This window comes from Peromyscus eremicus, chromosome 9, assembly GCF_949786415.1.
Source record: "Peromyscus eremicus chromosome 9, PerEre_H2_v1, whole genome shotgun sequence".
Taxonomy (NCBI): Eukaryota; Metazoa; Chordata; class Mammalia; order Rodentia; family Cricetidae; genus Peromyscus; species Peromyscus eremicus.
In genome coordinates, this window is record NC_081425.1 from 3,845,700 (window position 1) to 3,989,878 (window position 144,179).

The following is a 144,179-nucleotide window of genomic DNA, read 5'->3' on the forward strand; positions in this document are numbered from 1 at the left end:
TTTTAGACAGTGGGAACCAGAGAGATGGCTCAGAGGGCAGAGCCTCCTGATACGATGCACTAAGGAACATATAACATCACTGCTGGAGGACTGATGCCTGAAACACATGACCCAAGCTGAGGAGCAGTATATTAAACCACAATCTCATCATACACAGAAGACTAGAGTACTGTGACAGGACTTCAGGGATGGCTCAGAGCTTAGGAGAGAATGCTGCTCTTCCAACGACCCAGGTTTGATTCCCAGCACCCACATCAGGCAAACACTGCACTCTTCTGTACATTCTCATACAGAGATACACATTGGTTAAAAGTAAAATATTAAAGAAAACACCCACTGACTGCCAGGAGCCATTCCCGGCGGTGAATGGGTCCTGCAGAGGGTGTAAGGAGTCAGTGGGAGAAGGAAGTGAGCCAGGCCATGGTGGTTGGAAGAATCTTGCAGCCTGAATGACTAGCAGTCAGAGTGTTTTTTATTTATACAGAATTTAGTTAGCAGGGATACATCCATAATGTTCTAAAACATAGATCATATCATTTTTGGTTTTGGACATGTGTTTGTTTCACTTCCTTTTGCTCATCTTTTAGTCATCATTAATAAACTATAAAAGAACAGAGTTATCATTTCCAATCATTTCCTTCAAGTTTTGACATCATTAATAAACAGAGTTATCAGTCTTACTCATAAACCCCATAACCCAATTTTTGAGAATCTAGAGGCATATGACAGCCTGTGCTCAGGCTGGTTGCTTTGGTTGCTTCAAGGTCATTAGACCAAAACAAAATCTTCAGTCACCCTGGGCATTTTGCCATGTATGTCTCAAGCAATGTATTATTAACTCTTAGTGGTCAGAGTGCCCAGGAAAAACCCTCAGGCTAAAGCTGATGCAGTTATTATTCAAATTCTGGCATAATGCAATCAATATTCACATTTATATCTTTATAGAATTTGTCTATATGTTTAATCCTGGCATTCTGTTGTTCCTTGGTCATATGACATTGTAGTGACTCTACATGAGCTAACTTCTAAGAGAGGGAGGTCCTAACATCTCATACTTTTATCATCTTTCCACTCCACACTTTGCTCATCAATATGTCTCTGTATAGGGCAGAATTGTATGCCATGTAATTGTCTGAGTGTACAGTGGGAAGAGGCTTGTAATCTGAACTGTGGCCAACTTCTCTAGCCCACCGGATCTTGTTGACCTTTTTGAATTTACTTTGTTTTGAATATCTTATTCCAGTGTAAGTAGAGGGACAGATGTTTCAAGAATGTCTCATAACCTCATGAAGAGACCTCTGGCTTCTTCTTTATGTGTCACAACCTCTAAGGCATAAGGAAGACCTTCAAGTAGATAAGGACATCTCTCTAAAAGTGTGTGTGTGGGGGGGATAGTATGTTCAGGGCTTTCCTAGGGAAGCTTAGAAGCAGCATTCCTGGGAGAAGGCATAAATGATTCATAAGAAATTTTCCATCAATCCAATGTCCCCAAATTGTACAAATATTAAAAGTGCCCCAAGTATGTAACAGGTGGAGATGAGAACCAAAGGTGACGTGGCAGCCATCATGTGGCTCAGCTCTGCTGGATCTTTGTCAAGCAGCTGTGCTGGCTTTATGGCTTCTGCCATTCCATTCAGATGTGGCTGTGCCAACTGACAAATACACAAGAGTTTCAAAGCAATGGACAAAGTACTGACAGATGTCTGCAAGTGCACGTCAAAGGAACAGAGAAAAAGGTTCTCAGCATCTCCAGACATCAGAGAAGTGCAAATTAAAACCACTGGGAAAAGCCAGTGTTGATTGGCACCTGCCAATCAGAATGGGAGCTCTTTTAATCTATATCTAATATGATTTATTAATCTTCTTCAAAGGTTGTCAGAGATATAAAACTCTGTTTAGAAATCTCTCCATCTGAGTGTGGTGGCTCATAACTGTAATCTTAGCACTCAGTAGGCAGAGGCAGGAGGATTCTAAGTTTGAAGCCAGAATAAGCTACATAGTATAAGCTCCAGGCCATCAGTTTGGGCCACACAGTAAGACCCTGTCTCAAAAAATAAAAACAAAAAAAGTAAAGAAAAGAGAAAAAACCCTTTATTTTCACACAATTGAATTATCTCCTCAGGCAAAATATGGTAGTAAGGCTGGGGCACTTACAGCTGATTCCCATCTCTTTGTCTTGTGCTTTTTCCTGTTGTATTTGTTCAGCTCTGTAGACCGAACTGGCCTCCAACTCAGAGATCTGCCTTTCTCTGCCTCCTGAGTGCTGGGAGTAAGTGTGTGCCACCGTGTATGCCTGGCTGGACAGATGTAGAATTTTTTAAAACTTAGTTTTTGAGACTGAGTCTCACTCTGCAGGCCAAACTAGCCTGTAACTCACTATGTGGTCCAAGCTGGCCTCAGACTGTCAGCAATCCTCCTGCCTCAGTCTTTCAATTGCTGGGATTATAGGTGAGAGACACCATGCTTGGCTACAAATGGAATCTTGGCCCTGAAGTGTTACACATGGACGAATTGGCTGTTCCTGGATGCTGCCTGACTGTGATCCCTGTGACCTCCCAGGGAGAATCTTGCAGCCATGTAGTGACTAACTGGCACCCAGAACCTGCCTAGTGTAGTGGGTAGCCATTCCAGCTTTGATATGGAAGCTCCAACCCCCATTGAGTCTTCGGTAACTGTCATGCTTACAAGGTGGGGCTGAGAGAGGACCCTGAAGACCCGAGATCCGGATGGGCCGGCTCTCTTGGTTCTTGGACCCTGGACACTGGAGGTAGACCTAGCAGAGTTCTCCAGAGAACACCACCGGACTGTGCTACACCTTTCCCAGACCCTGTAGCCTATCCCTTCACTTGTAAGTTACCCCATAAAATAAACCTCCCTTTTAACTACATAGAGTGGCCTTAATAATTTTACCAATATCTGGTGCCCAATATGGGGCACCATTTGTAGCTATGGTTTTTCTCTCCAGATTCCGCCAAGCCCCAGCAGTCCCATAGCCCACTTATAAAATAAACATACAGATGCTTATATTATTTAAACTGCTCGGCCATTAGCTCAGGCCTACCATTGTCTAGTTCTTACTCTTATACTCAGCTCATTTTTATTAATCTATATGTGGCCATGTGTTCCGTGGCTTTACCTGCTGCCTTTATATGATGCTCCCTGGACGGCAGGCTGAATCTCCTCTCCGCCTTCCTGTTCTCTCAATTCTCCTCTCTGCTAGTCCCGCCTATACTTCTTGTCTGGCCAATCAGTGTTTTATTTATCAATCAATCATCTACATGCTACAGCCTAGGAAGAGTTGAAATCCCCAGCCTGACCCCACCATGCTCTTCTAGCTCTTTAAATATGGTACAGAGAGCATGCAAGGGGTGTGGTGATGCTCTCCACGGCCCACACCTGAGCCCAGAATTTACCCTCTCAGCTGACACCTAATATCGTACCAACAGATCAAGTTGATAGCAGCTGTCAACTTAGGGAACTGAGAGTGTCCAACAACCCCTGGGACTACAAGAGTCTACCTGTCATTTATGGTGCCTGAGAAAGAGGGTATCAGGATGTGCTGGGCCAGGAGAGGACAGAGTGACTGACAGAGGGGACCTTGGAGGCCAGAGGGACTCTGAGCAGCCCTTGACAAGGCAGGTGGTAGGCTGAAGACGTCTACACTGACTGTCCTAGGGGCAGTACTTCACAGTGGGGGACAAAGGTGGGGTGCAGGGCAGGTAAGGAGGGGACACATGCCATAGCAATGCTGGGGACAGTGGCTTGGGGTGTAGTAAGGACCATCCAATGGCCTGGAGATGCAGTTGTCTCTGGCACAAAGACCTGCTCTGAGGAGCCGTTCCCAGCAGTTTCCTGTAAGCTAGTGTTTAAATAAGAAGGAGGGGATTGGCTGATAAGAAGCAAGGCTAAGTGTGGCTTTGCCTACCCCGATTTAATAGATGTACAGTTTAGGCACGTAAGCTGAGCGGACTCCACGTTTGTATTCCACGGGTGCGTCTCACTTGTGCGCTCGTTTCCTCTGCGGCATCTGCAGCGTCCTGCTGACATTTCTGCTCAGATCCTTTGAAGACGTTCATGGTTTACTGTTCTGACGGATCTTCTGAAGACTGAATCCTTGATGTAAATTCTCTTTTGCGTGTGTGCATGCGTGGACATGCGGGTGGAGGTCAGATGACAACCTGTGAGAATTGGTTCCCTCCATCCACAGACGTCTTTACCAACTGAGCCATCATCTCACTGGCCCATAACTCTCCTTTCATCTTCTTATTTATGATGTATTCACAGATTCATTTTTTCTCTCCAAATAAAATCTTGCATTCATGAATTCTGACGGGAGAAGGTTTTTCATTTTTATTTCACTAATGTTTGTTTGTCTGAGGCAGGATCTCATTTAGCCCTCGATGTGCTCAGATTTCCTCAGCTGACCTCAGTCTTGCTTTGTCATCAATGGTAGCTGTTGTTGTTGGTTTTGCTCTCTTGGGGGTCCCGCCACCCAGCTCCCAAATAAATCACTCATGGAGGCTTGTTCTTAATTATGAATGCCCAGCCTTAGCTTGGCTTATTTCTAGCCAGCTTTCCTTAACTTTAAATTATACCATCTACCTTTTGCCTCTGGGCTTTTCTTGTTCTCTTACTTCTGTAAATCTTACTCCGTGGCTTGCTGTGTAGTTGGGTGGCTGGCCCCTGATGTCCTCCTCCTTCTCTGGCTCCTAGATCTCTCCTCCCAGATTTCTCTATATTCTCTCTGCCTGCCAGCCCCGCCTATCCTTTCTCCCGCCTCGCTATTGGCCTTTCAGTTCTTTATTAGACCCTCAGGTGTTTTAGACAGGCAAAGTAACACAGCTTCACAGAGTTAAACAAATGTAACATAAACAAAAGCAGCACACCTTAGAATAATATGCTGCAACAGATGACCTTGAATGAGAGCCTTTTCCTCCTCGTCCCAAATGCTGGGATCACGGGTTAACAATTCCATGGACACTCAGTTCATAGGTGCCGGGGATCAAACCCAGGGCTTCAGGAATGAAAGCCAACACTTCACCGGCTGAGCCTCACCCCTAGCTTCTTTGGGTTCTTTGAAATCGCATCTCTTGTAGCCCAGATTGGCCTCAGCTTTGCTACTGAAGACAAATGAATCAGGTTTGACCTTAAAGGGAATTAAGAGTTCACTCTGGAGCCAAAAATGAATGATCGTGGTGTGGGAACACGGATTCAGGTTACCCCAAATTCCATGTTCCAACGTGGTAACAGTTTTTATAAGCTGTGTAGTAACAAAGCAGAGAAGACCATAATCTAGACACTTTTCAAATACACTGATGGAAGATCAGGTGGGCGGCTCGCCGAAGCTGGGAAAGTGCATCCCAGGCCTCAGGTGCTGTCCATGGTTCCCTTAGCCTTCAGACAGCTGCCTGCACATTCCTTGATCATGGTGTCTCCCCTGCCAGGTAAGTACAATAAATCTTTTTTTTTTTTTTTTTTTTTTCCGAGACAGGGTTTCTCTGTGTAGCTTTGTGCCAAGGAACTCACTTGGTAGCCCAGGCTGGCCTCGAACTCACAGAGATCCGCCTGGCTCTGCCTCCCAAGGCTGGGATTAAAGGCGTGCGCCACCACCGCCCGGCTGCCTGCACATTCCTAATGGTCTCAAGGACGATAGCTCACGTGCAGAGGACGGCACTGAACGGCCTCAAGAGAGCTGAAGAAGGCTCTGGACCGTAACATTTCAAACTGTCCACAACCCCTGCAGCTGATTAGTTAATCAGCCTCCTGCTCACTACCTAGCTGAGGATGACTGGGAACTCCTGATCCCCTGTCACTACGTCCCAAGTGCTGGGACTACAGGTATATGAGACCACACCCAGCTGTAGAGCTCTTTGTTAATTCTACTTTACATTTTTTTAAATTTTATTTTGAATTACGTGTGTGTATATATGTGCCTCTGTGTATGTGAATATTTGTGAGTGTGGGTGCCTTCAGAGGCTAGAAAAGGGTGTTGGATCCTCTGGAGCTGGAGTTACAGACAATTGTGAAGCCACCTAGTGTGGGTGCTGGGAGCCAGGCTGGGGTCCTCTGCAATACACACTTCTAACCTCCAAGCCGCCTCTCCAGCGCTTCAGTCTCTCTTTTAAATGGCATTGTTTGAGTGCTGGGGGCTGTGGCTCATGGGTAGTCCTTGCCTAGCATGTGTGAGGGTCTATCCCCAGCACTGTCAAAAAATAAACAGTATTGCTTGCCTCTAAGTTTTTACTGTTCTTTTGTTTATTTGATGCACCACACTTTGAAAGCAATGTCCAACGTCCGAGGGAGTAACCTCTCACCTCTTTCTTCTTGGGTACTTGGTGCCAGCTCATTTCTGGTCTGTCACTAGCTGGGCCTCCCACAGTTTGTTAGGGGCGAGTCTCCTGGCTTTCCTTACCTCTGCATTGCCAGACCTCATGATTAACAACCCTGCCTTTCTTACTCTTGCACACACATTCTTTGAATTTGCCTCTATCTTTTCTTTCTGTGCATCTTTGTATTTGGACGGCAGTTCCTTCTGTGATTTCTTTCTCCAAGGAGAATGTGGTCCATAGTGTAACAGTCATGTGATGCTGTGGCTCACCATCTTTTACCTGATTGAGATGTTCTTTGTGTAACTAAGATGTCACGTGACCTTTTGTCCCTTTCTCGCTGTTTTGGACTGTTTGTCTGTGCACGGCCCTGCTGCAGATCTCACCTGCCCCCCGCCCCCCGACACATACACACACACACACATGCATGCACATGCATGCACGCGCGCGCACACACACTATTCACAGTTCCCTTCCTCCTTGACACCCCACAAGACTGCTAATAATCCATCTGTCCCCCCAGAGGATTGAGACGGACACAGGATGGAGCCAGTGCCACCCACCCACATCCCAACATACCACCATCTTGTTTATTTTCCAAACCAAGACAGCTCCATCCTCTTAGAAGCCTGTGTCCATCATTTCTGATCTCATCTCCCACCCTAAGCACCTTCTCCAGAAGCAATTCTTGAGTTTATTCCCCTCCATCTCAATATACTTGTATGATTAAATTTCAGGTTTTCTAAAAGGGGCATTTTTTTTTTTTTCAAATGAGATCAAGAAAAAAAGAATTGTTCTGGGAGACTAAAGTCTTGCTTCTCAAAATACGGTTTGTGGAGCAGCAGAGCCTGGGTGCTACCTGGAGGCTGGCTTCAGACTGTGTGCTTGAACAATTGCCTATGCAGAGAGTTTAAGACCAGGTGGTTCAAGGACCTCTTCTCGGGGATAACGGATGTGTGCCACGGTGCCTGGTTTATGAGGCTCTGGGTGGAACCCAGGGATTTATGCACACTAGGTGTGCACCGCACCCGCTGAGTTTTTAAAATCAGTTTGATGCTCCTCTGGAGGGACGATCGATTGCTTCACTGTGTTCCACCACATTTTGTTAACTCTTTCATAGGGTTCCTTTTCAATCTTTTCCCCTTTCCTCTTGGATTTCATTGTATATCGCAGTTTCCAATAAGACAAAGGGTAATAATTCGTACTATCAAACTTTCCCCATTAGTTATCCTGACAAATTTATCTTTCCTTAGAGTCTATGTTTGAAATGCCAATTAAATTGTCCATTTTTAATGATTCCTGAAAGGAACAGTCTTTAATGGTAACCCTTCCTGTTCTTATGGATTTCTAAACGTTGTTTCTTGTTTTTTTGTTTTGTTTTGTTTTTGTTTTTTTGTTTTCTTTTAACTTTTGAAGCCAAGTGGCCTCAGAGGGTGGCCGGCCCAAGCTGGTGACATGTGGCCTCACGGGGTGGCCGGCCCAAGCTGGTGACATGTGGCCTCAGAGGGTGGCCGGCCCAAGCTGGTGACATGTGGCCTCACGAACTACTCTGCAAGTGTCTCCCTGTGTTCGGATGTGGGAGGGAGACTTGCTGTTCTCCACATCCTGACCAGCAGCTCCTGTACTCTGCACCCTTCTGTAACATACCCGGAGAGACGATCGCTTATAAGAGGAGCCCTGCGGAGTAACGTCAGCGAGTGAGATGCTGCCGTATGTACTCAGGTGCTGTTCGTCACCTTCATCTATTTATTTATTTATTTATTTAAACATGGTCTCATATGTCATAGGCTGGACTCAAACTTGCTATGTAGCCAGGGATCCTCCTCAGGTGCTGGAATTCTAGGCGAGCGCCATACACCCAGTTTCATGCATTGCTAAGGATGGAACCTAGGGCTTCCCGCATGACTCTACCATTGGAGCCACACCCCCAGACCTCACTTTGATCTCTTTGAACCTCCACGCTGTGCTCAGCTGCAAGACTCCCTGAGCCCCATGGGAATGCTCCCCCCAACTCTTTATTGATGTTAGTCATTTGTCCCCCCCCCCCCTTTCTTCCCATCTTTGTTCAGACAAACCAATCACACTTTAGTGCAGGGGCCAGGGCAGTCGGAATTGTCCTTCCTGCCTACCCAGTCTCCTGCCACTCTTGGGTCACTCTGCTGACCATGTGCAGCCCCGCTGGAGCTGGGGTGGCCTGCTGTGAATCCATGTGATGTACGTCCACCTCTGCGGTCCACTGTCAGCAGTGGTGTTCAGCTGTCGTATGCTATCTAGGGTGGGGACCATCTCTTTTAGAACAAGACAAACAGCAGGTGGGAAGGCAGACAGGAGAGGTTTTAGGCATGGTGGTAAATAATCTCTAGCTAGCTCTTACATTTAAATTAACCCATATTTCTTATCTATGCTTTGCCACATGGTTCATGGCTTGTTTCCTCATTTTTTACATGTCTTTCTTCCTTGGAGGCTGGCTGACATCTGCCCTGACTCCGACCTTCTTCATCTCTGTCCTCAGTTTGATTGTAACACCTAACCTTATCTTGCCTTGCCATTGGCCAAATAGCTTTATTATCAACCAATGAGAGCAACACACATTCACAGCATACAGAAGGACCTCCCACAGCACACAACACTCCCACAAAACCAGAAATCAAAATAAACAAGCAAAGCACCAATAAGACAAACAATGCCCAAAGCAAAATGAGACAAAAAGTCTACAAAAATATCATTGTGTGTGTTTGTGTGTGTGTTGGCCAACTGCTCCTAGACATGGGGCCAGCCCTGAAATGTGGTTAATATGCCCAGTGAGACTTCATTGGAGAAAACTGATTTCTCCTTTGCCAGTAGGTCCTTTGCAGATAGCTTAGACGTGAGTGGGAGCCACTTATCCCCCTCAGTGCTGGAATCTGGTTGGGCCTGGGCCTGTGCATGTCTTGTGTGTGTGGCCACAGTCTCTGTGAATTCATATTCCACTTTATTTTTATTTTATTTTTTCCGGTTTTTCGAGGCAGGGTTTCTGTGTGTAGTTTTGCGCCTTTCCTGGAACTCACTTGGTAGCCCAGGCTGGCCTCGAACTCACAGAGATCCGCCTGGCTCTGCCTCCCGAGTGCTGGGATTACAGGCGTGCGCCACCACCGCCCGGCTCCACTTTATTTTTGAGACAAAGTTTCTCACTGAACCTGGAGCTTGTTACTTTGGGTAGACTGACTGGACAACTAGTCTCAGAGATTCACCTGTCTCTGTCCCTCAGTGTTGGGGTTACTATGGTGACCTGCCATGCCTGGCTTTCCTGTGAGTGCTGGGATCCAAACTTGGATCCAGATGCTTGTGCAGCAATGGGCTTTACCCACTGAGCACTCTCCCTAGTCCTTACAGGTTATCCTTATCATACATGGCGTTAGGCTTGGTAGAAGCTGCAGGTCCTTCAGGCTTAGCACATAACGCAGAGTTTTATCTAGTAAGCTTTGATGGTGGGTAGCTGTCAAAAGGTAACTAAGGTGCCCGAGATAACGTTGGTTCTTAATCTGTAACATTCCATCTCTCCAGAGCAGCCAAGGCTAAGCAGTCCACAGCTGTCGTTTGGCAGACAGGGCTTCCTCAAAGGACCCCAGTTCAGATGGAAAGCTAAGAGCTGTTGAGTCTGGGTGGTGTTACATGAGGGCTGATTAGATAAGCCTCCCTCTTTCGGAGTCTTTAAAATTTTTCATAATAAAAAGTCAAGGGAGGCTGGAGAAATGGCTCAGTGATTCAGAGTGCATGCTGCTCTTGCAGGTCCTGAGTTTGGATCCTGTTGGGGATCCTGTTAGAAGCTGACTCCCCCATTTCTGCCTTCACTATTGATTTCAATATGGGCTAAATAATTTACTTCATCTGCTAAAAATAACAGAGCCTCCATTCTTCCTATTTATTATTCAGTTCCCAGGCCTGTTTCCAGCATCTTGATGTTCGTACTTGTGTTTCTAAGATGAAATAAGATTCATGTTTCTATTGTGTAGACTGTTTTTTTCAACCAATAGACCACAAAGACCTTCTGAAAAACCAGGTCGACTTGACGAAACTGTCCAATCACAATGACGTCAAACACTTTGACAATGTGCTTGTGCTCAATGCTAACAGCGAAGAGTTCTGCTTTTGTTTAAGCTTCGCTTGCTTGCAGAGGTCATGAAAGACCTACATAAGATTCTCTCTGTGGCAGCTGAGGGCTGCTCACACTCTCCTACTCCCCAGGAGGGGACTGTAAGTTAGGTCCAGCCATGAATAAATTTTACCCTGCAATATCTTCACGTTAGCTCCTGGTATTCAACACCATAACAGTTTCCAGCATGAATAAGGTGCTTTACAACCTTCTGTAACTCCTGTTCCACGAGATTGGATACTCCCTTCTGGCCTCTGCAGGCACTGCATGTGTGTGGCATACATACACACATGTGTGCAAACACCCATACATATAAAAGTAAATAAGTTTTTAAACATTTAAGGGCCAGTGAAATGGCTCACACAACTCAGCCATGTTTAAATATTTGCTTATGTGTCTGTACTTACACATTCATACATGTATACACACATACACAGCACTAATAACAAAGAAATAAACATCTGAGACATTCCCGGAGAGAGAGCTCAGCAGTTAGGAGGACTTGCTGCTCTTATAGGGGACCAGATATCAGTTCCCAGCACCCCCATTGGACAACTTACAACTCGATGTAACTCCAGCTCCGGGAAAGCACCCACACATACATGAACTTGCATGTGTAGGTGTATGCGCACCTATATAAGTAAAATTACTTTTAAAAATAAATAAAAATTAAAAAATAAGAAGAAAACAAACTACCACCAAGAATTTAATTCATTGTGAATGTTTCAAAGATAAATAAAGATGTTAATATATGTTCAGCCTTCTATCATGTTGTTTGTACATATTGGTGATCTATCGGGCACTACAAGCTCATGTAGATGTCACATATGTAGCCTGGAACTCACTATGTTACTAGGTTGGCCTTTACAATCTGCCTGCTTCACAGTATTTTCCTTTTCCTTTTTTTTTTTTTTTTTTGTTAACAGCCCCCTTGGATTCCAACCCCCACAAAATCTGGACCTTCGCCTGCTAAAAACAAATATAGCTTGTTTCCTACCTTTGATAAACAGAGCTTTCCACGTCCTGAAGAAGCTAGTGGACCAGGGGAGGCACTGTGAGTCCAGGGCTCAGCTCTGGCACTGGGTCTCAGGGATGTCATCGCCCTGGGTTACAGAGGCTGGGCCAAGGCTCAGAGCTCATTGTCAAAGCCATTCTACTCTTAGGAGCAGCCACAACGGCACGGGCATCTTGGCCTATAAACTGAGGGTGAGCCTGCTTGCCGGAGGCCTCAGGAAGCAGCTCCAGCTGGAAGTAATTTGAATCAACAAAAAAGCAAAATGGTTTTTTCATTTCCTTACTGTGTAAGTGCCCTGTGAGCCCAGCAATTCCACCATTAATGTCTTATGTTGGAGGAAACTGAGGAAACCCTAATTTCATTGAAATGTAGAAAAAGGATCTGTTTTATTTTCTTCCAGAGACTGTCTTGGTTACCAAGGCCCCTGGGAGAAGAGAGCCTGGCTGCGCAGCTAATTATTTTCAGCCCCTGGTTGTCTCCTTGGCTGGAGAGCTGTAATAATGAGGCTGAGGCCCTGGGCTCATTCTCATGTGGAGAAGTAACCTTGGTTCCTAATGTTGCTATAAAGACACTTGGACGTCATCGTCCTAAGGATGCACGCACATTCGTGGCCTGGGGAGGACATGATGGGATAATATGGGATATTGTCAATCACAACTGAAAAAAATTTAAATGTACATAACTTACTGATTTTTACTCATCAAGGCCCTTTTTTAAATGAGGGACACAATCAGAGGCTATGTGCCCCACCCACATATCCTCTGATTGTGTTTTGAGGCAAGATAGAAAGACAGGGAAAATTCAAAGGACATAGAAGAAAGAGGATCCCGCCCCCCGCCCCCCCCCCCCCCCCCCCCCGAGTCTAATTGAAGTCTCTCCAGCAGAGTCAAGAGTCCTACCCAAGGGTTGGGAGGTAAGCACTTGCTGGAGGAAGGCAGACCGGAGTTTGCATCCCCAGCACCTTTGTAGAAGGCAGGGTGTGCAAAATGTGCCTGTAGTTCCAGCGTGGGGAGGCAGAGACAGGAGCATCCCAGGGACTAGCTGGCCAGTCTAGCTGAAAGGCAGAGGCCAGGTTCAGTAAGAGATCTGCCTCAAAAGTAAGGTGGAGAGGTTGCAAGGAAGCCACTCCACTTTGATCTCTGACCTCCACAGGCACATGCATAGGCTTGCACACTCCCACATGTATACACACACACACACACACACACACACACACACACACATACACACAAGAATTCTAGTACAATAAGTGACATTTGCTAGGAAGGTTGCCTCCACCAAAACCATATTCCTTTCATATGGAAATATTTAGCAAGAATGCTAAAATAGTAATGAACCATGCTTAAGGTCTAAGCATAAATGGCTGTATTCCTTTCCCAGATGCAAACCTTTGATTTTCTGGGAATCTCATGAGCAGGACTATAAACATTCATTTACAGTCAAAATGTAACTTCCTCTGCAGCCCTGTTACCTAGAACTTTACCTGGTCAACTGCAATCCCATCCAGTGCACATCAGGGATCACCTAGGATCTCTTTTGAATTCCTTGACCATCCTTTGACATGCAACTTCGGAAGCCACCCAAACAGTATAGGTGCTACTGTAAAGGCAGTGAAGGAGCCTCTCTCTGGAGCAGCACAAGCCATGCACAGGATACTACTCCCCGGGTGCCTCCTTCCATATTCTAGTAACTATTTCCTGTTGCTGTGATGAAATACTCTGACAAAAGTGACTGAAGGGGTTATTTCAGCTCACAGTCCATCAAGGTGGGAAAGTCAAGGCAGAAGAAGATTGGAGCCACTGGCCATATGGCATCCATAGTCAAAAGAAGAAAGCAATGGATGTATGCTGCTGCTCAGTTCTCATTCTCCATTTATACAGTTCAGGGTCCTCTGTCCAGGGAATGGTCTCACTCACAATTAAGATCCATCTTCCCACATCAGGAACCAAGATAATTCCTCACAGACATGCTCAGAGGTCCATCTTCCAGGTGATTCTAGACTCGGTCAAGTTATAATGAATACTAAACATTGCAGCTTCACACTGACTAATTTTCAAGTTCTTTTTTATGAGGCCAAAAACCCCAGATTCATCTGAGTAGAGGTATTTCAAAGAGCTCTTCATGTGCTAACAGCAGCAGTGTGGCAGTCTCTGGCTCATATCACTGATTTACTAGGGATTGAACTGCTGTGGGCTGTTTTGTATGGCAAATGTGTTGCTCTGATTGGTTGGTAAATAAAACACTGATTGGCCAGAAGTCAGGCAGGAGGAAGTATAGGCAGGACAAGGAGGAGAATAGAGCTGGGAAGTGGAAGGCTGAGTCAGAGACACTGCCAGCCACCACGATGACAAACAGCATGTGAAGATGCCGGTAAGCCACGAGCCATGTGGCAAGGTATAGCTTAATGGAAATGGATTAATTTAAGCTATAAGAACAGTTAGCAAGAAGCCTGCCACGGCCATACAGTTTGTAACCAATATAAGTCTCTGTGTTTACTTGGTTGGGTCTGAGTGGCTGTGGAACTGGCAGGTAAGAAAGATTTGTCCTGACTGTGGGCCAGGCAGGAAAACTCTAGCTACATTGAACCCATGGCCTCACACATGCTAGGGAGGCACTCTACATCATTGAGCCATACCCCCATTCCTCTGTTTATTTTTACTTTACTTTTTTTTTTTTTGAGACAGGGTCATATTCCATAGCCCAGGCTAGCCTAGAACTCACTATGTAGTCCAGGTTGAACTCAAACTCATAGGAATCTTCTAGCCTTAGTTTCCTAGAATTATAGGCATGAACTACCATGCCTAGTTCCATCATCATCATCATCATCATCATCATCACCACCATTATCACCATCATCATTACCATCACCATCATCACCACCATCAACATCATCATCATTATCACCATCAGCAGCAGCATCACCATAATCATCATCATCACCATCTTCATTATCAACTTCATCATCACCATCATCATCATCAACATCACCATCATCATCATTACCATCATCATCATCACCAACACCATTATTATCATCATCATCATCAACATCACCATTACCAGACCGTCATCATCATCATCATTTTCAGAGTCAGAGTCTCTTCAAATTTCTTGACTTTCAGTCAGCAGGATTGGCAAACTATGTCCCATGGCAAGAGGTTTCATTCCTTTCTCACGCCCCCTCATTTTCTTCCCCCTTCTATACTGCCTTAAGCAGAGCCATACTCAAAAGTCCTTTGACAGAATGTCTTCCTGGTCACGGGGTTGGCTGTGTGTGTAACTCTGCTGCCTCACTGACTCTCTATCCTGCTCTAATTGTAGCGTTGAGGCTAGGCCATCTTGTAGGTCAGCAGTCCAGCTTCAGCAGGCTGGCCAAACTGGATGGACCTCAGATGGCTGCCAGAGTGCTATCAGACAACTTTTAACTCCCTATCTGTATGCTGACTGATACACAACCTCCCCCTAACCAAAGAGTTGGCAGTTGCAGTAAAAAAGGCTGGAAAGAACCATAAAAGGAGAGGAAAGAGGTGGCACCCACATCCCTGGAGCATATATGAATGTCACTCCCCTTCATTTTTTTTTTAACATTCTGTATATAACCTCTGGCTCCCTAAGAGAGGTAGAGTTGATTTTTGAGTTCATCTCTCACTTCTCATATTTTGTGTATGTACACATGTGTGTGCCTGTGAGTGTGAAGGCTAGAAGTTCATATTGGGTGTCCCCCACACCCTCTCTCCACTTTATTACTGAGGCAGGGTCTCTCTCTCTCTCTCTCTCTCTCTCTCTCTCTCTCTCTCTCTCTCTGCTATGGGATGGTCTGTATGTCAAGTGTGTTGCTGATTGGTCAGTAAATAAATCACTGATTGGCCATTGGCTAGGCAGGAAGTATAGGCGGGGCAAGGAGAAGAATTCTGGGAGGTGGAAGGCTGAGGAGAGACACTGCCAGCCGCCACATGACAAGCCGCATGGGAAGATCCCGGTAAGCCACGAGCCATGTGGCAAGGTATAGATTTATAGAAATGGATTAATTTAAGATATAAGAATAGTTAGCAAGAAGCCTGCCACGGCCATACAGTTTGTAAGCAATATAAGTCTCTGTGTTTACTTGGTTGGGTCTGAGCAGCTGTGGGACTGGTGGGTGACAGAGATTTGTCCTGACTGTGGGCCAGGCAGGAAAACTCTAGCTACATATCTCTCTCTCTCTCTCTCTCTCTCTCTCTCTCTCTCTCTCTCTCTCTCTCTCTCTCTCTCTCTCTCCCCAGAAGCTACTGGCTGGGCACTAGGCAGCTTTCTGGAGAACTCCCTATTTCTGCTTCCTGAGCACTGGAGTTACATGAGCACACCCGCTCAGCTTCTTAGGCAAGTTCCGGGGATTCTAATTCCAGCTCTCATGTTTGCTCAGCAAGTGCTTCATCTACTGGGTGGTGGGGGACCAGCCCCCACTTTTACGACCAGGTTACTCTTGAGCAGGGAGAAGTGGGAAATATTTAGATAGAAAGAGATACCTAGACGATGAGAGGAAAGACAAAAACACGGGATAGCCTTGGGAGGGCCTGGGTCAAAACCCACAGCCTTTTCTGTCTCTTCTAAAGGGCTTTTAGAAGAATGCCAAGGGTGGAGCAATAGACCTCCCCCAGCACAGCCCAGTGCAGACGCTTCCAAAGACCTGGTGACCATGCACATGGTCAAGCCATCCCCGAGTGCAGCCCTGCTGTGTAAAACAAGCTCAGATCTCACTAGGAAACCTTTGTGGGCTCCCACACTGGGTCATCTCCCTAGCTCTCCACTTCTTATATTCTTGGCTAAGAATAAAGGTTTCCTCAATGGTTCAACCAGTGCTTGGTTGTGCTATTGGTTTTACAATTCCTGGAGGGAAAAGAAACCAATTACAGCCAGTGGCACAGGCGGTGGCACATGCCTTTAATCCCAGCACTCGGGAGACAGAGCCAGGCGGATCTCTTTGAGTTCAAGGCCAGCCTGGTCTACAAAGAGAGAACCAGGACAGGCACCAAAACTACACTGGGAAACCCTGACTCAAAAAACCAAAAAAACAAAACAAATAAACAACAACAACAAAAAACAACTACAAAGACCTACATCCTCCGGTCAGAAACCTGTTGGTACAGACCCCATCCCTAATCTAGGATCCACCTCTTTCTGGGTGGTGGGAACAGAAATGCTCATGCTGTGGGAGGGAAATTTCCATGTTCACTCATGGCATTATCTTTTGGGCCACTATACATTTTAGCACACACACAGTTTGACTATCTAGGAAGCAGTAGGTTGAGAGTTCTTATTATGTGCTTTGTGTAGGAGAAGTAAATGCATTCAAATTGTACACATGACAAGATAGACTCTAAGTTAAGTCCAGCATTATGTCAAAAATCACATATTTTTATCATAGAGGCTATGATTTTCTTTTTAACAGGCATATGTTAGATTTCTAACAATGTGAAACTCTAACACCAGATGGCACATGATTCCTTTTCAGAAACGTATCTGAGCTGGGTGGGCTACCTCACACCTATACTTGGGAGGCTCATGAAGGGGACTGGCTGGAGTCTGAGGCTAGCCTTGGCTAGAGTGAGACCCTGTCTCAAAACAAAACAAGAGATGTGTTCAACAGATAGAGCTAGCTTAACTTACATTTTAGAGGGTGACATTTTTTACATTTTCTAATATTTCTCTTTGATGGTTTCTTTGAACCTTCTAGTATTTTATTACTGTTTTGCTTCTAGAACCCTCATAATTTTTCCTAATTCCTCTTACTTCTTTGCTTAACCATACCACTCCAGACCAAAATTCTGATGAGAATTCCACGTTGCTTTAAAGCAACAATAGAGGGTGGGGTGGGGGTGGGGCAGCTTAGCGGTTAAGAGCATTGCTGCTTTTGCAGAGGACCTGGGTTGTTCCCAGCACCCATGTGAGGTGGTTCACAGCTGCCTGCAACTTCAGGGGATCTGATGCCCTCTTCCGGCTGCTGTGGGCACCAGGCACACTCATGGTGCACAGACATATATTCAGGTAAAGCGCTCACACACACACACACACACACAGTAACCAAGTAACGTTAGGTCATCACAGCACAACACTGTGTCACAGAGTCAAGTCAGTTGCCATTTACCAGACACTGAACTAGGGGGAAAGGTCATTTTTACAATTCTCCTGACGACTATATGAATTACTCAGGAGCATTCCTCCACGGGGAGGGCTTGGGAGGCCTCAGCCTCTCTAGAAACACTTGTAGTCCAGTCCCCAGCCTCAGCAACTTTAGCTTTCTGCCCACTCGGATCACTTGCCAGACATGGAGGACCAGTGGATAATAATACAAAGGGGCAACTCCCGTGAGCAGCTGTGCCAGAAGCAGGTGTTCACACCTGTGTCAGAGTGTAGTGAATGGTAACAAACTCATAAGCTACACCAGTTTCCTTGATGAAATTTGCAGGCAGTCCAGGCTCGCCTGACACCCCTCACAGCTGGAAAACACAGGCTCTTTTATTCCAGTCTTTAAAAAAATTGTCTTATCCTTGGACACTTTCATATATCTATGAAATGTATTTGGTTATATTGACTCCCCAGAGCCTCTTATCTCTTAACCGTTCAGCTCCCCAGTGTGTCCTCCTCTTCTTATTCCCATGGCTTTTTTAATTTAAGTAATCTACTGGGCTGAACTGCGTGAGCACGGGTGTGAGGTTCCTCCTGGAACCTCTGCAGCTTGCCAGTGACTACACCACTTCCCGCCCGCCCGCGGTAGTCCTTAACTGCAAGTACATCTAGACATGCTGAGGCCTCCCAAGCCCTCCTGTGGAGGGATGCTCCTGAGGAATTCCATGAGGAAAGTTCCTGGGCTCTGAATTAGTGACTTCCTGCTACTGGGACGGTCAAGGTAGCTTATAGAAGAGTTGATTTGTGCTTATGGTTCCAGAGGGATGAGTGCCTCTCACAGCAGAGGGGCATGGCAGGAAGCTGCAGGCATGGCCACAGGAACAGGAAGCTGAGAGCTCACATCTGGAAGGTGGCACAAGTCGGTAAAGTTCCCAAACCCACTTCCAGTGACATGCTTCCTTCCGCAAGGCTGTACTCCGGACCTGGACCTCCCCCAAGCAGTGCCAGCAACCTGAGAGCAAGTGTTCAAATGGCCAAGACTATAGGGGCATTTGTCATCTGAGGCATTATAGCCCCCATACTGTGCAGGTAACCAGCTACCATGAGTCCATGAGTCACTGTTTCAGAGTGCCCCTCCTACCAGCTTTTCTTCCAGTTTAAATTACTAATATTTAATTTTCATATCACGTATCACACTTCACATAGTAATACAGATCTATTTGTAAATTACAGAATAGCTACAAAAGGTTAAACAGGCCACAGAATTTTAAAAAAGAAAAAAAAAGCCTTATTAGAGGCATACTGAGAGCTTGAGGGGACAAGAAATTGACAACCTATTGGAGAATTTGCTGGAGTTGCTCAGGGCCACAGGGTCAAAATAAGCCAGAGTTGAGCGAACTGCAGAGACAACGGGCCAAGCCAGGAATTCACAGGATGAACACATATTGCTGGACAGATGAATGGCATTTAGTGGGTTACATCAAGCAGTGGATGTCGCTCTAATTGCAAAAATGGTCTTATAATAATTAACCCGGAGCCTGATATTGTTGTGAAAGCTGAAAGATCAACGAAGCAGAGCAAGCCACAGCCACCACCTCTTACCTCACCAACACCTCAGCCTGAATGAGCTCCAGCCAAAAAGGCTTCAGCCCAAAAAGCCTCTAGCTGAAAGGGATGCTTCTGCCGAAAAGCCTCTAGTTCCTGTTTCCTCACACATTATATACCTTTCTCCACCCACTGTATCACTTCCTGTCTCAACCTCTCTAGTGTTGGGATTAAAGGCGTGTGCCAAGCAAAGGCATGAGATCTCAAATGCTGGGATTAAAGGTGTGTGCCACTACTGCCTAGCTCTGTTTCTCTCCTAGGCTGAGCCAATCTCATGTAGTACAGAGTGGCTTTGAACTCACAGAGATCCAGACAGATCTCTGCCTTCCTAGTGCTAGATTAATAGGCATGTGCCACCACTGCCTGGCATCTATGTTTAATCTAGTGGCTTGTTCTGTTCTCAGATCTTCAGGCAAAGTTTATTAGGGTGCACAATATATCACCACAAGTGGGGACTATGGTGAACTGAATCCTAGGAACAATTGTACGTTCTCTGTTCGTCCCTTGAAACACAAACCAAGTAGCTAGGTAGCAGGTTACTATTGTGGTGTTAGATGTCTTTTGCTTTATGGGGTCCAGGGTGTTGTGTTCTTTATAGGCCAGTGACCTGTTCCTGGTGTACTAGAGCAGTTTACAGGCGACACCTTTTTACTTTGAGGCATAAGTTATCCACCTGATCCCATGGGGGATGCTGGTGTCATCCGGCTCTGCATCTGCACCCAGAACAGAGCCAAATGCCGCTTGTAAAATAGTCACTCTGGGCAAGGCATGGCCTGAACACATCTCCACAGCCCAGAAGAGGCCCAGGTGACAGTCTCTAACTGTCCCCTTTGCCTTTGGGGTTCTAGTTTCTCATGATAACCACACAACCTATCTTGCTCTGTAGCCAGGCTAGTCTCAGACTCACAGTGCTCCTCCTGCCTCGGCACCCCCGGTGCTAGGATCAGGCAAAGCCCATGATAACCTGCATTTCTTGTATCTCCATTCTTTTGGTGAGAACAGGAGCTAGGAACTGATGAGGCAGGCAGGAAGCCCAAAGCAGCAGTTCTGAGAATGCCCTTGCTGGAGGCCAGGGGTGCCAGACAGATTCTGGCTCCCTGTTATCTCTCCCCCTTGCCTGGGAACTGTAAGTGAGGATAGGACAGAAACTGAGAGGAGGCAGGGAACACCTTGTGGTTGGGCCAGCCTGGCATACCAGGACATGTCCCTCCAATGCCTTACCTGTTTCTGCCATATACCCCTTTAAAAGCCCCAAGATGAACAATTCAGTGTTGCCCTGTTTTCTGGGACCCACTCCTGCCATATAGGAGCTCTGCCCTCTGCCCCTCTAATTCCTACCTATTCCATCTATAACAAACGTTTCCTAACACCCTCTGGGTCCTGGGAATTTAATCTTCGAGTATGAGACTGATTCAGGCAACCTTGGTGACTGAGGAGCTTCCACAGTCCTAACCCACCAAGCCAGGCAGGCTCACCAAGCTGAGAAAGCCCTGCTGCTCTCAAACACAACCCAAGCTTTCCCACTTGGTCACTTGGAAACATTTAAAAAGATTTATTTTTAATGACGTGCATGTGTGTGGGTATGTGGACATGCGTGCGGGTGCCCTTAGCAGCCAGAAGACATCAGATCTCCTGGAGCTGGAGTCAACAGGCTGCTCACTGCCTGGCGTGGGTGCTGGGAACTGAACTCTGGCTTTCCCCGAGAACAGTGTGAGCTCTTACCTGCTGAGCCATCTCTGCGGCCCTCACTTGGACTTGCTCTAGCATACTTGATGACTGAGGAGCAGGCTTCAGCTTTGAAGGATTTCAGTATAATCAGTAATAGATTTTTTCAGAAACATCCTTAGCATGAGTTCGTGGTCGCGATGGTTTTTTTTTTTCCAAAATGGGAAAATTCTAAGTGTCATTGTTCCCACACTTCTTAAAGCAGTGATGCTCCTCTACTGCCCTCTCAAGGTTTTCAAAGCTTTTCTCCACTAACAAAAACTTAAAAAGCCCAAATAGTATCTTAAAACCATACCTAAGGGCTCATAATGTAAACAATTGTGACTCTTCACCACTTAAAAAGCTTCAGCAACATTTGTCTTAGGTTTCGGTTTCTGTGAAAAGACACCATGACCATGGCAACTCTTATAAAAGGAAAACATTTAATTGGGGCTGGCTTACAGTTTCAGAGCTTTATAATCACGGTGGGAAGCAAGGCAGCATGCAGGCAGACATGGTGCTAGAGAAGCTGAGAGTTCTTACATCTTGACTCACAGGCAACAGGAAGTGGTCTGAAATACTGGGCATAACTTGAGCATATATGGAACTTCAAAGCCCGCCTCCACAGTGACACACTTCTCCCAACAAGGCCACACCTCCTAATAGTGCCATTTCCTTTGGTGTGGCCATTTTCTTTTAAACCACCATAACCTTCTTCATGCTTGCTGTGTGGGTGGCTACTTATGTCCCAGTAAGATTATTTGTGGGTGGGGCTGGGGAAATGGCTCTGTGGTCGAGTGCTTGCTCCTCTTACAGAGAACTGAGTTTCTAGCATCCACACACCCACACAGGGTGATTCACAATCACCTATAACCCCAGCTCCATATCTGATGCCCCCTTCTGGCCTCTGTAAGCACTGCACTCACATGCACAAACCCCCAGACACATACACGTAACTGAAAAACAAAAACAAAAACAAAATTATTTGAGGACTTTTGAATCCTTAAATACACAATTAAAAATACTTTGCATACAAATTAATAGGAAGGAGCAAAAACCTTTCCTTAGACATAATTCTCAGGTTTTAAATCCCAACACTGCTGATTTCAGCTGCACATACACAAATTTGGACCAAGAGAAATCAGCATGGCCCCTGTATGTGAACGACATGAGATGTAAGGCATTTGTTTCACAAACTGTGCACCTGTAAGGTTCATCAACAATGAGATAAAAAGTTCAGTGAGTTTATACTATAATTTTGTAGGAAAAAATAATCTACTCAGTTATATATTTTATTGATGAAAAAAACTATAATATCAGTACATTTATTTTTTTATTTTTGTTTTTTTGAGACAGAGTCTCTCTGTGTAGCCCTGGCTGTCCTAGAATTAGCTCTGTAGACCAGACTGGCCTTGAACTCACAGAGATCTGTCTGCCTCTGCCTCCCAAGTGCTGGGATTAAAAGTATGTGCCACCACCACATGGCATATTGGCAGTTTTAAGGAATAAAAAAGAAATATGAACTGTAAAGGTCTTCTGTTGGATGTGGCTGGTCATCATCTTTGATTTGAGAATACTTCATAAAGAGAAATCAAATTATACATTAAGAGCATTTACTATTTTTGTAGAGGACCCAAGTTCATTCCCAGCACTGACATTGTGCAATTCACAACAGCCTCCAACCCCAGCTCCAAGAGATGTGATGCCCTCTTCTGGCTTCTGTGGGCTCCTGCATTCATATACACATCCCACATATATACTCATCCACATACATATTTTAAAAACACACAATCAAGAAGGGTAACCACAATATAAATGACAAGTTCTATTATTTTATTGTATTTACCACCAACCTCTCTGCTGAATTTGCTGAGTTACAACTGACTAGATACTGTAAAATTTTCAGTTAGAGTGAGACTCCTTCCTGCTTGCTCCCTAGAAAAAGGGGGAACATTTCATCTGCAAGGCAATGTGAGAACTCAAGTGAGGTGAGGAGCGCAGATCTGGAAAGCAGCCATGCCTGTCATCCCAGCACTTGAGACTTGGAGGCAGAAGGATCAGGAGTTCAAGGCCAGCCTCAGCTACATAGTCGTTTTGGAATTTGAGACCTGCCTAGGCTCCATGCGACTGTTTCAAGACAAAACAAACAAAAAAATCTAAATCTAAAAAGGCAGCCTGGGAGGGGAGCTAACCGGCTTCCTGATTTTTGTGCCACTCGGCAAAAAAAAAGTGAATGACCCCACCCTCTCCGCTCCGAGTTGTCTAGGCAGGTCTTGGACTTGAATTCTCCTGCCTCTACTTACCTAGTAGCTGGGCAGGCTTAAAGCTAGCTTTTTCCATATGCACAATGTTTGTTTCGCCTCCAGAACTATAGCTGTTCACACATATATAATCTTTAAAAAACCAATCCACCGACACTTATTCTGCTATTTTTACCTCGAAGCCACCATGTAATTGTGTTCCTTTCTGGGGTGCAGAGCAGTGCTTTGGTACGGGTGCATATTGCAGCGACATTTCCATCACACTTTGACTGCCTTTTTACTACTAGTAGTGTGGAGAGGGGCTGTGGTGAATAAATGAGCCAGCCCCCATAGGCTCACATATTTGAATGCTTAGTCACGAGGAACTGGAACTGTTGAGAAGGATGAAAAAGATTAGAAGGTGTGGCCTCATTTGAGCAAGTGTAGCCTTGGAGGAAGGTGGCTGTTGAGGTTTCAAAAGCCACACCAGGCCCAGTCTCTCTTTCTGCTGCCTGATGAGGATGTAGACCTCTCAGCTACTTCTCCAGCACCATGACTGCCTTCATGCCCCCATGTTTCCCGCCATGATGATAATGGATTGCGCCTCTGAAACTGTAAGCAAGCCCCTATTTAAACAATTTCCTTGGTAAGAGTGTGCCTTGGTCATGGTGTCTTTTTATGGCAACAGATCTCTAAGACAGAAGTTGGCACCAGAGAGTGGCACATTGCTGTGCTGGGCCTGACTATGCTATTTGTTGGAGGACTATGGAAGACTTTGGAACTTTGGACCAGAAAAGCAGTTGAATGATTTAAGCAGGGCTTAGTGGTCCATCCTTGTAACTGGAGCACAGGCAGTGGTGCTGAGGGCCATGTGAGCTGTGGGTGGCCCAGCTCAAGAAACTTTAGAGGGGAAGAATATTAGCAGCTGGCCTAGAGACCATCCTGTTATATTTTGGCAAAGAATGGCTGCTTTTTACTGTTGTCCTAAAAATCTGCCTGAGGCAAAGTTGGGAAGTTTAGATTAATGGTGTTGGCACAGATTCTGAGACAGCCTAGCACTGATTGTGTTGTGTGGTTACTAGTGATGACTTAACTGCAGATATATGAGAAGGGTCAAGGGAGGCAGGAAGAAATACAAAATGTAGTTTGAGGAGAAAAGGAGCAGGAGTGCAATGGTGCCCAGTCCTGTGCTCAAGGAGATAACGTTTAAAGCCTGATGCTAAATGGAATAAGGGGAGTGGTCTCAGGGAAAGACTGCCCAGCTGAGCCTTCAAATTGTGAAAAGCAATGGAAGGAAAGCTTAGGTAGTAAAGGAAATCAGCAAAAACAGAAGGCTTATGAAACGCAATGCAAGGAGGGCCCAGGTTACAGCCCCAGCAAGGAGAGGAACTTGGCAGCTTTGGCCACAGGGCTCTCTACCCTGAGTCAAGGGGAAGGGTTTGTGCAGTCCTCTGTGGTTAATGAAAGTCACCAAGAACAGGCATTTGGTAGAGCGGTCCCTGCATGAAGGTCCAGAGAGGCCACTGTACAAAGCTGTGAAGGTGAAACCTCAGGGATTGCATTGAAAACCCCGAGATGTTGGAGATGCCAGAGTCGTAGGATACCTGCCAGGCTGCTAACAGGTGGGAACCAACCTAAGAGAAGTGTGTGCAGGCAATAGGAGTTGGAAATCTGAAGAACACTTTGACATCAGACATGGAGATGCAGAGTTTGGAGTTTGCTCTGCTGAATTTTAATTCTTGGTCCAGTATTTTCCTCCCTTCCTCCCTATTGGAATAGTAATGTATACCCTGTGCCATTATATGCTGGAAGTATTTGATCTGCTTTTTGATTGTTATTTTACAGGGGATTACAGTTAAGAGATTGCCATGAGTCTCAGAAGAGACTTTGAACTTTTAAATAGTGTTGAAACTGCTATAGACTATGGGGACTTTTGAAGTTGGACTGAATGCATTTTTGCATTATGATATGGCCACAGGGGGCCAGGGAGTAGAATGTGATAGTTTGAATGAGCATGTGACCCTATAGGTTACCAGGGAGCAGAACTGTTCGGGACGGATTAAAAGTATTAGGTGGTGTGGCCTTGCTGGAAGTGCCCACATCAGGCCTAGTCTCTCTCTCTAGCTGAGGATCAGGAGGTAAAGCTCTCAGCTGCCATTCCAGCACCATGTCTGTCTGCACACTGCCATGATGATGATGGATTAAGACTCTGAAACTGTAAGCAAGCATCCAATTAAATGCTTTCCTTTGTAAGAATCAACTTGGTCATGCCTTAAACTTTGAGTAAGGAAATTAACGATTCGGGGTGATGCCTGAGTCCCCACTGCTAATGCGAGAAGAACTTTTGAGTGGGTAAAGGTTGCCCCTAAGGCAACCCACCTACTTTGCAGAATGGCTGGGTGTGGTAGTCTCCCCGACCCCCTGTATGTTAAAGAAAATCAGGAAGTTGACAAGCTGGCTGCATAGTTGTCCTGAGACTGCATCCTGTGTGTGCTGTGGGATGTCCTGTATGCTGTAAATATATGTTGCTATGATTGATAAATAAAATGCTGATTGGCCAGTAGCCAGGCAGGAAGGATAGTGTAGGCAGGACAAGGAGAATGCTGGGAGGTGGAAGGCTGAGGCAGGGAGACGCTGCCAGCTGCCATGAGAAGCATGATGTAAGATACTGGTAAGCCACGGGCCATGTGGCAAGGTATAGATTATAGAAATGGGTTAATTTAAGATGTAAGAACAGATGTCAAGCAGCCTGCCACGGCCACACAGTTTGTAAGTAATATAAGCATCTGAGTGATTATTTTATAAGTGGGCTGCAAGACTGTGGGGGCTTGGCGGGACCTGGAGAGAAACTCTCCAGCTACATGTATGGTCAGGGGCTGTCTTCCAAATAAACCGGGTTTATCTCCCCCCCCCCCCCAAAAAAAAAAATCAACTTGGTCATGGTGTCTCTTCATGAAAATAAAACATGGGTTCAGGGCATGTGTTTGCTATCAAGCCTGACACTGAGTTTGATTCCTCGGTCCCACTTGTCTTCTCTTCTCTACACCCAATCATGGCATACATGCTCAGATCTGTGCATTCAATCCATGTAATAAAAAACTCAGGCAAGCACTTACCTGGCATGTGTAAGGCTCTGGGTTTAACCCATGGCACACAGGTTAATCTTTCCTTATGGGAATTTGTTTCCAGTTATGTTGGATTGCTACTACCAATTTCCTGCAAGGATGCCACAATACAGTAGACACTTTGGAGGGGCAAAGGGGCAAAGATATTCACTCTTGACTTAAATGGCTAGGCAATCTAGGCTGGGTTAAGTAGAGGATGTTCACTGCTCAGAGTGCCTCCCTGCCTGAGTCCTCCCCATCATAAAGACATAGATACCTATTACCTTCTAGAGAGGGTTGTGAATGGAACCAAGCAAATGTGCTTGTTTGGATCAAGTCTAAAAGGCTTTTTCATTCAGAACAGGAGCAAGAACAGACTTTTCACCAAAAGTTTTCTAAGCCTGTGAATTGTGAACGAGTTCCCAGTGGCCCATTCAGTGAAAATAAGCAAAACAGCCACACTAGTAAAGCGTTAAAGCTATGGAGACTGTCCAATTCATCTAAGCACCCATCCTAGCACTCGAGAGGCAGAGCCAGGCAGATCTGAGGCCAGTCTGATCTACAGAGTGAGTCCCAGGACAGCCAGGGCTATTGCAGAGAAAACCTGTCCACTATAATCTAAGCACCCATGTACTTTGTCATGTAGGACTGAAGAAGCATTCTTTCCACCCTTTACATTACTGGATCTGAACAAAGTAAGCTGGATCTTTTTTAGAAATGACAGCAAACTTTTCAGTAGGTGTCCCTAAGTTCTCCATGGCATTAATCAAACCTAGGGCTTCCCATATGCTAAGAAAGCAGTCTACCACCACACTACATCCCAGGTCCTTGCTGGTTAGTATCTAGAAATGATTCACTGGGCCTTGGCCTCAGGACAGGGGTGTTAACTGTCATCAAGATAATTACTGCTAGTACCTAATTCAGTACTTGAGCTAAATCATCCCAATTATCACCAACACTCTGGAACATACAAATCAGGAAACCTTTGGAGGCCCTGGTAGAAGAGAACTATGTACTGCCACTGTTCTGGACCTCACAGAAGTTAGTGTGGCTATGGTGGGGTGTTGCTAAAGCAACAGGTCTAGGCAGTTTGGGGAGGAGCAGAGAGCCCCTGGGAGTGGAGCTCCTCCATCTGCAGTCAGCTTTGGGGACCTCGAGGCAGCCAGGACCCCACTTATCTCCGCTCTTGCTTTGCACTCCTCTGCTGGACTTCATGGGGTTTACCCTTCAGTGGAGCTCGGCAGGCCACCAGGGACGGCTGCAAGCCAGCTGGGCACTTCACTCAGCTTCCCGTGTATTAAACGGACAGGCTTTGACTGCCAGCCTTTGGAGTTCCGTGTCCCTTGTGAAGCAGAAGGAAGCTGTGGCACCTAGCAGATACCTTCTATCAAACGTGCCCAGGACCCTTCCCTCCAGTGGTCCAGGCCAGTCTGCTCCTTACAGAGCACCTCCTCTCAGTGACTCCGCCCACTTCTTGCTAGCTCTTCATTGTCTTCTTTAGACACTTGCAACATAGGCGTCTGGCTTTTCCTGCATGGACTGTGGCAATCTTTTCCTATGAGAACAGTTCATGGACACCAGACAGAAGGCCCGTCTTTCCCTTTTTCTGATGCTGGGAATGCACCCAGGGCCTCGCATGTGCTTGCCTGGCTCCTTACCACGGAGATGTCCAGCAGGAATCAACTGTGAAACTGTGACTTGTGCCACAGCCTGCTCAGAAAGGTTTCAGCTCTTCCTTTTACTGAAGATTGAACCCAGGGCCTCACACTTGCTAGACAAGTCATAGACTGTAGCACCAGTCTTCCTTTTGAGTATGGGTCTCACGTTGCTAGATTTTAACTTCTGAGACAGGATCTCAAGTTGCTCAGGCTAGCTTCCAATTTGCTATGTAGCCAGAGATGACCTTAAATTTCTGATCCTGTCTGAAACACACCTGGCTTACACAGTGCTGGGGCCTGAAGCCAAGGATTCATGCATACCAGACAAGCACAGCCAGCTGAGCCGCTTCCCCTGAACCCACAGTCTTAGGGGCTGGCAAGATGGCTCAGTGGGTAAAGGTGCTTGCTGCCAAGCCTGACAGTCTGAGCCAACTCTGGTAACTTGTCCTTTGACCCCCATGCAACACCACAGAACATGCAATATTAATAAATGTACTAAAATAATTAAAACAAAACTCTAGCAATTTGTCCTGACCTCCATATGACACCATAGAACATGCATGTTCATAAATGTACCAAAATAGTAATTAAAACTAATAAAAACTTTATTAGGAGCTTGAGAGATAGCTCAGTGGTTAAGAGCATGTACTGGCTCATACAGAGCACAGGAATTTAGTTCCCAGCACTCACAACTCCAGGATCTGACACCCTCTTCCGACCTCCTCAGGACTGCAGGCAAAGAGTACCCAGACTTACACAGCAGGCTAGCACTCATGTACATAACAAGGCAAACAAGTCCCATAAAGACAAAGAGAAGAAATGGATGCAACAATAATCTAGGCAGATGGGGCAGGGCTAACTGTGGGAAATATTTAGTTGGCTACTTAGCCTTTTGAATTGTCTACTTGTTGAAAATCCTTCAAGATAATAAATGCTTAGTTATTATAAATAAACGCTTACCAATTGTGCACCCCCCCATTTATTAGGAGACCAGTTGCATCAAGAGTATTTACTTATGGACATTTGCTAAGCCAAGCTACAACCTGAGCTGTGATAAAGGTGCCTCGCATTACAGAGTATCCAGTTGCCACTGTGAGACAGTTTTACTTCTAATTTACAGCTTTAAAAAAAATACTCAAAAATTGAGTTATGCTGTGTGTGTACTGTTACAAAATTTTCAGAAATGGTGGAGCCATACAGTTACTCCCTCCAAAAGTTTGAATTCATAAAATGTATCACTCACTGGCATGCAAGGCCACTTAGAGTGGTACAGACAGGAAAAACCACGAATTCCCCCATCCAAGTGTGTATAACCAGTTAACATAAAGAACCTAGTCACCAGGCATCTTAAGTTGGTTGTTTCATGAAGACAGAGGTCCCTAGCTCCTGTCCTCCCCACCTCAACTCAATGCCAGTCTTGGCTTGCCGGTCGGCATGTGTACCACCAATGCACTTCTCAGGGCTTGTGGGCCTTGCTAGTGCTTAATGATCCCACTAGTGCTTGATGTGAAGGTACCTGCTCTCACAAGTACTTAGCCCAGTGCAAACACTAGCTCTCTCCAAACCACTGATCTCCTGACCACTCTACCACCCCCACTTGGCAGGTGGGCCATGTTTCTCATGAGCTTCTTTTCTGAGAGTGCAGGAGCACTCTAAACAAAAGCCCAATTCACACTGCATGGGCACCAGCACCCAGTCCTGCTTCAGGCTGGAGCAGAGGTGCTGCACTGCCAGTGCCTGCTCTCCTCCCCAGGGAACACAGTACCAAGCTCCCTCCTCCAAGAGGCCCAGAGCACCGCTGGAAGCACTGACTACTGCCGAAGTCACTGACATGCATGCATACATACATACATACATACATACATACATACATACATACATATATATATTTTTCCCCTGCCAGATCCCGAAGTATCCAGACTAACCATGCGGTAGTTAGAAGCTGAAAGTATCGTCTAAGGACACGTGCTGACCAGTGAGCTGTCTAAAGAGAATCCATTTTATCTTCCATTTAATTCCAAATTTTGTTTAATGAAGTAATGCAAATCACTTAAAGAAAGAAATGTTTAATTTTAAATTCTGATTTATGCATAAAACTCATTTTTATCACAGTTAAATTTAGTACAAACTATGAAAATGTTAACACTGAGGTTTCAACAGAAATCTATTAAGATCCCTTAGAAAATTATTTAAAGAAACAACAACTAGTCAGTTACTGTTCTGAGATTAACACATAAAGGAAAAAATTTCACTCATTTTACTGAAATTTTCAGTAAATAATTTTAGCCATAATACCTGTAAAATTAAAAAATTCAATGCTGTGTGTGGCTCTAAAGCAATTACAATCTGCAATGAAAATACTAAGCCAAAATCTTGTTGATCTATTAAGAACAATCCTAGTTTTTAAAAGCTGGCTGAATTTGCAAACCTTAAGAATGCCAGTTGTGAACAGAATAGCCATGTACGTGAGCTTTAATTACCGTGAAGACTGCAAAGACAAGACACATTTTCAAGGCTGTACTGCAGAGAAAATGTGGAGGAAAAACATTCAGAGCCACAACTATCCCTTAAAAAAATATCAGGTCACTCTCTATGAAAACAGGAAAGGAACCACAGGCAGACAGTACTGAGTTTTACACAAGCCTCTGTATTTCAATGCTGTTTATTGAGGAGTGAATGAGACCACTGCGGACATGCCAACGACACTTCACATTCAAGGGCCGACGTGGGACCGCCGCCATACCAGTCACTGCGCAAGCCCTCTGGGGGAAAGAACCAGCAGTGACATCCAGTGACAGCCTCAGGCTTGCTTGTCATCAGCTGTTTGCGGCTGGTTGGCTTGGTAAAGGCTTCTTTCTACCCCACACAGATCTCACTCCACTTTATAGAATGAACACCAGGTTGTCACCCAGTCTGTTTAACACACGTCTATGTGGATTAACAGACCTGGATTTCCCTATGTTTCTGTAGGTCTACTGAGGAAAGTAACTGTTTCCTCTTTCCTTTTGCACAGTGGGACACAGCAATAGAAAAATACTCCACAGTGCTACCATGGGCTCACGGGGACCTCCTCTGTGGTCAGAGGAGATCCACGGCAGTCCACTCCACACACAAGGCTGCTTTTCCTGTGTGCGCAGCTCCGGAAGAACGGCCTACACACAACACTACTGCTCTCTTGCTCAAAAACAAAACAAAGAAACCTAAACAAAAGGGTAAACGTTTATTTGGAGTTAGTTTTCTGGCAGGTGGTATTAAGGCCCGTCAGGCAGAGTTCAGGAGCTCCTGTATGGCTGCCTGCTGCTCCGGACTGAGTTGTGCTATGCATTCAGTCCACAATCCTCCAGAAGTCTGGGGAGAAAGCGCATACATTTTAGACAGTGATCACGTCAAGTGTTTTAGTAAACTGCATGCATAGACTACCAACAGTGCCCAGACACTCTACAGCTTAACTTGATGATTATTCTAAAACCAAGAAATCTGTTCATTTCTTCAAAGTTCATTTTATTTACAGAAAATTTTCTTTGCTTCTAAATCACTAAAGTTATCCCATTATCTGGCACCTTAGATCAACCTATATACTACATGAAGTCAAAGTAAGTCATTTATTATATTTTTTTGGTTCTGACAACTCATTAATGAACTGCACCTTTCTTTCCTTCAGATATTCTAAAAATGATGACCATCTGCTACACACTAGGACTTCCTATGCTCAAGTTGAAGATGAAGACTTTGCCTCTGACAGTGAGAACAAATGGGTAGAACATATTAATAACCCATTTCAAAGCTTCCTGATTTAAAAATACAATTTCCGCAGCTCATTAAATGTTAGTTCCTAATGTAGATTAAAAGCCAGCAGAGCCCCCGACACTGTGATTTATTTATCCCCTGTCCAGTTCAACCCATCCAGCTTACCTGTACTTGGCGAACTACATTGGCCAGGCGTTTGGCACAGGGGTCTTCATGTTTAATGGCCTCATGCATTTCTCCTTCCGCAATTATACTGAATATTTTGGGTAGGTTGGTATTGTTTGGGCCAAGAACAATTGGGTGATTACTGACAAAAGAAAATCAAACACCTTTATAAATAAAATTTGTGAGAGGAATTCCTCACAATCACACTTCCCTCTGCTGCTCTGTACACAACAGTTACATGGTCATTAGGACCGCATGTCCTTATGGTTCAGTAGAAGAGAGCCAGCTGGTCTGACTCAGTGGGCCTGCAGCTCTCCCAGTGTTAGTCGGGGAAAAACACTCGGCTCATTTCTCAGGATTCTTCTCAGGGCCAGGCAAGAGAACTACACGCTCTGTGTTAGAACCATCTGCACTGTGTCAAAACACAAGGAACAAACAGCAACAAAAAAGCCCCAAGACAGTCTTGTCTCAAGTCTGTAAACCCAGCAAAGAGGCTGAGGAGGACTGTTAAGGTCAGCTTAGGCAACTTAGTGAAACCCTATTTCAAAGAATAAAAAGAGGGTTCAACCATGGAGCATTTTGCCCAGCACAAGGGAGACTCCTAGGTCTGGTCACTAGTACCACAAAACAAACGAACAAACCTCATGACATTACCAAAAATAACATTTGTTGCATCAAACAGTTTCAAAAGGGTCATTTGGGTGTTTTAAGAGTAAACTAAGGGATAAACTTCAGGCAGGCATAACGGAAAGAAACGTAATAGTGAATTTGAGCGGAAGTCACTGACAGTAGTCCCTTCCAAGGAGAACAAACAGTCTGAGGACCGATATTTCAGATACAAGACAGTGTAGTCTGTGGGTGACTATCACACTCCTCAGGAGAACCTACCTCAGTAGGGACATACAGTATTTATCAAGCTGAATCAAGCAGGCATGAAGGAATATCCTAAAAAATTCCAGGAATTCTACTGGATAGACAGTGAACCAAACTCTACTCGGAAATTAACCGTGAAAGTCAAGATCAAAGTCATGGTTAGAGGCTGCGGAGTAAGAGGGACGCCAAGGAATTGCTTCCATCCTGCCGTTTCTAAAGCCACTGTTGTTGCAGCTTAAATACTCAGGGTACAAAACTGAGTAAGTGCCATCACAGCCCAGTATCAGATCACACTGCCTGCCTGGTGAGCCCTTATAGCAGATCTGTCAGCCTCACTTCCTTTCTGAGACTTTTGCTATGTAGGCGAGGATGGCCTTGAACTTGCAGCCATCTTGGCCCCCTCAGCCTCCTCAGTGCTTTGATTCTAGTATGTGCTACCATACCTGGCTACCACCAACTCTTGATCCATACAGCAAATGTAGTGGGCAACAAAACAGTTGATGGTAACTTTCTTCAAACAGTATTTGCTAAATTGATCCTACAAAGAACTCTAAGTCAGATCTTTACACAAGGGCTAAAGTGTGACAGGCTTCACGTGCCTTACAAGCAAGTACTATTTCAAATATACACAACCCACCGCTGGCCGCAAGTGAGGTTCAACCTCAGCTTTCTGGGCCACGGAAAGAACGAATGCCGGCCTTACTTCTGTGCTTGCCTACCTTTCAATCAGGTCGCACAGATAACTGAAGGTCTGGACAGCTTCCTCTTTATCTTCATGTAGAGGAAGCCAAGACAACCAGTGTGGTAAGACTTCTTCAACGTTTACACAGTCAGGCTTGAACTTCATGATTTTCCCCACTGCGGAGATGCAGTTCTCTGTAGCATTGACATTTTCTTTGGTCTTAGAATCTGCAGACTGAATAACTCTTACAAGCAGTGGTAGTGCTTCTAAAACAAACATGTGAAAACAGGTCAGCTAAACTTCATGTCGATGCAGATGAACATAAATGTCCCCAACTCTGGTCCAGGTGCTAACTGCTCAAGTGTAAAGAAGCCTATGTTCTCGGCTCCACTCTCACAGGACTGTATGTAACAGAAGGGACACTAAGCATGGACAGGAACATCAGAGCTGCAACTGAGAGCCTGCGCACACCTGCTGCCTTCACTTTTACTGCCTCCACCCAGGCCTTACACTTGAGCACTGCCAACCTCGACTCCCCAGAAGCTCTTTAAGGAAAGGTGACACATGCTTTCATTCACGGTACAGTTAGTGCTATAGATGGGAGAGGGGGATAAAATTAAAAAACAAGAGAGGGGTGGGTGGGTATAGGAGAATAAAGCAGAAATTGGAACAGAATGCTTCCAGGTGTGGTGAGAACATGGTTGGGCTAAAGGGCTGCCTGGAATGAAATGCACAAAGCAGAACGTAAGTACCTGTACAGAAAGGGCGGTAGTTATCTCCACCATATTGTGCCATGACGCCAAGGCCATATGCCGCAGCTTGCCTGACTTCTGGGCTGTTGTCACACACATACTGGAGCATTGGCCTTAAGAAATATTCTGCATACTTAAATGAGGCTGGACTACAGTGTTCTATGACATCATCGAAGATGCACAATCCCCATTGTCTGTCTGGCCATGGTCTATGTGGACACTATAGAAGAGATTCCCCTTTAAGTACTAAATACTGGTACAAAAATTGTAAACAATTCATCAGGAACTATCTGCCTACAGAATGAATCCAATACAGGAAATAGAAACATAGTAACCACTTCTTACAACAAAAACATTGGAATACATACATTTAAAGTAACTTCACAGTACAGAACTTTTATGATTTGTTAGAGTCCTACAATATGACCACATACTACAGGAGAAATTGACAGGGCAGAGATGTTCATACATTTACTTTGTAAGAAAAAAAAAAGGTAGGCGGTAGAGGAGGCATCCAAGTACACAGTACTGTGTAATTCCTACAACCCAGGAGGCTAGGGTAGGAGGATCATTAGAACCTAGGAGTTAACGACCCCCAACTGGGCCTGGCCGCAAAGGATGAAACAAGAGGATTCCAAGTTCCACACCAGGCTGGGCTACTTAGCAAGACTGTATCTCAAAGTAGAGTAACAAAATGATGTGTGTGTGTGTGTGTGTGTGTGTGTGTGTGTGTGTGTGTGTGTGTGTGTGCGCGCGCGCGCGCGCGCGTGAGAAGGCAGGAGGAAGAGGGGCTGGCAATAGAGGTCCGCTGAGTGCTTGCCAGGCATGTGCATAGTCCTGGAGCCTACACCCTACTATCTGAGGGTAGCTGTTAATGTGTAAGAAGCTGTGCATGTGTGAGAGCAGAAGTATGCGAAATCTACTTGTGCTTACTTTGCTAACTGTTCCAAATTGTAATCTCTGTAAGATATTTAAAAATCAAGTAGATAAACTTACTAACCACAGGCCACTATTGCAGACTGTACATAGTAAAGACCATTCTGTTTCTTGAGAGGATATAGAAAACATACAGGGCAATGCACTAAGCTGGATAACTAAAAAAGTATGATGCAAATTCCACCTCTGAGGCCCATTTCTAACAAGTGTAAGACATAATATGCAGCAATGAGAGTTCCAGGTTAACTATTTATTCAAAAGAGCTCATAGGTGGTTAATACTTACAATCAGGTTGACAATTAATGGAAGCAGTTGTTCAAACCACGGCAACACCTTTTCTTTGTAGCTACTGAATATTGAGTGTAAAATATCTGACACTTTAGTCAGAATATAAACATCATTATCATCCTAAAAAAGAAACACAACACGCAGCCACATGGGTTAGAAACTATCTGCTTGAGAATCAGCAGCAACACCTATAAAATCCAGGAAATGAATGTTTCCCGTTAAGACTATTGAGAAGCTGGAGGCTGGAGTGACGGGAAAGGAGGCGCAGACGCCAAGTGCTGCACTTACTGCCTGGGAACTTACTTATGTTAGAGTAGGCTGGTGAGGGCATGGAGTCGGCAGCAGTGCAGGCCTAAGCACATGGACATGTGTCAATGGAGGCACACGTACATGAGCACAGCCCACTGGAGGCACCACACACACCAGACGCTGGCTCTGCCCATCTTAACAATCAGGCTGGATGAAATGACTGAGACACACGGTAAAGAAAGCTGCCGAGGCTGGTGGTGGTGCAGGCAGGCTTGTGATCCCAAACACTTCAGAAGCTGAATAAAGAGGATCCCAAGTGCAAGTCCAGTGTGGGCAACTGCTGGAAATAAAAGCCCTTCTGTCCAAGTAAGGCAGAATGCTTCCCTACAATGCACCGAGCCTTGTTGTCAACTGCCCCCAACTGTCAACAGTCACCCTAGCTAACCACTGGATGTGGAACAATACCAGTAGAGACAAACGGTGGTTGTGAGCAACAAGTATTTAATCTATGGCATTTGATGTGTGAGATACTGAAGAAAAAAGGTCATTCATTTCAAAAGACTTATTCTAGAAATACCAGATTCTATCAGAACAGGATACCGGAGGGTAACTAGAAACTGAAGCATTTAAACAGAGTTAAGATGCAAACGGTCATTGAATTGAAGTCGGAAGGGAATAATTTACCTCATCTTGTAGTGATTCCTCAACCTGTTCATCATAGTCTTCATCTTGTCTTTTAACTAAAACACACCCAAACAAATGTTTTTAAATGATCACATCCAAAGGACAAGGACTTTGTTCAGAAGCGAGAAGTCCTGAAAGCTTACCTTGCCGCAACTCTTGATTTTTGAAGTGTTCTTCGAGCTTGGCCTTCAGGATCCCTCCCAGCTCCTCGAAGTGTTCACTGTTCAGGCATCCATCCCCCATCACTTCTATGCACTGAGCAAGTGAGACAAAGGACCACAAGTCACCGCCCGGACCAAAGACCCAATGAGTGAGGGCACACTCAGCTGTGCTTGAGGGCAGCATCCCAACCGAGGTGTCAGGGACAGAGCTCCTTTAGGACCTATCGTATGTGTCAGGCCGAGGGTCCAGAGCCAGAACAGACATCGTCCACCTCCTACCATACCCATCTATTTCTGATACCAACAGATGAAAAGGGAAAGAGGCGTTCATGGGAGGATCTAGACACGAACGGTGCAGTGTCTGCAGCTAGAAGCATCAGACTTTCTTCTGGGATCCTGGGAACGTATACCAACTGTTTGATGCAAGGAAGCTACTACAACTTTCCAAGAACCACTAAGGACCCCTTTGTAACTGTCTGTATCTCTCCCACCTCTAACAATCCTTCTAGTGTAATCTCACTATTTCTCAAAAGCTAACTTCCCAATCAACAAAAATTATACCAAAATTTCAGAACAAAAAAATTGACATTTGCAGCAAAAAAATGGTTTACTATAATACATGGAAAAATCTCCCTAATTTAGTCAGCAGAGAATTACATGAACACGCCTTATAAAACAGGAGGGGGATATTCAGAGAAAACATTCACCTTCGCAAAAGAGTGCATTATTTCCGAGAGGACGTCTGAATCAGGCTCCGTGCCAATAGCTTTGATGAGCGCATCACACATAAAGTGCCACATCTGTGTGAGATACTCGGGACCCCGAACTCGTGCACACTCCAGCAGAAGAGGCATGGACTCTGCCGCTGCCACTCGGACCCGTTTTATCATTAAGGAAATGCACCACCAAGGGGCCTCTGGAGTATCCCAGCATTCTACCTACATGCTAAGAACACTATGTTAGCAGGAAAGGGGGAAGTGGGTACAGAAACAGCCAAGGCTCTCTGACCGTCTGCACGGCACGGCAGTGTGTCTGGTAACAGTGAAGGGTCTCTCATGGCTCTGCTCTGTAGCGTATGCAATGCCATCTACAACTTTCTCCTGTGTAGAACTCCCTGGTTTTCCCTGAAGCACCAAGAGGCTCTTCCCTATCTAGTATCATTTATAAAATAAAAAGCCTTGGTAACCTCTTCTGAAAAATAATTCTAGAAGCTAGGGGCTGGAGAGATGGCTCAGCTGGTAAAGTATGAGCTGCTTTTGCAGAGGACTGGGGTTCAGTACCCCGAATCCATGTGGTGGTTTGTACCCCGAATCCATGTGGTGGTTTCTAACCATTCCTAACTCCAGTTCCAGGGGAATATAATTTCTTCTGATCTCCATGGGCACCAGCATACATGTACATATTCATTCAGGTAAAACATTTATATACATAAAGTAAAAAGATTTAAATACTAAAAAAAAGTTAAAAATATTCTAGGGGTTGATTAAGTGGTTAAGATCACTGGCTTCCAAAACACCCAGGTTTGATTCTCAGCACCCACATGGTGGCTCACACCATTTGTTAACTCCAGTTCTAGGGGATCTGACGCCACCTTCTGGCCTTTGGGTAATGCACACACACTACTTCCTCCTCTGGTGTGACTCACCAGAAATCTGCTGGCAGAGCTCCCTCTGTAAGGACACTGCCGACATCATACTGTCTGAGGAACAGAGGACTTTAGGGTTGGTCTGGTTTTCTTTTACCTACTTTATGAAACAATGTGTGTGGAAATTAAGAACAAATACCCACACATATTAATTATGCCTATCAAGAACTTGAGGATAAAAACATTTATCGAGCTGGGCGGTGGTAGCGCATGCCTTTAATCCCAGCACTCGGGAGGCAGAGCCAGGCGGATCTCTGTGAGTTCGAGGCCAGCCTGGACTACCAAGTGAGCTCCAGGAAAAGGCGCAAAGCTATACAGAGAAACCCTGTCTCGAAAAACCAACAAAAAAAACAAAAAACAAAAAACAAAACAAACAAAAAACATTTATTGAAGATTTACTAAGATGTCCCTTAGAGGTGTTATCCACATTAGTACTATAGGAGTCTCTCTCAGAAAGAGATGTATCAGTGGGTATCCAACAAGTACTGTGGACATTTGTTCATAAAATGTCAGTCTGTACAATTCTTAGTAAGGTCACAGAGGGCTGACTATAGCATGGTTAACATTTTGTCTTTCATGCTTTTCAAGAAATGAAGGCACACGAGGAGCCAAGAACACACAGCCAAGTTAGAGCAAATGAAGAGCAATTCAGGTAACTCAAGACACTACAGCTTTCCTACATCCAGACATGTTTTGTATTCAACTGTTGAAGGATATCATCATGGAAATAAAATTTCAGCAGAGGGACCATCAGTTTGACAACCTGTTCAGTGTATTCCACAAAACCTTCCTTTAATTCCTTAGCATAGCAAACCTGAAAGAAAGGAAATCAAGGTCCACATTACAGGGTTTCAAAAAGATAATACTGACCATGTCGCTTGACCCCAGACGAGTTCAGCTTTTCTTTTAATGCCGTAAGCACATTTGTGCTCATTTACTCCAATGATATTCTTAGCCATCTACTACAGACTTGCCCCAAAGAGACAAAGTCCACAAAACCCCTCCATTCCCAAAGCCTCTGCTGCAAACGCTCTGACGTGCACACGTCACCCAGGCTGGTGACGGCTCCGGTAACAGCGCTTGTTGTGCAGGCTGATGGCCGAGATCCACCCTGGATTGTGTGGTGGAAGGAGATCTGATCCCAAAGCCTAGTAACAGGATATTATCATACCAACATCTGGCAAGCAGTTGACTTTTCTTCCAGTCCTGCCGTTTTAATACCAAAACTCTGCTGATCTCCGAGGTTCACAAATTCCCAACCGTCATCGTCACTCATATTCTCCATGTCCTGGGCTGTTAACAGGTAAGACAGACGTGTAAGAAGAAAAAAGCAGTGGTGCTGCCGCTGCTGTGCCCAGTAAAGCACTTACTGTCGAGAAGGGCTACTTCAGGCTTAATTGAAGCGGTCTTCATCAGCGGCCCCATAACCACGGGAAGGTACTGCTGGAATTCTTTCCCCAGGATTTTGCACATTCTGGCCCATGCTGAGATCATGTAAGAGATCTGGGGGAAAATTTCAAACAGGCCGTAAAACAACGGGTAACTAAGACAGTTAAAGACGGTTTCCCATCTTGAGGAAACATAGACTTATCAACCGACATGTTTACGTATTTCCCAATGTCACTCAACATGTTCCAAATCAGCATTCAGGCACCTGTGACCTCTACAATGGAACAGAGCTGGCAGGTGAGGCTTTCCTGCTTTTTCCCTATGCAGCAATTATAATTTCTTCTCTGTTAGCATCCGTACCACTTAGTTGAAAACAAAGGCCACTTTTAGGCACTGATTTTTTGGAGGAAGAAGATATACTACCTGGCATAGCACCCACAAACACTACTGAAACCCAACCCCCCACCCCATGTTTAGTGTCAGCATGTAAGACAACAGGTGTCATCACGGCATTGCCATGCTTTCTTCTGGTTGGTCCTTCCCGCCCCCGGAGTGTGCCCTTCCCGTCCTCCATGTCCTCCATTCTCTCAAAATTGCATTCTTTTCCTAGCTGAGTAAAATCTATCCACACATGTACATTTTCCTTATCCGCTTGTGTGTTGATGCAGGCTAGGCTGATTCTATTTCCCCTGGCTACTGTTGACAGGAGACGTGACAAACATGGATGTGCGAACTACCCATGGTAGCATGTGAAGACCTTTTATGTCCACGACTGTAAGCACATCAGACAGCAATATAGTAGCACTATTTTTAGGGTTTTTTTTGTTTTTGTTTTGTTTTTTGAGACAGGGTCTCACTATGTGGCCCTGGCTGTCCTAGAACTCACTATGTAGACCAGGCTGGCCTCAGAAATCAGAGATCCGCCTGCCTCTGCCTCTGAGTGCTGGGATTAGCGTGTTACCACCGCCTGGCCAGACTTTAGTCTGTTAAGAAACCTCCACACTGACTCCCATAGTGGCTGCACCATTTAACATTTCCAAAATCAGTGAATAAAGGCTCCTCATTCCCCATATCCTCTAAGTTAATATAATCCAGTATATCATTTTTTTCTTGATAATAGCCATTCGGCCTGGGGGTAAAGTGAAGTATCAAAGTAGTTTTAATTTGTATTTTATTTGTAAAGTCCTTCCACTCCACAAATGCTCTGTGGCTATTTTCTATGTGCCACTCTACATTTCCAACATGAAGGCGAACACGTATGGTCCTTCCCGCCTTCCTCACAGCCCCTGACCCGTCTACACAAACAAAGATAAATGGTATTTATTTATATGCTCCCACTCAGCGAAGAAAGGAAAACACAGGGTATTCTGCCTTTGCACAGTAGTGTTCTCCATTTAAGTGATAAAATACTTACAGTAAGCTCATGGAAGGTTATCCCATGCCTTGTCGACATCAAAACACTGCTCATGTCACTATGGTGTTGTCAACACTCACTGAGAAAAACATCAAGAAAGCTTTCCAAAAGAGGAGACTAAGACTAAACCAGGTATGTGCACACACAGGGTGTTCCTTTTGCAGTAACGGAGTCTACATCTGCTCATGGAAGTGGGCGTGGAGAGCAGCCACATGCATACTGAAGGCTGAGACTAGGGAGTGACCACACATGTATGGAAGGCTCTGAGACTGTGCAGAAAGTGCCACATGTGCACTAAGGGCTGAGACTGCTGGGTTTCTGTGTCTCTTCCAACAAGGGGAACAAATCAATGGCAAATGGCCAAGAGATACCCAACAAAAACACTAGTTAGGTAGTTGATAAATGAACCTTTGAGGAAGATCTGGTCCTACGTCCGCAGGAGAAATCTACAGTACAGAGAGCATTGCTCCAGAAGACAAGAGCAGCCAAGGACAGAGCCCTCCAGAGCAACAAACCTGAGACTCAGAGAAAGCAGGAGCAACCGACAGTGGGCTGGGAAAGCCTGGATCCAGGGGAACAGCCTGGGACCAGTGTCTTTAGGATAAGAGATTAAACTAAGAGCATCAACCTGAAGCTGTCACTCATTTTAAAACTAAGAACATATGGGCTGCATATAGGGCTCAGCAGTTAAGAGCACTTGCTGTTCTTGGACAAGACTTGGGTTCGATTCTCAGCACCCACATGGTGGCTCACAACCATCAATAGGCATACACAAGGTGAATACACATACAGACAGACAGAACACATAAAGCAAAACAACAAACAAACAAAACATTACATAAGGCACGTTCAGTAAACTGCCTACCTGAGGGTCGTCATCCTCCATATCATTGAAGTCTGTCTGAGTCTTCAACAATAGCTGCATCACATCTGATGCATCTTGCATGAACTAGAGAATATATGGGAAAAAAAACCATCCATATTATTAATGCCTATCCCATCAGAGATGCACTTATTCTTGCTACCCAATTTTGCTTCTTCTGTAATAATAAAACGGCAAACAATAACTATTGCCCTCCCACACCCCCAAAACCAAAAACACCAAAACAAACCTCTATCCAGGGCCAGCAAGATGGCTCTGTAGGTAAAGGAGCTTGCAGCCAAGCTTGACAACCTGAGTTCAATCCTCAGAGTCCACATGATGAAAGGAGAGCACTGACTCCCAAGTTACTCATCTAACCCTCACTGTATGCTGTGGTACTCCCCCACCCTCCCAATAAAGGTTAAAAAATTTTTTTTAAAAATCTGTTATCTTCCTTTTGGATCAGTCACACAGATAAAATTATTCAGAAAAATTCTTATCTGTATTGTATGCCTAGCATAATGCTCTTTCTAAGAAAATCTACTTTCAATTGAAGGTAAAAAAGAAATTTCTAATGGCATTAAATTTAGTTTACAGGTAATGTTATTTCAATAATTAAAATTAGTTCAAATCTAGGGAGAAAATTTAGACTGCTTTAAGGAAGTCGCTGTATAAAGATTCTGTATGACTTCTATTGGCTACAGTTTTGGCAGTCTTCACTGTAATCAATCAGGCAGCATTTCAAAGCTGGTTTAAAGCCAGATATGCAGACTATGAGAGACAAACTGATTGGCTGAGTCCCTGAGAAAACAACTCACGAGTTAAGTAATGCCACGGGCTTTGAGATGGTAAGACAAAGATTCAAGCTGCTGGTGACAAGTGTCAGAATGAGAAAGACAATGAGAAGCTGGTGTGGTGCGACATGCCTATAGTCCCAGCACTAAGGCAGGATGACGAGTCTGAAGTCAGCCCACCCACAGGGATTGGCTGAGAAGCACAGCGGCCAATGAGTCTTCCATTAGACATTTTCAGAAATGTCTAATGCACAAAGCCTCACTTTATGATAGCTGCTTCTGGATTACCAAGCAACCAGCTTGTTTCTAAGCACACATTTAAGTAAAACAAACCATATGGGTATGAACTACAGATAACTTTCATGATACAGGCTGCATGGTGGAAGGGGAAAAGGGACCAAGAATCCTTAATATTGAGCTGGGCGGTGGTGGCAAACACCTTTCATCCCAGGACTTGGGAGGCAGAGGCAGGTGGAGGCTCTGAGTTTGAGGCCAGCCTGATCTACAGAGTTCCAGGACAGCCAGGACTATAAAGAGAAACTCTGTCTTGAAAAAACAAACAAAAAAACAAGAATTCCTAATATAATAACAATGAAAAACATAGGAAATTATGTATTTCTATATAAAACAGAATGTGTGAAGGGAAGATTAAGAAAAAAAAGTCAGCATTCAGAGAACCATTTAGCAGCCAAAAAAACTCCTCCAGTGACCTCAAAGCCCCTGTAGCCAAGCTACAGGAAGCAAATCCAACAGCATACACCACCTACTTTTTCCTTCCCAACCGCCAGACCAATGAGGCTGATACACTCGATAGTCTTCCCCCTCAGAAGCCTCAGCTCCTTCTGGACAGCATTCTCAACAATGTGCTTCAGTGACGGCATAAATAAGTCATAGTAGGGGACAAATTTTTCTTCTGCAGTATCTGCAACTGATGCAATGGATGTCACAACTTGTTCCAAAACTAACTTGGTGCCTTTCTGAATCAGCTGGAAGGAAGACATGAAAGAAATCATTTCAGTAACTAATGAATCTCTCTCTCTCAACCCCTCCTCCCTTCTGGAAGTCAGAAGCACACAGCCCTGCTGTATCTCAGACACAAAAGCTTACCTTCTGCTCACTGATGTAAATAAATATTCTATTTTATGCTGTCCTATTGTGTCACTGAGAAAAGTCCCTTTTGTGACTGAATACACTACCCCTACTTGGAGACAGCAGCTTAGGCTATACCCAAGTCACTGTGTAGCCAAGGCTGACTTTACACTCCCAATCCTCCTTCTTAGAGCTGTGAGCCACCTTGCCAGACCCATTCCTTTATTTTTCTGATCCAACCCTCCTGGGATGATCCCTCTGGGGAACTCGGCTTCCCTCTTCCATGTTTCTCTTTCTTAAAGAAAAATAAAGACCCTTTTCTTGCACCAGAGACCTAACCAATAGAGTTCACCCTGCCTATTGGCAATATTCTACAGCATTCTTTAATGACATCAGGTCAGTGCTCTAGAGCTCCTTCATTTCCCTTGTCAATGGCAACAGCCTTTCTCCTAGGCTACCCCAACACCTCTCAACTCTATCCTCTTCCCAGTACGTCTTAACCAACGCCCCAGCCGAGTCTTTACACCCCACACATGGGAACCTCTGGAGACTGACAAGGTGATCCTCTTCGCGCTCAAGTTCTCTATCCAAACTCACTTGCAAAGCCATGTTGGGCCTATTTATTATGGATTTCAGCAACAGCTTCTTCAATATGTCTTCATCTTTTTTCAGAAAACAAAAATATTTCCATCTTCATATTTGTCTGCTGTAATCTGACCCTGAATGCTTAGGCCGTTGTTTTAATCTCCTTTTGCTAAGGCTCTGAGGCCTTCATTCTCTTTCTCATCCTTGTTCTCTAACCTGTTGCCTGAACTACGCACACTGCCGTCTATGATGGGTTTATCATCTGTGAGCTATATAAACTTGCGTGGCAGTGTGACAGTGAGTCCAATAGAGTTTCCTGTGCTCAGCATTCCTTTCTTTGGGACAGGGTCAAGGTTGGCCTTGAACTTGTGATTTTCTTGTTTCAGTCTCCAAGTGCTGGCATTACAAGCCTGTGCTCCCATGCCTGGCTCTTCAGCATACACCCTGTTTTCACAACAGTAAACCATTTTCCAGTCTTCCTGCATGCCTCTCACAGCCAACAGTGTGATCAGCATGCTGTTGCAGTCTCCCAACTGTTTCCATGTTGCACCCTGCAGCAGACACTGTAGCTATCTCCATAATTGGCCACTGTGGTGGCAAACTCCTATAATCCCAGAAATTGGGAGGTGGGCGCAGGAAGATCAGAAACTCCAAGTTATTGTTGGCCACAGACACAAACTTAAGGCCATCCTAGACTTAATGGCTCACTGACTCAAAAACAAACAAAAATCATAAAGAAAAAGAGGTATTGTTTTCCAAATGTTCACCACTTCTGGCACTCTGGTTAGTCAACATTTTCTCACCCCTCCCCCCACCATAATCCACACACTGATTCATACTTGTCAATGCCTCTAATCAAGCCTGAGTGTTTTCCTCCTAACTCTAGCTTTCTGTCCCATGATTTTGTTGGAAATGCCTCCATCTCAGGCCTTACCCATCTAGCCAATCTCATCTCCTCCGCAGAGGTTCGGACAACCCTGAGACTTACCTCCTGAAGTTTGAGGACCATAATGGAATGCAGGTGCTTCACCAGGTTATCCAAGTACGGAATGAGCAGTGACTTGGGACAGTCTTCGGTGAAGTTAATGAGAGCAGCTGCGGCGTGGGCCTGCACCCTTTGGTTGCCTTGGTCTTCCATGGTTTGAAGCAATGCTGCAATCACCTGGAGAATGAAAGCGAGTGTTTTGAGATGTGCACCCTCCCTCTACAGGGTAGCGGAGGACTCGTTACATACCTTCTCATGGAATTTCTTTTGAAAAGCAGGTGCAAAATCTGTAGCCATCTGACCCACAGCGTTGCAGGCTGCATACCGGACTCTTGGGTGCTGGAACATGTTCCCTGGTGTTAGTAATGGCAACAGACTCTATATGACACTAAGACAATGATTATAAAATATTTATTGGTACTTACAGGATCCTGGAGGAAAAGCAAGACAAAATTTACAATCTCATTTAGAATTCCTTCCATCTGCTGGTGGCATCCTTCACCAATGGCAGATAAGGCCATTAATCCTGCATGCCGGTATTTCCAGTCAGCTGTGAAAAAGAATTAAACACAAAAGAGCAATAATTAGATGCCCATTCTTATACTAATTCTGGTAAACACAAGTATAAAAATGATTCTTAATTGGAAAAGAATATTAAAATCTTTCCTATGGCCACACTATCCTAAAGGAGCCCAGTCTTTTTTTTTTTTTTTAATGATTTATTTATTCTTATTTTATGTACATTAGTGTTTTGCCTGCATGTATGTCTATGTGAGGGTGTCGGGTCTTGAAGTTACATACAGTTGTTAGCTGCCACGTGGGTGCTGGGAATTGAACCCCAGGCTTCTGGAAGAGCAGTCGGTGTTCTTAACTGCTGAGCCATGTCTTGTTTGGCCTCAGTGACTAAGCAGGGATGGGCCTCATTAGAACAAATGTCACATACACTTATAATTAGAAAAATGGACCCTGACCTACCTGGGCTGTTTTTCTTTCCTACTGCAAACAGACACAGCCTTGCTAGATGTGTCAGCCTGGATCCAGCTTGCCATCACCCACTTCACTCTGGCTAGTGCTGGGATGACAGGTGGGTCTCCACACCTGCTTCACTGTCTGACTTTCAGAGTAGTATTGCATATGGCTCTCTCTTCCAAAAAAGTAAGACTTTTCCTGGGTTGGGACTATAATTTGCTCAGTGGTAGAGTGCTTACCTACCATACAAAGGCTCTGGGTTCCATCTTAGAGATCAAATAAACAAAAATGCAAAACAATACAAAACAATTTTTCCCATAAGATTCACCGCAAGCAACAAATCCGGGGACTTCCATGCCACAGACCACCATGTTCACTGGTCAGAGACTCACTGATGCCCACAATCACAGTTCTTTAAGGAGAGGCCAAAGGGAAGATGCTCTTTCCCAAGAGTTTTTATTGGATAAACCTCATTTGTATTCTAGCATTAACAATGGCTAGCTGCTTTTTGACGAACATTAATTCAGCACCATTTATTTTAGTGGACCCCATATATTTGTTTATTGGGTTTATTAAATACAAAATGCAGCTGGGCACTGTCGTTCACAACTTCGATCCCAGCATTCTGGAGGCAGTGGCAGGGGGGATCAGGAATTTAACTAGCCAGCCTCAGCTACCCAAAGACCTATCTTAAAAATACAAAGATCTTAAAGACCTATCTTAAAAATACAAGATGTCTCACCACGTAGTGGCCTGCCACCAAGCCCAATGACCTAAGTCTAGTCCCTTGAGCCCACGTGGTGGAAGAAGTGACTTCCATCCACCAAGTTGTCCTATGTGCCTACATGTGTGATGAGGCACATATTCACTCCAACACATAATCACCCTGACAATTAAGTTTTAAGTGTAATTTTTTAAATTAAAAAAAAATATTTAGAAACTATTTAAAAAAGTCATACACGATATAATTATCCCTCTGGATCATTAAGTGTTGCACCACCTCCCCATTTTGGCACTTCCAGGGTTCTACATATGCTAGTGCTCTCTACCGGAGAACACATCCCTGATCTATTACTAACTATTCCTGTTAGTAATAATTACTGTATTATAGTACAGTAATCCAGGCTATGTAGCTTCAGATTCTTTGTAGAACAAGTAAGCTGCAGATAAATGCCTAAGATTATAGTAAAGTAACGGTAAGGATGGTTCAGTGCCCAAGAACCCCAAAGTCTTTTCTCAAGGGGTTCCACTAGGTAGGTCAAAACTATTTTCATAATACTCTTTTCCTCTCCCTTTGAAGAACAAAATACAACATTCCAGAGATTATGATGTGTGAAACCTCTGGACCAGACAGACATACTGAAGACCATGAGAACACACCTCATGTATTTAAAACTACCCACATAAATGCGGTGACTCTTGCAACCCTCCTTGTGCTTTGAGAAGTTATTCTTTACAACAACAGTATTTCTAGCAAGGCCTGATGCTGCCGCCTTTACTTCCAGCACCCGGGAGGCAGAGGCAGATGATCATGAAGTTCAAGGTCAGCTAACCTGGTCTATTAGCAAGATCCAGGCTTGCTAAGAGAACACAGTAAGACCCTAACTCAAACACATGCAGTTATTTCTGTGAATATATGATGAGTGTGTTACCACATCCAGCAAAGTTTTTTACATGTCCCTGGGCTTCACTTTTTTCACAATAAAAATTCAAAAGTTAAATTTATTCACCCTAGTAACCCTTATAGGTTAAGTATACTGTGACAGTGTGGTCAGGTATGGTAGTACAATCTTTTCTAGTAACCCTCACAGTTTAAATATATTGTAACAGTGTGGTCAGGTATGGTGGCACACTCTCTTCATCCTAGCTTTCAGGAGGCAGAGGTAGACAGATCTCTGAATTCCAGGCCAACCAGGGCTACATAGCTAGACCCTATCTCAAAATAAATTAAAACATTTTTTAAAAAAGAAATAAAACAGTGTAGGGTGGAACCAACAAGATGGCTGAGTAGATCAAAGGTACCAGGCCTGATAACATGAGCTCCAACCTAGAACCCACATGGTGGAGAGAACTAATTCTTGCAAATTGTCCACAGACCTCCACACGCAAGTTGTTAGCGTACATGTGCAAGTAGGTATGTATTTAAAAACACAGCTTAAAAAAAGCATAGAGTTGGGGAGAAGCAGAGGATCACATCATTAAGCAGATGATTAAGAGTATGGGGGCTTTAAGTTTTTTTTTGTTTTGTTTTTGTTTTAGGATTTATCATTTCTCCCCTTATGTTATGATACTAATTCTAAAGAAAAACAAAACAAAACAAAACAAAACAAAACCTTCAGCATTGAGGTAAAACTTTATGCTATACTGTCTAATTTGGCATGAACTTATGACCTTCCTAACAGGCTCCCAAGTGCTGGGGTTACAGAGGTTTGTGACCATTCCTGGCTCCTGAAAAGATACTCTTTAGCTTTAGACTGAACAGAATTTCATCAGTAGAATATAATTAGGTTAAGCATTCTATGAACAAGCAGATTAGCTTTAAACAGTCAGAGCTTAAGCTCAAGCTTTAGAAAGGCACATCCACCACTGTACGATCTGAAGCACCAATAGCTTACGGTTTTGAAGCATTTGCATAATGTGTTCCTTGATCATTGGCAGAACAAGCTTTCCACCAAGTCCACAGGCCATCCGGTCCAAGGCACTCTCACCAGCAACCGCATTGCTAAACACACAAGAAAACAATGTGTTCAATACAGTTACGAATAGCAAAACAAAAGTACAGAGAGAATATTCCTAAACACGTTCTTTGACCAGAGCTGAGAAGAATTCAGTCTTTGTACGTAAAGTTATGAGCCAAAAAGCCTTTAGGTAAACTCAGGTAAACAAAAGCTGTGCTAAATTAGGGATAGATGCTGAGGCGTTGTGCACACCAAGCAAGTATCTACGCTGACCTACACGTCTAGCAGTATATTAACAGTCTGCCAGGGTCTTTTGTCCTGTTGTCTGGATCTATTTTTCAAGAATTAAGTGAAAGCAACTACTGAGGAAAGCCATGTTTATCTCTCTTCCTAGAAATACATTGATCTCACCTGTGGCAGATAGCAAATGACTAAACTGGAGATTAGAGCAACCAGGACTCTATCACTGTGAGCACATCTGTGTTTGAGATGAGGTTCAGGATGTTCCTAGGCTGCACAACACTTAACAGACCAGAGGGATGCTCCTCTCTCAAGCTCACAAGTGCTAAGAATGGGGCATCCCATGTTTTAAGGAATGCGTACCCACTTACACACATACATGCACACACACGTTGCGGAATATTATTTTAACTAGGCAAAGGTGTGTTACATTTATTTGTGCTGCATCTGTTTAATTACGCAAAGATTTGTTGCATTTGTTTCACCTTGCCTGTCTATGGCACCTGATTGGTCTAATGAAGAGCTCAACATCCAATAGCTAGGCAGAAAAGGGATGGGCAAGGCTGACAGGCAGAGAGAATAAATAGAAGAAATCTAGGCTTGAAAAGGAGGAACATGAAGAGGAGGGAGGAGGAGGAGAAGAGAATGAGGGAAATGCCTGGGGCCAGAAGCCAGATTCCAGAAGCAGTGAAAGTAAGATCTATAGAAGGAAAGAAAAGGTTAAAAAGCCCCAAAGGGAAACAGGTTAATTTAAGTTAAAAGAGCTAGCCAGAAACGTGCCTAAACTAAACCAAGCATTCAAAATTAGTAAGTTTCTGCTCGTGATTTGGGAGCTGGTTGTGGACACACACACACACACACACACACACACACACACACACACACACACACGAATGAAAGCACAGGTAAGAAATCTTATCATTTCCAAAAAAAGCAGTTTGGTGGCACACACCTTTAATTTCAGGAGACAGAAGCAGGATCTTTGAGTTTGAGTTTGGTCTACAGAGTTCCAAGACAGCTAAGGCTACACAGAGAATCCCTGTCTCGAGAAACAAGAATTTAACAAAAACTTTTTTAAAAAAGCAGTTTCTTAAATCAACCAAATCTAAGTGCTGCTCACAGGGCAAGCAGAAGACAAGAAGCAACATGCCACAGAAACTGAATGAGGAAAAAGGGAATAACATGGCCAAGCCCTGGCTCTGCTTACCAGCCATGTTTCCTAACAGGTTTAAGCCCGAAAACACCGCACAGATTCTGTGTGTCAGACATGTAAGAAGCTTCAGTTTTGTTAACCCGGCAGCTTATGCTAAAGACTAGTCTTTAGGGAAAAAGCAATGTTAGTTCTTTCTAGAGAACAAGTGGTCATACAGTGTGATGAGCTAGAAAGAATAAGAAAACGGCCATATGACCCTGGACAAACCTCTTAGCCTTGACTTCCCATTTTGGATTGACTTTGCCATACGAATCTGTATTCTTGGTGGACTCCTAACCCAAAATAAATCAGGGCAGCTGTGTTCATCTGGTGTACAAATCTGGGCACCCTTGCATCATCATGAAATTAAATCTTACCTTATAAAGAGACATGTAGTGCTTCCTGGGGAATTTTGCTGAAACTATTCTAAGTGAGCTCTACCTTTATTACACACACACACACACACACACACACACACACACACACACACACACACACACTTAAACTTAATTCTTGAAGAAAAGCCCAGACTAATAACACTTCTGTTGCCATGAGTATTTTCTGATTGAAAATACAGGTTTAAAAAAACATAATAAATAAAAAATACAGGGTTTTTTTTTGTACTTCTATTTACTAGTTTTAGGAATATTCATTAAAAATGTAATTTTTTTTTCGAGACAGGGTTTCTCTGTGTAGCTTTGCGCCTTTCCTGGATCTCGCGCTGTAGACCAGGCTGGCCTAGAACTCACAAAGATTCGCCTGCCTCTGCCTCCCAAGTGCTGGGATTAAAGGCGTGCACCACCACCACCCGGCTAAAAATGTAAATTTTACTAACACAAATTATACACGAACAATGAAATACCTATGTAATACAGAACTGCATCTAACAGAAAGACCAATTTTAACTTCAGTTCATGGAAACATTGTGGTGAGGGAAGAGCTGGACTGGCCTCAGCCCCGAATCTCACTCTGACCCTCCTCCTCCTCCAACCAAGGTTTACATGTTACCTATCAAAGTCGTCATCTTCTAGCTCATCAGCATTGGCCCAGTCCTCGTCCTCTTCTAGATCCACCATCATTGCCAACATCTGAGGAACTAAAGTCAAGAATGATTAATACCTCAAGACTGAACTTATTTCTTCAATACTATTTTGTTTTGTTTAAGTGAGACTGACTTTCTCCTCAAGAGAACACATTTCCAGCCAGCCCTCTACACCCACAGGTTTCACATCCTTGCTTTTAAGCAAGCTCAGTCCAGAATACTCATGATGGGCTAGCAAGATGGCTCAGTGACGAATGGTGCTTGCCATGTAAACCTGACAAGCTGAGTTTTATCCTGGAACCTACACACTGTGGAAGGAGAGAAGTGACAATACCAGGTGTCTAGGTAGTGTCTTACGTAACAGGACATCAACGGGTCTACACACAATACCAGCCGTTCCGTAGTCGACTCGAGTACCTGTGAATGTGGTATGTCTTGAGTTCTGTAAATCACTCCCATGAATACCAGGAACAACTGACTACATGCATCCCCAGGTCTGTGGTTTGTTTTGGTTTTCTCCCTCCCGTTTTAACTTTTGGCAATAACTGTGTTTATCCTTTTCTTTAAAGGAGCTGTAAGGATAACCATCAAACCCTCCTCCAAACTTCCCCAGTTTACACTATGGAAGCTGACGAGGTCTGTCCTCCTAGCTCTCCACCTCTGCATCATCGCTTGGTACTGTCAACTCTTAGCAAGACATACTTCATAATCATTCTCATTTTTATTGAAACTTAGCAATGCTAAGCCAGAATCCTGTCTTATGAATTCCATTTCTAGATATCAAAGCTTTTTTTTTTTTTTTTTGGTTTAGCTTACGGTTCTGTTGATACTGAAACTCAGGTAGCACAGGTTGGCCTGCAATATATCCTGCTAGTTTGAATCTTGTCTTTTTTGTTTCTGTTTATTTTGTTTTTCAAGACAGGGTTTCTCTCTGTGTAGCCCTGGCTGTTCTGGAATTCACTTTGTAGACCAGGCTGGCCTCGAACTCACAGAGATCTGCTTACTATTGCCTCCCGAGTGCTGGGTGGGACTGGTGGGTGACAGAGATTTGTCCTGACTGTGGGCCAGGCAGGAAAACTCTAGCTACAAATGGCGCCCAACGGCTCGAGTTTCCACCTTAAACCTGAGAATATTTAATAATCAATTCTAAACAGAGCCAAAATCAGGTTCCTGCTTCATGTCTCATGTGGGTGGCTAGACGCCTCCGCATGCAGGTTTGAGTTATGGAGGGTTTGTGGCGTGAGTGCGGTCTTGACCTAGGCTATGTTACACAGAGGTGTCTCCAAGCTGCGAACTATGCTGTGTGTTGGATATAGTTTTTACCAGTTTAAAACAAAAAAGTTTCTGGGATACACGCTGCTTTGATAGAAGCATAGACCCACTATTTGGCTCCCAGAGCTGGTGGAAAATGTATCACCACCATGTTGGGAAGCTAAAGTGGGCGGAGCTAGCAGCCACAGCGCCGTTTCAGACTTAGAATGCTGCAATTTAAAGCAATAGGTTCAAGGTAATATAAAAAATAAGCCACATAAAGATGGCTATCATACAGAAAATGTGGATTATGTTCTCTTTGATATTCGTAACTGCAGAAAAACATTTGATTGTAAAAGCTGTTGAGTTATGCCAAAATGTATATTTTAAAGTTACCTTGACTTCAAAATTTGGATATAAAGATATGTTGCTTTGGAAAAGAGGCTCTGCTTTTGTTTCCACAGAAAACCAGAGGCTATGGATTTGTTCCAGATTAAGATACATCAGGTTGACCAGCCAAGACCCCCTGAAAGGTCTCCAATGACACCATGGCCCAGATGATCCAACATCCAGAATGGTTTCCAGGCAACTGGCTCAGACGATACACCCTCATGGACTACTCCATAATCCTAAAATTTTCTTTGTGTCCCTATAAGGTACAGCGCCCCCTTCCAGCAGGAAGTAGTAAGAGAAGCTATGCCCAAATTCCCAAATATACCAAGCTGGCTTTGGAGATGGAATTGGCTCACTTCCTCTCTAAACCTAGGCATATTGCTAAAAAAAAAAAAAAAAGATTAAGAGATTCTTATGTCCCAAATCAGAAGAGCCCTCTGGTGTGGGACAGAGAAAAACCAGTATTTTTATTTAAAACAGGTTGATTATAAATACAATCTCTTTCTAGAGAAAAAAAGGGGATATGATATAGATATGATAGGATAAAAGGGTAAATTGCTGAACCTATTTTAAAGAGCAACAACTTGTTTAAAAAGTTTTACATTGGTATAGATTTTAGTTTATTGATACAAACTTAAAGTTAATTTTGTTATACTGGGTGTATATTTCTACTCCTGTTTAAGGTGTTATGTTTGTACAACTCATTTAAAATTGTAATGGATAATTAAAAAATAGATTAATAATTAGTCATCTATGATAATCATACTTGTAACCATGTTAAGTTTTCTAGGTATACATAGATATATTTCAGATAGATAAGTAATCTTCAAATACTTCAAACATCTACAGAATATGGCATTTAAAATATTTTTAAAAATTTAGACTTTCTGGTCAGTGAGACATGTCTGCTCCTTGCAGCACTGGATTTACTTCAGATAGGAGGATGGGCATCGAAGACACTCCATATGGAGTTTATCTTCGCTTTGACAAACATAGCCATTTGGGCAAGAAACTGTTCTTGCCTGGACTGCTTGATCGACTGGACATGCAGGACCCATGTAAAGGTGACCACTGAACTTTGCTTGGCAAAATGGTCCTTTAGGTTCCTGCTTCACAGAGGAAACTGCCAGACATTCTACAGGACACAGAAAAAAAAAAAGACTGAGAGACTCTAGCCCTGTGTGCTGAAGACAGATGCCCCAACTTTACAAGAGAACTTTGGATGACTGTCCAGGCTGCCAGCTGTCTTTGTCTACCCTGCAAGACTCCTGAAAGTTGCTTGCATCCTTCTCCCATTTCTCAGGTAGTATTATATCCTTCTGAGGTCTTTGATGTAGTTGAAGACTAGTTATAATTTTCTAGTTATAATTTTCTTTAGTTATGATAAAAGATAAGTTAGATATGAAACCTTAGACTCACAAATATAAGATAGAGTATCTTCTTTAATTTTGCCAAATACAAATAGACTAAATATTGTAACTGTAATTCTTGCTAGATAACTTTTTTGCTATATAACTTTTGCTATATAATAATTCTTGCTATATAACTTTTGTCATATGTAATTTTACTATATGAAAGTTAAAACCTTCCTTTTTTTAAGAAAAAATAAAATAAAAGGGGAAGTGCTGTGGCTATCGCTCTGTATAAATAAAATGCTGATTGGCCAGTAGTCAGGCAGGAAGTATAGGTGGGACAAAGAGAGAAGAGAATTCTGGGAACAGGAAGGCTGAGTCAGAAAAACACTACCAGCCGCCGCCAGGACAAGCAGCGTGTGAAGATGCTGGTAAGCCACGAGCCACGTGGCAAGGTATAGATTTATAGAAATGGGTTAATTTAAGATAAGATAAGAACAGTTAGCAAGAAGCCTGCCATGGCCATACAGTTTGTAACCAATATAAGTCTCTGTGTTTACTTGTTTGGGTCTGAGCGGCTGTGGGACTGGCGGGTGAGAGAGATTTGTCCTGACTGTGGGCCAGGCAGAAAAACTCTAGCCATAGCTGGGACTAAAGGCATGTGCCGCCACCGCCCAGCTTGAACCTTGTCTTTTAACATATGGTTGATCAAAACACTCTGTTTTAGTATTTGCAAATATAGCAATGTCTCTATTTCTGGCTTGAAACTAAATCTTAAAATTTTTCCTCATTAAACCTTTACTTATAAAACGTATCTATATTTGGGTCTTTCATCAACTCTAAATTATTATTTTTTTAACATATCTGGGGTTGGGATTTTTCTTCTACAAAAATAAACAGTTGTCCTAATACCTCCAATGAATTATGTCCCAGGTCAGATCCGTTTCCATGTGAGCCATATGCTCTGGCTCCTTCCACCTCCTCAGTGCCTACATTCTCAGCATTATGTTCATCTAAACCGTTCTGGCTGCTCAGGACTGTGTTCCTCACAGGAATTTTAGATCAAGTCTACTAGGAACAGCTATTAGAATTTTGACCGAAATAGTGCTGTGTTTAGATTGACTTGAGAGCTGTCAGTCTTAAAATGGTATTTGACTGGTTCTCATCTACTTATACATTATTTCTAATCATTTTTACTGTTCTCACAGTTAGTGACCTTAGGTCAATTCTAATATCACGTAACAAATCCTCAATATGTTATTGTCATGCTTTGTCGGAATTGTCAATAGAAATACTGATAGTGGAGATCCTTTCCTTATTCCTACCTTTAAAGTTTTTAAAATTCATCACACAATGTAGAAACTACAAAATGTCTGAGGTGCATTCACTCCAGCTCAAATACCTATTGCTTTATGAAGAAAGGGCTAGGTTGGCCCCCTAAGCCAAAGTATCTCCACATCATAACTATAGTCATGTGGGCCTCTCATGTGAGGCTGTGTGTGTGTAAGGGCGCAGGCAGCCCTCCCTGATCAGTGTGCTGTGGTCCTGATCACATGACCACAGCCATGCTACTCACTGATGTTCACTTTATGAACTATGGATGATTTAAGAATGCCAATTTTAATTCTAATACCAGGTTTCAGAGATCCTCAAAGTCCTAAAAGCAGATCCACAATACTGGGTTCATGTAAACATGTACAGACATACTCCTCAGACCCATCTAATATTCTGAATAAATCTGAGAAACCACACAAACCCTAGGACATTTACTCAACATTTTTGCCACATTACAAGTATTTGAAGAATTCTGACTTACTAGTCTGTGCAACAATATTGGTATGCTTTCTTAACATCGCAGCTGCAGTCTCAGACAGGGTCACAATTACTTCGAGGGCAAGCTGGCGCTGCATATTATTGAGGTTAGTGTCTCCACACAACTACAAAGACAAATTTGTGTACATTCAGTAATTTAGACAATTACTCGAGCCTAACAGAACATTTATTGAGGGATTTAACTTGCCTTTAGACTTAGCTGTAGAGTTGCTTCTAAGTGAGGGCGCAAATACTTTGGAACAGTATCCGCAATCTCAACAAGAGATTTTAGGACCGAATCATCATTCTGGTAGCATGAGTCATTGACAGCCTGCAAATGACAAAACAGAAAACAAATGGTATATGCTCAAGACTCACCTTGTGATAAGATGCCTCATTAGCCAAAACATTCCTAAGAAGCACTAAATATTTGACTAATGCAATTAGGCAAATACAAATGTTCTACCTGGAGTCTAAAGGGTATCTTCCTTTTGAGGAATGTTAGACATACACACACAAAATAGACTTAAGCCCAAGTCATGGAAAAAGCAAACCAAAACCACAATGAAACAACATCTTGACTGTGGAAAAATGGCCTAACAACAACAAAACACTGGCTAGGACCTGTGAAGAGTGAAGTTAGACACATTGAAAACCTGTATGGAGTTTTCTCAAAACACAAAACCAAAAACCTAGAATACTAGCACTACCATTATAGTCTAGCCACCCTATCACTGGGTGACACACACACACGTAAAGAAATTAAAAATCAGTATGTGATTAAGGCACGGCCTATAATCCCAGCACACAGGAGATAGAGGCAGGAGGATCAAGAGTCCAAGGCCAGCATCAGTGACAAGAGATCTTATCTTCCAAACCCAACAAACGACCCCTTAGGATTTTCTCTGCAATATACCAATACCCACCCCAAACAGAGTCAGCATGTGGAAGGGATAGCTGCACTGCACATACTGCAGCCTACTCAACGACTAAGATGTGAAGTTCCAGACAGCCAAAAAACCGAGACTGTCATTTCAGCAACATGAATGGACCTGAATACAATAACAGTGAGGGCTGGAGATGTGGCTCAGTGATTAAAGGCACACGCTGTCGATCATGAGGACTAGAGCTTGAATCCTGGCACCTACACTGGCAGTCACAAACACCGTGACTCCACCACCACAAAGGAATCGGACATCCTCTCCTCTCTGTGAGCACGTGCATGCAAAGAAAGTGAAATAAATCTTACACCAGGTTTTAGTCACAACCGTCAAGAAGAAGCAGGAGCAGGAGGATCTCTGTGAGTTCCAACAGAGCCTGGTCTATGTAGAGCGGTGGCTCTCAACCTGGGGTAGCAAATCTCTGGCAAACTTCCATCTCCAAAATATTTACATTAAGATTCTTAACAGTAGCAAAATCGTTATGAAAAGCAATGAAAATAATTTTATGGCTGGAGGTCACTACAACATGAGGAGCTGTATTAAAATGATGCTGCATTAGGGAGGTTGAGAACTACTGATGTGGAGGGTTATAGGCCAGCCAGGGCTATGTAATGGGACCCACATGATGGAAGGAGAGAAGCAATTCTCTCAAGCTATCCTTTTATTTACACATGTACACTCGCATGCACGCACAGAGGGACCCTCGTCTAAAAACAATAAACAGAATCAACAAAATAAAAACAGCACCGTCTCACTTACACAAGAGTGGCTGTCAGAGCCTGACAGCTGTGTAGGAGAAGGATGGGCAATGGCTAACGGGCAGTGTCTATCACTGGACGAAGGCTTAACTGCCAGTGCTCTGCAGTGTGGTAGGGAAACTAGCTGACAACCACCAAGTGATGGCATCTGCTATTTCAAAATAGCTCGCAGGAAGGATTTTCAACGTTCCAATTACAAAGAAGTAATAAATGACCAACAGGTTTGCCAATTACTCTGTGTTCATGTACTGAAACGTCACACTGCAACCATGAGTATCTATGTCACGCTAAGCGAGAACTAAAACCAGTGACAACACAAAACCACAATAAAACTGAAGGTTGTCATCTATTTCTTTTTTAAAACCAGACAAAACCCTCCAGAATGTCCTTTCCTTACCCCATGTCTTAGTCTTTTTCATACACACAATGAAAGCTAGTTTCTATGATACACTTAGTACCCAGGCCGGAGTTATGTCTCAGTGGAGAAAGATGTCTGCTGCCAGGTCTAACAATTGGAAGGAGAGAAGCAATTCTCACAAGCTATACTTTGACCTCCACACTCGTGTGTATACACACAGAGACAGACACCAGTAACAATATAGGAAAGAAGGTACCCAACATTACCATTTGATTTCTAGTTGACTGAAGTTTGGTCACTGTGCAAATCATTCAAATGCATGTATTTTCTATCTACGATTAATTTCTGGTGAGTAATCCTAACTTACTTTAAATCTATACACTCAAGAAGTAACCTGAAATTTCAGATAACGAAAAAAAATAACAGCATGTTACACCCTAAAGTCCCCCCCCCCTTTTTTTTTTTGTTTTTTTGAGAGACAGGGTTTCTCCGTGTAATTTTGGTGCCTGTCCTGGTTCTCACTCTGTAGATCAGGCTGGCCTTGAACCTTGAACTCACAGAGATCGGCCTGGCTCTGCCTTCTGAGTGCCGGAATTAAAGGCGTGCACTATGTTCAATGTGACAACGTGGGAGGAAAAGTCACTAAATCTAGTTAGGAACTTCTGTCACGTGGAAACCTTAAAGTTCAGCTTCTCCAAATCCCAATCCAGTGGTCCTCAACCAGAGTGCAACTCCTCTAGCAGACAGCTCTTGCTTGCCATGTGACTAAGGTCAACAAAGGTCAAGGACAGAGACACACTGCCTCTGGGCCTCAAAGGTTTATGAGAGAGAGCCCTGGCAATGGTGGCGCATGGTTTTAATCCCAGCACTCGGGAGGCAGAGCCAGGCGGATCTCTGTGAGTTCAAGGTCAGACTGGTCTACAGAGTGAGATCCAGGACAGGCATCAAAACACAGGAAACCCTGTCTTGAAAACAAAACAAAACAAAGCAAAAGGTTTGTAAGGGAATCACAAGACTTTCTCTTCATAGATCTCCCATGATCACTAATGCCAACTATTTCTAAAAATGGGAAATCGTATGATCTGAGCCTAGAATCTAGCAACTTATTTTTAGCTTTAGTTGTATCCACAGGTTGAACCACTTACAACCACAAATAGAGGGAAAACTGTGCATGCAGTGAACGTGCACAAACTTTTTTTGAGTCAAGGTCTCACTATTTTAACTCTGGCTGGCCTGAGCTCAGAGCTCCTACTGCCTCTGCATCCCAAGTGCTGAGATGTACAAGTGGGTTACCTCACCCAGCCCAGTCTTCTCACCACTGTTTTGCTGTGGGATGTATGGCAAATGTGTTGCTAATTAATCAATAAAACACTGACTGGCCGTTGGCTAGGCAGGAAGTATAGGCGGGGCAAGGAGGAGAATAAAGTTGGGAAGTGGAAGGCTGAGTCACAGACACTGCCAGCCGCCACGATGAGAAACAGCTTGTGAAGATGCCGGTAAGCCACGAGCCATGTGGCAAGGTATAGATTAAAGGAAATGGATTAATTTAAGCTGTAAGAACAGTTAGCAAGAAGCCTGCCACGGCCATACAGTTTGAAAGCAACATAAGTCTTTGTGTTTACTTGGTCGGGTCTGAGAGGCTGTGGGACTGGCAGGTGAGAGAGATTTGCCCTGACTGTGGGCCAGGCAGGAAAACTCAAGCTACAAATGGCGTCCAACGTGGTGGCAAGAGTTTCCACCTAAAAACTGAGAAAAAAGATTCTAAAACGGAGCTAAAAACAGCTTCCTAATTGTCTCTCTCAAATAAGCGGCAGCTGCTGGTTTCAGCTACTGGTGGGTTCCTGGCGTGCGTGCTCAACCTGCAGTATGGCGGGAATCAGGCCTCTTCAAGTGGCACATTAAGCTGCATGGTGGATTTAGACTTTGACAGTACAAAACAAAAAAAGAGGTTTCTGGACTACACGCTGCTTGGATAAAAGAATAGACCCACGATAGCTCCCAGAGCTGGTGGTAAACGTAGCCATGTTGGGAAGCTGAGGTGGGCGGAGCCAGCAGCCACAGCTGCTGCAGTTTAAGGCAAGAGATTCACAATAAGACAGATTCAGATGTAATAGTTTACAATGTGTGTAAAAGATACGTAGGCTTGAAAGAGACAAAAAAGGCGATATATAGAGTTATAGAAACAAATACATAGTTTTAAAAAATAAAGTCATTAAAGAGACAGTAAAGGTAGTATAAAAAATAAGCCACGTAAAAATGGATATTACACAGAGAATCTGGATTGTGTTGTCTTTGGGATTCTTAACTGCAGAGAAATATTTGATTGTAAAGGAAGCTGAGCTAAACCAATATGTATACTTTAAAGATACCTTGACTTCAAAATTTGGATATAAGGATATGTTGCTTTGGAAAAGAGTCTCTTTTGTTTCCACAGAAAGCCAGAGGCTATGGATTTGTTCAAGATTAAGATACATCAGGTTTGACCAGCCAAGACCCCCTGAAGGTCTCCGATGACACCATGGCCCAGATGATCCAACATCCAGAATGGTTTGAAGGCATCTGGCTCAGACGATACAGCCTCATGGACTATTCCATAATTCTAAATTTTTCTTTGTTTCCCCATAAGATACAGCGCCCCCTTCCAGCAGGAAGTAGTAAGAGAAGCTACGCCCAAATTCCCAAATTATATGTAATTTTACTTTGTTAAGGTTAAAACCTTCCTTTTTGGAAAAAAAAAAGGGGGGGAAGTGCTGTGGGATGTATGGCAAATGTGTTGCTAATTAATCAATAAAACACTGATTGGCCGTTGGCTAGGCAGGAAGTATAGGCGGGGCAAGGAGGAGAATAAAGCTGGGAAGTGGAAGGCTGAGTCAGAGAGACACTGCCAGCCGCCACGATGAGAAACAGCTTGTGAAGATGCCGGTAAGCCACGAGCCATGTGGCAAGGTATAGATTAAAGGAAATGGATTAATTTAAGCTGTAAGAACAGTTAGCAAGAAGCCTGCCACGGCCATACAGTTTGAAAGCAACATAAGTCTTTGTGTTTACTTGGTCGGGTCTGAGAGGCTGTGGGACTGGCAGGTGAGAGAGATTTGCCCTGACTGTGGGCCAGGCAGGAAAACTCAAGCTACACTGTTTCCCAAAGAATACAACTTCTTTTTTTTTTTTTTGGTTTTTCAAGACAGGGTTTCTCTGTGTAGCTTTGCGCCTTTCCTGGAACACACTTGGTAGCCCAGGCTGGCCTCGAACTCACAGAGATCCGCCTGGCTCTGCCTCCGGAGTGCTGGGATTAAAGGCGTGCGCCACCACCGCCCAGCAAGAATACAACTTCTTAAACACACAACACTTGCCTCCTGCTAGGTATTAGAAGCAATACATAAGATTTCAAGCACATCAGAATACACAAGGTCATATGCAAATTCAGCAACATTTTAATGTAAAGGGCTTTGGTGTCTGCATGGAGTACGATATACACATGCTCACATCTATGGAGGCCAACACCAGGCATCTTCCCTTATAACTTCCCACCTTAATTTTTACAACAGCATTTCTCATTGAACCTGAAGCTTGCCTTTGAGCTAGAATGGCTGTTCAGTGAACCCCCTGGTTCCATCCACCTTGTCTCTGCCACTGTGGTGCTAGGATCCAAACTGAGCCATGTGCCCAGGCCCCACGTCAGGAAATCTTACCAACAGTAAAAGCAAAGTGGTGCTTGATTTTTCAATGCTGTCTTTAATCTGTCCAGTTTTAGCTATGTGCACAGATCACAGGCCGTTTTGTCTGATAAGTCTTCTAGGGTAGTTGTGCTTAAGCACTTGCTTGTAGAAGAGCATTGCATTTTATTTCTTCTTCATACTTAGTATAGGCACATATACTAGCATTTAAAAAATGTACTTGCACAACTGAGTTGTGCCACATGCAATTTCATTTTAGGGTAACACCTATTTGCCAAAATACAGGTGTTTGGTGTTGGACAAGACTGAGAATCACTACAGTACCCAAACCAATCTTTGATTTGTGACTAAGGCAGGAGGCAGCCTTAGAATATTAACTTGTCATTGGGAGCTAATAACCACAAACTAATCATGAACTTAACAGTTTATGATTTGTGGCCGAGTGAACAACACTCTGTAGTCCTGTTAATTCTCTCACTTCTTAGGACGGTACTCTTAGAAAAGGTTGCTCTTTCTGCTTTAGCTTCTCCTTGTACAAGGGAATTTGAACCTCATAGGCTATTTGGTAAATTAATAAGAAGTGCTTATATTAGTTCTACAACAGAAAAATCTTTGAACTATTAAAGACTAAAGAAGCCTTTTAGGGTTGGAGATGTAGCTCAACTAGTGTTTGCCTAGTATGCAGGGAACCCTGTATTCCATTCTCAACACCTCATAAAACTGATGTAAAATTCCGGACTTAGGTAGAGTCAGAATGATCAGAAGTTCAAAGTCATCCTTGACTACATAGCAAGTTAAGAGGCAAATGCAGGCTACCTTGGATCTTCCCTCAAAAAACAAAACCATAAAAAACCCTAAAGAACAATCAGTAAAAATTTTCCCCAATCTTTCAACAGCACTCAGAAGAATTTTGAGTTTGAGGCAAAGCTAGGCTATTAGGCCCTGTCTCAAAAAAAAAAAAAAAAAAAAATTCAAGGGGCCAGAGAAATGGCTCAGCAGGTAAAGGGGACTGCAGCCAAGACTGACAATCTGAGTTCAATCCCCAGGACCCACAGAATGGAAAGATAAAATGAATTTTCCCATTTGTCTTCTGATGCCCACACATCAGACGCCCTTTCAAGGGCAGTAAATATAGGCTCAATGGGCACATATCTCCATGCTCACTACTGTGTTGCTAATACAGCACTTAGAGGCAATAAACACTGACTGAATAAATGAAGCAACAAACTATACAACTGATGAAAATTTAATCTCTTGGAAACCAACATAAGGTACGACTGTCTATTCAAAGGTGTTTTCTTACCTGTAAGAATCCAGGTAGCAAGTCTGCAAAGTGTTTGAAGAGAGCAACATTATGCTCGTTGGCAAGTATAAAGGCGGCTGTAGCTCTGGCAGACAACGTCCGGATCTAAAAGGGAGGTCACATGTGAGAACGTTTTGGCAGATTCAAGCTGATCCTTCAACAGTGACTCTGGCATTTATATTTTAAGGTATAAAAGCAAAAATGGGGGGAGGTGTTGGCAAGACGGTTAAGGAGGTAACAGTGCTGGCTGCACAAGCCTGATCCCCAGCACCCACATAAAGGCTGAAGGAGAAAATCGACTCCTGAAAGTTGCCCCCTTCTTGTTGGCGTGAGCATGCCAACACTCACATACCTACAGGAATAAAACTGAAAAAGAAAAAGAAAAAGAAAGCAAAGTAAAAATAGCCTTTTACTTCATTAACTCGGTTCACAGGTTAGACTTGAAGTAGGTGGTAACGTTAGTGGCAGTGAAATTCCTTACCGAAGGATGTTCTTGATCTTGCATACACTGAACTAACATCCGTTTGATGACGTCCAAATAGTGCTGTTGTTGGTTCCCAAAAATTCCAGGAAAGTTCCTAAAAAATGATTCAAAAAAGTCCTTAAACACTATACCATATCTTTGCAAAGTGTGGACTAAACCTGATTAAACCACATTCATCAGTCCTTGAGAGGACACCCAGCCCAGGCTTCAGGTGGCCTTCTCTCGGCACGGAGGAAAGGTCAACAACATGGCAACCGAGGCTGCACAAAGACCACTGGACAGCCACTCCAGGCCGTGCTGCACCTTTCACCTGCCTCAGCCACAGGACGCTCCAATGTGTAGGACCTGTAGTCCCCAGACTCTGACCACCTCTTCTTTCTAGTCTGGTGATGCAGGGCACTCAAGCTGTTCTACATTGCATTGGAAATACATTTTTCCTGAATCTGGATAAGGTCAATTTGACAACTACAGCAGGGATATGGTGTCTAAAAACCGTCATATACTGCTTACAACTTGCAAGGTTATAAACAGGGAGTTTTAAACACAGCAGACACCGTGTAACAGAAAACCGTCAGAACGCTGAGCTCCAATCACTACTCCTAAACACACAGAAGCTCATCAAAATATTCTAATACAGGGCTACGAAAGACCCAGAAAACACTTCCCATAGCATCCCATCTTTAAAATATCACCACCAAAGTGGTGTTCCTGAACTTACAGTTGGTCCTGTGTTCAAATAAATGAGTGGGAAAATTCCAGAATTGTCAGAAACACACAAAATTGCCAATTGTGAAATGTGCAGCCATTTTTCCTTTCAAACCCATTTCTAAAACAAATACAAAACTTAAGAAATGATTTTAACTCTCAAAGCTGTGGGCTAAAACAATCAGCTAAAATGTTTTCGGTGTTAATGACCACAGTCTTCAGAATATTAGAACAGGTTATATACCAAAATATGTGAAGGGCAGCTTCCCGGAGTCCCATGTTTTGTGAGCTGACTGAGTCAAAGAGGAACTTCAAACCTTCAGGCCACTGGTTGTTGCCGTCCTCATCTACAATACAAAGTCCAGGCATGAAGTGTGCAACTCAAACTTCAAAATACTACGTGTGAATCAAAACACAGACTAGTGCAAATGCCACCTGTGCGGAAGACTCCATGAAGTCTTCTAAGCGCGGACAGCACTGCAGGCTGAAGAGCACAACTGTGCACCCACAGCTTAGGTTGCAGAGAGCACTGCTTAGGCTCAGGCTGCAGAGGCAGCTCATTTGCATAAGCAGTTGGTCATAAATGCACGCACGCACGCAAGCATGTTGTTAGGCAGAGCCAAACTTGAAATCAAAGTAATTATCACTTTCAAACTGGAGAAAACACCAGGAACCCCAGAACCCACGGAGGGAGTTGACACACATTAGTTTCCTCAGGCAGTCTCACTGTCTATTCCCAGACTGGCCTTGTCCTCTGTCACCGCAGTCACATGACAGCATACTGTGCAGTCTAAGTGCTATCAGGTACCATCCACCTTCACTTAACAAGACTGAAAAATATGAATTTTAAGCCAGACCTGGTGGTTCAGGCCTAAAATCCTAATTCCTCAGGAGGCTAGGACAGGAAAACTACAAGTTCAAGGCCAGCTTAGGGATAGTGGTAAAGTAGTCTTTGCCTAGCAGCTCTCAATAGCCTAGCATGTATGAGGCTTTATATTCAACCCTCAGTACTGCAAATGGGGGAACAATTTAGCAAAGAATGGACTCCAGGCAATCTGTAATCCCAGCACTTAGGAGGCTGAAGGAAAAGGACTGCCCCATGCATGTTAAAGGCTAGCCTGGACATGTAAGAGTAAACATACAAAGTACCATGCTCCTTAGGAGACTCACTGCTCACACTGGCACAAGTAACTGTCTACGAGTGAGGCCAGCCCAGGCACCACAGTGAGTCCTGTTTTTGTCTTCTCTCCTTTTACTATTCTCTTTCTATCCCCCCATTATCTTTAATTTTAAAAAGTTGGACGTTAAAGACAGAACAGAGCTCCTGCTCCTTACTTCCACTTGTGGTTCAGGCATTAAATCCTAAGCCTTGAGCATGCTAGTCAAGTACTCTACCACTGAGTCACACCCAGGCCAACAAAATACCAACCTAAGGGTGACAATACCCCCACCTCACACTTTACGAGCTTTCCCGGGGGCTTTAGTTGTAGCTCAGTGGTAGAATGATTGTCTGGCATGTATGAGGTTGTGTTCCCAACTGAGGAAGGAAAAAAAATCCTTAAAATATTGGCACAGTAACACATGCCTGTAATCCCAGCACTTGGGATATGGAGGCAGTTAGCAAGTTCAAAGCAAGCTTGTGCTGTATGAGACCCTGAATCACAAAAACAAAAAGTCTACATTGGCACTCTGAATAGCAATTGTTAAAAGTATTAGAATTAGATTTCATAAACTTCTGTAATTTTTGGCTTTAAATGTAGACTCTATAATCATAATCATTGTGGAAGAACAGTTCTTTGGTATCTATAAATATTCTAAACTATTACAGTTTGGGTGTAAAATAAAAAGGACCAGTAAAGCTGGGCATGGAGACTCTCACCTGCTCCCTCAGCACTCAGGAAGCTGGGGGAGGACTCATGTGAGTTTGAGGTCTGCTGGCCTCTACAGAGACTGACTCAAGAGGTGAAAGGAGAGAAGAGGAAAAAGGGCCAGGGGTATTAGTACACACTTGTAACCCAGCAGGCAGAAGGGACAGGGCATTGTGCCTTCCAGGTCAATCTGAGCTACAGGGAGGTCTAGGACAACTTAAGATTAATCAAGGCTCTGTCTCAAAAACCACGCAAACTAACAAACGCAAGCAACGAGCACACCCTTCCCCCACTGTACACACACCTATTAGATTCCTGGCCAATTCTGCAGCAATGTCACAAATTTTCTTCCTCATGCTGGATTGTGTTTCCATCTGAATAATCATTAGCAGTTCACTCTTGATGGCAGTCTGGACATCGGATGGAAGAGTTGGGTAGACTTCATCAAATGCAGAGGACAAAAGACGTCTCAGGAGAACAGCGGCCATTTGTCTAGCCTATAAATAGATAACACTGTTATTAACCTCATGACTTTCCAGAGGAAACATTTCCAACCCTCTGCCATTGACAGGTTTCACTGCCCTACTTTTACATTCATTTCAAAGCACCCTTTAGTTTTTAGAAACATGTAACTCTTGAATAGTCACAATAGTCTCTCTATCTAGAAAGCACAGGTAAGAAACCAACACTTGAGAATTCAATGGAACATCTTGCCTTGATACTCTGAGAGGACTGTCCAGCACCTGCCCACCTGGCTTTGCTCTACAGCAGAAACCTTTCCTACCTAACCTTCTGCTCAGTTTGGACTATTCTCATCACGTAGCTGTCCTTCTTCATTTAGTCTCTTTGGTAGAACGTTATGAAATCTATTTATCTTTATGATTCTCTAGTTGAGCAAAACCCACAGGTTCCCAGTATCTACCCAGTGTTGATCAATCTCAATGGATACATTCTTAGATTCCCATTTCAAATCTGTGGAGAACTTCTTATTTATGATGGCTTCTGTGTGATCGTCCTCGAGTTTAAGAGAAGCTGAGGCAATGCCACAATCAAGATGTGGAGGCCAATCGACAGCCACTGTCTAGTTCACAGTGTTAGAGCCAGCTTGTCAACCGGCTAGCTAACGGCTAGCTGTTGCTATGACAATCACCCTGTGAGCTTCTTCACCCCATTTTGAACGACACAAAGTATAGAAGCACACTGGCTGTCGTGTATTCTGTAAAAGGGGGAGGGCTTATTTCATACAGTTTTCTAAGGGTGACAATCAAACATCACCAGAAGCATTTACATGTAGTGTAACTGCTCAAAGAAACCTCTGTGACCTTTCTATATATGCAAGGTGAGTAGGATCTCTAGACTTTCAACACTTGCCAAAGTAAGAGATATCCAATACTATCAGGATATTACTTTATGGTAGGAAACAATGAAAATTAGGTACTAAACATTCAAGAGTAGCAAAGAGCCCAGTAAATAGCTCCATTTTACCACAGGGGAAATGCATTAAAATTCCAGTACATCTGAATCTAATTACATTAGATAAGTCACTAAAAATAATAACTCTCTGGCTAGGCAGATACAGGAGACTGCCACAAGTTTAAGGCTGGTCTGGGCTATACTGTGAGACTTGATTTTCTTTTAAAGAAGGTGGGCTGAAGGGAGGCTCAGTTGGCAAAGTGCTTGTAAAAGGCCAGGTATGTAACATATGCTTATAATCCCAGCACTGGGAGACCAGAGCCAGGAGAAACTAACTGGCTTGCTGACCAGTCAGTCTAGCCAAATCAGTAAGTTCCAGGTTCAGTGAGAGACCCTATCTCAAAAAATAAAGTGGAATGCAATTATGGAAGACACCTGAAATCAACCTCTGGCCTCCAATACACAGGTACACACAGAGGAACACATACATATTTTAAAGACAAAGATCTGGGATGTCTCTTTTGTGCTTAAATCTACATTAAAATGGTCCCCCCCCCTTTTTTTTTTCCGAGACAGGGAGGGTTTCTCTGTGTAGCTTTGCGCCTTTCCTGGAACTCACTCTGTAGCTCAGGCTGGTAAGATGGTCCTTCTTAAATAAATAAGAAAGAAAGATAAGACAGCTGGGTGTGGTGGCATACGCCTTTAATCCCAGCTGAAGGCTCCCCACCCTACCCAGGTCCCCAAGGCAGACGGAGCTCTGAGTTCAAGGTCAGCCTAGTCTACAGAGCGAGTTCCAGAGCAGCCAGGTCTACAGAGACCCTAAAAACTGTTCTCATGCTTCTCTTCAGCACATGAATTTCATCTAGAGATGGCCATATGCATATATTTTATAAATATATTTTCAAAATATGTGATTAACATTAAAATGTGTGGGAGGGGCTGGAGATGGCTCAGCAGTTAAAGGCACTTGCTGTTCTTGAGGAAAGCCTGGTTCCATTCCCAGCACCCACATGCTGGTTCACAACAATCCATAGGCACATATGTGGTGCACACATATACAACACTCACGTATACTAAGTAAATCTAAAAATTTCCCCCAAATACTTTGTGAATAGAACTTTCTTTCTTTAGAATGAGACAGTTCAATGAAAGAAACCAATTTTTATAGCTACAGAAATGATTTGCTGTGTGTGATGCCAAGCACCTAGGTAGAGGTGGTAGGACTGTAAATTTCCAGGTCAGCCTAGGGTACACTGATCCCCATCTCAAAACTAAATAAACAAATTTTTAAAAACGTAGTTATACATAACACTACTGACTTTTATCTACCTTAAAAATGTCTATGTTGTAAAAAGAAAATTCTAATACTTAGTAACTAATCATTAAAATTCTTATCAGCACTCTGACCATCACCTAACATTACAGTTTATTTCATGAGAATTATTTTCAAATATTAAAGTATTACCTCCTCAGCAGCTGTTGTATTTCTGATGGCTTGTAAGAGGAATGTGATCTTGGACTGGCCTGGGATATTCTCATAGGTTTCCTGCACGAGAGATAACGAAAGGTTGGAATACAATGTTAGAAAATCCTATGAGCAACCCAGTGCGGAAACCAAGAACGGGACGCAGGCAGTCAGGACTGATGGTGACAGTTTCTTCTGTGATATGAAGTATATTCTAGACAGGTGAGCAAAGAGCTCTCTACTCATCTCTTCATTTCTGTGTATTTTCAAAACTTATGTCCTCTGGGTCAACAAAAATTCATGTCCCACAATCATAAAAAAATTGACAAACATGGATCTAGAAAGATGGCTCAGTAGTTAAGAACACATGCTGCTCTTGCAGAGGACCTGGTTTGGTGATCAGCATGGACATTGTGGGTCTCAAAGCCTAATCCAGTTCCAAGAGCTCTGACACCTTCTTCTATTCTCCATGGGCACCAGGCATCCGTATAGATACATTAAAAAACAAACAAACAAACAAACAAACAAAAACAACAAAAAAAGACCTATAATATAGTACCACAAAATAAACGCGCACTTTGATATCACCAGATATTCTAGGGAACTACTTTATCTTGTCAACACTTTTGTAGATTATGGAGAGTTGATTCAAATCACAATTACAACATCAAATTAGATAAAGTAACAACAAAAAAAGGGAAAGTATCCAAATTCTTTATGCTGTATTTTCAGGGAAGGATTACTCTAATACATTATATAATTAAAAAAAAATCAAATGATTGTAGTCCAGAGAAATTTGCCCCTCCCAAAACCCAACAAACAAACGAACAAACAAACAAACACACAAATAACCAGTGTTGAATCTGGATCTGTTCAAAAAGGTTTTGTGAGTCAGAGGGCTTTCCTTTCCCTTTTCTAGCACCAGAACAAACTTGTTAGGCCATAAAAAGGTAGACGACAGCAGTCAGAAGCAAAGAGCACAAACTGGCTGTTCACTGCCAGTCAGCCCTGAAAACATACATAGAGTACCAGAGACTGAGCAGGCCAGATTCAGGAATATATATGCACATACACATATGCATGCAGTAACAACTAGCTTGTCTGTTTGTTTGTTTTTCTTTTTTTACAGTCCCAAATTTGAAGGAGAGCAGGAAAGGGTACATGGGAGGGTTTGGAAGGAACAAAGGGAAGGTAGAAACGTAATTACATTAAAATCTCAAAATGTAAACAAATTGTTAGAATAGATCCCAAACAAGCCTCAACTTATTGACAAGAATTCATGCCTAACAACGGGCCTCTTTTACTGAACACTGAATCATTTAAGTACATTTGGAATACTTTACCTGGAAAAGCCTTTAGTAACCGATCTCTTTCCACCTGCCTAAAGTAGATATTAACTTCTTAGCAAGTCTAAGTTTGAAGAGCTTGCCTGATGTCCCTAGATTTTCAAAACTGACATAGGAGGACAATTAAGGTTACCTATGTCCCACGTGTCCCTTATGCCCTTCTAAGCTCTTCCTAGTGTCTCTGGGAAACTGACAGACAAGGTGGTCAAGTTTCATCCCTTGAATGACTTAAGATGATGAGAACAAGGACAGAAACCTCGTCTTCCATAGCAACCATCCTTCCAGTCTCTCTGGGTTTCATTCCTGGGGGCTAGCGACTCAGACTTCTGTTTATACAGGGACACACTATTTCCAAACTCTTAAACATCTTAGTCGGAGGAAGGTGGACAAAGACCCTCAGGCCCACTGTAATAAACACAGGACCTAACAATGTGACAACCGTGCCGAAAGGTATGCACAGCTGAGAAGCTGGGCTGAATTTATTTATACAAAAATAAGATAATTTATGTAAAAGATATTCACAAGGCTGATTACAAAAATGGTTATGTATCTTGAAATTTTTCACTTAATTTTTAACCAAAGCAACTAAAAATCCAGCGAAGCTGTCACTAAAAAAAGGTCTCAGAGCTGGTTGTGGTGGTTCATGCCTGTAATTACAGCACTTGGAGACCAAATCGAGGGTAACACTGCCTGGAGTTCGAGGCCAGCCTGGGTCATAGGGTGAGACACTCTTGTCTAAAAAACAAAAATACAAATAATAAGCAAGCAACAAACTACCCTACCCCAAATAAAAAGCCCCAAACATAGGGAAGTCCTACAAAACAGGAACAATGTAATAAATATCTCTTCATTCCTTGCACCCAGCACTCAGACCCACTGGAGAGGCTACCAACCACGAACAAGTAAATCTCATTGGTCTGACAAGTTATTGAAAATGATTTCTCCCCTGGGCAATCATTCTTCAAAAACCCAGCATAATTCCTAAGGATTGCCATCTTTACCCAGGTGGGACTACTGGTGTCACTATGCCAGTTCTTACACAACATTAAGTCAAATATTCAATATGGTTCCAGGATGAATGGTTCATGATGGGAAAATTCAGTATGAATGGCATCGAACTCATAAAGAGGGTCTTGTCCATTTGTATGTTGCATTCACTTCAGAAGAGCAGCAAAGTAAGGCTTAGCAGAAGGAACAAGCTGGAGTCCAGCCTATCTTCTTAGCCTGGACAAAGTCACAAAAAGGCAGACATTGAATTTGTTCATTTTTCTATACCAAATATCCAGGACACTGAAATACAAGGACTATTCCTAGCATTACTACTCTGGCACGTCCAGTGTCCATTACTAGCTTGAGACAAACAAAATTTTGACCCTATTCGATCCCACTATACATAATCACAACATGTCAAGGTCTCTGGCTCCCCTTTCCCTGCCCACAAAGGAGAAATGTTAAGTACTCATCTCATTCATTCCATAAATATTTATGTCAGCTCCTCGCACGAGAAAATGCAAAAGAGGGAACAAGGAACTTCTACTTTGTAAACACCTCAGCTCCTTAATCAAGTATATTTTCCACTGTTACCCTTCCTCAACACAAATATTAATGAGGAGAAATATTAGGAATTAAAATTCATATACAATTAATAAATACACTATGTCAAATAAAAATGCCCAGTTATGAATACCATAAATGCCTTTGAATTGCCTGTCAATTATTTACTTAATTGCTTATTTGTGTTAATTATCGTATTCTGAGACACATGGGCATTCAATATTTTCTTTCTTTCTTTTTGCTTTGAAATAGGTCTCTATGTAGCCCTGGTTGGCAGGACTGGAACTCAATAGATCAGGCTGGCCTTGAACTCAAAGAGATCCTCCTGCCTCTGCCTCCCGGGTTCTGGAATTAAAGACATGTGCTACCACGCCCAGCTCAAAATCATTTCCTTAAATACCAGAAACATTTTCTGTAAAGTTGGAAAAGTCCTTGTAGATTTGGAAAAAAAAAAAAAAGTTTATTAAAGGGCTGTACAAATGGAGAAACATCCTAGAAGATTTAAAGTTTTTCAATCACTTCAACAAAGCACAATATGACTTTCATTGTATTTGAAAAGTAAAAGTGTGAGTAAAAGTGACCTCAGTCAAGAATTTGGTATTTATATGTCAACTAAGCATTTTATTTTGGTTGAGTAAATTACAAATATATTCACAGAACCCATGCCAACTTTTCAGCTCCAGCAAAACATTTCCATATTTGTTTTATCAGACTTAGGATTCAATTTTGTTTAGGTTACCTATAAAAAGGCTCATTTCCCCAGGGCAAAGAGGGGTGCTGAGAGCTTTTGAGCAGCCATTTTTCCTAAAATATTTCTTTTCTAGGAAACTTACAACTTAGTGGACTATATGGTGTCAAGGAGCCCCTCCCCCAAATTTACTCTTCTGTCAAACTAAGAAAAATACTGTATCACAATACTTGCTTTTTATATAAGTATGTTCTCAAGATGTATTAAGCAAAAATGTAGTATCTGAATGTTTTTGCTAGGAATAGAGACAGTATTAACAGTACTTATTTCCGATTGTTCTTTATGAGAAAATGTGCTGAATGCTACTAACTATCCCTAAAGTGATGTAAGAGATAAAAGATTTACAACAGGCACCAAATTGGAATTCAAGCTGAACCAGACACTGGTATTTAGTTCAATAGAAGAGAGATTCCCCACCAGGCTTGACAATAGAGACTTAAGCAACTGGAGGGAAGGGGGAGAATTAAACTAGCTTACTAATTACAATGCAGTTCTGCTCTGCAACACATGGAAATTTCTATTATAGGGTGGGATTAAGAACTTGCTTTGGTTTAAAAAAATTTCCTCGAGTTTGCAGAGAGTATCAAATGTTTAGCATCATCATATCCCAAGTGCAAATTGTTGCAAGTAATACACGCATACTACTTCTAAATACATATACTACCTTAAAAATAAACCTTGCAAAGCATGCATAGACAAGAATACATGTACTTGTATGAGCAGTACTCTCTGAAGACACTAGAAGCATCGGCTACCCATTCATAAGAAGATGAGGATATAAATAATGCACTTTATCTAATGGATGGTCTTCTAGGTGACAATGTGAAATGAACTGAGTGGAAAATCCAAATTGCAGAATGTGTTCTGTAAACCCATTCAAAATAACACTGATGTACACATCAGTGATGCTTGTTACGATACATTTCCAAGGAAGACTCATTTAATACTAACGTGGAGAATGGGTTAAAAACTGTATTGTTTTAATTTCACCCCATACATTGTATATTTCATGAATAAGGAGGGCATGGAAACATGTTCGAAATCCCAACACTCAGGAAGCATAAGCAGGGGTATGCCACAAGTTTGAGGGCCTGTGTAAACTACAAACCTGGTCATCTCCCCTCCCCCCAGAATTAATTTTTTTTTAAATAAAGACACAGTTTAAAGCTCCGTTTCATACCGAAGTTTCCAACACATTTACTTACTAAACTAAGTGTGACCGGAATATCCTTTCTACTCAAAGCAGAATTAACTGTTTTAAAAGACAGCTCTCAACTTTAGACCGATAAATACAAAAGACATGCCAACTTCACTAGCTATATGTAAAATACATCTTGGGTCTGTAAAGGTATCCAAAAACTCTTCAGCGAGTCTCCCAAAAACTTCTGACACATGGTCGCAAAGAACACGTATCAACTTTCCTAGAAGTTACCACACAAAAATCCCGGTTTCAACATTAACAATGTATCATCCGTCTTCTAGTCAACCAACAGTCTTACTGTTAGCTTGCAAAACGGCTTACAATTGCATGTGAAATGAAACTCACTGGAACTCAGGCTGACAACGATTTGGGTTATACGAAAAGAAATGGTACCGGCCCAGTTAGACAACCACAGTCCCCAGTACATCCCATTTATAAACCCTAATCTCTGGAGATCAAACAAAACTGGAAGAGGAGCCGAGTGAGGTGGTCAGCAAGAATCCCTGCAAGGCAACTTCACACGAGCTGGAAGGGACCGGCTTGTGCAGTCCGTTCTAGAAACCAGAAAGGGGCTCCGGGAAAGCCGCCGCACGGCAGCGACAGGCAGGACACATGTTCCCCGAGCGGCAGGGGTGGGGGAGCTGCCGGGGTCTGGCCGCTCGGGAGGGCTGGGGGGCCAGGCGGGGCGGGCGGGCACGGGGTGCGGGGCTCGCGGGCGGGGCAGCGCGTCAGGCGGGGCGGCACGTGTGCGCGGGGCGGCGGGGAGGCAACCGGCGCCACCGCTGCACGGGCCCGGAAGGGCCGGGGCCGGGCGGGAGGCGCGCACGTGGGCTGCGGGGCCGCCGTCGGCCAGCCGGGCCCGACCTGCGCCGCTCGGCCGACGAGCTCCGAGGGCCGAGGGGAAGGATGGCCGCGCCGGGCGGCCGGGGCCGCGGGGCCGCCGACTCGCTTACCTCCGCCTGTTTCCGGACCACATTGTCGGGGCTGAGCAGGTTTCCCAGGAGCAGGTAGAACTGTTGCTGCTCCGCCGCGGCCGCCGCCATTGCGCTAGGCGTGAGAGAGAGAAGGAGGGAGCCGTGAGGCGCGCTGGCGGGCCGGCGGGAGGGTTGGGGGCGGGCCCAGCGCGGCGACCGGCACCAGCGGCGGCGCGGGGCTGAGGGGCCGGGCGGGAAGGGCGGGGCCGAGGGGGCCGGGGGAGGGCGGGGCGGGGCCTGGCGCCCTCTCACCCCGCCGCGGCCGCCGGCGCCGGCGTCCCATTGGCTCGTGCCTCGGGGGGCGTGTCCGAGCCCGCCCCCTCGAGGGCCGCGCCGATTGGCCACGCACCCTGCGGTGTCGTCACTCCGGCGCGCGCCGGGAGGCGGGGCCGGCGGGCGTGTGTGGCGGCCGGCCGGCGGCTGCGCGGCGAGGTTGGGGTTGGGTGAGCCGCGGGGCGGGCGGGGAGGAGCCGACCTGGCCCGGCCGCCTCGAGGGGCGTGAGGCCGGGCCTGGGAGGAGGGGCCGAGCTCCTGAGCGCGGGAGATTTCGGCGCCGCCGGCTGCCTCGGGTCCCTTCCCTGCGGCCCGACGCGTGGCCGCGCCCTCGGGGTTTGGAGCCCCGGGACCGCTATCCCGATCGCCCCAGCCGCGGCCCTCGGCCCCTGCAGACCCCTCCGTCTGTCTGGCCCTGCCGTCTACCCCCTGGGCTGGGACTCAGGCCACCCCTTCCCGCCGCTGCCCTGTGACTCACGTCCCCGGGCTGCCCCGAAGAGGGGTTGCTCATCCTGGGACTCTCCCGCCACACCCCTCCGCCCGCGATCGGAGCACACACGCGCCCACCCGGGATCCGCGACCGGTCCCGGTGTTTGGGGCGTCTTTGCTCGCTAAGGTTGGGAGAAGTCATGAGACACTCCCTAACTAACTGATCTTAGTCGATGCGGGCCAGCACGGAGGGGCCCAGAGACAGACGCTCTCTGTCTATCTTACCCCCCACCCACCCCCATCTCTTCTCTCTCTCTCTCTCTCTCCACTCCAATGCTTAGACATTATTAGCACCGGTCTACCTTTCTAGCTGGGACTGCCCAAGCCGGAGAGAGCAGGGCTCAAAGCAAAGAACTTGGTGGAAGAAGCCTGCTCAGAATCATGACCACCATTCACAATCACAAATGCTCATATCAAAATAAAATAGAATCGACTCCCAAATTAATGTATGAAATAGCCTGACATTAAAAGAAGGTGGCCCAAGAATGAAAGATTATCCCAAGTTGAAAACTTGTTCTACAAAATAGATGTGCTGGCTTCCTGTGGAGAAAGAACCCAATCAGAGTTGCGGACCTTTCTCTACAAATCAGATTCTGTTGTAACAACCTTGGCTGGCTCTCACAGCCACATGTTTATCCCAGTGCTTTTGCCCAGACTGTTGAGAACTTACTGTGTCCAAAGTATTGCCTAGGCCCAGGATGACAGTGGGTGAAAAAAATTCATCTTGTGTCCAAAGGACACTACCTCCCCTGAGTAATAGGTTTCAACAGCATGTGGCATGCAGGTAAGATCTACAGCTCAGCAACTCATAGGATTTGACTTGAAGTTTTTTATTTCTTGTTGGTGATTCTGCTTTTTGAAAGTCTTAAATATTTTCTCTTAGGTGATTTTAAAGATTGGTCTTACGTCACCCGGAGCCAAGTCGTGCAGATTCTGGCCAGATACCCTGGAATCCACTTGGAGGTGTGAGAGCCAGCCACGGTTTTCACAGCAGAATTTAGTTGATTTGTGGAGAAATTTTCCTTTCTGGTTTTAGCTGCCACACTGACAGAGTTCTTTCTCTACAGGAGGCCACCACAACTATTTGTAGAATTGGTGTCCCACCTGGAAGTCATTCTTTGGCCACATTACTTTTTTCAAGGTCAGACCACTTCATACATTAATTTGGAGTCAATTTATTTAGACATATACATTTATGTGTGTGAATAGTGAACATAATTCTGAATGTGCTTCTTCCTTATTCAAAGTTCTTAAATTTGAGGGAATTACATACTAACTGATTTTTAATTAACTAGGGTAACAATGAAATAGGACAAATTATCTAGAGGCTTGCTCAGGGTATACCCGATTTCTAGTTTTTGCTCAGTACCTGCTATATTTTATATATATTTGTGTATGTATGTGTGTGTGTTTATGTATTTTAAATGGCAGTCTATACAGTGCATTTTATACACACACACACACACACACACACACACACACACACACACACGCTCAGGGATTGGAGATATATCAGTTAGTAGAGTGCTTGCCTAGCATGTGTGAGGCCCTGGATTTGACAGCACTGCTTTAAAGGAAGCCTGAAGATTTATGCCTATAATCCCAGTACTCAGGATGTGGCTACATAGAGAGATGAAGACAGCCTGGGCTACATAAGGCTTTGACAAAAAACGAAAACAAAAACAAAACCCTGAAAACTAAACAAATATTCAGTGATTATTAAACAATAGACACCCCAATGTAAGTTTGTATGTCAAGAGATCTATGCTAGGAGTGGCAGTTGTATTATCAGTTTTAGTTTAGTTTTATTTGTTGAGGCAAGGTCAAATTGTGTAGCTCTGGCTGGGCTAGAATTCACAGAGATCATACTGTCTCTATCTCCCAAGTGCTGGGATTAAAGGTGTGTACCTGTTGATGACTCAAAAGGTGTCTACTTCAAAAGAGGATGTGCCTTCAGTTGCAAAATACACATGAAATTTTAAAGACAATAGGACGTTAATAACATTTTATATTGATAACATCATGTACAAATAGTATATTGAGTTAAAGTCGATTAATGAAATTTACAAACTATGTTATTACATGTATCGATCATTTCAGCTATCTCTCTTTGCTTATTAAAATATGGCTAAGTTCAACCTTTTAAAGTACACAGTTGTTAGTTTAGAATATCCAGAATTGAGCCGGGCGGTGGTGGCGCACGCCTTTAATCCCAGCACTCGGGAGGCAGAGCCAGGCGGATCTCTGTGAGTTCGAGGCCAGCCTGGGCTACAAAGTGAGTTCCAGGAAAGGCACAAAGCTACACAGAGAAACCCTGTCTCGAAAAACCAAAAAAAAAAAAAAGTATGGCTAGTTAGAAACTCAGAAGTAACATTTAGTTTGAGTTTTTGGCTTAGATTTCTATTGGATAGTGCTTTGCTAGAGAATAAAATAAGTATCTAAACAGTTGCTTATATAGTTTGTCATTTAGATTAACTAAAGGACTTGAATAAATCAGTTACCTACAGTGTTTTCTGTTGCTCCCAGTTTTTTGACTTGATTCTCAAGGATTTGGAGACATGGCACAGCACTTTCTGAGCGGTGTTCCTTGCTTAGGAATTTCCTTTCCCTGCTGGTTTGACAGAAATAGAATTGGGGACCTTTAGAAGACAATCGGCTGAGGTCAAATCAGATCTTGTAGAATAAAAACTCATGACTGAACATGGTAGTTGGTGGCGCACACCTTAGTCCCAGCCCTAAAGGATGACCTGAGTTCGATCCCCAGGACCCACACGAGAAAAAGAGAGAACTGACTCCCCAAGTTGTCTGTTGATGTCTACACACAGATACACAGATACACACACACACACATACACACACACACACACACACACACACACACACACACACACAGACAAATAGATGCACAAGCACACACAAATAAATGGTATAAAAAGGTTAAATCAAGTACTGGTCAAGAGCTAAAGAAAAATAGAATTTTCTGGATGATGACTTCATTTAAATGTGGCAAATGGATTTAAATAATGTCCTCTTTGCTGCATTTTAAACATGAAATAAAAATAGATTTAACAGAAGGATTTCATTTTTAAGATTAATGTTTTTACTTAGAACACAAATATGTTGAATGTAAAAGAATGGAAAAAGACACATCATATAAACAGTTTCCAAAAGAAGGGCTGAGAGGCCAGCACTACTATCACACAAAGGAGATCCAGGACCAAAGGTGTCTTGAGAGCTAGGTAGAGTGGGCAGCTGAAGCCTGAGGACCTCGAGTTTCAGGCCTCAAAAGGCTGACTGAGTTCAATCCTTGGAACCCACGTAAGGGCAGAAGAGAACCAACTTCCCACAAAGTTGTCTTCTGAACTGTGTGGCACACTTACACCCAATACTTAGATCATACATATTTTTAAAAACAAAATGTCATTTGTGATGGGATATTTCTTTCTTTCTTTTTTTTTTTTTTTTTTTTTGGTTTTTCGAGACAGGGTTTCTCTGTGTAGCTTTGCGCCTTTCCTGGAACTCACTTGGTAGTCCAGGCTGGCCTCGAACTCACGGAGATCTGCCTGGCTCTGCCTCCCGAGTGCTGGGATTAAAGGCGTGCGCCACCACCGCCCAGCCGGGGTATTTCTATTACAAAAGGGTCAACCAATCAGAACGATACAGGTTAAAATAAATAAACATAACCCCACACCTCTCTGTGGAGTGCGTAAAAGAGTACGTGTATAGAAGTCGGAGGACAGGGAGTGGGCTCTCTCCTTCTATCATGTGGGTCTCAGGGACTGAACTCAGATTATCTGATTTGGCAGCAAGTGCCTTTATTGGCTGATTTACCTTGCCAGCCCAGACATAGAAGTTTTAAACACACATAACTAACAATAAGACCCAAGTATACAAAGTAAAATCTGTCCCACTTAAAAAATAAGACAATTCAGTGAGAACAGTCTGGGACTTTTGTCCCTACTTTCAGCAGTAACTGACAGGTTAACAGGCATATAGATAGAAGACGAAGTAGACAAGACATGCTGCAAACCCAGCACCTCCACTAGATCCGCACGGGACACACTGCCCAACAACATCTGAGTGCACACTTCCCCAGCCCATACACAGCAGAGTCCAGAGTGGATCCGATTTTTAAAAGGTTGGAAGCATAAAACACTTGCTCTCTGACCACAAGAGATTGAGATTAGATATCAAGACTACCAGAAGTCAAAGAACTTGACATATATGTGGAGATTAACCAGTACAACCTTCAATGGTAGCCGTATTAGAGAACTCACAAGAGAAATTAGAAAATGCCAGAGAAGAATGATGCAACGGTCTGCCAGCAGCTCTTACAGAGCGCCATGACAGCAGGGCTCACGGGGAGAGCAGAGCTGTAAACGCCTACGTAAGAAAAGACAAGATGCTAGGAGCACTTAGGAGGCTGGGCTCCTGATTATCCTGCTGCCATCTCCCCAGTGCTGGGGTAACAGGACTGTGCCAGCATGCCTAGCTCCGAGTTTTGACAAAGGTCCTGTGATGGTTGATATATTGTTTTTCCAGTTGGCTACTTTATGGTACCCAGTTGTCTGGTAAAATGCAAGGCTACTGCTGTGAAGGGATGTGAGGAACGTGATTCAACGTTTGTAATTAATCAACTCAGTAAAACAGATTACCCTCCATGAGGTGTGTTCATTTTCTGCAATCAACTGAGGCCCTAGTAAGAACCACTCAAATGAACTCACATCCCAGGATTAAATGAACTATTAGGATCATCATACAAAGTGACATCAGACACAAATACCCAAATATTCTATGAAATGTCCAGAATGAATAGTTGCCATGCACCTGGGGGATGGGACAGAGGAGAGAAGAGGTAAGCAAGTAGAATACTACTGATAGTTATGTAGCTTCTTTTGGGGGGCCATAGTTACTTCAACTGTCTGCTTGGCACAACCCACAGTCATCAGGGAAGAGCAGGCTTCAACTGAGGAGCTGCCTAAATCAGATTAGCCTGTAAGCAAGTCTGTGGGGCATTTTCTTGGTTGTCGATTGGCGTGGGACGGCCCAGCCCGTGGTGGGAAGGTTGAAAGCCAACAGCACAAGCCTTTAAGCAGCCATTCTCTGCTGGTTTCGGCATCAAGGCCCTGCCTTGCTCTTACCTTGATCCCCCTCTATGATAGACTATAATTTATGGGGTACAGTATAAGCTCTTTCTAAGTTGCTTTTGGTCATGGTGTTTATTCTGAGTAGCAGAAAGCAATCTAGGACCGGGGTGACGAAGAGGTTCGTGAATACAGCTGTAACGGATGTACAATTCTGGATATTCTTTTTTTTTTTTTTTGGTTTTTCGAGACAGGGTTTCTCTGTGTAGCTTTGCGCCTTTCCTGGAACTCACTTTGTAGCCCAGGCTGGCCTCGAACTCACAGAGATCTGCCTGGCTCTGCCTCCCGAGTGCTGGGATTAAAGGCGTGCGCCACCACCGCCCGGCTCAATTCTGGATATTCTAAACTAACAACTGTGTACTTTAAAAGGTTGAACTTAGGCTGGGGAGATGCTTTAGACTGTAAAGGCACTTGCCAGTCTAAGCCTAAGAACCTGAGTTCGATTCTGTGACCTACATGGTAGAAGGAGAGAACTGACTCCTGAAAATTGTCCTCTGACCTCCACAGGCACTGAGTTACATGAACACTGGACATACATATGTACAAATCTATACACATGCAATAAATAACTAAATTAATTTTAAAAAATATTGAACCAAGACTGGTGGTACACACCATCAGTCCCAGCCCTTAGGAGGTAGAGGCAGGCTGATCTCTATGAGTTTGTGACCAGTTAGGTCTACCCAAACTAAAAACTAAATGAAAAAGGTTCATCTTTATAATACAGGGATTACTGTATCATATAGTATAGTTATTATTTTAAAATACTGTACAAATCTGAAGGCAGTTGACCTGACCTCAATTACTGAATCTTTTCCCATCATTCTAACAGTTTCTTTTTTACTTGTGTTCAGAACATATGGATGACAGCATTCATAACTCTCAAACCTCTGAACATTCCTATGCCGGTATTTGGGGAGAAACAGAACAGGGCAGCTCCAGCAGGACTCAGCCTGTGTGTTGCCTTCCCTTCTTTGCTATTCACAGGGAATACCTTACCACTGGACGCTCGGATATGCTTTGCCTCGAGCACTGTGTGGCACACCCAGGGAGCAGTACCTGTGTGACATCATATCGCAAACTCAGCTCCTGGAGAGATGGACTGTTAGCAACCTGAAGGACTTTCTGCCCATCTTCCTCACTCTGTCCACTCTCTGCACTCTGTACCACATCGAACTATGTTAGTATTTAACGAACATCTTGGCCGTTTGTATGTTTAATGAATATTGGGTGGGCCCCTTCACTACGGTGGGAGCCGCAAGGCTGTGGAGGTTGACTGGTAAGCTTGAGGACAGAGTTGCCTCCCTCTGTCTCTTTTTCTTTCTGAGGAGGTCTTACTATGTAGATCAGGTTGGCCACAAAATCACAGTCTTCCTGCCTCCACCGCCTCCACCTCCTCAGTGGTAGGATCACAGGCGTATTCTACCACATCCCCATGCTGACAGTCTTTTGAGATAATGAACTAGTGAACTGAGAAGATAATTTGCCACAATGATAAGTGAGAGAAAGAATAGTGGAATCAAGAATGATTGGAGTGGGATGGGATGTTACATTCTGGCCATGGTCTATCTTTGCCCTGAGATAAGATCTCCTCTTGAACCAGAACAGAAACTTGCCAGCTCACCTGGCCAGGAAGCTCTCAAGAGCTGCCCATCTCTGCCCCCCCAACATTTAAATTACAGAGTCACACAGTCATGTCCGGCTTTTTATATGGGTGCTAATGATTCGAACTCGGATCCTCACACTTTAAGAACAGGGGCTTTTATTTTGTGAGCACCCTGACCTCAAATTCTCTATGTACTGAGGATGATCTTGAACTCTGATCCTTTTGCCTCCACCTCCCAAGTGCTAGGATTATAGGTGTGCTCCACCATGCCTGGATTTCTCTCCCTTTGTGATTGCAAGCATTTCTTTAGTACGTAGGAATTCACTAATGAGTGAGAAACCTTTGTAAGGACAAACAGATGCAAAGGGATGGGTGTCATTTCCTATTATCTTTGACAAAGTTTTTTTTTTTTTTAAATCTTTTTCTTACACATCAGGAGAGGTAAGATTACTCAATAGAAAGGAAATAACTCAATTTCCTTTTAAGATGTTTTTAAGGTGTATTATTGTGTGGACATGTGCATGATGTATGTATGTGGGTACATGTGTCGTGGCAATCACGAGGTCAGAGCACAACTCTATGGAGTGGATTCTCTCCTTCAGCCTTTACTATGGGGTCCAAGGTCATTCAACTTGGGCAGCAAGTCCCTCTGCCTGAGACCCCAGTTTTCTTTAACTGTGAGCTCTCCTGACATCCAATCTACTCTACCTTTTCCTTAGCAATGAGGAGTTAAAGCCTCACCTGAGGAGTGAGACCAACATGGGACACCTCCAGTTTAATCTAAGCATTTACACACTTTTTGTTCACGCTGACACCTCTGTTTTAACCTAAGCTTTTACAGACTTTGTTTTGTTCATGCTTACATTTTTGTTTGAACATTCAGAGAGATAATGGTCCCCACCCTTTTGAAGAATGTGTACAGCATGTAAGGAAAGTAAGAATGTGTTTTCAGGTCTATGCCTTGTAAAATCACATCGAAGTGGAACTGTGGGGTAACAACGATGACGTGTTGGAGAACACACTGGGAAAATAGGCAGAAAGTTAAAAGGTACTTTTAAAGTTGGGTGGGTGCTCAGGAGAACTTTTGAAAAAAAAAGTACACATTTTACACACACACACACACACACACACACACACACACACACAGGTCAGAGGACAGCTCTGTGAGTGGGTTCTGTACTTCCACCTCCACGTGAAATCCAGACAGAGCAGAGCATGGGAAGTACTTTCGTCACGGAACCACCCCCCAACCCTTTGTGGCTTTTGAGCACCCTGACAGCAATGAATTACTTTTTCTCCGTGGTGGGGAAAGTACAAGAATTGGACCTCAGGGTCAGGAGTCCCTGGCCCCTGGCCCCCTGTCTCCACTAACACCTGTGATCTTGGTTCTCATGGCTGCCTTATCTGTGTACTGAGAGGGCTGGACCAGTTCCCTGGGGTGTCTTCCTGCCATCCATTGTGCTGTAATAGAGCATCCCCCAGAACAGCCAGCGCCTTGGGGTTGTTTGCCCTGGAGCTTACAGATTTGTGTCCCCACATCTTCCCTAGTTTTTAGGAGCAGTTTTCCTCTGTCATCTGCTGTCATTTGTGGTAACTGCTAACAAAAAAGGGCAGCTGTCTTAGTCTGTCAGCTACTTGCTCTCTGGTTTTCTGTGTGCCCTAAAAGCCAGGAAGCCAAGGGTAGCAGAAGCTACGCGTGCTGCTTGGAGGAGCGGAGCACATCTCCTGAAGAGTAGCACACACAGTAACAACTATTTGGCCACTTATATACTTTATTTATTTGAGACATGTAGCCTAGGCTGGCCTTGGCTTGCTATGTAGCTGAGGATAACAGTGTTTGTTGGAGGGAGGAGGGGCTTTTTTGAGACAAGGTCTCTTGCTCTATATCCCTGATTGGTTTGGATTCACTACATAGACCAGATTGGCCTCCAATCCCGAGCAGAGCCTACCTTTGCTTCCCTAATGCTGGGGTCACAGGCATGAGCTGTCACATCTGGCTTTATGGGCTTTATTTGATGCTGGATTGAGCTCAGAGCTTCATGCATGCTAGACTAGGACTCTACCAACTGAGCCACACTGCCAGTCCCGCTGACTTTCCATTTCATAACTGTGTGCCAGTGTTCTCCTCTCTCTAGAGCTGATACAATGTCCCAATCCAAAGCTGTCTCTCCTGCTGGTGCCACCCACCATTCATACTCGAGGGGACAGAACTGTTTACGAAGTTCCATGGAGTAGGCGCCTTGGCCCATTATCTGATCATTTTCTTTGCAAGGTAACACTGGCTCTACCCTGGTGAGGACTCTCACTCCTCTAAGAAGCGGCTGAGGAGGTGGTTCGTTAAGCCCTGTTCTGGTTACTGAATGATTGATTGGGCTTCCCCACACTGAAGATGAAGTATTTCCCCCTCATTTACTTGACTAGTAGTCTCCGAAAGCTGAGATGAAGTACGCTCACTGCTGAAAGGACACAGCATAGTGAACAGGAAGGCCCAAAGAGGGGACTCTAGAGACTTTAAACAGAACATGGTGAGGTGCTTGAGAAGTCATTCACTGACGGCCAATCTGCCTTCAAGTACCTCTTTTCTACTGGGATGGGGGGGAGAACAGGCCGGTGGACTTCATTTAAATTACTTGGTGAACAGGTGAAGGTATCAAGAAATGAATATCAGAATTATAAAGGAAAATAGGTCTTTCTGTCACTTAGGAAATGAAGAGAGAAGCCAGATGGATCCAACAATGACTTACTTGGGTGTTGCAAAGATCCTGGTCAGGAAAAGTAGCTGTGCTCATACATGGGCCCTGGTAAGGTTTCTCCCCAGAAGCACCTGCGTGAGATAAAAGCCCATCTCTGACACACTGTGGGGTGTGAGGCCAACACTGCTTTAGGCAGCTCTGATCAATCAATCAAGTTGATAGACACAGTGCAGCGGCCGAGGGTACCTTTCTTTATTCTTTCATCTTTTAGATTTGCTTCCTCTGACGGCCCCTCCCCCAAGATGCTGCACTTCCAACCCCGGGGACCAGAAGAGCCAGATGAGCCCCCCAGATCCCAGCCAGGAACACCTCCCCGCTCTGAAGCCCTTGGGTCTTCCCTGTCCGGAGGGAGCCTGAGGGTCACTTACAGTAGTCAAGGCTGTTCTCGGCACTATGCTTGCTTCGGTCATAGGATGGCACTAACCCCACAGTTCTGACCTCACAGCTCAGAGAGGTCGCCATGGACACAGCAGATTGCAATTGTGACCTCCTGCGTGTCAGCAGTGTGCCACTGGTGGCCATTTGAGTTTGCCCACCCCCTTGGCTGCAGGGGCCTGGACTGTAAATTTGGATATTACAGGGCAAGTATACCTGAACCCATAGAAGGGAAAAGAAGCTACTGGCCCTGGAGAACAAACTCATGGAGTCGAGGGGTCTTGGGATGGGACACAAATACACCACCATCTTCATCTTTGAACCGTATGAGTAGTCCCTTCACCTGTGGATTTCAGTGCTCTTTGTTCTTCCGAACTAAACAGAATCAGTCCCACAAATAAGCATATATAAATTTATGTGGAAGCAATAGGAAATTCCATATTAAATCAGGTTCTGACATTCGGGTTTGCAGTAAAATTCCTACATGACATATGCACTTCAGTTGGGTCTTATATTATCCTGAATGCCCATTTGGCTACAGTTACTGCCTTTTTATTCTCCTTATTATCTCAGAAGTAAACAATACATGGTCGGTTTTAAAACCGTTTAAGGAGACTTGTGCCGAATCTGTTCTGTGAGTTCTGTTTCTTCTTGGTAAGGAGAGAATAAAGCACATGCCCTCCAAGGGTCTCCAGAAAGCTCCTCAGCACCCGTCCTTTGTCCCCCACCTTCCATTTTCATCCTGTGGCGCTGGCCACAGTCGGTTCTTAGGCAGGGCATTTTTCTCAAGGGTTCTACAAGGAACTTAAAAGCAGTCTCATGTAGCTCAGGCTGGCCTTGAACCCCATATAACAGAGACGAGCTTGGACTTCCAACCTTCCAGCCTCCACCTCAAAAGTGCCGGAATTACAGGCAGGCGCCACCTCACCCAGCTCAAAACCAGATTTTCCGAAATGTATGAAGAACATGTTGAGGAGCAAGATTCTCAGAAATTCCCCCTTCCCCCGGGGACCGGTTGCTCGGTTTTGGTTGCGGAGCTTGGCTGAGCCCTGACTATCCCCAGCCTCCACCACAGACCAACGTGAGAGGAGCATTTATGAGTACTGGCTCAGCAGGCACAAGGAGAACTGTGACTAGGCTATGCCATTGATAAGGGAGCCTAGAGTATCAGAGAGGACTGGGCTGGGCGTTTTGTGTTATGGCCCCTGTACCTGTCACTCATCCTGCTTTAATCGAGAGCCATGAGTATATCATGCATATGTGAGGACATATATATGTGTGTGTGCACAGGAAGACCAGAAGTCAATGTCAGCTATGTTCGCTATCACCCTCCAGCTGACCTTTTGATACAAAGACACTGTGGTGGTTTGAATAAGATGTGCCCCTAATCTGGCTGGGTGGCGGTGGTGCACACAGGGACAGGTAGATCTCTGTGAGTTCGAGGCCAGCCTGGTCTACAGAGTGAGTTCCAGGGCAGGCTCCAAAGCAACACAGAGGAACCCTGTCTCAAAAAACAAACAAATAAAAAAGATGTGCCCCTGATCTCAGGCATATGAATATTTGGTCCCAATGGTTTTCAGTTGTTGGTGGTGTTTGCATAGGTTTGGGAGGTGTGGCCTTGCTAGAGGAAGTATGTCATGGGGAGGGGTGGCCTTTGAGGTTTCAAAAGCCATGTACCTTTCCCAGTTCACTCTATCTGCTTCCTGCTTGTGCTTCAAGATGTGTGCTCTCAGCTTGCTGTTCTCGCTGGCCACCTCTGCTCCATCATGGACTCTAATCCTCTGGAACTGTGAGCCCAGATAAACCCTTCTTTCTATAAGCTGCCTTGATCATGGAGCTCCATGGATCTGCTTGTCTCTGCTCCTACCCCCATGCTAGGGTTACAAATGTATATAGCCATTCCTGCCTTTTTACATGGGTACTTGGGATTCAGACTAGGACTTACTGCTTCCATGGTAGGCGCTTTGCTGGCTGAGCCATCTTCTTGCCCCTGCTAATCATTTTTCAGGCTGTCCTTTTTGACTTAACATTAGGTTTGGATCCATCCAGCTATTCATACTGACTTCACAGAATTTATTTGAATGCACCTGTTCAGGGTGGCAGTTTGTATGGCAATGGTGGGCGATACACATGGGTTCTTGTTAATGAACGGGACAACACCTGTCCTTAATTCTTAGCCAGTGAGGTCATATGGGATTCAAGGCACCAATTGGATGGCTTTGGTGGTTTGAATAGTAATGGCTCTCATAGGAGGCAGGCAGTGGTGGTTGTACACTTTTAACCCCAGCACTCAGGAGGCAGAGGCAAGCAGATCCTGAGTTCAAGACCAGCCTGGTCTATAAAGCATGTTCCAGGACAGCCAAGGCTATACAGAGAAACTCTGTTTTGAAAAACAAACAAACAAACAAATAAACAAACAAACAAAACAAAAGAATGACTCCCATAGGCTCCAGTATTTGAATGCTTGGTCCCCAGTTGCTGGAACTGTTTGAGAGCGATTAGGAGGTGTGGCCTTGTTGGAGGAGGTGTGGCCTTGTTGGAGTGGGTGTGGCCTTATTGGAGGAGGTGTGTCACTGGAGGTGGGCTTTGAAGTTTCAGAAGCCCATGCCAGGCCCAGTGTTGTTCTCTTTGCTTGACACTTGCAGATTGGATGTAAGCTCTCAGCTGCTGCTCCAGCACTATGCCTGCCTGCCTGCCACTGCCCTCCTCATCATGATGTTCATGGAATAAGCCTCTGAAGTTGTAAACAAGCTGCTAATCAATGTTTTTCTTTTATAAGTTTTATTTGTCATGGTGTCTCCTCACATCAACAATAACTAAGACAAAGTCCTTCAGCTATCCCTGAAGCAGTCCTGATTTCTCTCAGACTCCTAGACCTCAGCATTACAGCTACCCACTCACACATGGGCACACGCTTGCTTCCCTCCTACCAGGACTAGTTTTATTTTAGGGAATGTTGAGTCTGTGGACTTAAAAAATAACTAAAAAGAAGTTCTGAAATGTTCACATTTAAGTGAAGTAACATATAGCTCATTCCAGAGCTGACGGGAAAGGCCAGGAAGCCATGCTCTTTCCCCAGCTTTGGCTGCACCCTTTGTGAGTGTACGGTTGTGGAGAGCCAGTACAGGGCTCTTTGGGTGCACGGTTTCATACTGCCTCATGGATCTGGTGAAACCATTCAGCTAGTGTGGAAGGTGGACCACCACCTGATGTAATCCAGATAAAAGCTGGCTTTCTTCTTGTTTACTTAGTTTTAAATTGTATTTGTCTATTCTTCGAGACTCTCACACATATATTCAATGCTTTTATTTGCTTTTGAGATAGTGTCTTACACTGCAGTGTAAGCTGTCCTGAAACTCACTTATTTAATCTAGGCAATCCTCCTGCTTCAGTCTCCTGAGTGCTGGGATTACAGGCATGAGCTGCCACACCTGGCTGGGATTTATTCATTCCTTTTCCAGCAATGGTTCTAAATGCCACAGGAAATTAAGCAGGATAACATTCGTGGGCTTTGCCTTGTGGCCTGTGACGGTGTGCTTCTGCATGGAGAGACAGCTCTATCCCTCAAAGGACCTGCCTGAAGTGACACTCATAAGTTTTCACAATCCTTTGGCTCAAATATTCATGTCTGTGGGAAATGGGGACCCTTCGTCGCATTATGTCCTTGGCTTCCATGTGTAAAACTCAAACTTGTAGGGGCTGGGGAGATGGCGTGCGCCGCCACCACCACCACCCGGCCTATGTCAGTTTTTAATGATCTTGGCTGACAGAAATGTTTTATTTCTTATTTCTGAATTTCTTATTCACATCTTAGATGTGAGCTCTGCTCTTCTGACTCTGAGTTTGGAGAAGTCATATGATCCTTCGTGCACATTTCCTTCATATAACAATGGCATCATATAACCTGCTTACCTCTCTCTCTCTAAGGCATGTTCCTGTGAACTGATTAAAAGGTTAAATATTCTTATAATGCAAACATTAAACTATGACAATATGAGCCAGGTGGTGGTGGCACATACCTTTAATCCCAGCACTCGGGAGGCAGAGCCAGATGGATCTCTGTGAGTTCGAGGTCAGCCTGGTCTACAAAGTGAGATCTAGGACAGGCACCAAAGCTACACAGAGAAACCCTGTCCCCCCCAAAAAATTATGACAATATTAGCTACATCATTCAAAACCAAGGTATTAGATGAGCATGGTAGCTCACATCTATAATCCTAGCATGTGTGAGTTAGAGACCACAGGTTTAGGAGTTTAGGGTCATCTTCTGCTACATAGTCAGTTGTGTGGTCTCATTTTCCCTCATAGTCCATTGGCCACCAGTCCATGAGGACAAAGTGGCAGAAGTGGCAACAGAAAGCCTTGAATGTGGCCTGTGAACACAGTGGAGATAGCTTTCCAGGAGACAGCTTCAGTGAGTCAGCTCAGCTTTATTCCAGAGTGAGGAGAGATGTAAAGGATCAGGCAGTGGCTGAGGCATCACCTAATTGGCATTAACCAGCACGCTCCTATCATAAAGCTCCTAGTACAAGTCTTAGTTATCATCTGTGGAAGCACTATACCATTGTAAAGCTCCTAGAACAATGTCTATCTACCACGTGGGCACCAGGGGAAAGCTTCTGCAGGGAACTGTATCCAGCATCACACTAGAGATAAGTCAGGCATCCAGGCCTAGAGACATCCTCCAGATAAGGCTAGGTGGAGAGCAGGAAGTCCTCCATGTTGCTGAGCTTAGAGAGAGCTGCCAGGCCATAGTAGACTGCAACCTCTGACCAGCAGAGCCTCCCAGCATCCAGTTTAAAGCCAGCCTGGTCTACATGAGACCACACCTTCAAAGAATGAAAGAAAACAACAACAGCAAACCCACTACAATTCTCCCCAAAAGGTGTAATCCAACTTTTTTTATTTTGAGTCATTTCCCTGTGTTTTATTGTCCTCTCAAACTTAATGAATGAGACAGAATGATATTTAGACATGAAAAGTCTTAATGAAGTCATGATTAATGTGAATAAAGCTAAGAACATTGTGATGGTTAATTGTCATTGTCAACTTGACTATATTTAGGTGGGGGGTTCACCCAGGAGACCTACTCTGTGCATCTCTGTAAGGAATTTAACAGAAAGATTGAACCAGGAGGAAATGCCCACTCTGAACCAGGTGACACAGTCACATGGGCTGGGGTTCTGGATTTCATAAATGGAAAAGGAGAATGCTGGCCTGAGCACCACCATCATCTCTCTGCTTCCTGACTATGGATGTAATGTGACCAGCCACCTCATGCTCCTGTCACCATGCTTTCCCACCGTGATGGACTGTACACAATGTGACCCACCACTTCATGCTCCTGTCACCATGCTTTCCCACCGTGATGACTGCACACAGTGTGACCAGCCACCTCATGTTCCTGTCACTATAAAATTTACCTTTCAAATCTGGCAATGTAAAACTGGAGAGATAGCTCAGCAGTTAAGAGCACTTACTGTTCTTACAGAGGTCCCAGGATCTATGCAAGACAGCTCACAACCATCTGTAATTCTAGCTCCAGAGAATTTGATACTCTCTTCTGTCCTCCGTGGATAGCACGCATGCATGTAGTGCAGAGACAGATACTCAGGCAAACACTCATACACAATAAAGTAAAAATAAATGTAAAAAAACAACAATAACAACCGTTAAGCACTTTTTAGTGGACCCTTCATTGCTTCTGTATCAATCCCTCCATTAAGCTGTTTTAGTGTTCTGGTTGGATCTCAGAAACCAGAGTTCAAGGAAGCATATTTAATCTACCTGATATAATACCTCAGTGCCCGTAGCAATGCCATGAACCTGGTATTTACCCAGAAAATACTGAGGTTATCCGTTGCCTGGTAACAGAGGAGGCTAAACTGATAAATGGAAACAGGACAGTGAAAATGTTGAGGGTCACACTGAATTTTGTCAGAACAGTAAAACTAACTTAAAGCATCTTGGGCAATGAGTGATGTCTACACCTTTCATAAGATCAAGGATACAACCTTGAGGCTCAGAGAAGTGAAGAGGAGACACAGGGGCCGATGCACCTGCTGAGCAGTGAACGGGAAGCGGGAGACGGCCTGCTTTTCCCAGTGTGCCAGCGTGGCTGGACACAGTACGGAAATTCTTCAGACTTTTGTCCAGAGTCTGATGTCCTTCCTCAAGGGGATCTGCCTTACCACTTACAGCTGACAGTGTTTTCTTTTCTTTTTCATTAAAAATCCTTTGTATTCCATTTTATTTTATTTATTTGTCTGTATTAACACACCGTTGCGTGAGTGTGGATGTTAGAAGGCAGCTTTCAGGTGCTGGGTCTCTCCTACCACGTGGATTCTGGAGATGACTCAGGTCATCAGGCTTGGCAGCATCTCACCAGCTCCTCTGGGGTATTTTGAATGTAATTGGGTCCCGTAATCTCAGAAGGAGTGGCACATCATCTCACCAGGAGGTGTGGCTTTGTTGGAGTGGGTATGGCCTTGCTGGAGGAAGTGTGTCACAATAGGGACAGGCTTTGAGGTTTCCTGTGCTCAGGATACTGCCCAGTGTATCAGTTGACTTCCTGTTCTTTGTAAACTAAGATGTAGCCTGCACTCTGTTATGTGCCCCATCATGATGATAATGGACTGAACCCCTGAAACTGTAAGTGAGCCCCTCCATTAAATGTTTTCTTTATAAGAGTTGCCATGGTCATGGTGTCTCTTCACAGCAATAGAAACCCTAACTAAGACACCCTCCTTAGTGTGTGTGTGTGTGTGTGTGTGTGTGTGTGTGTGTGTGTGTGTGTATGTGTATGTGTGTGTGTGTGTGTCCAGAGGAATGCGTCCAACATCATCCTCAGGAATGCTGTCCATATATTTGGAAATAGTCTTTCTTTGGTATGGAGCTCACTAATTAGGCTACACTAGCTTACCCATGAGCTCCAGGGATCCTCCTACCTGCGACTGGGATTTCAGGTGTGTCCCGTTGTAGGTGGTATTTTTATGCGGGCTCACAGGGCCAGCACTTTACTGACTAAGCAAACCCTGACCCCAGCCCTAGGGTTTCCTCTTCCTCTCTTAGAAGCTGTTGAATTATCAGTCAGGATGCCCAGGACAGGTAATAGTGGTATGGTGGCCTTTTAGGGGTATTTGGAGTTAGATGCAGGTCTTAGGAAGGGGCACAAGCAGAGAGCGGCATTTTTTCAGATGTGATCCCTTCCTGTAAGCCATCATTGATATGCTGTATCTTCCTCAAGCATCCAGGCACACACCAGGGTGTGCAATCCTGTCCAGATCACTCGTGACTCCAGATGGACTGTGCAAAGTCCCAAGCTGCTTCCAGGGGTCACTGCCACCATGAGTCACTTGTCTCTACTGCTGGGACGCCCCTTCAGGATATAGACACCATGATAATGTCTTAGCACAGCAATAAGCAATGCTCACTCACAAGAGTGGAAGGTTTTCCCCCAAGCTGAGGCTGCATGCCACTCTCTGGGGCTGGGACAGAGGTGAGGCCACCTGAAGCCACTGCTTACATCTTCTTTTCACAGCTTCTTCTGGATCTTCCTGCTTCCCCAGGGTGGCCCAATTTTGACTGAAGATGAACTTTACAGGCTCCCTCTTCAGAGCTCTGCTTTCAGACTCTTTCTAACAACCAAACCAAACCCAGGCTTTGTCTCTAAGGCAGTCATCACATGCTTGGGTCAGTTAGAAGCATTCGGCTGCAGAAAGGGAGCAAGCATATGCTCAGTAACGCAGATCACAGAGCACCCTGGGAAGGCTCCACAGTCGGTATCACGGAAAGCAGGGGGAAGATGCTGTGTAGTCCTGGCTGTCCTGGAACTTGCTCTGTAGACCGGCCTGGCCTCAAACTCAGAGATCCACCTGCTTCTGCCTCCCAAGTGCTGGAATTACAGGCATATGCTATTGGGATTATATCTCTAGCAATCCATGGAGTCTATTTAATGAGCAAAGGAACTTATTTGGGGGTTACATATTCACAAGACAGAATAAAGGAATTTGTTGCAGGATCTTGGAAGGATGAGGCACAGTCCAATGCTGTTCTCTGGCAAGCTCTGCCCCGGTCCATTCTAGCATCCAAAACCACAAGGTAGTGAAGAGAGAGTGCATATGTGCATCCCACGTCTTAAGAGCCCCCCAGCAGCCACACCCCAGGGGCATGTACCTCAAGGTCATAGGCAGGTGTAACAGTTACCTGCTCTCTTCACTGTGGCGAGCCACAAGAATATGATGCAGGGAGTCCAGCTGTATATAATAGGCTATACCTTGACTGACCAAGGGTCTTTCGAGTGGGAAGCCATTTATCACGGAATATTTGGTGTTATTCAGCTTTAATATTCAGCTGCTCCTTGTTATGAATTTCTTGTGCTCATAATTCCCACAGAACGTGTATGTGTGAACATCCTGCTCGGGCCAGTACCTGGATAAGGTCCGTAGGCAGAGCCTTCTGCCTCTGAGCTCCCTGCTCCCTTTGTAGCATTTGAATTGGGTATCTGCCTTTTTCAAATTTCCCCTTTAGCTATGGCCAGCCCCAAACAAAGCATTGAAAATAGCAGGGAACAGAATAGTGGAGACCATCCCTTGCCTTCAGGCCTAGTGGTATTCTAGAGCAATTGACTGAGAACAAAGGAGGTTTTTACATATCCGGGTGGTGTGAAAGGTGGAACAGGATTCCTGAGAGACAGAACTGCATGGCCAGAGGGAAGAGAAGAAGACAGAGATTCTGTAGAGGGTAAGGCAGATCTCCTGTAGAGTTTTCTGAGAGCCAGGAGTAAGAAGCTAGGAAGGAGAGGTGGAGGATGAAGGAACAGAGGACAAAGATGAGGTCAAAAGCATAGGAGCTTACTAAAATTATGAGGACAGGAAAAATAGGCACAGAGAGGAGCTGAGTGTGAGGACGGAGCTGAAGCTGTATAGATAGAATTTTGTCACAGAGGAATGAAGTGAACGGACAAAGAGCTTGGTGACTTAGATTTTTCCCACCGAAAACAATTCTTGCCATTTGTAGTGTCCCTTCTGGGCCCCCTGGGAAGACTATTATTAAGGTTGGTCCATTAATAGTATTTGAGCCCTCACTAGGGGTGGTGTGCTGTGGATATCACTCTGTATGCTGTGAATGTGTTGCTCTGATTGGTTAGTAAATAAAATGCTGATTGGCCAGTAGCCAGACAGGAAGCATAGTATAGGTGGGATAAGCAGAAGGGGAATTCTGGGAAGAGGAAGTCAAGAGTCGCCAGCCAGACACAGAGGAAACACCATGTGAAGGCAGAACTGAGAAAAGGTACCAAGCTGTAGCTTAAGTTTTTCTGCCTGGCCCACAGTCAGAGCAAATCTCTCTCACCCGCCAGTCCCACAGCCGCTCAGACCCGACCAAGTAAACACAGAGACTTGTATTGCTTACAAACTGTATGGCCAAGGCAGGCTTCTTGCTAACTGTTCTTACAGCTTAACTTAATCCATTTCTATTAATCTATACCTTGCCACATGGCTCGTGGCTTACCGGCATCTTCACATGCTTTTTGTCATCGTGGTGGTTGGCAGTGTCTCTCTGACTCAGCTTTCTACTTCCCAGCTTTATTCTCCTCCTTGTCCCGCCTACACTTCCTGCCTAGCCAATGGCCAATCAGTGTTTTATTTATTGACTAATTAGCAACACATTTGCCATACAGAACATCCCACAGCACCAAGCCACATGGCTAAACATAAATAAGAATTATGGGTTAATTTAAGTGTAAGAGTTAGTCAGTAATAAGCCTGAGCTGATGGCCGAGCAGTTTTAATTAATATAAGCCTCTGTGTGTTTACTTGGGTCCAAACGGCCACAGGGCCGCAGGACCTGGGCAGGACCAGGAAAACTTCAGCTACAGTGGTGCTTCAGGGAATGGCTCACACAGCTACCACTACAGTATGCCATCACCACCACCACTGTGCACCGCCAGGCTGAGATGGACGATTTTTACTTGTTTTATGTTTTAATTGTTTCAATGCACAAGTATTTCTGTATTACTAAAAGTTTTTCTAAAAAAATATGACTATACTGGTGTTTTCCTTTATAATGCACATAAAATTTACTAATTTCTTTTTGTTGTTCTTTTAAAGTATTCTATTAATTCCTTGAGAACATCATGCATGCACACTGTATTTTGATCATATTCAAACTTCCTGCTCCCTCCCTCCCTCTTTTTTTTTTTTCTTTTTTTTTTTGGAACCTAGGCCCTTGCACATGATAGGCACTCGACCACTGAACTATATGCCCCACTTACTCCTTTTCTCTTGAGAAAGGGTCTCATGATTGCTTCTGAAAGGGTCTTACAGGTTCCCAGGCTGACCTGGAATTCCTCTCTGGCTCATGCAGGCATTGAACTCGGGATCCTGTTTCCACCAGGCCTGGTGGCGGAAGTTACCATGTGCCATTAAGTGTGTGTCATTGCCTGGAGACAGGGTTTCTCACGGAACTGAAGCTCACTGTTTTGGCAAGGCAGCCAGTGAAGTCCCCACACCTTCCTGCCCACCCAGCCCAGGGCTGATGCTCCAGGTACATCCAGCTTCAAACATGGCTCGGAGGGATTCCAATCAGGACCTCATGCTTGCACAGCAAGCGTTCTTACTGAGCCGTCGCCTAATCCCACCGTCATTCTTTCTATCTCTGTGAATTTGACTCTTTGAGGTACCTGCTACAGCATTTGTTCTCCTGTCATGGCTTGCTCAGTGCCCTGATTTTGTTTGTTTTGTTTCTGAAACAGGGTCTCTCTGTAGGCCCGGCTGTCCTGGAACTCACTCTGTAGACCAGGCTGACCTCAAACTCAGAGATCTGCATGCCTCTGCCTCTGCTCCCAAGTGCTGGGATTAAAGGTGTGCACCACTGTGCCCTGCCAAGCCCTTTCAAGGTAAACAAAACAGGTAAAATAGGACTGTCCGTTCAGAACCGACTTTGAATTCATCTCAAGAATGATCAGTCTTTGGTAATTCAAAGTAAACTTGTATATAATATAAGAGAGATGGCTCAGCGGTTAAGAGCACTGACTGCTCTTCCAGAGGACCCAGGTTCAATTCCCAACATGCTGTGGGAGGATCCTTCTGTACACTGTGAATGTGTGTTGTTCTCATTGGTTGATAATAAAAGTTGATTTGAACTATAGCCAGGTAGAATAAGGCTAGATGGGAAAGCTGAACGGAGATACAGGGAGAAGAAGGGCAGAGTTGGGAGAGATGCAAGCCAGCCACCCAAGGAACTAGATGCCAAAGGACCAGTAAGCCACGGGTCACGTTATGATGCATAGATAAATAGAAATGGGTTAATTTAAATGTAAGAGCTAGTTAGTAATAAGCCAGAGCCATTGGCCAACCATTTATAATGAATATAAGCCTCTGTGTGACAATTGGGGAAGGGGCTGCAGGATGGGTGGGACAGAGAAAAGCCTCCATTTACACCAGCACCTACATGACACATTTTTTTAAAATGTAATAAGCAGGAGTCCTCCTTACACAAATGACTCTCGTCCACTGCCCAGCCCCTGCTGTCCCTTGCCATGGTTTGTACACCTTGGGTTGGAGGTGACTCCCCAAAGGTGTTGGATGTTTTGTGCTGGTCACTTTGATGAGTCAATTTTGAGTTTAATTATTAAAAATATGTTCTCTTAGAGATACTTTACAGACATCTTAAAACTTGCTAAGTTGCCAGACTGTTAACTACTAAAATGTGCAAGGAAGCCATTCTGTACATTATCTGCATCATCCCCAACAGCGCTGGAACAGCGCTGGCTCTGCAGTACATTTCTCTGAATTCCCCTCTGCTCACTGAAAGACAAAATGAAGAGGCAGCAGGTCCTGCCTGAGCTGAACATTCCTGCAGAAGTGGCTCACTGGCCTGGGCTGGTTGGTGTCTTCTAGAAAGAAGCACAGGTGCCTGCCGTCCACTGTCCAGGCACAGGCTTGGCCTGCCTTGTAGGACTGTTAGGTTCCTGGGCGGCCCTGCAGCGCTGGGTTCCAGAGCACACAGGTTGTTGCTTTGCTGAGGGCTCCTCACTCACAGGCTGGGAGCAGCTCTTTCCACCCTCTGATAAAGTGTTTTCTCTTTTAAACCTAGATCCTGTTTTTACTTCCATAGCAATCTCACATCTGGTATCCTTTAATAATTTTATATGCTATGAATGCCTTCAGGAGAAGACAGCACATGTGCTAGGGATGATTTTATGCAAAATGAAGTGAAAGGGACGATTTTGTATAAAAGCATCTTGTAGCCAGAGCAAGCATGATGGGAAGAGTCTGCGGTAAATGAAGACAGATTACACTTCATTTTTACACAGTAGTAAAAACCCAACCATATCTATACTTTACAAATATAATGAGATATCTGTGTTTAAGATGCCATAATGGGGGACTGAAGAGATAGCTCTGTGCTTAAGAGCTCTGGTTACTCTTCTAGAGGACTTAGGTTTGATTTCCTAGCACTCACATGGCAGCTCACAATCTTCTGTAACTGCAGTTCCAGGGGATCTAATGCCCCTCTTTTGGTCTCTGCAGACACCAGACACTCACATGGTTCACAGACATACATGCAGGCAAGCACTCATACACATTGAGAGAGAGAGAGAGAGAGAGAGAGAGAGAGAGAGAGAGAGAGAGAGCACAATACTAACAGAGTCCTCTGATCTCCTCTCTAGAAAGGCCTCTAAGCAAGAGTGACTAGCAAAGGCATCTCTGTTTGAATAAACGAGGGGCAGCTCCAGTGTAAAGCATAGTCTACAAGGCAGAATGGTCAAGTTCAGTGCTGACAAGACGAGCTGGGGCCTCAGTGGAGGTTTGAGAGCAAATTTTTCATGTTGTCAGCAAAGCAAAACCAGCCGTTCCTGATTCAGAACAAAGGGAACACAGAGAACCACTGTGTTCTTTAGGAGCAATTTGCCAGTGAGGAGAGCAGAGAGAGAAATGTACTTTATGCATCACTGAAGTTACAGGTCTGAATTGTGCATGCATATGTGCGTGTGCATGTGTGTGTAGGGATAAACACTGTGAACAAATAAAAATAGACAACTGAAAAAGCCCAAAGTTTACTCACAGGAGGCACAGTTTTTAAAGACTTAACCGTGAACTGGATCCTCCAGAATCTCCCATAATGTTTCTGCAGTTACACAGTATGAGAAGAACTGAAGGGCAGGGATGGTCCTCAGTGGTAGAGTGCTTGCCTCACATGTGTGAGACCCTAGGTTTAATTTCCAACACTGGAAAGAAGGTGGAGGATGGAGGGACTGCTGTGGATGTCATTCTGTATGCTGTGAATGTGTGTTGCTCCGATTGGTTGATGAATAAAGCTGCACTGGCCTATGGCAGGGCAGGATGAAGCCAGGCGAAAAAATACAAGAGAGATAAGAGGAAGAGAAAGGAGAGGCAGAGAGACGCCATCCTGTCATCCAGGGAGCAGCATGTAATGGGACGCAGGTAAAGCCACGGAACATGTACGATACATAGATTAATAGTTATGGGTTAATTTAAGATATAAGAGCTAGCTAGCAAGAGGCCTGCCATAGACCATACAGTTTGTAAATAATATAAGCCTTTGTGTGTTTACTTGGGTCTGAGTGGCTGTGGGATGGGCAGGACACAGGAAGAGGTAAAAGGAGGAGGAGAGAGGGGGGAGGAGGAGAGAGGGAGGAAGAGGAGGAGAGAGGGAGGAGGAGGAGAGAGGGAGGAGGAGAGAGAGGGAGGAGGAGGAGGAGAGAGGGAGGAGGAGGAGGAGAGAGGGAAGAGGAGGAGGAGAGAGGGGGGAGGAGGAGGAGAGAGGGAGGAGGAGGAGGAGAGAGGGAGGAGGAGGAGAGAGGGAGGAGGAGGAGAGAGGGAGGAGGAGGAGGAGAGAGAGGGAGGAGGAGGAGGAGAGAGGGAGGAGGAGGAGAGAGGGGGGAGGAGGAGGAGAGAGGGGGCGAGGAGGAGGAGAGAGGGGGAGGAGGAGGAGAGAGGGAGGAGGAGGAGGAGAGAGGGGGGAGGAGGAGGGGGAGGGAGGAGGAGGAGAGAGGGAGGAGGAGGAGGAGAGAGGGAGGAGGAGGAGGAGAGAGGGGGGAGGAGGAGGGGGAGGGAGGAGGAGGAGAGAGGGAGGAGGAGAGAGGGAGGAGGAGGAGGAGAGAGGGAGGAGGAGGAGAGAGGAGAGAGGGGGAGGAGGAGGAGAGAGGGAGGAGGAGGAGGAGAGAGGGGGGAGGAGGAGGAGAGAGGGGGAGGAGGAGGAGAGAGGGGGGAGGAGGAGGAGAGAGGGAGGAGGAGGAGAGAGGGAGGGAGGAGAGAGGGGGAGGAGGGAGAGAGAGAGAGGAGGAGGAGGAGGAGGAGAGAGGGAGGAGGAGGAGGAGAGAGGGAAGAGGAGGAGGAGAGAGGGAGGAGGAGGAGGAGAGAGGGAGGAGGAGGAGAGAGGGAAGAGGAGGAGGAGAGAGGGGGAGGAGGAGGGGAGAGGGAGGAGGAGGAGGAGGAGAGAGGGAGGAGGAGGAGGAGAGAGGGAAGAGGAGGAGGAGAGAGGGAGGAGGAGGAGAGAGGGAGGAGGAGGAGGAGAGAGGGAAGAGGAGGAGGAGAGAGGGAGGAGGAGGAGGAGAGAGGGAGGAGGAGGAGGAGAGAGAGGGAGGAGGAGGAGGAGAGAGGGAAGAGGAGGAGGAGAGAGGGGGAGGAGGAGGGGAGAGGGAGGAGGAGGAGGAGAGAGGGAGGAGGAGGAGGAGAGAGGGAAGAGGAGGAGGAGAGAGGGAGGAGGAGGAGAGAGGGAGGAGGAGGAGGAGAGAGGGAGGAGGAGGAGGAGAGAGGGAAGAGGAGGAGGAGAGAGGGAGGAGGAGGAGAGAGGGAGGAGGAGGAGGAGAGAGGAGAGAGGAGAGAGGAAGAGGAGGAGGAGAGAGGGAGGAGGAGGAGGAGAGAGAGGGGGGAGGAGGAGGAGAGAGGGAAGAGGAGGAGGAGAGAGGGGGAGGAGGAGGGGAGAGGGTAGGAGGAGGAGGAGAGAGGGCGAGGAGGAGGAGGAGAGAGGGAAGAGGGAGGAGGATGAGAGGGAGGAGGAGGAGAGAGGGAGGAGGAGGAGGAGAGAGGGAGGAGGAGGAGGAGAGAGGGAAGAGGAGGAGGAGAGAGGGGGAGGAGGAGAGAGGGAGGAGGAGGAGAGAGGGAGGAGGAGGTGGAGAGAGGGAAGAGGAGGAGGAGAGAGGGAGGAGGAGGAGAGAGGGAGGAGGAGGAGGAGCAGGAGAGAGGGAGGAGGAGGAGGAGAGAGGGAGGAGGAGGAGGAGAGAGGGAGGAGGAGGAGGAGAGAGGGAAAGAGGAGGAGGAGAGAGGGGGAGGAGGAGGGGAGAGGGAGGAGGAAGAGGAGAGAGGGAGGGAGGAGGAGAGAGGGGGGAGGAGGAGGAGAGAGGGAGGAGGAGGAGGAGGAGGAGGGGGGGGAGGAGGAGGGGAGAGGGAGGAGGGGGAGAGAGGGAGGAGGAGGAGGAGAGGGAGGAGGAGGAGAGAGGGAGGGAGGAGGAGGAGAGAGGGGAGGAGGAGGAGGAGAGAGGGAGGAGGAGGATGAGAGGGGGGAAGGAGGAGGGAGTGAGGGGGGAGGAGGAGGAGAGAGGGAGGAGGAGGAGGAGAGAGGGAGGAGGAGGAGGAGAGAGGGGGGAGGAGGAGGAGAGAGGGAGAAGGAGGAGGGGGGGAGGGAGGAGGAGGAGGGGGGAGGAAGAGGTGGAGAGGAGGTTCAACAATAGCAGTTATAAAATTATTAATTCATAACTTCTTATATAAAACACATTATAACAAATAATCATTGTAATATATAAAGATAGCAGAGGAAAGAAGGAGAAATGGTAGAATGAAAAATTCTCATCAGAAAAATGTTACTCTATGCAGCTGGTGGTGCATGCCTGTAATTCCAGCACTCAGGAGGCTGAGGCAGACGGATCACCTAAGTTCAAGTTTCAGGCTAGCCAAGTCTATATATAGCAAGATTCTGTCATAAACAAATCAAGATACCTCAAAACAAATGACAAGTTGACTGCACCATTAAGAACTATAAAAGGACTGAGCAAATGATTTGGTCATTAAAGTAACTACTTGCCTACCATGTGAGCATGGGGACCTGAGTTTAGTCCCAGCACCCATGTAAAAAGCTGGTCATGGCAGCAGGAGTCTACGACCCCAATACTAGAGAACCCGGGGGAGAAAGGTGGATCCTGGCAGCTTATTGGCTGCTAGTTAGCTCTTCCCTAGATGACAGATGGTAACCGTAAACCAAATAAACCCTTTGGTCCCCATGATTGGCCGATAGCTCAGGCTTGCTACCTTATTTTCTACACGTCCTGCTTCCTTGGTGGCTGGCTGGCACCTCCCTGACTCTGCCCTTCTCCAGCCCCGCATCCTTAGTTTTCCCCAGCTATACTTGCTGCCTGGCTACCGACTGTCAGCTTTTTATTAACCAATGAGCATAATACTTACTCACAGTGTGCAGAAGGATTATTTCACAGCAGCTAGGAAGCTGGCTCAGTAGGTAGAAGAGGTGTGCACCCACATGTGGAGGTGATATCAGGTCAGGTACCTCCTTCAGTCACTCTCCTGTTCTCTGTCTTATTCCCTTGAGGCGCAGGCTCCCGCTGAACTGAAAGCTCACTGTTCCAGCTAGTCTGGCTGGCTGGTGAGCCCTCAAGATCCTCTGTCTTCACTCCAGGGTGCTGGAGTTACAGGCATGCACCGCCATGCCTGGCTTTTTAGGGGGATGCTGGGGATCAGTCCCTCATGCTTACAGAGTAAGCTGTTCTACCCACTGAGCCACCTTCCTAACTCCTTGTGGAAGATTTTTAATAAAGAAATGCTTCATGTGAAGTTTGTTTGTCTGTTTTCCTTCCCTTTTTCCTTTCTTTCAGGGGTGTTGGGGATAAAAGTTGGACATAATAGAGAAGTGTTCTACCACTGAGCTACATCCTTAGCCTGGCATTTTTTTGTGACAACATCTTATGTATGTAACCCATACTGGCCTTGGACCACTGATCTTTCTGCTTTTGCCATTGTGATGCTGGGAGCACAGGTGTGCTCACCACCCCAGCAACACAAGGGGTGTTTATGAAAGTGCAGAGAGAGTGAAGGCCCAAAGCATTGCGGGGACTGGAAACAACAGGAGTGACCCTGCATATGGAGCATCAGGGGTGTGTGTGAGTGTGTGTGTGTGCGTGTGTGTGTGTGAGAGTGTACGAGTGAGTGTGTGAGTGTGTGAGTGTGTATGTGAGTGTGTGAGTGTGCGAGTGAGTGTGAGTGTGTGTGTATGTGTGTGTGAGTGTGTGTGTGTGAGTGTACGAGTGAGTGTGTATGTGAGTGTGTGAGTGTACGAGTGAGTGTGTATGTGAGTGTGTGAGTGAGTGTGAGTGTGTATGTGAGTGTGTGAGTGTGAGTGTGTGAGTGTGTGAGTGAGTGTGAGTGAGTGTGTGTATGTGTGTGTGTGTGTGTGTGTGTGTGTGTGTGTGTGTGTGTTGGCCTGTACAATGCAGAGGGGAAGGGTTGCTCAGTTGGAATGAGTCCCGCCCTTTGGTGGAGGGATTTGAGTCATTTTTGATGCCCTGGCAGGGGAAAGACAGGGAGACACATTCCCTGACCTCCCTCTATTGTGCTATCTCTGATCTGTGAAGGAGCTAGGGCTAGGGGAAGGAGCATGCCATCATGTCTCTCTGGGCACTTGGAGACGGACGATGTGATGCATCTGATAGATGCGGAGACAGACTAAGAGGTCCAGCTACTCCCCAAGGCCATAGACCTGCTTGAGATTTAAAGTGGGGTTATGCATGCTAGGCAACCAGCCCACCACTATCGCCAGCCCAGGGCAGAGGCTCTCCTGAAGATCATCACTCTGCTGGTGACTGGTCTGGTTAGGAGCTCAGGTGGTATGTGAAAAGTTCCCCAGAAGAGTCCAGATTGTAAAGCACAGATGTTTGGAAACATGGTTTGTTGACATCTGTGCGGGTTTGAATGAGAATGGCCCCCATGTATCTCAATGCTTAGGCACCAAGAGTAAAACCAAGAGGATTAGGAGAATTAGGAGGTGTGGCCTTGTTGAGGAAGTCTGTCACTGGGGGTGGGCTTTGAGGTTTCAAAAGCCCACACCAGGCCCAGTCTCTCTCTCTCTCTCTCTCTCTCTCTCTCTCTCTCTCTCTCTCTCTCTCTCTCTCTGTCTTCACATCAGGATGTAGCTCTCAACTACTGCTCTAGCACCTGCCTGCATACCACCATGCTCCCTACCATGATGATAATGGACTAACCCTCTGAATCTGTAAGCAAGCCTCCAATTAAATGCTTTCTTTTATAAGATTTGCCTTGGTTGAGTGGGAGAGCAATGAAAGAGAGAAGATATTGAAGAGGGAGCCATTATGGGGTAAGGGAGAAGCCTGGTGCTAGAGAAATTCCCAGGAAGCCATAAGGATGACTCCAGATTAGAATACTAGCAATAGTGGAGAGGATGCCTGAATCAGCCTACTGCAGTAATTAGATTGTTGAACACCCTAACTGTCATCGTAGAGCCTTCATCCAGTAACTGATGGAAGCAGATGCAGCGATCTACAACCAAGCACCTGGCCGAGGTCTGGGAGTCCAGTCTAAGAGAGGGAAGAGGGAGTCTATGAGGGGGGTGTGTGGGAGGGTGGGGGGGTGTCAAAATGGGGAAACATATGGAGACAACTGAACCAAGCTCATAGGAACTCACGAACTTTAGACTGACAGCTGTGGAACCTGCATGGGACCGGACTAAGTCCTCTGCATTTGGAGACAGTTGTGTAGCTGGGTCTGTTTGAGGGGCCCCTGGCAGTGGGATCAGGATCTATCCTTGATACATGAACTGGCTTTTTGGAGCCCATTACCTATGGTCGGACGCCTTGCTCAGCCTTGATGCAGGGGGAGGGCCTTGGTCCTGCCTCAGCTGAATGTACCAGGTTTTGCTGACTCCCCATGGGAGGCCCTGCCCTTTTGGAGGAGGGGATGGGGGGTAGGTTGGGGATGGAGGCTGGGGGGGAATGGGAGGAGGAATGAGAGGGGAATCTGTGGTTGGTATGTAAAACGAATAAAAATTATTTTTAAAGAAAAAAAAGATTTGCCTTGGTGATGGTGTCTTTTCACAGCAGTAGAACAGTGCCTGAGACACTTGCAGTATTCATGCTGGATTTACTAAAATACAAGCTACCAGAGCAGTCACAGTCTGAGTGCTACAGGGGAAACCCGGGGCTCCTCTTTGGTTCTTAGTCTTGTTAATAAAAGAACTTAAAACGGACTCAGTAAAGAACTCACAGTTTTATCAGATTTTGAGAAACAACGATGCAAACAAGCTGTGAAGCTGGGCAGCCGCTGGGAGAGAAATCCGTGCCTTCCAAGTTAGGCCAACATGTTCAGCAGCGGAGGTCAGCAAGCAGGCACGTGGTCAAAGGGGGTAGCTTCAGAGAAAGAGTAAGGAAGCCCAAAGCGCCAGAGAACATATCCTTGGGCTCTGGCCAGCATCCGAAAAAGATAGAACACCATCTAGGAAGCAGACAGAGCCCCTCTGGTGGAGGGAAAACCTTGCCCATGAAGCCCCTTCCCTAGCTAAGGAAGCAGAATCAACTCAGATGGCAGGCAGTGTGTTAGAGGAACACCACTCACTTGCTGTTACTGGAGGACCTGAGTACCTTAACAGACCTTTGGCTTTGCTCATTGATTCGCGGACCACACAGCTGGGCGACAACATTAGTTTCCCACTAGCTTCGCTCTTCTCAGCACTTCTGATGGCGTGTTCACTGGGTTCCATTTCAGAGACTCTTGGCTTTGGCCCGCAGGTGGCTCATGGTGACAGATTAGAACGAGAGGGCTTGGTTCCTCCGGCTTCATACTGTAGCTGTCCCCTTTGCTTCTTTGACCTTTGGGTGAATCTCAACTCATCTCTGCATGTAGACATGCTAGTCATTTGAGAAATGCTGTCTCTAAAGCTATAATCTGGGGTAGTCTTGACCCACAGCAGCCTCGTCTTCCCCCTTCCCTACTTGAAGGCCAAATACACTCAGCAACCAACGTCACCACACCAGGCCATGAGGGGAGAGATATCTGAAGTTCTGGAAGTCTCTACCTATTTCTGAAAGAGTCACAGATGTTCCTCTCTGATAGCTCATCTCTCTTCCTCATTACTCTCGTTCTGTGTCTGTTCTTCTTCAACTCCTGGGGAAAGGAGCTGGTCCGTGAGCCCATCTTCCTCTTCTCCACCCTTTGGCCACTGTTTGAGTGCAGACACCTTCTTCCCAAACACTCACCTCCAGACATTGGTTCTCCTGATAAGCTCCTGGTAACAGCCTTAGCAGACACTAAATCTCTTAGCACCTTACCCTCAGAATTCATAGCTTCTGGAACTATATAATGCACTTCTGTTGCTTATAAATTGTCCAGTCTAAGGTGTTTTGTTATAGTATACTAAAGGGACTAAGAGGGGGTGGTAATGCAGGATTCCTTCCTGGAAGAAGGCATTTTAAACGAGGATCATTGGAGAGAGCTATTCTCTACGGGATTTCTACCCTGAGAGATGCCTTTCCCTGCAGTGTCTTGCAGGCACTCAGGGAGGAATTGGCCTTCCGTCTGTGGGCTCTTCAGTGACTAGCATTTGTCTGATGCTTAGATCAGACCAACCCGATGCTAGAGGGTGAGGTCATTGCCCAGGAAGAGCTACCCAGTAACAAAGGGTCTCAGGCCCAGCTTGCCCCCGTTCCCCATCCCTGTCTGTCTCTCTGAATGCCCTTTAACACCATATTCTCCTGCAGGTATCACAGGTATCCGCCAACACACCTGGCTTCTCCCTTGGTTTCCTGGTGTGAGAATTCTTACAGAATGTTGTGAAAAGTGGAAGACATCTTTTCCCACACTGAGGAGTGGGCAGGACTTAGAGAAAGTCAATTTATCTGACGGTGAAAGAAAGAATTGAGAACCTTCTCATAGTGGAATATTGATGAGTTTGAAAAGTCTCGTTTGCCGCAGAAAAGAGGAGGTAAACTTCTCTCTCCTCTTCCTCCATGGATTTTTAAAACTGACCTTGGCTGAGACTGGAGGGTCTTAAGGGTGGGACAGACGTGGACCAATTTGCCACTGCAGGTTGTTGAAATCAGCACATGACATTTGGGGGCTCGTAGAAGTGTGGCCGAGGTTATAAAAGGGTCTGATCTTAGATTTGTAAATAATTGTGTGTTCAGAGGCTGGAGTGAATTGTGAATCTTGAAAAAAACAAAAAGCTCCTAAGGAGGAAGAAACAGAAGCAATCAATGACCCCCCATCTCCACATCTTCCCGCCAGCATCAGGTACTCCAGGACCGCTTTGTACCGATAGCATTCAATTTGTTTATTTCTTTCTTCTCTACACATCCACCAATGAGGCTGGTTCAATCTGGCCTCCTAGCAGAATGAAATCAATGACTGCAAAGCTTACATCTATATTTGGGTTCAAACTTTTCCTCTCTCAGTTTTTCTTTTCTTTAAGATGAATCGATGGGATGAGTTTTCAGGACTGTGTGAATAGATTTCTTCACAGGAAATGATGAAAGCTCTATCGACCACAGCTCTGGGCTGGAGCCCTGTTGCTTTGCTGAAATGGAGTGAAGCAGCAGAAGCCTTCTGAATCAGACAGACATTTCAGCCTCACGAAGGGGTAAACATTTCAATTTTCTCCTCAGGCTCAAAACAGAGATGGGACTTTATCTCTTCAGGGCTACATTTCCTCACATGGTCATAAAAATGCAGAAGAACTTTCCACTTAGCTACTTCAGGACAGCTAACTGTTTCAACATGGATAGATTGGTCACAGAAATAATATAAAAGCACCACTTTAAAAAAAAAAAGAATTACTTCTTACTCTGTGTGTATGAGTGTTTTGCCTGCATGTCTCTGTGCGTACTATGCATGTGAGCGGAGAGACCAGAAGAGAGCATTAGATACTCTGGAGTTACTGGATGTGGGTGCTGGGAACTGAACCTGGGTCCTCTGGAAGAACAACCAGTGCTCTTAACTGCTGAGCCATCTCTCCAGCCCCAGGACCATTTCTTAAAAAATGAAACTAATAATTAATATAGAATATTTTTCTCATCTTTGTCATTTGCAACCAAGTGAGATTTAATAAGTCTCATGATACTTGGCCTACATTCATTCCCCTTTATTTAGCCACTTTCCTGATTTTTATAAGCAGCCTTTCTATTACTTAGTACTTTAAATCTAATTAACTGGTTTACTTGTTTACTGTCTGCAGGAAGGAACGCACGTGTGGTATGGTGTGCCCGTGCAGGTCAGAGGACAACCTCCAGTCTGTGTGTTTGTTTTGTTTTTAAGACAGGGTTTCTCTGTGTAGCCCTGGCTGACCCAGAATTAACTCTGTAGCCCAGGCTGGCCTCGAACTCAGAGATCCACCTCTGCCTCCCGAGTGCTGGCACTAAAAGCCTGTGCTACTACCCTGGCACAACCTTGGGTCTTGATCCTAACCCTTGTCCGAGTTAGGGTCTTTTGTTCACCGTCGGCCCCATGAGTTTCTAGGGACTCTCTTGTCTCTCCCCTCCCCCGTGTGAGGACAGGAATGTGGGTGTCACAGATGTTTGGTACTGCTTCTGGGGATCTGAACTCGGGTCTCACACTTAAGCAGCAAGCACTTTACCCAGGGAGCCATACCTCCAGCCCTGCACCTGTTTTTCATCAGGCTGGAATAATCTATGGTAGGTTGTTCATGGCTTATTCTATTATTTCAAGTATCTGCCAAAGTATTCCCTCAAAAGAGCTGTCTTCTTGTCCTTTTGCTCCCTCTTAGTGCAGGGCTGGAACCCAGGGCTCGCGCTTGCTAGATGAGCGCATGCCATCCCTCTGCCAAAGCTATTTGGCCACTCGGTATTGTCATGTATTTTGTTTTATTTTATAGCACAATTCACTGTCTGACATATGTTTGTATTTTTTGTTTGTTTGTTTGTTTGTTTGTTTGTTTGTTTATTTATTTATTTATTTATTTATTTATTTATTTCGTTTTTCGAGACAGGGTTTCTCTGTGTAGCTTTGCGCCTTTCCTAGATCTCGCTCTGTAGACCAAGCTGGCCTTGAACTCACAAAGATCCACCTCCCAAGTGCTGGGATTAAAGGCGTGCCCCACCATCGCCCGGCATGTATTTATTTATTTTTGCTAATTCTTCCCTTCATTAAAATGTGAGCTGCTTGAGGACGGGACTTTGCCAAATTGTTATTATCACCATAATCAGGATGTCCAGGCTAGTAATGCTTGCTTAATGTTGAACAAATCAACAAAATCTTGAGAAACAAGGGATGGAGGCCTGATTTGTGGGTACTGGGGGTGTATTATATTAGTTTCTTTCTTTCTTTCTTTTTTTTTTCTTTCATTGCTGCAACAAAATACCTGACCAAAAACACCTAAGGAAGGAGAAGTCTCCTTTGGCTTTTGGTTAAAGATGCAATGATTACATTAGTGTCCTCGACAAAGTTCACCTCTAGAACCATTCAATTACCAAAGTATTCACACGGAAAGCTTGCAATAATGTGAGGAAGTTTACGGTTTTGTTAGGCCACAGCCATAGCATCCTTGGCTGCATGTGGGTCATGGGTTGAACATGTCTGGATAGTCTATCATGTCAGGAAGACAGAGAGGCAGGATCATGGCATTGCTGCTCACAGGGACCCACTGTCAGGAAGCAGATGGATGTGAGTGTTGGTCTCAGCTCACTTCCTCCTTTTATCCAGCCCAGGACCCCACCCCAGGGAATGGCCCCACTAGCTGTGGGGGGCTTCCCTCTCCAGGTAAGCTTTTCTGGAAATGCCATCACTGAGACACTGGAAGAGGCTTCTCTCCACAGTGATTCTCAACCCTCCTGAGTTGACAGTCAAGACGAACTGTCACCAAAGGGTATTTGGTGGTACTGGGCATTGAACCCAGGACCTTGTGCTTGCTAGGCAAGTGCTCTGTCTCAGAGCCACAGCCACAGCTAAACCTTTGTTTCGCGTGATGGGAGGGTCGGCACTCAGAGAGGGCCAGAAAAGACACTCCATGGATCTGGGTTCTCAAATCTCCACAAAGATTTTCTCTTCTGGAGTCAGGTTGAAACTAGATCACTGCCTGCCTGGTGTGATAAGTGGATTCTATGTGCCTTAAACTATCCAAAATAAGTCTCAGGATGGTCTGTGTTATCCACAAAGGACTTTATTTAGTGATAAGTATGCCGTGGGAGATACATTATCTTTGTCTGGCAAACTACCTCCCAGTGAGGTAGGAACCTGGGGAGGTCCAACCAGGCCCTCTGCTGGAGGGTTTCTCACAGGCTGTGAACTAGGAGGTCTTCCTCAGACGTGCAGCTGTCTCCTGACATCACTCATAGTTCAATGCCTCATGGGCTGTTGGCTGATAGCATGCTGTTCATATGGCTGCTGTCCAGATACTGGCTGCCTTTAGTTCCTGTGCATATGGGGCCCTTCAACACAGCAACCGACTTCATCCAAATCAGCAAATCATGTAGCTCAGTGGTAGAGGACTTTCCTAGCACGCACAAGGTCCTGGGTTTGGTTCCCAGCACCACGAAACAGCAACAGAAATAAAAAACCAATTGAGAAGGTAAAGAGACCGGTAGGAAGGAAGACAGCAGCTGCCTGCAGGATCTTGAGTGACATGCCGTTGCTTTTCCATACTCTTTCCACCAGAGCCTGTTCACCAGTTGCAGCTTGAATATAATGGGAGCAACAGTAACTTCCGGGACTTGGTTTACTGGGCATCATTTTGGGGGAGCTGCTTTCTACAGAAGGAAGCCAGAGAGGGGCATAGATGGGCTGGAGAGGAAGCTGTTTGCAGTGACAGATGACTTCATTCTAGTTTACATTTAGTTTATAAGCTTGAAATGTTTCCTTACCATTTGGATGGAGCCAACTGGTAATCTCAAAGCATGCTTATCTTGTATTACTAAGGAATTCTGGCACTTGTTAAAGATATGGAGAAAGGGAGCCCAGCGGTGGTGGCACACGCCTTTAATCCCAGCACTTGGGAGGCAGAGCCAGGTGGATCTCTGTGAGTTCGAGGCCAGCCTGGGCTACAGAATGAGATCCAGGACAGGTACCAAAGCTACACGGAGAAACCCCTGTCTCAGAAAAACAAAACAAAAAACAAACAAAAATATGGAGAATGGGGCTGGAGAGATGGCTGAGTGGATAAAGTGAGGACCTGAGTTCAGATCCTGAGCACCTATGTAAAAAGGTAGGAAATGCGGCATACACTTGTAATCCTGGTGCCAGAGAAGATTGGAGCATCTGTGCAATTCACAGATGAACTGGCTCAGCAAGATTCTGTGCTGAAACCGAGCTCAGCAGCTGTGGTCAAGAAGAGGGATGGGAGGAGCCTGGATGAAGTTAGGTTAAGCAGAGGGTCCTGTTCTGTTGGCTCCCACCGTTCTGGAACTCCTCTGCTTTGCTGACCAGCACTGGTGTGCTCCACTCACAGAGGCCCTGATCTGAGGGATGGTGTCCTTGTAAGAGGAGGAAGAGACAGACGAATTCTCCTGCCTGTGTCGAGGAGAGCTGCAGGCCCACAGTGAGAAACAGCTGTCTGCAGACCAGGAGGAGGGCCTTACCAGAAGCCTCCACAGCCAGCCTTTTCTTTTTTCTTTTCTTTTCTTTTCTTTTCTTTTCTTTTCTTTTCTTTTCTTTTCTTTTCTTTTCTTTCTTTGGTTTTTCGAGACAGGGTTTCTCTGTGTAGCTTTGGCGCCTTTCCTGGAACTCACTTGGTAGCCCAGGCTGGCCTCAAACTCACAGAGATCCGCCTGGCTCTGCCTCCCGAGTGCTGGGATTAAAGGCATGCGCCACCACCGCCCGGCTGGTAGTCACTCTTAAACTTCATTTCCCTTCCATGTTGATGAGACTAAAAATAAGGCCAGAAGTTTAAGTTGGAGATTCACAAGGTTCTGATGGCAGACCGTGATGATGAGATGGGAAGTTCATCGATGAGAAATAAGAAACCTAAAAGGTCTGGGAGAGGAAACGGCACTTCTTAGCTTCTTAGGACTCACAAAGCAGAGTACCATCCCTCAGACTGTTTTTGTTACCTATGTAGTATTAATGAGGAAAGCAAGTACAGAGTACTTAAATAATTTGTGGAAGCTGTAGTCTCCCTCTCCCTCTCCCTCTCCCTCTCCCTCTCTCTCTCTCTCTCTCTCTCTCACACACACACACACACACACACACACACACACACACACACACACCCTGTTTAACAGTGCCTCTCTGTGATCTTCATTTATGGTAATCCAGATGACTGACAAACTCCTCTTTCCCGCTCTGTCGTTCCCTTATTCTGCTCCAGCTGTGCTCAGACTCACCATGTAATAGCGTAGCTGCCTTGAGCTCATGGTGCTGCTGCTCAGTCTCCCTTGTGCTGGGATTCCAGGTGTGTCTCGCCATAGTTGTGTTCTCTTCTGTTTTAGACTAAGTCTCCTGTAGCCCAGGCTGGTCTTGAACATGATATGTGGCTGAAGATGACCCTAACTTCTGGTATCCGTGCTTCCCCCTCCTAAGTGGTGTGATCACAGGTGTGTCAGCATGCCAGGTTTATGGTCTGCTGTGGACGGACCCCAGGGCTTCATGTGTGCCAGGTACGCTCTCCACCACCTGAGCCGCACCCGCCGCCGCCCATGTTCTATATCATTGAGTAATTTATAGTGGTGTCTTGTGACTCATTAACTTTAGACACTACTGATTAGTGTCCTGTTATAACAGACAGGTATTTAGATTTTGTGTACCCTTCCTCTGTGCCATCTTCCTGCTGGAGTTCCAATTTAGGGTGTGAAACCAACACTCTTTTCTTAATTATTGGGAGAATTATGGGGATCAGATCACTGGGCCTGAGCAGACACAGCCCTTGCTGTAGATATGAGCTGTTTGTTACATGCATGTAGATGTAACCAACCGTCTTATTAAATAAGAAACACAGAGCCGATTCAGAGAAGAAAGCTAAGAGGTCAGAACTAAGAGCCTTACCCTTCCTGCTTCAGCTATCCTGCTTCAGCCAAGAGAGCTCTCCGAAAAAGAGACCTACTTCCTGTGTGTATGTCTTTAAATAGTCTAGCTGTTCTGCCTTCTCATTGGTTGTAAACCTAAACACGTGACTGCCTTGTCACTGCCTGTATGTACCGCCCTCCAGGTCCTTAAAGGTGTGCGCCACCACCGCCACGCACTTGCTATGGCTCTAAAACTCTGACACCCAGGCAACTTTATTTATTAACATACAATTAAAATCACATTTCAGTACAAGTAAAATACCACCACAGAAGAGAACTCTGGTACCATGGGAGCAGAATGTGGGTAGAGTGAGTGAAAGGGCTGAATCAGCAGAGTTCTCTCTCTCTCTCTCTCTCTCTCTCTCTCTCTCTCTCTCTCTCTCTTCCAAGCTCACCATCAGCTCTGTCCCTGAGGGAATGGCAGAGAAGGAAGCCAGAGGAGACTCCCTATATTTTTACTCTGTTACTTTTTTTTAAGTTAGGATTATCCTGATTAGTTGTTTTTGTGTTTTGTTTTTGTTCTTTGTCAACATAATATAAGCCAGAATTGTCTGAGAGGAGAGAACTTAAACTGAGAAAATTCCTCCAAAAGATTGTGCTGGAGGCAAGCCTGTAAGGCAATTTCCTGATTGATACAAGAGAGCCTAGCCCATTATGGGTACAGCCAGTGGTCCTGGGTTCTGTAAGAAAGCCGACCGAGCAAGCCGTGAGGAGCAAACCAGTAAGCAGCACCCCTCCATGGCTTCTGCGTCAAGTCAACTCCTGCCTTCAGGTTTGTGCCCTGTCTGAGTTCCTCTGCTAGTGGATTACGATTCAGGATATGTAAACCAAATAAACCCAAGTTGCTTTGGTCATGGTGTTTCATCACAGCAATAGTAACCCTAAGACACACACTATGGTGATTTGAATGAGAAATGTCCTGCATAGACTCACATATTTGAATACTTGGTTCCCAGCTGGTGATACTGTTTGGGAGAAGTTATGGAACCTTTAGAAGGTGGAGCCTTGCCGGGCGGTGGTGGCACACGCCTTTAATCCCAGCACTCGGGAGGCAGAGCCAGGCGGATCTCTGTGAGTTCGAGGCCAGCCTGGTCTCCAAAGCGAGTTCCAGGAAAGGCGCAAAACTACACAGAGAAACCCTGTCTTGAAAAACCAAAAAAAAAAAAAAAAAAAAAAAAGGTGGAGCCTTGCTGGAGGAAGTACGTCACAGAGGGCAGGCTTTGAGTTTATAATCTTGCCCTAGTTCCGGTGTACTCTGCTTTATGTGTGTTTGAAGATGTGATCCCTCAGTTTCCTGCCACCAGGCCTCACCCCTGCCAGTATGGACTCTTCCTCTGGAACCTCAGGCCAAAACAGAGGTCACTGTTGGCAGTCCTTTATCACTGCAACAAAGTAACCAAAACAGATACAAAGTAGTTAGTTTCAGTATGCTGTTTGGTACACAGTATCTTTATGCTTGTTCTCTTACCCACTACCTTCCCCCAGGTCTCCTCCTCTCGGGGTCCCCCCTTTCCCCACTGGTGCTCCTTCACAAACTAATATTCTGAAAATGAGAGAAAACGTCTGATACTTTGGCTTTTTTGGATTCATTTTTTTTGTTCTTTGTTCTCCACTTACTTTAGGATACCTCCTCCCTCACAGTCTTCACAGATCCCTTTTATTTACACCCACACCCACACACACCCCTAAATTCTGCATTTGAGAGAAAACATTTTTGTCTAGTCTAGCTTATTTACTTACGTGATAAGCTCCAGTTCTATCCATTGTCTTGAAAATGACATAATCTTATCCTTCTCTATGGCGGAATAAAACTCCATTGTGTACATATGCCACACCTATATATATATAATATATATATAATATATATATATTATATATATATAATATATATATATATATATATATATATATATATATATATATATAAAATCTATTTTTCCTTGTGCCCCCATTGGGAAATGGGAGGGAAATTTCCTCTCCTGAAAGCAAACCTGAGGGGAGCATCAGTTTTCCTCCTTTGGGTCCAGGTTTGTTCTTAAATAGCTGTGTTAGGGACTCGGCTGTCCCAGGGCCAGAGGGTCCTTCACATGCTCAGGCCAGATGTAACTTACACTGGGAATTAAGCATGGCAGGTAGGTGCTGAGGAGCATTCAGCTCAGGAATTGCAGATGGAGTTTGAGGCCAGTCACATTCCACAGCCGTCTGCCCTTTGGATTGGACTCTACCATTAATCTGCCACGTTCAGTGTCCTGAACAATAGACTTATAGAAATGATGCTCACACAGCCCATTTTGCTGGGCTATTCTCATACCCAGCCGAGCTCATTTCAAGGCATTCAGACTATACCACAATTAGCTGCTGACACTATCCTAAAATAATGTAAAGCCAGGCCAGTAATTACACACTGGAGGAAACTATGTATAGGGATCTGATTAACTTGTAGGGTGGTGCAGTGTTCTGAGCTGAGAACATGTAGAGCAGAATAGTTGAGCTCATAGTTGGGAAGGATGAAACTCCAACTGCAAATCCTGAGCTAAATATTTAACATCTTGCTCTAAAAGCATTAAAGAAGTGTCTGGACTTTGTGGGTCAAGGGATGAAAAGGACCACCACATCTTTCCCGAATTTACCTGTAGGTGGTACTGTAAGAGACATCCAGGGAAAACCCCACCAGTAACAGATGACTTATACTGGTGACCGCAGCTGTCCGTAGGGCGGCTGTTGTCCTTCCGTCCTCCTCATCCCAAGGCTGCTCATTGTGACTAATGCAGGTGATGTGTGGGTTATATTTGCAGAGGTTCTGGAATCATTTCACATGTGTGCATTGGGGAATTTCCACCTTTGCTCCCCACCCCATGCTTTTGTGATATCCTTGACAAAAAATAAATAATAATGTTGTGGTTGGGGTGTTCTCAGCTCCGCAGCCGTAGGTCACTCCCATACCATGCAGCTCCTGAGTCCCAGCTCAGGAAGTTCTCCTGCCAAGCATCCGTCTTGGCCCGAGGAGGCTTTACTTGGGTTCTCAGCTGCCTTCCTACTCAACGACATCTACGCTTCCTCCTGAAGTTGGTGTCTGACCTGCGTCCTCTGCATCGTCCTCTAGACTTCCTTGTCTCCAGATGACCGTGTGGCTGCAATCAGCTGTCTCTTTTCTGGACCTAGAGTTTTCCAGTATTGCTCTTGGCATCCCTGTGTGTGCCCAGGATTCATGGATTTGTCTCAGTTGTGACATTTGACTGATATGCTGAGATTTGGCTGGTAGGAAGTTATCAGCAGATATTTGCTGAATGAATGAGTGATGTGGCAAGGAAGGCACACCGGTGGGGACAGGAGGCATTCGGTCACACTGTTACCTCACCAAGGCTGTCCCCAGTGACATACTTCCTCCACCAAGGCTCTGCCTTCTTAAGATTCATAACCTCCCCAAGCAGAGCCACCCCTCGAGGGCCAAACCCTTGAACCTCAAACCTTTGGGGCTACCCACTGGGGAGAAGAAAAGAGAGGCCACAGGAAGTCCATGTGAGGGAGAACAATACGTTATCCTGTACAGTCAGAGGTGATCCACCACAACACTCACTCACTCTTACCATAACAACCCTGAATTTTGTGGCTTCCTCATAATCTCATGGGGGTAAAAATCATTAATTTAAGTGATGATGTCATTCAGATTACCAGGGATGGCTTGGGTCTGTGATTTAGCTAATGATATCTGAAGGTTTCCTCTTCAAAGGTATTGGGAAATGTTTTTGACTCATGACTGAAACATTTTAAATATCAGCCCCCAAAAGATGGAGAAGGGCAGGGTGAGGGAGAAAGAGTCTATCTAAGTGTGTGATTAGTGGAATTGTCTAGCCAAATATACTGTGGGCCAATTGGGGTGTTTTCCAAGAAAGGGGTGAGTTGCAGGCAGTACAGCCTGTACAAGGCTGTACGTTAGGGTGATGTAACAGTCAGCGCTGGATTTAAGGAAACAAGGAAACAACCACAAAACAACTGTTCTCTGTCGGTATTTCCAGAAGCACTACTTAATCACATGAGACAGCTTATCCATCACTCAAGACTGTCTAGGCTCTGTGTTTTATAAGGCAGAAGGATATAAAGTATCGAAACCAAAAAGGTTTCAGTTGAAGGATTAAAGCATTGTAACTGACACAGAGCAGATCTCTTCCAAATACAAGGGATGCTTCTCATTGGATGTACATGCCGTTAAGTGTCTGTATATACATACTGTGTACCTGGTGTGTGTGTGTGTGTGTGTGTGTGTGTGTGTGTGTGTGTGTGTGTGTGATACAAATGCATGCAGGTGTCTGCAGAGGCTAAAAGAGGGCTTCAGATCCCTGGAGCTGGAGTTAGAGTGATTGTGAACCACATATGTGGGTGCTGGGAACGGAACCTGGGTCCTCTGCAGGAGCAGTGCACACTCTTTCCCACTGAGCCGTCTCTCCAGCCCCTGCATCCCAACGTCAGTGATTGTAAACCTTTGTGGAACAGATGCTCTGTCAGTGCCTTTTGCTAGCTGCTGGCATTCTCCAGCTCTAGTTCTTTGATTTGAATATGATGCCATCATGAACATAAGAGAAAATTCTAGAAAAACCCTAGGAAGAGCTCATAAAAGGAAGGACATGCTTTAAAAAAAAAAAAAAAACTATGTCTTTTCATTTGTATTTCAATTTTTTCTAATATCAGGACATCAAATTGTGATTTTCATAACTTTTCTGGTTGTATCATTTAAGGAATTACCAAAATTATAAACACATTACTTATAAGTTACAAAATTAGACTTTTGTAATGCATTTGTAGTAGTGTGAACCAAGGGTTATAATGAGATGATTATTGTGTGCATAGGAATAGAAAGGATATATCTGTTAATAGATGTGATCTTATTTTTGTGATTTTTCTTCTTAGACATTATTTGGATCCCAGTGAAACATTTTTAGAAGGCCAGATTATTTTCACACGGAGAATGACTATTTTTGTTTACCATCCCAAAGACAGTCTCAGAGCCAGCAATCTGGGAGTCATTCCTGTATGGAATAAAAAAATAGATTCTTGCAGCAGAAGTGAAATGGACACTTCTTGTCAGTCTTGATGGAACAAAGCCACTTGACAACTGATTTACCACGTGCCATGCCTCAGATGTTAGGAGCCTTGGAAGGAGTCCTGGTGTTGAAGGATGAGGCAGATGGGTGTTCTAGAGACCTAGAGTTTATTTTGGCTTCAAAGCTGGTTACTATTCTCAGAGACAGAAAACTGGGCAATAGCATGCTGTAGCAGAAGGGACAGCCTCAACAAATGAGCTTGATCCATTGTTTTAAGAGTCCCTTCCAAAGCTAGGTCACAGCACCATATTGCTTCGTACGGGGTATGAAGTACATCTTATTTACAGGACTCGCTTTCCTTGAAAACGATGAGAAGCCACTGCATAGATAGGCTGTATTAATTTCAACATGAGGAGGTCCTCATTCAGTTACCCAGTAAATCATTGCATTATTGTCATGTACCTTGCTGGTATAACTGCCTACCTGTACAAGTGACCATCTGTAACTGGTCCTCTAATGCCAGCAGACTGAAGGTTTGATTTCCTTGACATGGGCTCCCATAGTTCTCAGCATTCCTTGTAGTGTAACCGAGGTCAGGTATCTTGACGAGGATTTCGGGCCATGAAGAAAAGAGTCTCTTGTCATTTGTGGTGTGAAGCAATTAAAAGTAAACAGGATTTCCGTTATTGACTTCCTTCTGGTGGTGACCATTTTGCCATGGGGGGAGGGGCACAGCATGAAAGCAGCTGCTGTCTTTGTGTGGACACATGGAGGAGTGTATCCCTGGAGAGTTCTTAGCCTGCAAAAAACATTTTGTGAACAGGAAAGACACTTTGGCTCTGCTACACCATTGGGATCTGGGTATTTATTTGTGGCAAAAGCGAGTGTCATGCTGACTCTCACTAGTAGCCTTGTCTTAGTCTGCTTGTGCAACTGTAACTAAATACCAGAGACTGGATCATTCGTAAAACCAGAGACTTTTTTCTAAAGTTCCAGCAGTTGGGATATCCAAGATCAACATGTCTCAGGCTTGGTCTCTGTTGAAGGCTGCTCTCTCTGCCACCAAATGATTGTTTTTAACTGTCTTTACATGGAGGAAAGGAGAAGAGCAAGAAGCACCAAACCGGGGGCTGGAGAGATGGCTCAGTGGTTAAGGGCACTGACTACTCTTCCAGAGGACCTGGGTTCAATCCCCAGCACCCACATGCCAGCTCACAGCTATCTGTATCCTAGGGGGTCAGACACCGTCTTCTGACCTCTTCAGGCAGTACATACATATGATATGCACAGATCTTCATGCATTAAATACATCTTTAAAAAAGTGAACCAAACTGTCTTAGTCAGTGTTTTATTGCTGTGAAGAGACAGAATGACCAAGACAACTCTTGTAAGAGAAAGCATTTAACGGGGCTTGTTTATTCATTTTAGTTTTAGTTCCTTATCATGGCAGAGAGTATGGCAGCCTGCATGCAGATATGCTGCTGGAGAAGTAGCTGAGAGTTCTTCATCTGGATCTGCAGGCAGCAGGAAGAGAGTGAGTTACTGGGCCTGGCTTGGGCTTCTCAAATCTTAAAACCCACCTCCCAGTGTCACACTTCCTCCAACAAAGCCACACCAACTCCAACAAGGTTACACCTCCTAATTCTTCTACATAGTGCCACTCCCTGATAATTAAGCGTTCAAATGTGTGAGCCTATGGGCGCCATTCTTACTCAACCACACACAAACCAAGTCAAGTATAACGGCGCATGTCTGTAATCCCAGCACTAAGGAGGCAGAGAGAGTGTGTCCGAGACAAGTTTGAGGCCAGCCAAGTCTGCACACTAGAATTACATAGTGAGACTTTGTCTCCACAAACAAACAACAAAACCCAAGTGAATAACCAAGCCCGGTCCTGTGAGATGGTTAGGATATTCATTCTCTGTGTTCTGTTCCTCTAGAGAACCCTAACTAGCACACCTTGTGTGAAGCTTCTTTTATGGAAGCTGTATTGACAGGGGTTTGGAGAGTCCTCATGTGCCGATCATCACACCCCGCCTCTTAATCACATTGCACTGGAGCTTAAGTTTCAACATGAATCTGGGAGGAGCCGCACACACATTCATCAGTCGCAGAATTGGGAGCTACTAACCAACTAACTGCTTTTCTTACTGAGTGAAATACAGAAGCCGAGCGACCACAGCCTGCTGTAGCGTGGGTACATGCCTTCCTGGAGGGCTGTTTTGTCACTGGTCATTTGTCCTCAGAGCCTACTGTGTGAGCAGGGCCGAGAGCTGTGATGATGTGACCTGCACAGTAACCTTCCCTAAGTCCGAGGGTGACGGACACATTTGTGGAGTTTACTAGGAGAGCCAGGATGGGCGTTCCCATAGTTAAAATGTACATAGAAGGGATAAAGGATGCTTTGCAGTCTGGGGCAACCCTACAGACTGGATCCAGAATGTCTCTAAAGACCCTCATGTTAAATGCTTGGTCTGCAGACAGTGGTACTGTTTGGTAGAACTTTTAAGACATGGGTCTTAGAGGGAAGTTTTAAGTTACTAGGGACCTGGCCTCAGAGAGGATTGTGGGAGTCTGGTTTCTTCCTCTTTCCCTGGCATCTTGGCCATGAGGTTAGCAGCTTTGCTCTGCCATGTGTCACATTGGCCCCTCACCCCCATGTCTTGTTTTTCCCTAGGCCAACTGTCCATGGACTGAAACCTCCAAACTATGAGTCAAAACCTTTTCTCTGTTGACATTGATTTATCTCAGGGACTTGTTGTCATGGTAGGAAGGTAGCGTAGGGAGACCACAAGTTGTACCATGTACCTGAGCTGACAGGGCTCTACAAACCCCATTAAAACACACCACAAAGACACAAGCATCCAAGGATAAGTTTGTGTGTTCTGGGTCAAGCGGTGTGCAAATTTGGAACATGAAGTCATTATTATGAGACCAGCATTTTTTTGAAGAATATTTTTATGTTCAGAGTAGATTCTTTAACCCAGGCTGGTGGCAAGTTCTTTAGACTTTGCTTTCCTAGCTTGGTCAGAACAGCCTCAGATTCTGGACTTGATGGGTTGATTTATTTTTTTCTGTCATTCTTATTGGTCCTAACGGCTTTCCTCAGCTAGGCCAGCTCCTCTGCTTTCCTAGTTAAGGTTTGTAAAGACACAGTAGGATTGGCCTTTTTGAGAACCAGGTACCCCAGTCCTCCCTGGGTAACAGTTGTGGTGTGAATGTGCTCATGCATCTGAGCATGAGGTGCCCTTTTCACTGGAGGAAGTGAATCACTGTGGGCGGGCCTTGAGATTTAGTAACCCATCCCTACTTCCTGTCCTCATTCTGATTCTTGACTGTAGATGCATTGCGGCCAGACGCCTTCCCTCTCATGATGGACTGTATCTTGAATGACCAGTCAGAATATATCCTTCACAGCTCTCCTGTGTTGCCCCTCATCAGGAATTTGGTGACAGCAATGAGGAAGGTAACCCACGCAGTAATGAAGGCAACTTCTGTCTGCCGGCACCAGGCAGTCAGGGAAGACACCGAGCTCAATGAGTACAGCACCGCCCAGCGAGCCTTCTCGTTTTCTGTGACAGAAGTGACAATGTCTGTTCTAAGGCAGGTGGTCTCAGTGGGACACCCTGGTTTAGGGGTTGCTTGTTGATTGTCTTACCCTGTATCCGACTGCACTTGGGGCAACCTTAAGCAGTTGAGTCTGACTGCCTGTGGCCAAGGTGAACTGTCAATCTCAGCCTAAAGAAGAAGATCCTTAGCTACTGCAGCTGGATGTAGCTAGGTCATATGACAAGCAGAGGGGGTGGCTGGCTACTGCACCCCATTTCCAGGTAAATCTGTCAACTTGACACAACCTGGAATCACCTGAAAAGAGTCTTAATAAAGAACTGTCTAGACCAGGTTGCCCCGTGGGGAATTGTCTTGATTGTTATTTGGTATAGGAAGACTTAGCCCATGGTGGGCGGTACCACTGCCTAGGCGGAGCCCTGAATTATGTAAACGTGAAGAAAGCTAGTGAAGAAATCCAAAATGATAAGCTGAGAAACCTTTCTCCCCTGTGCTTTTGTTCAGGGTATTTGTCACGGCAACAGAAATGAAGGCAGGACACATTGAAATGGCAATAATTTTATTTTGATTTGAATATTTTAAAATAATCTGAGGAGGAAAAGGAAGGGGGAAATGATATAATTGTATTATAATCTAAAAAAATAAACCATTAAAAAAGTAAAGGTCATACATCATCACAGCCTAAAACAAATTAAAAATAATTTGATAGCATGTAAAATTTTGTGCAAAAATAATTCATGTATCTTTTTAAAATCAGTAAGCTCTGGGCAAGTCTGCTGCCTCCTGGACGCTAATGGCCTCTGTTGACAGAGGCTTCCAGATTGGTCTCAGAAGGCTGACTAAGCCTGTACTTTGAGGAGACACTTGCATCATGTTAAGGGTTTTCTCCCATAGTGGACTGTCATTTCTTCTTTTAAATGAAAAGGGCTATATCAAATCAGTTCGATTGTTTTTCTCCTTGGCAAGCAAAGATGAATTTCTCAAATGCTATGAAATGGCATTAGGCCTTTTTTCCATTAGTTTTCTCTGGCAGTGTCAAGAATCGAACCCAGGTCATTGCATAGTCTACCCCTAAGCCATGCCACAGCACCGTTCCCTGGTGATTGTGACTATGTTACAAGCAGTAGGATGACTGTTGTGAGGTATTATCTTAAGGTGTGTTACTTTTGTTTATGTTGCATTTGTTTAACTCTGTGAAGCCGTGTTACTGTGCCTGTCTAAAAGACCTGATGGTCTAATAAAGAGCTGAACAGTCCATAGTAAGGCAGGAGAAAGGATAGGCAGGGCTGGCAGGCAGAGAGAATATATAGAAGGAGAAATCTGGGAAGAAGGAGCCAGAGAAGGAGGAGGACATCAGGGCCAGCCACCCAGCTACCCAGCAGCCACTCAGCCACCCAGGAGCCACAGAGTAAGAGTGAAAGTAAGATTACAGAAGTAAGAAAAGGGAAAAGCCCAGGGGCAAAAGGTAGAAGAGATGATAGTTTAAAGTTTAGAAAAGCTGGCTAGAAACAAGCCAAGCCAAGGTCTGGAATTCATAAGTAAAAATATGTCTGTGTGATTTCTTTGGGAGCTGGGTGGCAGGCCCCCAAAGAGCCAAGAGTAAAAACAACCAACAACAGATGACTTTATTCTCATGATTTCTATCTTAAAAAAACAAGGTGAACAGGCGCGCAGGGGTGGGGAGCAGTATGATGGCTCGGTGGATAAGGGAACTTGTTTCCAAGCCTGGCAATCTAAGTTCAACCCCCGTGAGTCATGTGGTGGAAGAGGAAACCAACTTCTGCAAGTTGATACTCTACACTTACAAAAATACAAAATGAAGGTGGGAAATTTTTCTAGATAACAAGGTGGAGAACACTTGAGGAAGGACTACACTGTTGTCCTCTGGCCTCCACATGCGCGCACACACACACACACACACACACACACACACACACACACACATGGGGGGGGGAGAACAGTCGATTAAAGGCATATTAGTTTTAGTGTAGGTAATTACAGAATCATGAGAATAAAGGCACCCTGCTGCTAGTACATATTCAGTCAACAGGGACAGTGCTGGAGTGACCACATGTTTAGGTGCAAGTTTTTAAAGATTCTTTTCAGTTTGTAGATACTAGGAAAACATCACCTATATGCTGTATGCCATCGCTCTGATGGTGAAACAGGTCAGCTGCCCAGGGCGAGGCAATGTGTCTACTGCCTCTTTGTCAGCTAGGACACCACCAGCTGTGTGAGCCCTGCCTGGGCTGCAAGCCACCCACGCTGTTCCTCTGACACTTTCCCTCAGTCCCGTGCTCTGACTTTTATAACTGTGGTCTTACTCACCAGGGGGTCTGCCATTCATCAAACTGAGAACCCCACATCAGTCCAGGATTGGTGGACCCATGGGAGCCACCAACAGCCATTTCTGTTCTTTGGTGTCATGGGCTTGTATCCCTTCCTATACACAACCAGCCTGGGCTATAAAATGCCAAAGAAAAGCTTTAATTTGGAGATGATGGTCTTCTTTACAATGTATTTATATTATCCCTCTAAATGCAATTTATTGATTTAGAAGATGAGTCTGTGTCTAGAAAGGAAACACACGCAGGCATTCTGCGTACTAGAAAACTTGATCGATACATAAGAGAGCATTAACAGTTGTTCCCAGGGAGAGGGCGAGTTTCGATGTTTCATTTTATGCACAGCTTGATTTGGTTTTATTTTAGAAAAGTTAAAAAAAAATTGAAAAGAAAGAGAAAGGCAGATTGGAATTTGGAAGGTTGTTACTCCGACCCTACAGTGTTCGGTAACTGACTCAACACACATTCTGAATGCACTGTCTAGATGTGCAGACCAAGGGAGTTCTGAGCTTCCAGGACCAGGAATGTCCCAGGAGGGCAGGAGAAAGCTGGAGAGCCGGGGTCCTCTGAGGCTGGGAGATGCTTCCTCAGTCTGCCTTTCCCAGATGTGGGAGAGGTCCTAGCTGCAGTGTTTCCCTTGTTGATAGAGATGAAGAAATGGGGTAGGCACTTTGTGAACTATGTTCCCTAGTAAACAACGGTCACTGGTCAGGTCACTGGTCAGCCCGTTTGTGGATGGGGCTCTGTGACCAGAAGGTGCCCACCCACTCAAGTGTTTCCAGAAAATGCTCCAGGAGTAAGGTCCTTTCTGTTTTCCCCTTTCCGAGGTGGTGGAGTGAAATAGGGTTTTTAGATCCTAGAACTTTTGGTTGACCCTGAGGGGTACGTCCTGATTACACAGGACCCCTCAGCCAAGCTTGTCATTTCTACAAATCTAAACTGCACAGATTAACTAAAATTTGACAGGTGTGTGTGTGTGTGTGTGTGTGTGTGTGTGTGTGTGCGTGTGCACCTCTGTGTGTGTATATGCATGTGTGTATGCCTCTGTGTGTGTGCTTCTGTGTGTGTGCATGCGTGTGTGTGTGCATGCATGTGTGTGTACCTGTGTGTGTGCATGCATGTGTGTGTACCTGTGTGTGTGCATGCATGTGTGTGTGCGTGTGTGCATGTGTGTGTGTGTGTCACTGAATGATCTCACTCAACATGAACTTCAAGAATGAAGTTCAAGAAATCACTGGTTGGTGACTTGGCTAAGTTGTCAGGAAGCCTGTCCTCCCTCCCTCCCTCCCTCCCCCCCTCCCTCCCTCCCTCCCTCCCTCCCTCCCCCCCTCCCTCCCTCCTTCCCTCCCTCCTTTCCTCTTCTTTCACACTGGGCCTTTTGTACGCTTAGCACACACTGTATTTGCAATTATCAGAAACTTTTAAGAGCTTATATTCGAGAATAATAAAGTACAGACTGCACTGTGAAATTCTTAGAGGGTTTCAGATTTTTGTGTCACATATACTGGAAACAACTTGGCGAAATATTTTCCATAATCTTGCCCCAAAAACAAAGGTCTTTTGGGGTGGATGTTTCCTACCTGCAGTGTCATAGTAACACCTGGAAAGATTCAGACTTGGGGCTGGGGCTCAAGGTTCTACCCTAATGCACACACAAAAGTTTTAGTGTTTTTCCTTTTTTTCTTTCTGGTGTTTTGGGTTTGGATTGGGAATACTCCTACAATATATATTCAAAATATATCTGTTAAATAAAGGGCAATATCCTCAAAAAAAAAAAAGAGAGAGAGAGAAGCCGGGCAGTGGTGGCGCACGCCTTTAATCCCAGCACTGGGGAGGCAGAGCCAGGCGGATCTCTGTGAATCCGAGGCCAGCCTGGGCTACCAAGTTAGTTCCAGGAACAGGCGCAAAGCTACACAGAGAAACCCTGTCTCGAAAAACCAAAAAAACAACAACAACAACCAAAAAAAAAAAAAAAAAAAAAAAAAGAGAGAGAGAGAGAGAGAGAGAGAGAGAGAGAGATTCTGGTTAAATATGAAGAATACCATGGCCATACCCAGTAGAGCTTAGGCTTGCTCAGTGGAACACCACACCTGCATTTTCAGTATCCCAGAGCATCTAATGCTTGTAATTGCCATCAGGGTTCCCTCAAAAGTTCCCAGGGTCTAAGTGGGCATGCAGATTTCTATGCTTTTATAAATGGACAAACTCAGAGGGGGAAGAAAAGGTTGCCCAATGTTATAAAATAAAATGAAAAAGTTACATAAAATACTTCACTACATTATGCCCTGAATAGTATTTTTTAAATGACCGACTTTTTATTTCAGAAATATTTGCCTCTCTGTATGGCAGCTAGTTGTACGAACTGAAAACTTGGGAAGACACGGGTGAGAAAGCCAGGCAGATTTCACCGTCAGTTTTTGTCTGATTTTAAGTTTTGAAAAAAGTTAATGAGACGAGACGGTTGAGCAGGAAAGACTTGCTCCATGTCTGATGAGATGAATTCCATCTCCAGGTCCCACACGGTGGAGGGAGACACACACACACACACACACACACACACACACACACGCACGCACGCACACACACACACACACACACACACACACACACACACACACACACACACGCACACACCCCGCCACGGTGAACTGGATCCCAGTGAGCAGGAGAAATCCATTCTTCCTTCCATTGTTTCTCTCGGGCATCCTGTCACAGCATGAAAAACAAAAGGATACCGAGTGTCCGGAACTTCGTGTCATTTAAAAGCAGTCAGTGAAAAAGATTTTTGTGGTCCTTGTATTTACCCTGAAAGTGGTTCCATAGCATCCCACTGATTTGGTCTGTTCATTAGCATGTCTCTTTTGTTGGTCAGTATATTTGGTCAGTTGGATTTGTTCAGTATATTCCCCCTGGCTCATCACTGTCCACAGAGAGATAGGCTTGCACATCCTAGAGAACGTTGGCTTTATTTTTTTCAGTCAGGGTCTCATTATGTAGCCAAGGCTGGCCTTGGATTTCTGGTGATTCTCCTGCCTCAGCCTCCCAAGTGCTGAAATTACAGGTGTATGTCTGGCGATCCTTGGAAGCGTTTTAATTCTTGAAGAGTGGAATGGATGTGGGAGGCACCTTGTGGATCTGTTTCTTTCCCAGTGCAATCCACAAATGTTTTCTCTTGGACGCCTGGCTTTGTAACATGGCCGCAGTTCTTGATAGGGCAGGGTAGTCCGGTTAATGACTCCAGAGCTTTCCCAGCCCTGGTCCTGGATCTCCTCACACTCTCTTATCGCTCCCTCCCCAACGGCCTCTGTCCCTGCGATTCAGTGTGTCTTACAAAATATGATGTCCCCCATCTGTCCTTGTCTTAACGGTGTCTTCTCAGTGGAATAGTCCAAAACTCAGGGTGGGGCAGGACTTGGGTGGCTTCCAGCATAGTGGCTCTCAGAAGTCCAGAACTGGCCAGAAAGAGTCCAGAGGCTCGGCCTTTCCTGAGGAGAGGTGGAAGACTTGGGACAAAAAGCTTGTTTCTGTTGCATTGGCTTTTTGGTAAGCTTCAGAGCCTCACGCTGTCTGGATGAGATGTGAACACAAAGAAGCCGAGTGGAGAGGAGAGCACACACTGCCTCTTGATTTTGGAAGCCCAGAAAGCCTGCTTTGAGCATGGATGGGCAGGGCAATGCTTTCTGCTACTTGCAGGAGAGCCCTGCTCCTCTGGGATGCTTGATGGCCATGCAGAAGGATGATTACACAGCCTACATTACCTGTGTGGCGAGGAGCTAGGGGGTAAGCCTTGCCCTGAACTGCTGTGAGGGAAAAGAGTCAATGAGATAGCTTTGAGCACACTTTGAAGTTTCAGAGTGTAATGCAAACGTGTGTTGTGATTATGACGACAATCCTCACACACCATCTGCCCTGACATTCTGCTTCCTTGGAAGGCTGGCCCTGGATTCTTAGTGCGTTGTAACATTTTTCTTTCCTCTTTTGAATGCAGGAGCTGCTACACATGGAACTCAGGCAACAAAACTGTCTTGGTTGGAGTCTAATCTCCACTAATGGTCACTGTGTGACTCTGGGAAAGTTATTACTTACAGCGGTCCTCCAGTATCTGCAAGGATTGCTTCCAGGATGCCCAAATCTGTGGATGCTCAAGTCCCATGTATAAATGGTGCAACATTCCCATTTTATACCCTCCCATGCATTTTAAGGAATTATTTTATTTTTACGTGTGTGTGTGTGTGTGTGTGTGTGTGTGTGTGTGTGTCTGTGTGTCTGTGTGTCTGTGTGACATGTACAGGAATGCATTGCTAGGGAAGGATAGGAAAGAGTGTGGATCCCCTGGAGCTGGAGTTAAAGACTGTTGTGAGCTGCTCAATCTGGGTCCTGGGAAATGATCTCTGCTTCTCTGCAAGAGCAGGACTAAACCCCTGAGTTAGCACTCCCGCCCCCACCCACATACTTTAAATCATTGAATTCCTCGCTACTGAATGCAATGGGGAAGTTCTGTGAACCCTATACACTATTGTTAGGGACCAGTGACTGGAAAATGTTTGGGCATGTTCATTGCAGAATCAATACTTTGTGGATAGATGATTGATTCTGAAGATAAGGAACCAAACTTCTGAGTATTCTTCTAATCTGTGAAGCAGATGCCGTGGCGTGAATATTTGCATCTGTCCAAGATTCCGTTATTGTAAACCGATCCCTAATTTTTCCTAAATTATGAGATATTATGTGTATTTTGAGATGTGAGGAACAAGACCCTCACTGTGTGACAGTGCGTTCAGAGACTTCAAGTAGCAAAAGTGAAGCAGTTTTTAAAGTTTCCTTTCTGTGGAACAGAGGCAAAAATGGCTGTGCCGATTGGACATGAAACACAGTGGTGTTTATAGTCATAATCACAAACACCTCTTCCCCTTTGGCTGGGTTCTTCAGAGAGTTACAGCCTTTCTGACCATCGGGTACAGCCCCGCCCCCAATGCCATCCTCTGGGGTCTCGATATTCCCTCTCCCTCTCTGACACATGGGCTTATTCTGGTAGCAGACTCATTTTTCCATCCTGAGATAAACCTTTGGCTTGGATGAGGGGTCACCCAAAGGCCAGACATGCAGGTGTTAGCAGGGGCCTCCTGCCTCCTGCCCATCTGTAATTCTTTGATGTGCTCTAAATCTCTCTAATGTACCCTCATACTGAAAGTGGACGGTAAAGATGGATTTCTTACTAAGAGTAATGGTTTTTAGCTAGGAGTCATCTCACAGCCAGTGACTGACAAACATGCCCTTCTGCGTCTCTCTCTCTCTCTCTCTCTCTCTCTCTCTCTCTCTCTCTCTCTCTCTCTCTCTCTCTGTGTGTGTGTGTGTGTGTGTGTGTGTGTGTGTGTGTGTAGACCTGAGGTCAGTGTCGATTGTCTTTCTCTGTCACTTTCTACATTATTTTTGAAAACGTCTTTCAGGAATTTGAACTCAGGTCCTCATGCTCAGCAAGCACTTCACCCATGGAACCATCTCCCTTCCCCCTCCTTTTTAAAACAGTGAATTCTTCCTTCCTGCTGAAATCCTCAGGGGACTCAACCAGCTAGATGGCTCTACCATGTGCCTGGGAGGCAAGGCCCTTCGGCCACATCCTCACCTAGCCTGGTGCTAAAGCCTCCTCTTCTGTATTCCCTAAGCATGGGCTGGGGGTGGGGTCAACAGTGCCCACTGTCCTGTCTGCTGTCTAACTCCTAACGCATGGAATGGAGGCTCTGACCAAGTGGTGGTGGAGGAGAACCTGGCCTGACACTCAGCCACGTCACCGGGAAGTTACTGTCGGCAGAGCAGCTTAATACAGTGACAGCTTTACACTTTCAGCGTGGGCGGCCTGACAGGTCATCGGACCTTCAGGTACCACACTTCCACCAAGCAAGAAGAGGTCATGAAAACAGCGGGCTTAGGACCAAGGAACTGGGATTTGGAGTACAGTCACGTGACTTTCTAGTCTCCCAGCTCAAAAATAGTTGGTATCACATCTGCCAAGACTTTCCCCTTCTCCATGAGCCTCTGCTCATAGCAAATGGGCAGATCTTAATTTTTTAGAGAAAGTTGGACCTTTTCTCCTAAGAAAGCTACTTCTGGGTAAACGAAGGTGTTATTCTACCCTAAACCAGATGATGGAACCATGTTGTCCTTGAGAGATTTTACGTGTGTGTGTGTGTGTGTGTGTGTGTGTGTGTCTCATAGAGGCCAGAAGAAGGCATCAGATCCCCAGAGCTGGACTTACAGGTAGTTGTGAGCCATCTGATTTGGGTGCTGGGAACCAAACCGTGGTCTTCTGCAAGAATAGTATATGTTCTCTCCCTCTCTATCTCTCTCTCGTTTAGTTTTTTTGAGATAGGGTCTCTCCATGTAGTCCTGGTTGTCCTGGAGCTCACTATGTAGATCAAACTGGCCAGTATGTGCTCTTGACCACTAAGCCATCACTGAAGGAAGTAGTAGCCCTAGGGTGCCATGGTGAATTTGACGACTCATTGTCATGTCTCGGTTTTGATTGGTCAAAAAGCTGGTCTGTTATAGAACACCTTCAAATGTCAGTCTTGAGGATGCTCTCTGCATACAGAGGAATTCATTTCCAATCTAGACGTAATCCCCGACCTCTTCTTCCCACTGCCAAGTGCATATGCACTGAACACTTGTCATTCCCCAGAAGCCCCGTGCTCGCCCTGCCTTGCCGGCTGACAACGTTTCCTTTCTCTGGAATCCGTGTCCTGTTGGGCTCCTTTACACCTGTCCTTCAGGCCTGAGCCCCAGTGTCTTTTCCTATCTGTGTACTCTTAGTTCCTGGCCCACTGGGGGTTCTTTTATCTGGCTCTCCCACCAACTATAGTCTCTCTAAGGACAGAACTGTGAACTCACCACAGTATCTTCAGGATTGAGAACCGATGATGGTCATACTTATTTATAACCATTATATGATTGTTTTATATATTTAAGGATATAAGCAGTTCTTTTTTTTTTTTTTTTTTTTGGTTTTTCGAGACAGGGTTTCTCTGTGTAGCTTTGTGCCTTTCCTGGAACTCACTTGGTAGCCCAGGCTGGCCTCGAACTCACAGAGATCCGCCTGGCTCTGCCTCCCGAGTGCTGGGATTAAAGGCGTGTGCCACCACTGCCCGGCTTAAGCAGTTCTTAATATTTGCTGAGTGAATAAAGAAGGAACAAATTATGGCAAGCGAGGGTAATATTTTAGAGACATTATCCCACAGTAATGGCCAGTGCTGGTGTAACCATTGTTTGTTAGAAATGAAACTGGGGCCTTAAGTGATTTCAATTGGACAGCCCTTTAATTTGAATTTCTAGTTCTCTGGAAATTTATAGTTGCCCCTTCCCTGTTTGCTTCTGAAACAACTTAGAATCAAAGGCAACCTCAACTTCAGTGTGGTTGGGCTATCTAATAACTTGACTGTCTGTTTTCTGCTTGTATTTGAAAAAAAGTTATCTTAGGAGTTAAAAAAGACACTAGAGAAACCAGATGAGGAAGGCTGGTACCACCCTCCTTAGAAGGAGTGCATTTGGTGTTTTTCTTTAGAGATGGCTCCTGTGTCAAGCTTCATTAACTGGAAACATGTTAAAACTTGATGGGTTGAAGTGGCACACACCTTTAATCCCAGCACTCGGGAGGCAGAGGCAGGGGGGTCTCTGTGAGTTCGAGGCCAGCCTGGGCTACAGAGGGAGTTGCAGGACAGCCAGGACTCTGTCATTCTAGATTTTTGAAAGTTGCTTATAATGTACTTCCTGTTTACTTAGGTAATATTATATCCTTCTGAGGTCTTTGATGTAGTTGAAGACTAGATAGTTATAATTTCCTTACTTATGATAAAAGATAAGTTATATATAAAACCTTAGACTCAGAAATATAGGATAGATAGAATATCTTCTTTAATTTTGCCAAATACAAATAGACTAGATATTATAAATAGACTAGATATTGTAACTGTAATTCTTGCTTGATAATTGTTTTGTTATATGTAATTTTACTATGTTAAAGTTAAAACCTTTTTTTTTTTTTTGGTTTTTCGAGACAGGATTTCTCTGTGTAGCTTTGCGCCTTTCCTGGAACTCACTTGGTAGCCCAGGCTGGCCTCGAACTCACAGAGATCCGCCTGGCTCTGCCTCCCGAGTTCTGGGATTAAAGGCGTGTGCCACCACCGCCCGGCTAAAACCTTCCTTTTTTTAAAAAAAAGTGGGGGGAAGTGCTGTGGATATCGCTCTGTATGCTGTGAATGTGTTGCTCTGATTGGTTAATAAATAAAGTGCTGATTGGCCAGTAGCCAGACAGGAAGTATAGGCAGGACAAAGAGAGAGGAGAATTCTGGGAACAGGAAGGCTGAGTCAGGAGTCGCCAGCCAGACACAGAGGAAGCAAGATGTGAAGGCAGAGCTGGGAAAAGGTACCAAGCCACGTGGCTAAACATAAATAAGAGTTATGGGTTAATTTAAGTGTAAGATCTAGCTAGCAAGAAGCCTGAGCCATTCGTTTTAATTAATATAAGCCTCTGTGTGTTTATTTGGGTCTGAGTGGCTGCAGGCCTAGGCAGGACTGGAGAATATACAGAGAAACCCTGTCTTGAAAAGTGCCCCCAAAGAAAACAACAAAAAAACCATGGTAGGCCACCCACTCCCTATTTTAATAAAATGGATCTTAAATGTTAAAAATCAATACTCATTTCTTTGCTTTTGGTTCAGGACCAGAAGCATATGTTGCCACATGTGTTGCCCAGTCAGGAAGAGTCTGCAGAGTGAGTGCGTATGAGGAGGTTCTGTGGAGTCAACCACCTCCCCACATAGCATCCTTCATGCAGATGTCTGTTCTGTGCTAATTAGTTTCCGGGTGAAGAGAAAAGACCTAGCACTCTTATTTCTTTGTTTTAGGAGAGATTTTTATTTTCACTTATGTGTATGTGCTTGTGTGAGTGTGTGCCATATGTGTGCCCATGGAGCCAGGAGATGGCGTCAGGTCCTCTAGAGCTGGACTCTGAGGCAGCTGTGAGCTGCTGGATGCAGGAACTGAACTTGGGTCTGTTAGGATTCTACACCACTCCAGCTACATGACTGCACATGTGCAGTTCCCGGTCTTGTGTCTTACATCATCAGTGTGTGCTGGCGACTACATACAAGCCTTAAAAGCCGGACGCAGATCCCACCCTTTCTCTCTGCTCTCTGCTCTCTCTCTGCTCTGCTCTGCTCTGCTCTGCTCCCCTCCACCTCCACCACCATCTTTCTCTCTCTCCAGGCCTGGCTCTCCTCTTTCCCCTCCTCCCCTTTTCCCTCCTAATAAATCTCTGAAAACTAACACTGGGTTCTGCCGTGACCGTGACCTTTCCACGGTAACCAGCACCACATGCCACAGCCAGCACTGTTTATCATCCTTTCAGGGTCCTCTGAAAGAGAGAGCAGCAAGCACTCCTAACTGCAGAGCCATCTTCTAGTTCTATTCTTTTTTCTTTTAACTTTTTTTAATTTAATTTTTTTATGTGCATTGGTGTTTTGTCTGCATTCATATCTGTGTGAGGGTGTCAGATCCTCTGGAACTGTAGTTACAAACAGTTGTGAGCTGCCATGTGTGTGCTGGGAATTGAACTCAGGTCCTCTGGAAGAGCAGCCAGTGCTCTTAATGGCTGGGCCATCTCTCCAGCCACCTATTATTTCTTTGAAAAGGTATCTATTTTAAAATTATGTGTACATGTATGTCTATGATTTGTGCACAAGTCCTGGTGCCCCAGGAATCTAGAAGAGGGTATCAGAGTCTCCTGGAGCTGGAGTTACAGATTATTGACATGAGTGCTTGTAACTGAACTTGATCTTCTGCAAAAGTAGCAAGTACCCTTAACCACTGAGCTATCTCTCCAGCCCCCCTCCAGTATATCTCTTTATTTTAGTATTGATAATGGTGATATAAATAAATTATATCTCTATTCTGTTTTCATTATTTTTAAAAATATTTTATTTTTTGTGTATTACTGTTTGCCTACACATATGTATGTAAATCATATGTATGCCATACTCACTGAACTCAGAAAAGGGCATCAGATCTCCTGGAATGGTTGTAAACCACCATGTGGGTGCTGAGAACTAAACCTGGATCCTCTTTAAGGATAGCTAACACTCTTAACCACTGAACCCTCTATCTGGCCCCTATTTTCATTATTGAAATGTATCATTTTCCCCATAGTTATAGTGTCCCATGTGCTCATCAGAGATATACTGGAACACGTTCTGATTTCTAATGTAGTTGGCCTTCTATAACCACAGACAATGCTTCTAGAGATTTGACCACCAGGCATGAAAAATATTAGGAAGAAAAAACGTTCTGTAGTGGATATGTGCTGTGAGGTTTGGGCCACAGTGTTTGTGTCTGTGCTGAGCACGTGCAGGCTGCTCTTCATGTCATTATCTCCTAAGACAGTATGACAGCTGTGTGCATAGCAGTCCATTGTGTTAGTGTGGGGAGCACATACCCCGGTTATGGGGGAGGAATAATCACTCTTGATTCTGACTTGGTATAACACTCATTTATTCACACAAGAAGATTACAAGCAATATTTATCCCATCTTCCAAGTAGAAGCAGGAATACCTCTCCCAGTGTACAGGTCCAGACTCGCCATGTCTGTTCCTCTGGATCTCAGGTCAGCCTCCCTGTGGTCAACCTCATCTGCACTGAGGACAGGATCTTTCGTCCCTGGCAGAGGAGAGTCATCTCACATGAGGGTCTGACGAGCTCTGTTGGTCGTGTCTGAGGCTTCATCCTTTATACCCCTTTCTGGATAGGTTTCTAGTCTTATCACTACTTCCACACATAGTTTATCACTACTCCATTTATGGTTTATTTACATCATTCTATTGCTTATCACGCCTGACCAGGGTTGTTCACCCTAGTCTTACATGTTCCTTACAGTTAGCTATTGTAAGCAATCTAGAGGTGACTGGAACTGGAGGGTGTGCTTAGGCTATAAGCAAACACTGTGACTTGCATATCGGGACCTGAATATTCATCTTTGAATTCTGGTACCCAAGGAACAATGCATTATGGTATTCAGGACCAACTATATTGTGTTCCCTTTTGACAGATAATGTGATAGACCTGGTCAAGCTGTGTGAAAGTCTGTCTTTGTATGGGTCAACTGTAGCTGTGTAACTACTTCAAAATCAGCATCATACACTGATCACCATCTGTCTATTGAGTTTATGGGTCCACTGAGACAGCTTTGTCTCATGTGACAGGTTGACTTGAGTGGCTCCAATCCATGTGACTCTCTTCCACTCTTGGTATCAGTGATCAAGGCCAGTTTAACACTAAGTTAAAAAAAAAAAAAAAGAACCAGAGAATAACCTTCATGTTGATGCCTCACTAATGTCTCTTGGGCTAAAACTAGTCATGGCTAAGCAGAAGGTCAAGGACTGGAGAGGTCCAATCACATTTGCAAAGTCCTTCAGTCACCCCCAGAATGTTTTTAAAATTTTTTTTTTTTTTTTTTTTGTGTGTGTGTGTGTGTGTGTGTGTGTGTGTGTTGGTGTGCCTCGGCACATGTGTGGGGGCCAGAGGACAACTCTGTGGAGTTGGTACCCCTTTCACCTCCATGTGGTGGCAGAGTGGCATGGACCATGTGGCAACCATTGCTGCTTGACAAAGTTCCACATTTCCACATTGCAGACCACACTTCTCCAGCACCTTTTTACTTCCATTTCTAATGATTCTCAATATTAATGCCTTTCCCTTTGGGAAATTTTGTGCAGGCTTTGGTAAAGGGGAAAAAATGTGTGTGCAACGGTAACCTCCCTAAACAAAATAATTCTTTGGAAAAAAAATTTGGAATTTCATTGTGCTCTCCTAATTACACCAGGAACAGGAAAGTTAGATTTACTAGACACACCTGATTCCAACGATGAAATGTTTACAATTCAGATCCAGAGCCTGAGGCCATTGGGAGTTCAGTTAATAAATACAGAGAAATCAGAATGGTACAGTATAGTGGAAAGAGAGTAATGGGGGCATTATGAGAGGAACAGGCCCATATAGTAAGACTAAGAAATGTAGTGTAGTGTCTGCACCCCAGAAGTCCCTTTCCCAAGGTCAGGAATTTGGATTAGGGTCTCTAATCCCCAGGGGATTTGAAGAAAGTTCCTGCTTGGTAAAGCAGTCATTCTTATCTCTAGCAAGAGGAGCTTGTGGCCCTTCATTATCATATGACTGGTGCCTGTCATCAGGGCCAGTGCTGGATTCCTCAGCCCCTGATCTCAGGGCACACCCCAGCTCACATTCTCCTTGTCTCCCCTTTAATCCTAGGTGCAAGTATAAAAGGTCCTTTTCAATTAAACGCTGCTGGCAGCCATCCTTGTTCACCCTCAGATCGTGTCCTTCTCTTCCTCCTACCTACACCCACTCCACAATCCTCTTTGGCACCTGAACACCCCCACACACCCTCCTCTCCAAACCCACCGAAGCATGTCTTAGGCAGCAGACATCTAACTCAGGCAGCCAGGTTTATGTAGCCAGCTCTTCACCTGCTGAGCCATCTTGTCAGCCCGTTTTATCACTTTAATGCAGAAATTACCCCTCACACCAGGTCTTGTATTTAAATTACTCTGTGTCCACACCCAGGCCAATGCAGGACGACATGTTGGTGGAGGTTCTGTATTAGTTTCTTTCTTTGTTGTTGTTATAAAATATTGTCCAAGAAGCAACTTTATTTTATTTTATTTTCGAGACAGGGTTTCTCTGTGTAGCTTTGCACCTTTCCTGGGACTCACTTGGTAGCCCAGGCTGGCCTTGAACTCACGGAGATCCGCCTGCCTCTGCCTCCTGAGTGCTGGGATTAAAGGTGTGCGCCACCACTGCCCGGCGCAAGAAGCAACTTTAAATGGGGGAGGGAGTGGGGGAGGGTTGGGGATGGGGTGGGGGTGGATCTTAGCTCACAGCTTGAGGAAAGATTGACCATCAAGGAAAGAAGGTCATGGTCACACAAGCATAAGGCTTGGTCACACTGCATCCACAGTCTGAAAACAGTGGTGAATGTGTGTGTGTGTGTGGGGGGGAGGGTTGTGGGGGGCGGGGGGAGGAACAATGCCCAAAGCAGCTTGACCACACAGCTGCCATGACAGGCTTAGAGGCCCAGTCACAGCTTCTGGCAGTCAACCTGGACCCAGGAAAAGCCATAAGCTGACCCCACCCAGGGAGGGCCTGCATCTAAGAGGAAATACCTGACATTCCAAACATTCCCTATACCCTAGACAAATGTCAGCCTATGGGGTCCTGAACCCTGGAAGTCCCCTCACCCCACCCTCTGCTATGGTAAAACCCACCCTGCCTGGGTCCGGCTCTCTGCTCTCACTGCTGCCTGGCACTGAGAGACCAAGCTCTGAGCTTATAAAGGCTCTTAGCTTTCACACACGGAATTTATCTCCATGGTGGTCTTTTGGGAGTCCCAGTGATCTGGGCATAGCATGCGGGTGCTCAGCCAGCTTTCTCCTTTGCAAATGGGACCACAGCCCACAGGATGGCACCACTCACACTCAGGGCAGGTCTTCCTGCCTCAATAAAGCTCGTCTAGATTATCCTCACAGACACAGGCTTGTGACTCTGTGTCCTGTCAGGCTGACGACATTAACCACCCTGCCTCTTTTTCAGAGTGTGAAATGGGCCGAAGGGGCAGCCCTTCCTGTGTCCACACCCTGGGTCTGCAGTTAGCTCTCCTGGCTGCTCCACGATTACAGAATGACTCTCTGCTCAGGAGAGGGTCTGTCATATCCATGGTCATTTCAGTTCTTGGAGAAAGAGCTGGAAAGCCAATTAAATGTCATGTATACATTTTATTTTCCTAAATCTCATTTTTCTTGGGGACCCTTTTTGGGGTCATATCATTGTTAAGTTTCAAACAGGAGACAAAGGGTTGAGGTGCCTATTTAGCATATCAAAGCAGACCTGGCCTCCAGGTTCTCCCAGCACCCCTCAATCTCTACCAGTTACCTGGTATGGCTGGCATACTGGTCCCCTACCCAGAATTCTCCAGCCCAGGAGCTGGACTGCCCTTCCCTATATAATCCAGGTGTTTTGGATAACTGACCCTCTTTTGGATTTTTGGCCTCCTGGCTGCTGCACCTGGTTCCCCTCTCTCCCCTCCCCCGATGGCCCAGCTCAGTCTGGTCATGTCCACTCAGCACTCTCCCACATGTCTACAATAAACTCTCTCCTCCATCATACCTAGGAGAGCCATGTCCTTTCCTTTACGTTTCTTTTTCCATTCAATTATCAGGTGTTCCCTAAGCCATTCATAAAGGTGGTTCCTTTGTTGATTCTTAGTTGGTTTAGGTTGGATTATATAAATCCTAATATTTACTTAATAAAATATTTATGCTACATAGTATAATATTATAACTTATATATTATATATTATACACAATAACTTATGACATACAATATTATATTATATACAATATATGTTATAATTACATTTAATTAACAAAATAAAAATCTTACTAATTTTGCTAAAAATAACTAAGAAATTTTACTAAAAAAACATATGACTTCATTCTGACAATGACCGCATGTGTCCCAGAATCACCATAAATGTGGCTTAACATTACACAGATTACAAAGTCATGTTGAACCGTCTAAAGGATGGACTCCCTTGTGGGCAGGTGCACCTTAGGCTCCTTAATCTCCACTGTGCTTCTCCTCCAGGATGGAAAGCTCAGATTCTGGAGGAGAATAAACCAAACCAAGAGGGTGAGGTCACCAAGAATCAATGTGGATTCTTTCTGTGCTGCTGGGCGTCCATGACCCCAGGTTGTCTGGTTCTGTACCGCAGGGCTCTCAGCCTGTGCTCTGTACCAGAACTACGGCTTCCATTCACCCCAGGAGTCCAAGGTTGTGCTCCAGGAACAGAGGGAGTGTGAGTGGCGGAGGATGGAGACCGTGGGCTGGCCTGAAGGGGGAGGGAGACTAGACAGCTCGGTCCCCTGCTACCCAGGAGTTTGACCAGGCTTTTGAGGACAGGCAGGCCCCGGGCAGACCCACTTTCACAGCCAGCACAGGAGCCCAGGGAGGGAAGGTAGGTCAGGGCCATCTGTATTCACAACGGGGCTGAAACAGTTCTTTCCCTGAAGGTGATGACGCAGAGATGGAAGCGGAGCAGACACGGCCATTATTTTAGAACTTTCTCAAATTGTTCTTAGATTTGGGACTTGGTTTCTAAGGAGAGTGCTGATGTTGATATATATGACACACACACACCTATACATATATAGTTAGTTTTTGAAATTAAAATATAATTACATAATTTCTCCTCTTTTTGCCCTTCAGCCCCACACATGTGCACTGTATCCTTGCTCTCTCTTAAATTTATGGCCTAACTGAAGTTACATAAATATTCCTAAATATATAAATACAGCCTGCCCAGTCTATATAACCTTGCTTGTATGCATATGATTTTCAGGGTTGACATATTTTGTCTGACTCACAGTTCTCCATGTGACAGCAGGTTGTAAAATTCATTTTGAGCTAGCCAGAGAAAGGGGCCCTAGGTTTTGTAAAAATTCTGGACAATAGATTCTTTTCAAAGCCGGGCAATGTTTCTTACATTATCTTTCTGATTCACATAAAGACACTAACTGTTTAGTCTTCCTGTTATACCCTCCCCCACCATCCCTAAGCCCACGGGATGGAAACTGAAGACCTTCCCTTTTACTGTGCCCTGTCCGCTAGGACCTCCCCTTCAGACACTGCGTGCACCTGTAATGTTGGGTCCCAGCTTTCTGTTTCGGTGGAAATGGCAGAGTCGGGGAAATGGGAGAGTAGAAGGGTAATAATCTTGTTTTTTTTTTTTTTTCCCTCCCTATAACAAAATATTACAGACAAGGTAATTATAAAGAAGAATATTTTATCTCTTATAATCAAGAGGCTGCGGTGCTCCGGAGTGAGAGGTTCTCATCTGGCCTTCATGTTACATCATGCTAAGTGAGAAGGTAGAAGGCCAAGGAGCTTCCTCTGCATCTGCCCACAGCCTTGCCTGTTGTCTCTGCCTCTCTTCTCCTTTGTTTTGAGGCAGGGCCTTGCTCTCCAGTTGGTCTGGTACTTTCTGTGTAGCCCAGGCTGACCTTGAACTTGTGGCCATTCCTGAGGGCTGGGAGTCTAGATGCACACCGCCATGCCTGGCCATTGTCTCCTCATTAAAGTCTCTTTAGAGCTTCTGCCTGTTCCCTGCCGGGACCTGACCCAATGCCTTCCTAAGCCACAGGTTCCCGGACACGGTTCAGCTCTCTTCTCCAGTGTCCACCGCCATGCATATGAATCCCCCTCCCCTGACTCTGTTGCCCCTAGTCCCTGCCTGTCCTCTCCCAGCTGTTTCCGCTCCTTTTGTTTTTAACTTACATGTAGTGCTCGCACTGAGCACGGCTACAAACAGCAGGTGCTCATCTGGTTGTTGATTTGAAAATTGAATATTTACTGACTGTCTCCATGTATGAGGACCGGTGTGCTACTCTCTCTCTCTCCTGTATCTGAGAGTGTGACCCTCAGAGAAGCTAACTGCTGTGCCAAGGCACCCAGCTGGGGCTGAAGTCAAGTCTCCTGCCTGGGCTCTTCCTTCCTCAGGCCCTGTCAGTGGAGCACTTCTTGTTTTGCTGAACTTGACTTGAACTCAGCAGAAGGTTGGTGTGTTCTAAAAACAGCTAACATGACTTCAGGGGTTTGAACTGTAGTAGCGTGCTTTTTGCTAACTCATTCATCAGAGACACTTGCCTGCCTCTGACTTTGAGCCCCTGTAATTCACTGTGATTCTAAAAATTACCCCTGGCTCCCTAAAGGGCTCAATTTTAGACTCACAGTGTCTTGACAATACACGACTCATTTAAATCTAGAGCAGCAGGACTTTTTTCTTTTTATATCAGAAATTGGAAGTAGGAATCACTGTATTTTATTCCCTACAAAAAGATGTCGATAAAGCTTTATCAAGTGTAGGACCAGATACAGCCAGGGCTGTGGTTGCTGTCCTGAAAACGTCATTGTTATTCAATCAGCTCCTTAAAGAGCAGAGAACAGGAAGGAGCCGCAGTGTGGGCATCATAGATCCAGTTTCAAAAGCTGGCTGGGTGACCTTGGCACTCGCCCTAACTCCCCAGCCTCGGCTTCCTCACCTGTGTGTGACTGGACAGGAGAGATGAGCAAAGGAGGCAGAGTGCTCTCAGCAATGCCTGTGATTCAGCCGCTAAACCTAGCCTGACACTTTCGCAGAGACCACAATGTCACTTTGGAGAAAACCTGAATCACTGTTGCTGACAGAGTAGGAGCAGAGTGCTGGGTGAGAAAGATTCTGGAATAAAACCGTGAGGCAGAGATGCACAGGGCCAGGTTATCCTGGGACACTACTTGGGTTGAGACACCCACAGCCCTTTCCTTACCCAGGACCCTCATCCTCATGGAGCTGCACACACACCCCTTTCCCAAGAAGGCAATCAGGTCACTTTGACCTAGCTACTCTTAGTTAATTCTTTTTCTGTGACTAAACAGCTTCTCAAAACTATCTAGGGACCAGTGGCAGAGTGCTGATCCAGCCTGGACTGATTTGGTACACTTTCAGTAGGTCACACTGTGTCTTGTAAGTGAACTTTTAGGGGAAATCCCTATTTACCATCTCATGACTATGCATGACTGGGCACGCATATGATTAAAGCCAGATGCATTAGGGGTAAGGACATGCACAGTGAACAAAGGCTTACTTAACAGAAGCCTATCAGTTAAAACAACAGACCACCTATATCTCACCCTTAGCAACAAGTCCTAGACCATCCAAAGAGGCCCCAGGCCATTACCAGGTGTTTCGGAATACTTTATCTCAGACAGTCCCTGCTCTTTTGCCAAGTATGGGCTCTGTACTTACTACACCTAACCTTGAATAAAATCCCTCCATATCTGTGGGATTTTTGAAGAAGATACCAAGATCCTGGAAACACCACTCTCCAGACAGAGACCGTTGGCAGCACACTAGGGCACGGTGCAGAGGACCATGAGTGGTGGTGGGAGCCGTCCTCGGCCTTGGGTGGGCAAGGAGCCGGTGACCCTTGGTTCTTGCAGAGCAGTGTTGCTTCTGTTTGTCAGAACCTTCCTGAAGGCAGACTTGGATCTTCGAGGAAGCTGCTCAGATACACGCACTGAAAGGCCTCCTGTGAAGTTTGAGGTCACCACCTTTGGCTGAGTTTCTCCGTGAGAAGGCTGAAGCAAAAGTGGCTGTTTGGAGATCCCCTCCCTGGTAAGTGATACACAGATTCTGGGTGGAGGGTCAGAAATGGTTGGCATTTTCCTAGAGGGGAGGGGCAAGGTTTTTTGTTTTTTGCTGTTTAGAGTAGTTGGACTGACAGTGTTGTAGCTGGGAAAATTATGGCCAATTAACATTTATATAGAGAAAGCATTACACGCAGTGCATCTCACATATTAGGTTATCAAGAAATGGCAGGAAGGTATGCAGAGGTGCCTCAGTGGTTAAAGCACTTACCACACAAGCATAGGACCAGATTTTACATCCCCAGAGCGTGTATATATGCCAGGTGGGTGTGGTGACCTGCCTGTGATTCTAGCACTTGGAAGACTAGTTCTATGGGAACCTTAGAGCAAGCTGGCTAGCCAGCCTCTCTGAGTTTGTGAGCTGTGGGATTAGGAGAGATCCTGCCTCAGTGAGTAAGACACAGAGTCATGGAAGGAGATTCTTTATTACTTTTCTGTTGCTAGATAAGATACCATGACCAAGGCATCTGACCCTGCCTCAGTGAGTAAGTCAGAAAGCTATGGAAGGAGATTCTTTGTTACTTTTCTATTGCTGTGATAAGACACCATGACAAAGGAAACTTAGAGAAGAAAAAGATTCCTGGGGCTAACCAGTTTCAGAGGGTAAGTTCATGGCCATCACAGTGAGGAGTATGGCAGCAGGCAGGCATGGCTGTAGAGCATCCGCTGAGACATTATATTTTGAGACACATCTATGAGGCAGAGAGGCAGAGAGCTAACTGAGAATGGCATGGGCTTTTGAAATCTCAAAGCCCCCCACACCCCAGGGACAGGCTCCTTCTAACAAGGCCACGCCTCCTGATCCTTCCCAAATAGTTCCACCAGCTGGAACCAAAACATTCAGACATGTCTCATAGCATATGTGTGGACATCAGAAGACAACTTTCAGGAAGTGGTTCCCCTTCCACCTTCTCATGAATTCCAGGGGTCAAACTCAGGCCATTAGGCTTGTGTGGCAAGGATGTAACCTGCTGAGCCATCTTGCTGGCTACTAGACAGGGTCTTGCTATATCAACATGGTGGACCTGGAACTTGGAGTTATTCTCCTGCCTCTGCCACTTGCATACTAGGATTACAGGCATGTTCCAACATGCTCACTTGATATGTAAACCATATACAGTGACACACTACAAATAAAACATTATTATTGTTATTATTAATTGAAAACAAATAATATATTTCATACAATATATTTTCATACAATGTAATTTCATACAATATATTCTTTTTTTTTTTTTCCCCCCGAGACAGGGTTTCTCTGTGTAGCTTTGCGCCTTTCCTGGAGCTCACTTGGTAGCCCAGGCTGGCCTCGAACTCACAGAGATCCGCCTGCCTCTGCCTCCCGAGTGCTGGGATTAAAGGCGTGCACCACCACTGCCCGGCCATACAATATATTCTGATCAATATATTCCTTTTGTGATGGTTTGAAAGAAAATGGCCATCAAAGGGATTGACACTATTAGGTGTGGCCTTGTTGGAGGAAGTGTGTCACTGTGGGGGAGGACTTTGAGGGCTCTTTTTCTCAAGCTTCCCTCAGTGTGATAGTCAGTTGACTTCCTGTTGCTGCAAGATGTAGCACTCTCAGCTCCAGCACCACGTCTGCCTGCATGCCGCCATGATGATAATGTACTGAACCTCTGAAACTGTAAGCCACCTCAATTAACATTTTCCTTGTAAGAGTTGCTGTGGTCATGGTGTCTCTTCACAGCAAAGGAAACCCTGACTAAGACACTCTTCCTTCATATCCTCCCAAGTTCTCCCAACTCTCTACTCTTACAACTCCACCTTCTTCCTCTCTCTCAAACAGACAGACAATAAAGAAGACAAGAAAAAATCAAAATGAACAACATAAACAAAAAGTCAAAGAAAGAGCACAAGAAATGCACACAGGCACACACACACACACACACACACACACACACACACACACACAATTTATAAAAACAGAATCAGAAACCATAATATACAAGGAAAGACCGATTAGGTAAAAATGTGCAAACAAAGCATTATGAGACAAAAAAAAAAAAAAAAAAAAAAAAAAAAAATCTTAAAAAATACCATTGAGTTCACTTTGTGTTGGCCTTCTTGGCCATCTCCTGCTGGGCCTGGGGCCTGCCCCAGGTATGGTTTGTGTATCCAGTGAGACTCCCTTGGAGATTCTAATTTTTCCTTTGTGAGCAGTTGTTAATTGGAGATTCCTTCTTGGTTGGGGATGGGAGTTTGTGTCTACTCCCCCACTGGGACTCCACCTGGTTTGGATTGTGCAGGTCCTGTGCACGCTGCCACAGTCCCTGTGAGTCCGCATGTGCGTCAGTCCCAATGTGTCCTTGGTGTCCTCCATCTGCTGTGGATCTCACATCTTTCTACCTCCTCTTCCACAGAGCCCTG

The 144,179-nt window shown here is 45.0% G+C and overlaps 1 protein-coding gene, 2 long non-coding RNA genes and 1 other non-coding gene across 7 annotated transcripts; 3 read left to right on the forward strand and 1 right to left on the reverse strand.

The window, feature by feature from the left end:
- Nucleotides 1-25,394: 25,394 nt before the first annotated feature.
- Nucleotides 25,395-25,543, forward strand: LOC131920230 (U12 minor spliceosomal RNA). Its single transcript, XR_009381575.1, has one exon. It is a non-coding gene; the product is annotated as a U12 minor spliceosomal RNA (small nuclear RNA).
- A 5,547-nt stretch (nt 25,544-31,090) lies between these two features.
- Ipo5 (importin 5) lies at nt 31,091-85,632 on the reverse strand. 4 transcript variants are annotated; one of them, XM_059273192.1, is made up of 29 exons: nt 85,544-85,632; nt 85,167-85,246; nt 78,178-78,280; nt 74,890-74,983; nt 69,088-69,168; nt 66,514-66,706; nt 64,586-64,688; nt 63,634-63,730; nt 63,153-63,257; nt 56,327-56,449; nt 56,123-56,243; nt 51,277-51,364; nt 48,774-48,880; nt 45,615-45,739; nt 45,439-45,528; nt 45,193-45,366; nt 43,298-43,516; nt 41,740-41,823; nt 39,442-39,574; nt 39,243-39,364; nt 38,789-38,885; nt 37,134-37,306; nt 36,409-36,520; nt 36,266-36,321; nt 35,330-35,452; nt 34,109-34,328; nt 33,394-33,622; nt 31,802-31,943; nt 31,091-31,237 (listed from the first exon to the last, which is right to left on the reverse strand). In XM_059273192.1, exons 4-29 carry the CDS (start codon nt 74,977-74,979, stop codon nt 31,151-31,153), a joined length of 3,294 nt encoding a protein of 1,097 aa, XP_059129175.1. In that variant the 5' UTR covers nt 74,980-74,983; nt 78,178-78,280; nt 85,167-85,246; nt 85,544-85,632; the 3' UTR covers nt 31,091-31,150. The 4 variants fall into 4 exon arrangements, with proteins under 4 accessions (XP_059129175.1, XP_059129172.1, XP_059129173.1 ...); XM_059273189.1 differs by having other exon boundaries at nt 78,178-78,283; XM_059273190.1 differs by having other exon boundaries at nt 78,174-78,283.
- On the forward strand, nt 37,725-38,833 carry LOC131919133 (uncharacterized). The gene is made up of 2 exons (XR_009381166.1): nt 37,725-37,837; nt 38,660-38,833. It is a non-coding gene; the product is annotated as an uncharacterized LOC131919133 (long non-coding RNA).
- LOC131919134 (uncharacterized) lies at nt 75,938-82,100 on the forward strand. The gene is made up of 3 exons (XR_009381167.1): nt 75,938-76,635; nt 76,740-76,813; nt 81,804-82,100. It is a non-coding gene; the product is annotated as an uncharacterized LOC131919134 (long non-coding RNA).
- Nucleotides 85,633-144,179: the final 58,547 nt, after the last annotated feature.

Excerpts from the sequence above, each read along its gene's own strand:
- Ipo5 (XM_059273192.1), bottom strand. The coding sequence starts at position 74,979 with ATGGCGGCGGCCGCGGCGGAGCAGCAACAGTTCTACCTGCTCCTGGGA. Across the intron at positions 45,367-45,438 it reads AAAAGAAATTCCATGAGAAG|GTGATTGCAGCATTGCTTCA; the intron begins GTATGTAACGAG and ends TTCATTCTCCAG. Across the intron at positions 33,623-34,108 it reads CTACCGCCCTTTCTGTACAG|AAGCACTACCACTGCTTGTA; the intron begins GTACTTACGTTC and ends TGTTTGTTTTAG.